Below are 111,223 nucleotides of genomic sequence, written 5' to 3'. Positions count from 1 at the left end.
ATTTACCAGTGTGCTGGTTTGATCTATGGCTGGCCTACTGAAACCTCTTATCCAGCAAAATTAAATATATATACACTATATTGCAAAAAGTTTTGGGACGTCTGCCTTTACATGCACATGAACTTTGATGAAATCCCATTCTTAATCCGTAGGGTTTAATATGAAGTTGGCCCACCCTTTACAGCTATAACATCTTCATCTCTTCTGGGAAGGCTTTCCACAAGGTTTAGGAGTGTGTTTATGGGAATTTTTGACCATTCTTCTAGAAGCGCATTTGTGAGGTCAGGCACTGATGTTGGACGAGAAGGCCTGGCTCACAGTCTCTGCGAATTCATCCAAAAGGTGTTCTATCGGGTTGAGGTCAGGACTCTGTGCAGGCCAGTCAAGTTCCTCCACACCAAACTTGCTCATCCATGTCTTTATGGACCTTGCTTTGTGCACTGGTGCGCAGTCATGCTGGAACAGGAAGGGGCCATCCCCAAAATATTCCCACAAAGTTGGGACTTAATATCTTAGTATGCTGAAGCATTAAGAGTTTCTCTCACTGGAACTAAGTGGCCAAACCCAACCCCTGAAAAACAACCCCACACCATAATCCCCCCTCCACCAAACTTTACACTTGGCACAATGCAGTCAGGCAAGTACCGTTCTCCTGGCAACCGCCAAACCCAGACTCGTCCATCTGCCAGGACAGAGAAACGTGATTCGTCACTCCAGAGAACACGGTCTCCACTGCTCTAGTCCAGTGGCGGCGTGCTTTACACCACTGCATCCAACGTTTTTGATTGCACTTGGTGATGTAATGCTTGGATACAGCTGCTCTGCCACGGAAACCCATTCCGTGAAGCTCTCTATGCTCACTACTTGAGCTAATCTGAAGGCCACACGAAATTTGGATGTATGTAGCCATTGACTCTGCAGAAAGTTGTCGACTTCTGCGCACTGTGCACTTCAGCATGCGCTGACCTCGCTCTGTGATTTTACGTGGCCTACCACTTCGTGGCTGAGTTGCTGTTGTTCCCAATTGCTTCCACTTTGTTCCATATTTGGTAGTGAGGAAATTTCACAAATGTGCACAGGTGACATCCTATCATGGTACCACACTTGAATTCACTGAGCTCCTGAGAGCGACCCATTCTTTCATATATATATATATATATATATATATATATATATATATATATATATATATATATATATATATATTCTTAAACAACCTGCTGCTACACTAGCAAGACAATTCCATATTTCCATAAACATAAAGGCAGCTAACCTATTTTTTCCCCCCTCTTTTTTTTTCAATAAATAAAGCTCTACATTATTATTGAGATTTTAAAGCAGAAAACTTGTTGAACACTAAATGGGAATACCAATATCACAGATATTATTGTTGCACTGTAAATTAGTAAAGCTGATCGATACAATGTCTACATTTCTGGATGTATGCGTGTCCCTTTGTGATGTTGAGACTAGTTTATGTTTCCAATAAGAGGTGTGTGCTGGCCGCTTTTATTTCACGATCAGTATCATGTAACTACTGTATGCAGATTCTAGTATTCATATGTTAGCGAGAGAGAGAAAGAGAGAGAGAGAGAGAGAGAGAGAGAGAGAGCAATACTGTGTGACCCTTTATGCAAAAGAAATAAGATCAGTTTAAATGCTTTTGTAGGCTGTGTATATACAAATACCTATCAACAATCTGTAGATCAATGTTAAAATGGGATTGTATTTCTTGTCGAATGCAATAAGGACATAATAAAATTAATTTATCATCAAGCTAAGGCTCATAATAGAAAATGCATCATTACAGATCATATCAGTGACAAAGAGAGAAATGCCAGGTGAAATTTAGATCTTTAACCAATCATAAGTAATTAAATCACAAATGTAATTGTCAGGCGATTAAACTGTAAGCTGTACATGAGTAGATAGCTGTATGTGGACACAGACAGCAGATGAGAATGCAGCAGCATTCAGACTGTGGACTCTCAGTAAACATAAAGTTAGTCATTAACACACTTTAAAACACCACATCCTCCATTCCTGTTCCATTCTTATTGTTCAAAATGTAAGTAAACTTTTTTATATATATAAATATTGAGGGTTAGTTAAGTCTTGCAGTCATGATGTTTCATTAGTGGATGATATTAATGAACTCGCAAATGAAATTCCTATTAGGATTTATCTCAGCCACCATTATTTGTTCAGCGAATGGTTTGTTTGAGTTCAGTTAACTTAAAGGCTGTTCGTGCTGTGCTGTCCTGTTGGATTGGAGACAAAGCAGAATGACAGAATTGAGCAGAGACTAGAACATTTCAAAGTTTTTGTTTCATGTGTTTTCCAATGTAGTTCTCATCTGAGGACAAATCTGGCCTCTAAATACCCTGCTCATATTTTGGAATACGGTAAGAATGATTTTTCTCTGTTATTGACAGTCAACTGTCACACTTTTGAATGTGAGTAATCATCCACATATCTCTAGCCAAACTATCAGTTTAACTCTAGTTTAAAAATATTCAGGTATAGTTTGAGATTTCTGTCTTGCTTTATTTACAGGGTCTGTTGTCATGATGAGGAGCCTCTTCCTCTGTATCTCAGTGCTGGTTGTAATCTGGTCTGATAGGGCTCTTTGCAAGTCAGGTATGAGGTCAATATCCCTTATTGCAAAGCGTTTGTATTATTCTTATGAATTTGTTAAAAGCTAGTGACCTTTTGAAAATTTAGGGGAATTCTTGAAATATTTGTGCCACATTAGAACATTGCCACGTAATTGCGTACTCATCATGCCATTACCTGATTACGCATAACTTGTGCAATAAATGGCGCTATCAGTGGGCACAATAAATTATTTTAATTAATAAATAATGATCAACTAAATTCGTTAATAAAAAAAAACAAAAAACAAAACAACAATTCAATAAAATGATTTGTAGCACACATTGGGCTTAAAAGCAATTTGGAAACCCACTCCGAGTGCTCTGCCTATTAACCCTGTGTCTATCTTGGTCAGTATTTTCTAACAGCCCAAAAGCACACATGCTCCTGCGGTCGAGAAGAGCCAACACTTTTATGGAGGAAGTGAAGGCCCCTTCATTGGAGCGGGAGTGTAGGGAAGAACTTTGCGATTTTGAAGAAGCGAGGGAAATCTTTAAAACGAGGGAAGCCACGGTTGGTAATGTCAGCTTTTACCTGTAAACATTTTCCCCCCTAAATTATGATCCACTGACTAATTTTTTGTCTTGCAATTTTTTACCTCCTCGGAATGGTACGAATTGTCTTGCAGTTGGAATTCTGGACAGCGTATAAAGGTTGGTTAGGTCTGTGTTGTGAAATAGCTTTCTAGGGCATCATAACTGGTGGCACTCATTAGGTGTTCTGTACCCTTAGATGGAAACCAGTGTGACTCGAATCCATGTGTACATGGGCAGTGTGTGGATCTGTTACAGGATTACTCCTGCACCTGCAACTCTGGATTTGAAGGGAGACGATGTGACCTACGTGAGGCTCTTGCTTTCTTAACCCTATTGTGCTATTCAGTCATTTTTTGACCAAAACATTTAAAAAAAAAAAATTTGTTTTTTTTTTACCCTCGGAATGGTAAAATGCTCAAAAAGTAGTTAATAAATGGATTATAACTACAGCATAAATATAATTTAATACCATAAAATCCCCTGAAAATACAATATATATATAGAAAAATTAAATTAAACTAAAATATAGTACATTCATTTCACTGGGAAAATTTCATAATTTCGTCATTTTTGACGACCACATGATACATTAAATAAATAAGCACATTTTACATGTTCAAAAGTCTGTCCATTTGTCAAAATGTTACAATTTAAATTTACATAATTTGATCAGTGACATAGCTGTCACGGTTTGGTCCACGAAGAAGATAAGGAAGAAGTTTAGAGTGCAAATATTAAAATAACTTAAAGAAAACAAAGGCAGTATTCCAAACCGAGTAGCACCGTAACAGTGTGCTCAAAACACAAACACCAGACAATGAACAGAAAGCACTGACGAGCTTAAATACACAAGATGACAAACTGAATGCAAACAGGTGGGATTTAATTAATCATATAATGAATAACCATGGGAACAAACTAGTGGTGGGAAAATGAGAACAAAGGAAAACTAACCAGAGAACTAAGGCTGGCAAAACAGGAACAGAACACAGTGAAAATGAGACCAACTGAGTGTTACAATAGCACAGAATCTTTTTTCTCAATATTTCTCATGAATTTTTGTCATCATGTGTCCTTGTTAGAATCTTAAACCTATTTGAATAGGGTAAAACATTTAAGTAAAGGATAATGTACATCCAGCAGGTTGTTATTGCAGAATAAACTCCGATTGGATGATCAGGACCCCAGCGTGAAGCAGATTAGGATTGTTATGTATTCTATGATAACAACCGGCTGGATGTACAATCCTGTACAATATTCTTATTACATGGTTACTTGCCACATAAGTAAATAATTAGACACGAAATATTGACTTGAGTTTAATTATCTGACTTCGGTTACCCGGATGAGTCTGTGTTATCAGTTTTTACCAGTTGTTATCGGAGAATAAAATACAGCTAGATGGTGTGATTGACCAATCAGAATCTTTTCACAGAAGTTTTTCACAGAGCCATGTAATAAATAATAGATATAACTATACTTCCCCAGTTGATTAATCACAATAAATTAAGACATTTGTTTTGTATTTCAAGTTTTCGGAAAGTATAAAAGGAGCGCCTAGAGAACATGTCATCCACTTATCTTCTGAAGGGACTGTTCAGCAGGCATCCCCGAGGCATGGCGAGCGACGCAGTGTCTCGTTCCCTGTTCTCAGGGAACAGAGGTTACAGTCATAACCTAGACGTTCCCTTTCGAAAGCAAACTCACACTGCGTTGATGACGCAGGATATCGTATGGGGAACCATATACAATCCCACCATGCTGAGGGGAGTGCATGCCAATTATGGCTTGCGACAGAAACGTCAGAAATGGCAGTTATCTTCACAGAAAATGCCAAGAAACACTCCCCCTTCGGTTCACATACAGGCTGTCAGTGACATTATTCCCTACGGTCACTGCCCAAGCTATGAGCCTCAAAGTGGCCTCTAGACAACGGAAGGCCTACCAAGGCCTTCAAAGGCTTGGAACCAACAGCTTCCATGGAAGGGGTTCCTTTAAGGGAATATGGCCTGGGGGTCCGAAAGGAGTCCCGTCCAGTCACTTTCTGAGGGGAACATAAAGTCAACCCCACATGCCACCAGGGAGGCTGACCTGGTCAAATTACTGACCTAGTCTTGCCAACAACCTGTCTGTTTCCTAAACAGAGTCTCTCATAAAATCTAATAGGGAAAAACTGCAATTAAAATGTGCTGTAGTTCACTCACAAACCGGATCATAGAGACAGGCATCCTGGAAACTCAGCATAGCGCTTTATAACCCTTGGAAACGAGGGGAGTAACTCTACTTGATCCTGGATCTACACAGTGCTTCAAAGCCCTGTGGAAGCTGGGTACTCTAAAGGGACCCTAATAGGCACTCTAAAGGGACCCTAGCTCTTGGGCTGATCTAACAGGGAGGCCTCGTGAGAGTCCTTCGACCTTCCGACCAGACTTAGGGAGTTAAGTATTCAAACAGAGCGATCCTCCGATAGATTCTGGAACACTATGCTCAAGTACTGACCAGGCTCTGGGCTAAAATCAGGGAGGCTCCATGGGGCCTGCAACATGATACTTAATGCCTTTGCAATGCTAAGCATCCAACTCGTTGGGGAGCCGCCTTTAAGGAGGCCTGTTAAGGCCTAACTACTTGATAGCGAGGATGTATGCAGAGCCATCAAAGCGTAGGTGCTCTCACAGACATTTCTGTGGGCATGGTTATACTTATTTAACACTGCCAACAGGCAGTGTACTCAGCAGAAGAGCTATCGATCCTTTAAAGCAAAGAGAGTACAATCTTACACTACCGGAGTTCTATAATCTTAAAACGACTCTCTAAAGTGAGAGAAGAACTACTGCTCTAGTATAAGGTGCCTATCAAGGTGGCCTGATGTGGCCAACGTTTGATTTTGTAGTTTTATCTGGAGCTTGACAGAGCGGTGGCCTCAGTAGAAAAACTCCCGACAGGGAGAAAGCTATCTCACACAGAAATGGTGATAGAATGAACGGTGGCCTGACTAGAAATTTTTCAAGGCCAACCTGTTCAATACCACAGATTTGCACTACCCACTATATAAGCCTGACAACTCTAAATCAGAAGAGGTCTATGGGAAGGGTATGCATAGCCTACCTATACTGTATATGGAAACTTCAGGGCCCTATTTCTACTCGTATAAAAACCCTACCTTACACACCCCTTAATACTTTCTAACAGGGAACCAAGGTCTACTGTACAACCTTACTAGAAAACTCTCATAAAGGTAGGAGACCTACAGAGCTCAACCTGCTGTCCGTAGAGCGATTGCCTAAATGACATTCACAAACTGGAGGCCTATCACCATAAAGAGCTTGAAAGAGCGCAATTACTACCAAACCCGACGTCAGAGCTACAAAAATGTTCCAAATTGAAGGAATCACTCATCACAGGTCCAGCCTCAGGGCTGATGCAAGAAGCGCCTGGTGTGAGGAAGTGTGCAGATTCGGACCGCAGTGTTATGCAAGATTTAATGCAACCAAGCGTGACTTCGCCTCTCTGAACTTTCCCATCACCGTCTCGACAGAGGTGCCGAAAAGTTCAGAAGGCGACATTGATGCATCGAGAAGAAAAGCTTTCTTTCTCCCCAATGTCATCCAATTTCAACCACAGATTCCTATCCCTGGCCACCATCGCCGCCATCAAGTTCGTCCGATCGAGAGAGCTAATCTGTAGTGCGGCGCAGCTCGTTTTCACTGCGTCAGGGGAAAGACCCCGACCTTGGTCCAAATCTTTCAGCAGATCAGCCTGGTATGCTTGCAGCACAGCCATTATGTGCAAGGCATCACCAGCCAGACCCGCCATTGCGTATGTTATATACATGTTGCAGCATATAACTAATGATAATTTAATTGATTTGATATTTGAGTTATACTGTAGTCAACCACAATTGACAGGTGCAAATGAATCCCTTTGGCCTTACTGCACTTTTGTCTGTTTGGTCAGTGTTTTTTGATATGCTGTGTCACAGCTGATTAGGGGCATTTAATAGTGGACGTCTTGAGTTACAGAGCAGGTGTGTGTTGAGGTCATGGTGATAAATGTCCTGACAGCAGTTCTGTGGTTTTGTCCTCAGAAACGACAGCCTCTAACTGCTCTGTGAACAATGGGGATTGTGATCATGAATGCCAGGAGAGAAAGGATGGTCTTGCTCGCACGTGCAGTTGTATTGAAGGATACCAACTCCAAGACAACTCTAGAAAATGTACTGCCAAAAGTAAGTTACCTCAACAAAATGCACAAATACAAACTATACAGACACTGGTGATTTTGTATCCACAGTGCACATTTGCATTTGTACTCAAGATTGTACTTTATGCATTTTAATTGATATCATTAGAAATACCCACTAATGGATAATACTGGGAAGTACTCAGACAAAGATAAATCTCAAGAAAAATCTCATCTTGAGGAAGTTCTTTGAAATATCTTCTAAAGCCATTTGACAAATGAATTACGGTCTAAGTGCATTTTATTTTTCATATACAGATGAGGCTTCATGTGGCCAGATTCGGATTGTAAAGTCATTCTATAAAAATAAGCCTTTAGTAGGTTTACAGCCATGGGTCGTAGGAGGTACAGTTGGCAAAAAGGGAGAGAGTCCCTGGCAGGTATTTTTGATTCATGTAATATCTGTGTAATCATATGTAATAGAGCCAAATGTTTTATTAGAGCTGACAGATGTCATATGTTATACCAGTACTCAGCCAGAGCATATTTTGTGCTTCACTGTATAAACAATAATGTGTGTATTTTGCAGGCTCTTCTACTAAACCATCAAGGCAAGTTTCACTGTGGTGGAGTTCTGATTGACGAAAACTGGGTTCTCACTGCTGCTCACTGCCTAGAGACAAGTACAAGGTTCAGTGTCAGATTGGGTATGTGATGCATTTTGAAGTATTTTTTATCCTCCCTTACATTTACATTTTTAGAAGATGCATTACTATAGCAATTTGCCAAAAATGTGCATGCGACATGACAGTTCCTTGGACAGGAGGTGAGTGATGTTGTTTACTAAGCTTAGGCCTCAGAAGTGAAAAGAAATGGCAAAGTACAAGAAATTTGCCATTACATTTTACACAGAGGCTATACAATGTTATTGTATAGTTCACCCAAAAATGAAAATTCTGTGATCATTTACTCACCCTCAATTAGTTCCAAACCAGTATGAATTATTTTCTTCTGCTGAACACAAAAGAAGAAATTTTGAAGAATGTTTGTAACCAAACAGTTGATGGACCCCATTGACTTCCATAGTGGGGGAAAAATACTATGGAAGCGAATGGGGCCAATCAACTGTTTGCATCATTTTCAAATGATGACAGGATTTTTATTTTTGGGTGAACTATCCCTTTAATTCCACACATAAAATGTCCCAACTACTTGACGGATAGCACTGAAATAGGTGTCCTGAGAAATCCCACTTTGTTTCTGTTACAGTCCTAGTCTCTGTAAAAAACAAAAGCAAAAGCAAGCAGCCTGTCCTTTTTAACCAGTCAGAAAAACTGGCCAACCATAAACTACTTTTAAACTACATAAACCATACTCAGGCTACAACGTGTGATTGGAAATATGGTCGGGAGAAAATTAGCTAATTTGAATCATTTAAAAAAAAAGAAAAAAGATATGTACAGAGCCCCAAAAGCAGGGGTGTCCACTGTCCTGCAGAGTTTAGTTCCAACCCCAATTAAACACATCTGAATAAACAAGGGCTGTGTTTGAAATCGCCCCCTCATTCACTGTTCCCTACATTACTCCATTAACATAGTCCACTTGAAGGAGTGAATGAAAATGAGCGAGTGAATTGGACATTGAGTGCGCTGTTGGACGGCTGCCGCTTTTGCATAGTTTGTGCTTGCCTTTTAATAATCATTTGACACTAAGCAAACTGGCAGCTCCAGTATTAATGAAAAGATTTATCTTGAACTGTCATGGAAACTAGCATGTATAAACCTTAATTAAACTAATTATTAAATAAATTAAAAAGGAATTTACACCTGTGGAAATGGAAGTTGTGAGTGCCATCTTCTGGCAAGACGCAGGAATTCATTCGGTGTGACCGTCACAGCGCATTGGTGTTTGGTGTTTTAAGCCCCCAACAGCGCCTTCCAGGCAGCGAGGGGATGGGTAGGTTTAAGGTTGAGGGTAGGGTTAGCTGCCTCTAAGGAGCCATTGGGGGCTTAAAACACCATCGAGCCAGTGCATTATGGGTTTTCTCTAGCCGTTTAGCGTACATCAGTTGAAGTTGAAAATTATTTCAAGGCTTTTGCATTCTCTCACAAAAGTTTTGCCATCCACAAAAAACTTTAAGTTCACTTGCAAAGAAATCAAACCGTTTGTGAACCTTTTTGAAAGTTTCTCAGGGGAACGCAAACACTTTGCGAACTGTGAAGCTTGTATTGTTATTACTACTTTAATATGAATTATTAAAAAGTTTATTAGTTGTAAATCTGTCTAAATAATACTTTAACCAAGTGGGATGGCCGTCTCTGCAGGTGACTATGACAGGTTCAAGATGGAAAAAACTGAGATTACCATTCCTGTCAAGGAACCTATCACCCACCCTGAATACAACCCTTACACAGTGGACAATGACATAGCTCTGTTGCGCTTGGCTGCACCAGCCAAATTTTCCACATACATAATCCCAGCATGCCTCCCCAGTCAGGACCTGGCAGAACGAATGCTGCACCGCAACGGTACCATAATGGTCGTCACTGGCTGGGGGAAGGACAACGAGACGGCTCATCGTTACAGTTCAACTCTCAACTACATTGAAATTCCAATTATGGACAAAAACGAGTGTTCCAGGCATATGAAGTACAACATCACTCAGAACATGCTATGTGGAGGAGTGCTGGGACAGATCAAAGATGCTTGTGAGGGGGACAGCGGGGGTCCAATGATGACACTCTTTCACGATACATGGTTCCTCGTAGGTCTGGTGTCCTGGGGAGAAGGCTGTGGGCAACGAGACAAGGTTGGCATCTACACCAAAGTGTCCGTCTATTTGGATTGGATAAACAGTGTTCGTCAGGGGTGGGATAAAGTCTAGACCCCTTATTTTCTATCCAGTTCTGCCTATCATAGAAAATTTAAATATGAATCAGAAAAATCAATGTACTCACTATAGTTTTTCCGATATAGAGATTGACAGTTAATAAACACATAAATGCGAGATGCTCTTATTTCACCGTTATCTGCATGTTTAAGGAAATCAAGCTGTCAGTCAAATGAGTAGTTCAACTAAACAAATGTTACATATGTGTTTTAATGAGGATATAAAAGGAATAAAAGCAATACACACTTGTAAAGTCTCATTAATTTGATTCCTTTATTGGATAAAAGTAAAATGTATTATACGAGAGGGATTAATATATTATTTGAGACGTTCTAAAATACTTCTAAAAGTTCTAAAGTACTACAGTAGATTTGTTAATGATTTAAGAAATTTTAAATGATGACAATGAGTATGAATTTATATTTAGTTTTTAACTTGACATCAGCGAAATAGCACAGTGTACAATCGCCCCAGAAAACAACGTGCACTGGAGACATTCCTGAGTTTGGACAGTTACAGATACTATGGGGCCGTTTACACGACACCGTTTTCAACTAAAACGGAAACTTTTATGCGTTTTGGTCGTTTATTTACATGACAACTGCGTTTTGGGAGCCAGAAAACACTAACTTTTTCAAAGTGCAAGTTTTTAAAAATGATACCGTTATCGCCTCCATGCAAACTACAAGAAAAACATGAATTTGTGAAAATGGTGACGTCATGTGCATACATATTACGTGTCTATAGCTGTGTAGTGACATCGCCAACTACTGGCCTGGCATGAATACAGCGTTTTCAATTGTTTTCGTGGATCCGTTGAAAGGGGATCGTTTTGACAAAGTTGTTGTCTGTACTCACAACTTTTCAAAAGTGCAAAGGATAAACTTTTCAGTTTTTAGTACATCGTTGTCGTGTAAACGTACCCCAACATAATTCCTATTCAAAACAAAATCATAGCGGGTAAAGGGATATTGCATAGAAAAAGGAAGCTGAGAAAATAGACAAACATCCTTTTTAAATGAACAGACGTAGTAACTGTCCCTGAGGGGTGAGCTGGAAGAACTACTTTTGTTTTTTGGTGGTTGTTTTGGTCTGAAAAGCACACACAATTACAAAAAACATTATTTAAATATTTCTCTTTCATTTTATCTATGCAAAATAAATAAAATCATACTGAGAAAACAGTTAGCAGGACACAATTGTGGTGTTTCTGGCAATTTGCAGGTTTTCTATATTATTAAAGGGCAGAAAAGTCTAGAAAAAGGCCCTCCAAAGAGCCTTAATGCAGCTAAAATAACCTAAAATTACTTTCTTCAAACAATCATCCTGTTGGACAAAATGTAGGGTTGTACCTAGGCTATTTATAAACATGTTAACCAAACTGAAAAAAAACTCCAAGTAAAAACATCAATATAACAATAAGGCTGAAGCATCATTTACAGGCAATTAGATGATAGCCTATTCATACTGCAAGCAAGGGATATGAACCTGAGGATTTTTATTTAATTAAAAAAAAATAATATTACATTTAAACTTAAAAAATGCAACTAAATTTCAAAACCTGAGCATAATAACTTAAGGCACATATCCTTATTTAAAGAGATTCATATAATTTGCAGCAAGCTTTAACAGTGAAGTGTCTAAGGCCTTAACTATATCCAAGCATTATGTTAACAGGTCTAATATTAACAATAAAAGGTTGAGAATGTAGTGTCAGAAAATGTTGGTATGAAGTTAAACAGGAGAAGGGTTGGATCTGCGGCTGGCTGACCTCCTGATCTTCAGCTCATGTTCATATCGCTCCAGCTGAGTCCAAAATCCCGGGTTAGGCTCAACAACAGATCGGGCATGTTTTACTGCCTGACAGAACAAATAAGAATTACAGAAGAGTTAAACAACGCTATATTCTGGCACAAAAATCTGGAATGTTGTGGTTTTTCCATTATCAATTAGGCTACTATTAACAGATGATGATTATGATGATGATGAGTGATGAATATTTTTGATGTCCTGTGGATGCCTTTATTTTGTTGGAGCAAATTATACTTTTATATTATACAAACCAATAAAATATCAATAACAATCACTGCCTGGAAAAATCAAGGATGAAATAAACATAAACCTAAACATAAATCGGACATAAACACTATTCATACCTGGAAGGCGTCTGTTAGGGTGAGATCCTGGTGCTTCATTAAATAGGCCACACAGACAGTAGCTGAACGACTGCGTCCATTCTTACAGTACACAACGGTCCGGCCTCCCCTTTCTGCCTCGCTTGCTATGGCATCAGCACAGCGATCAAAATACTTGTACAGGTCTTCATTAGGGTCATCATAGACGGGTACACGCAAAGTGCTGACCCGCATTGTGGGAAAGGGTTGCTGCTTTGACACATTGATACAGAAAGTGACCGCCTCCTTCTGGATGAGATCATTGTTACAGGCTGACTGGGCATTACTGATTAGCAAACAGTCTGTTACTAAGCTCAACTGCAGCATTTCTTGCTATATGGTGCCTGCATATATGACTATATGTGACTATATGTTTGTGTATGTATCTTGAAGGAACGTCATAAGTTATGAATGACCATCATCAACTAACATTGTTTTATATACTAAGTTCAGTAAAGACTAGTGTTATTATAACAGAGGTAGGTGCATATGTCAGATATTAGAGTATTATATATAGCTAATGCATCAGCAAGGAGAAGGGTCAGATGTTTCACCCTGATGCCATTATACTGACAAGTCTGGTGAGCTGTTGATTAAAACAGAGAGGAGAGAGAACAATATCTGTTTAGAACAAACACATGCAAAGGTAAAATAATAAATGGAACAACAATTTTGTAAAGCAACCTAAATATACAGTACTATTACTGTACAGTAATCATTTAAAATGTTAACTGGGCATGCTCGAACACCATGTTTAATAGCAGGGATATGCTCAGCCTTTCAAAACACGACATTAACATTAAAATCAGATTAAGAAAGCATTCTGACCTGCAGATTGAGCGTAGGGATGATCCTCGAGGCGGATGTGTTGGTCAGGAGCTCATCATCCTCCATCACAAAAGTCTCTATGGCAGGGAAAACGACAAGACAACGTGCAGTGAACTCACATGCAGCTGACTGACCCCGCCCGTCAATCAACGCTGTCCTCTCGCTCAATGACCAGTGTAGGCTTAAAAATAGATCAGTTACTTGAAATCTAAGCTTGCCAGACAACCAGCTGCAATCTAGATTTTATGCCTGTCCTGCTGACGTTTTGTCGCTGAAAACACTGTTTGGCCTTCACAGTCCGGAGAATTCAATAATCAAATAAAAAAAAAATTATCCGCAGTTGTACCTCAGATTTGTTGGTAATAGTGTACAGAGATAAAATAAAAAAAGGGCTCTTCTGTTTATTTATAGTAATCTGATCTGATCATAGCGCCACCCAATGGACTGCTAAAGGATTTAAAGGAGTAGTCTCCATTCATTGTCATTGAATGTAAAACCTTCTCATTGTTCCTTTTAATTTATTTGTTTTAACTGAATAAATGCGTTTAGAATGATCTGGGAGCGAGTAGATGATGACATAATTTAAAAGTTTGGGTTAACTAACCCATATAAACAATCAAAGAAATAACTAAATAAATAGGCAAAAATAGGTAGAAGTAAAAACAGAGGTACTTATTATAAATAATGCGTAGAGTGTGTATATATACACATCACATAATTCATAATATATATATGATTGTATAATATATATATATATATATATATATATATATATATATATATATATATATATAGGCCGGGAGCCAGGTCCACTCCTCAGGATGTTTTTGCTACCTTTTTTAAACTATTATTTCCTATTATCTTATACCTTGGGCCATCACAAGTTGATAATGAGCACCCCCAACTCGGCCCCGTTTGGTCTCAGGGGCCAAAAAACACCCTTTTTGGGAAAAGCTTTTGGCGAAATGATGTAATTGTGAATATAAAGGTACTGCAGCTACATAAATGGCCATATAACCCTAAAATTTTGCATGGTGTATCCTGACACATAGGGGAAACTAGCCGAAAAAGATTCTGGGCATTGCTGCCTTTTTTCTGTCAAATATCACCCTCAACATACCCCAAAAGACTAAAAAATGGCTGTCCGCCTGACAAATTGTCATCAAAAGTGATCATTTTCAAGCATTTTATTATATATATCACTGCCTCAAATGTACATGAAAAACTTCCCAAGTTTATCAGCTTCAATTTAAGTCCAAGATGACCTTTCTTTCTAGAGGATTATAGCTGGTATAACCAAAGTTCTCCACTGTACCTCAAATCGGAGAAAACAGTACTTTCAAGCATTACCATTCCTTATGGGTTCCATAAGTCCACAAAGTCCTCGCAACACAAGGAATAAAGATGACTCTAGTGTGTAGTCTGTTATCAAAAAAACAACCTTCAATAGAGTAAACGTTAGTAACCTTCTGTACAGGTAAACATTCTTTACAGCCAAATGGCGAAACTAAAATACAGCTCAAACATAAAATAGAAAACATTTATTTGGTTCTTAGATCTTTTTGCTGCTTATCCATGCTGTACTTTGACGACTGGTCATGTTAGTGTGTTGTATTAGTGTAGAATATAAACTCTTAATCATCATTTTCCTCATCTTCATCTATATTTGTATGGATTTCATCAGTTTTTGGAGCCAAGCACTTCGATGTGTTCTACATACCTTCAAGGAGATTGTGAAACTGAGCGAGCTTCTTCTTCTTCGGACCTCTCCACACTGGTGCGGGTGACAGCACAGCAGCGCGAGCGGTCTTTTTTCTCTCTCTTTCTTTTCTTTTTGCTTTTGTTTGGACTTGAGCAAACAAAAGCTGTTCTCACAGCTGGTAAGGTGCACTTGAGAGCACTCAAAGGCAACGTGGTCGAGAACTTTGCCCAGCAGAAACTGGCTGAAAAGCAGACTGAGACCATCAAGCACATCCTGCCGCGGCGGTCAGCTGCTGCCTCCACCCCATTGCCCGCAGCCCCTCAGTCTGCTCGTCGCCGGGGCGGCCTTCTGTGTCTGCCCTCGCTCCCGCGCCGCAGCAGCAGCCTCCACCTAAGCGGAGCCAAGGAGCCAGTCGCAGGCAGGCCCCCCCCACCCGTCCAGGCCCCTGCCAAGCAGGGCGGTAAAGCCAAGAGCAAGCAGCCCTAGGACGGGCGACCCGGAGATGGATCGTTCACTTCACTACAGTGAGAGCAGCCGATGCCCATGTCTTGCGAGCAGAGATCGCAGTCCTACTAGGACGCGATAGAGCCAGTCCCTCCAGCCGATATGAGGTCAGGGCACTACAGTCCCTACTTTATTGTACCCAAGAAATGTGGTGGGTTCAAAATGCTCATGCAGAAACGCATTTTCGAATGCATCCGTCCCCAAGATTGGTTTGCAGCGATCGACCTGAAGGACGCGCACTTTCATGTCTTGGTTCTTCCTCGACACAGGCCATTTCTGCACTTTGCGTTCGAGGGTCGAGCATATCAGTACAAGGTCCTGCCCTTCAGGCTGTCCCTGTCTCCCCGTGTCTTCACAAAAGTCACGGAGGGGACCCTTGTTTCCATGAGAGAACAGGGCGTGCACATCCTGAACTATTTCGACGACTGACTCATATTAGCACACTCTCGAGATCAGTTATGCGAACACAGGGACCTCGTGCTCAGGCACCTCAGCCAGTTACGTCTTCCGGCCAATTGGGAGAAGAGCAAACTCGCCCCCATGCAGAGGATCTCTTTTCTCGGTATGGAGTTGGATTCGGTCGCACAGACAGCACGCCTCACAGAGCAAACGTGCTCAGTCGGTACTGAACTGCTTGAACACCTTCAAAGGTAGGACCCTGTGCAAAGTCAGGGAGGACGAGGAGCAGGTCCTTCTGGTGGCCCCCTATTGGCCCACCCGGACCTGGTTCCCAGAAATCATGCTCCTCGTGACAGTCCCTCCCATTCCTCTGAGGAAGGATCTTCTGACTCAGAGACAGGGCACCCTATGGCACCCGCGTCCGGACCTCTGGAAACTCAATCTCTGGTTCTAGGTGACTTACCCCCAGAGGTACTTAACACCATCACTTCTGCACGGACGCCGTCCACCAGACGTGTGCCTTGAAGTGGAACCTGTTCGTCAAGTGGTTTTCTTCTCGCCGAGAGGACCCCCGAAGATGTTCAATAGGGTCCGTGCTTTCCTTTTTGCAGCAAGGGTTGGAGCGAAGGCTGTCTCTATCCACCCTCAAAGTACATGCTGCTGCCAGGGGGCCTGCAAGCATTTTCGGTCGACGAATCGTGCCTAGAGTTCGGGCCGGGTGACAACCATGTTGTACTGAGACCCAGCCTGGCTATGTGCCCAAGGTTCCTACCACTCCCTTCAGAGATCAGGTGTTAGGCTGGGTTCCATATGTGTATACTTCCATGGCTGCTTCTAATCGAAGCCCTGTGTCTTTCCCTTGGGCTAAGTTACCCAATATTCATATGCAGTACAACCTTCGGGCTAGTCCATATGTATTTTTCCACATAACTCCCTTGAAGAAAGTGACTTCCGCAGCGTTCCCCTTCCATAGAATGGGCACGCTTTCCCAGTGTTATCCAATAATCTCACTGTATGGGTTATCATGGAACAACAGTGATGGATACGCTCTGTGTAAGCCCTTTCCTATCGTCCGTCCAGGCAAGAAGGGGTACAGGCTTACACCGGGCGCTGGATGGGGTGCAGCAGCTGTGGCGCTTTGGTAGGGTTTCCTATCAGTCGGTCAAGACATACGTCGAGAGTGACCGACCGATAAGGGAACGTCTTGGTTACATATGGTAACCCTCGTTCCCTGAGGGAGGGAACGGAGACGTACATCCCATCATCACATCTGCTGCTGCCCACGGGGGCGGCCAGCTTACCAGGCTTGGCTCCTCAGCAAAAAAGGAGCACCTTCTGCTCATTATATACCTGCGCTGCGAGGCTTAACAGTTGATGCAAATGACTGCATGCCAATGTGTATTGGCTCATTTCAGTTTTACTCAAAGTAGATTGGCCTCTCTAGCGAGATTCCTATCAGTCGGTCACGACGTACGTCTCCGTTCCCTCCCTCAGGGAACGAGGGTTACCATATGTAACCGAGACGTTTCACCATTTGGCTGTAAACAATGTTTACCTGTACAGAAGGTTACTAACGTTTACTCTATTGAAGGTTGGCTTTTTGATAACAGACAGCACACTAGGGTCATCTTTATTCCTTGTGTTGTGAGGACTTTGTGGACTTTAATAAATCTCACATTTGGCTAATTGATTTTGTGTGAATGTACCCTATGTTGCACCCTGACCCCAGTCCACCTAGGGCAGGGCTATTCAATTGGCAGCCTGTGGGCCACATACGGCCCGCCAATCATCTCTATCTGTCCCAAAGGCACTCCAACCTCCCTCCGCCTCTTTTCCTGGCGGTGTGGCTACATTTGGTTAGATATGCGAGTGGCCGTAGTGGCGCGTGCAGCTGTATGTCTATACGCATACCATGAACGCTCCGACTAACCTGAGAAACGTTTTCAGTCCGAATATTTCACCAATTATTATGTGTGTCCCGTATTTCTGTCGACTGAACCAGCGATACCAATCATTTGTGAATGGTGCGAATATTTTGTTTGATCTTTGGTTCAATTATTTCCTTTACATGAATTGGCTAAATGCGCTTGCATTATGGTCTGAAACGATTCAGATTCGTTCGGACCACTCTGTCACTGAATCATCTGAAGCTGTTTCTCGGTCAGTAACAACAAATATAGAACAAATAGCGCTGTTTTCAGTTTAGTTTCAGTTCAACTCGCAGTTTAGTTTACTTTGAACTACGCAGCACCGCCCAGTGGATAACGGAACGCAAGCTTAAAGGAGTTGCATTTACTCCCGGTTCTGGGGCCTCATTTATAAACGTTGCGTACGCACTAAAGAAGGCATACACCGCTCTATGCAATAATTGGTATTAATAAAAAGCAAACTTGACGGGAAAATATGCGGTCCTTCAAGCTAAACTCTGACCCAGGCGTACGCACAAAAACGGGTGAAATGAGAAATGGCGACACCGTCGGCAGATGGAAGAAACATGTGAAAGTGTGTGAAACTGTAGACCGTTGTGTAAAAGAAATGGCAATACTGCTTCTCATAAAATAACATGAAGACTTAACAAAGCAAGTCTTACAATTAACAGCCTACACGAACACCCGTTTGATCGATCTGCAGTGTAAAACAAACAAAATCAAACGAAGATTACAACAGAAATGCAAATTAATACATATTTTCATGTATATTTGCAATAATATTAGCATGTTATGCAATTCATCCTCATAACACATCTGTAGCTTGTCAGATGCAATCAAATGGATGGTAATAAAATGCCATGATGCCATCACAATGCGTAATGACGCACAATGGCTGATCTTGCGCGTGAGTGAAGTTATGTTTCTTGGTTTTCCTCTGTGTTTGCCATGATTTCGCAATCGATGAATATTAACTTGTGGGCGTTTCACGGACTATTTATGGGCAACTATGGGCGTGACATGAAGCCGCAAAAGCTGCGCTACATTTAGAATTGATTGTGATTTATTAAGGGAAAACTGCGTAGAATGTGCGTGCGCACGGTTTTATAAATTCATTTTGTGTATAGTTTTTACCTGTGTTTAGGCATTTTGTTATACAGTGGTAGTGAGTGAGTAACCACGTATGGTTTTACCTGTGGCTATCTCACTGTCAGAATATTTTCATTTAAGCCTATAATAATTATAAATAAAATAATTCTTACCAATAGCTATGATCTTGTATAATTCATATTTTTGTACATAGCTGCAAATAAGTTATTTATTAAATACTCATAAAGTTGGGGGTGGTCATTATCAACTTGTGATGGCCCAAGGTATAAGATAATAGGAAATAATAGTGAAAAAAAGGTATCAAAAAACATCCTGAGGAATGGACCTGGCTCCCGGCCTAATATATATATATATATATATTTTTTTTTTGTGTGTCTTTTTTTTTTTTTCTCCACCGCGTTTGACTCATAGACTGTAGGTTTGACTGATGGGTAAATAAACATGCCGTGACGCAGTTCTCCCGCCGATACGTCTGACGTCATGACGTCGTTTTGGAGTTCAAAGCGACGAGAATGAGAGGAAGCCTCGAGATGGAGGCAGGGGGGGCAATTTAATGCAAAAAATATTAAATTGACGCGTAATTTGAAGACAGTTGACATTTAATTTTCAGAAAGAGACTACAACAGTCTCCACAAGGAAGAGTCGTGTGTTAAATTTAGGTATATAGACTCAGTCAGCACTGGATATTTTGGGTGAGTTTCTCAAGTATTGACCGGGCGCCATTTAAACACGCTTTGCGGGAGACAGGAAAGAAATAACCGCTCACAGCCAGCACACAATTATCTGCTTCAGTGGACACATTCTGCTCTCAAATAAACGCTTTTTAAAAAGGAGATTCTATTCTCATTTTGGTAGACGGCGGAAATGTGCCGTGTTTGTGAGGGCCTGTGGTAGCGTCAGGTATTGTGTGTTAGCTGGCTAACGGCTAACAGCTAACAGACCTCGAACTGAAGAGACATTTACGACCTCAAACAAGAGATTACAGGTATAAATGATGCATCAACCACCAATTCACGTTTTGTTTTAGTGTCTGCATTTAAGAGATACATGTCTTTAGTACTTGATCAATGATTTGTTGGTTTTTAAATTTGTTTGTAATTGAGCTCTGCGTTATTACATCAATGCGGGATGTAACGCCACCTAAAGAAAACACATGAAACTAACGTTAACTCTAAAAATGTATTACTGGTCTTCACAAACACGTCAATGTTACCCACATAACTGAAGATTTCTTAACATTTACATTGCTCTAAGTCGACTCGGAATATATTTGCGAAAAGGACATTGGATGGACAAAATGTTTGTCTCTTAAATTCGTTCCTTCTACTGATAAAGTTTACTCTTAACTAGTTGAATATATAATCAATCACACATACATACAGTATCTATATTGTCATATATCAAAATACACGTTTAGTCACAGACAATGTTCTCACTTTTATTCTGTTAAAAGTACTTTTTTTCATTTAAGTTTCTGGTAATGTTAATGATTTTGTGCAGAAGAACTGGGTTTTGATTGTATGTGTAGTGCCTTTTTATATGTATAATAATCCACTGGATGATGCACAATATGCTGTATGAATTTCTTAGTCTCTGTGAGGGTGAAATAAAATGTATGTTTTTCAAAAATTAATCATTTGGGTTAGGTTAGGGTACTCCGGGACAGTGCTTCGCAAATGGTATTGGTTCAGGATGCAGATTTTACATTAGACATCAAGTGGTGACCCAACACACTGAAAGTGTTTTTTGTTTTTTTAACCTAAAAATGTACTTTATGTGCCAACCTCAACCAGCATCATAATTTCACTAGTATCTACCAAATGACAGATTAATTAGCCCTGAACGGATACAGAACTGATTTCTAATTTGTTGGGGGGATGTGACCCACCAGTTGAGAATCAGTGCTCCAGCCATAGACACAGAAGGGGTCCAGAATGGGATTGGACTCAAGCCACCCTGACCACGCCACAATTTTATTGACACACAATTATATACTTCTGAGTGAAATATTTTATCCTTTAAAGGGTTAGTTCACCCAAAAATTAAAATTCTGTCAGTACTCACCCTCATGTTGTTCCAACCCCGTAAGACTTTTGTTCATATTCGGAACACAAATAAATATATTTTTGATTAAATCTGATAGCTGGCTCACTCCTCCATAGGCTTCTATGTTATTGAAACTTGCCGGCCCAGAAAGTTAGTTAAGACAATGTTTAAATAGTCCAAGTGACTACAGTGGTTCAACCATAAGTTTATCAAGCGACAAGAATACCATTTGTGCGCAAAAACAAACAAAAATAACGACTTTATTCAACTATTCATTTTCTTCTGTGTGGGCCTCTGAGTGAGTTCACATAGTGTAACAGTGCAGCGCTTCTGGGTTGTACGTCAGAACGTAGGCTCGCTATTGGCCAGCATCACACACATGACCAGCGTCGGCCAATAGTGAGCCTACGTTCTGACGTGCGACGCTACGTGAACTCACTCAAAGGCCTTTGATTTTTGGGATTTTTCTCTTTGTGCTGCTTTCTTAAAAGTTGTTAAGGGTAAATGTCTGTTTTCGTCTGTGTTTCAAGTTTTAATAACATTAATAACTGTTTTAGATGCTGCCCTATTTTATTCATGGTTCAGTTCATTTTGAGCATGGAGTGTGTTTCCAGATACTCAACACCAACAAACATTGATGTTAGTTCTCTGACATGTAAAATTATCCTGCCCTGGAAAAGGTTTCTAAAATCAACTTGGGGTTGCTTTGATATCACTTGCACCATGCCATAGCTTGCTATAAATGGAAGCCAATTTATAATTATGATAATTTCTTTGGATTGATTACAAAGTCTTTACCCTATTTTGTGTACTGTTGTCTATCTTCACTTAATTACTCTGGTTATTCTTTCTGAATACTCTTTTCACATCCTGAAGAACCATATTGATTGATTGCAGTATCTATTTTATGTTGTTGTTGTTGCTGCTTAAGTTATGACATGCAGTTCACAGTTTCCTTGTGCTCTAGAATGAGATTTTTCTTATTCACCAGTTGATGGTCTTATGGCGCAGATGTGATTTTTGATGTTAATATCTTCTCTGTCTCTCTTTATGTTACATTTTCCATTGACCTGTGCAATTGGTTAAGTTTTGTTCATTTAAAGTGAGCCGAAACCCGTAGTAAATGTCCTTCCCTTCACATCTCCAGGTGTCAAACATGGCGACCGATATCGGCTCCCCTCCCCGGTTCTTCCACATGCCCCGGTTCCAGCACCAGGCTCCTCGGCAGCTGTTCTACAAGAGGCCGGACTTTGCCCAGCAGCAGGCCATGCAGCAGCTCACTTTTGATGGCAAGCGCATGAGGAAAGCTGTCAACCGCAAGACCATTGACTATAATCCATCTGTCATCAGATATCTTGAGGTATAATCCTGAAAAAAAATTACTAAACATAAACAGAGCCTCCCTCCTCTAGCAGTCTTAATATTTGGCTAATTGCTGTATTTCAGAATCGATTGTGGCAGCGAGATCATCGAGATTTCCGTGCTATTCAACCAGATGCAGGCTGCTACAATGATGTATGTTTTACTACTACTACTACTACTTTGCTCAGCTCTGTATGTTTTTCCTTCAAGTTTATATATCTAATAAAATACTTACTTTTCTTGCAGCTTGTTCCTCCAGTTGGTATGCTTAATAACTCTATGAATGCTGTTACAACAAAGTTTGTCAGAACCTCCACCAACAAAGTCAAATGCCCCGTTTTTGTTGTGCGGGTAAGTGTTAGGCTTGTATTTTAAAAAGTATGTTATGCTAGTTGAAATACATCATTTTCCACATAAAACCAAGTCCTTTGGCTGTTCTAAATATTTCTGTATACTTTACTTCCCTTCTTATAGTGGACTCCTGAAGGCAGGCGGCTTGTAACGGGTGCCTCCAGCGGGGAGTTCACTTTATGGAATGGGCTCACGTTTAACTTTGAGACAATTCTGCAGGTAACCAGAGGCCATGTTTTTGATTTGAGGCACATCACCTTGCCTCAACCTCATAAGCTTGCTAAAAGGCCCTTGCTTATTTATCAAATTTTCTTCTCTTTGTTCTCATAGGCTCATGATAGCCCTGTCAGGGCAATGACCTGGTCTCACAATGACATGTGGATGTTGACTGCTGACCATGGAGGTTACGTGAAGTACTGGCAGTCCAACATGAATAACGTCAAGATGTTCCAGGCTCACAAGGAGGCGATTAGAGAGGCCAGGTCTATACACAATCTACCATTTTCTGTAGTTAACCCGAGCCTGTTACTGCCCCTGCAGTGGCAGGGCTCTGCCTGTAGGGGGCTCTCCTCAGTGCTGTCAGTTCTGATATACTCTTCCCTGTGCTGCTCAATGTTCATGTCCTTTATTATTGACACGTGTGTGTGTTGTTGTTGCAACACTGCATTTATTTGTCACCTGTGGCTTATGAGTTATGTATCCTTATCTTTTATATACATAATTACTTTGTACAGAAAAGGTGTATTTCTCACACTTTTAAATAAAGTATTTCCAATTATTTATATTCTAAGGTGATGAAACATGCAGTCTAGAATAATAAAAAACAAAAAACACGTCCGTTAAAAAGACCCTCAGGGACTAACGTGTTTGTTGGAAGGGTTTATGGAGCCTCCGTATTGGAGGTGCTGGACTTGTCTTGTCCTTGCGCTGGTGTAATTGTAGGAAACCTACACAACTTCAAGTTTCAGTTCACAATGGTTTAACAATGAGACAGGAGCTGTGCTGTCCCGACTGGCCATCAGAGCCTGTGCCACACTTTCAGTCAGTCCCATAAACCAAGTCTTCCCTAATAAAAATACTGCCTCTAAATAAAGATTTTTAAGAATAAATAAGTCAGATATTCACTTCGATGCAACTCTACGGGTATAAATGCACATGGCAACATTTTCATTCACAGTGAAATCCAGGTTTTTTTTTTATTCACTGGCACTCTCCTTTTCATTCTGTTAACTCAGACACAATGCAGGGCATGTAACGTTCTTTCTGATGCAATAAAATGCAATTTCACCTACAATATTTAAAAACAAAAAAGGAAGCCACAAATTTAAAGCCAGTGTTATCAATTTATACAAATGGCTCATGGGTTGAAGTAAAACCTGCTGAAGAGAGGCTTTTGCTTACTTCAGTGGCAATCTTAAGAACTTTTGAGCACTGTGGTTAACACTAGTACTTCATGGTGTTAGGTGGTGTGATAATTCTGCTTCATTTGTCTGTAGAAATAGTAAAGTAATGGTGTGTTTTTGGAGGTCAAAGAGTCAGTTGGTAAACTGAGGCAGGCTCAGTTTTGCCAAATGCTTGAACCAGCTTGTGTGCCCTCTGGAAGGAAGAGCGGTCTGTGTAGAGATGATTGTGTTCACTGATCGAACCAAACAAGTAAATAATTTTAATATGCTCATTCCTACTTCTGATGTTGTACGACAGGGCTCAGAATACAGGGAAATGTGTGGGCAGTTTTAACTATTGCAATCCTTTTAGCTTGTGTGCTGTCTATGAGCAGCCCACATAGTTTTAGCATCTGATTGTTTTTGTTTTTTTAAATTAGAGATGTGAAAAAAAAAATGAAGCGAGAGTATGATAAGACTGTTCTGTAGAGTGAGCTGTCAGCTAAAGAGATGGATGGTTCCTTGTCAGATCAACTCAAAGCACCCCTGTAAAGATGTCCAGCCCACAGAGAACTGCTATGTTGTCCTTCATTGTTGATTCTCTCCCTGCTGTGTCTTCAGTTTCTCTCCTACGGATAATAAATTTGCCACTTGCTCTGATGATGGAACTGTACGCATCTGGGACTTTCTGCGCTGTCATGAGGAAAGAATTCTGAGAGGTATGTTATATAAGATGTGGAGATATTCACAAACGCTTTCCTTTGAACAAAATTACACTGTCATCTGGGTTCACAAACACAAGTCTTCATGTTGTCTTTCACACAAATCTGCACACTTTACCATGGGCTGGCGGTATCAGTTTCATGTTCTTGCATTGTTTTGGCAGTTTTCATGGGTCTGCAATTTAAATATTTATTAGAGATTTATTTATTTGAGATTATAACTAATATTTTACTGATAAATCCTTTTTTATGATATCTATTAATGCCAAAGATATAGTTTTCTCTGTTAATAGTGTTTTGTACACCTTTTTTTTTTTTTAGGAATTAATTTGATTTCTTGTGGAAATGTAATGCACATGAACATGAAAAAAAAAAAAAGCTTTCTGTATGAGCATTTTATTGCTTGTATCTGCAAACTATTGCGTCTAATAACCCTGTGTTTTGGGTATTAAAGTCTTGTGTAAAAAAACATTAATAATGTGGTGCAGTATTGCCGCAGTACTACTGCCAAAAAAACATTTTGTAGTAGAAAGGTTAAGATATTGTTTAAATATTTTTGTTTCTCAATCTTTTTTTCAAACAGATTATCAAATCTAGTGATGATCAGTTATCTTAAAAAATCTAACCTTTTTTCCTATGACTTAAGCTTCTTATAGCTAAACAGAATAAGCATTAAGCCATCTCTCATCATGTATTGCTTTTGAAAGTCGCACTGTAGTACAGAATCAAATTTAAACTTGCTGAGTTAGGTTAGCATATACAGTGCATGCAGAATTATTAGGCACGTTGATTTTCTGAGCATTTTTTTTTCCAGGCACATTTGACCAATTCCAAACCACAATAATATTAATAACTACTATTACTTTTGTATTTAATCATGTATAAGTGATATATAATTCGTCATGAAGGCTGGAAATGTAAAACGCCTTATTTGCAGGTGTGCATAATTATTAGGCACATTTTCTTTTACAGAAAAAATAAGCCAAAAAAGAAATTTAACTTGGACTGAAAAGTTGAAAATTATGAAATGCCCATGAGGAGGATGCAATACTAGAAATTGCAGTTAAGGCATGACTATTGGACAGTGAAATGCTTATTGGGTCAGACAAAAACAGGTGGAGAAGAAAAGACACGTGTTCACTGCAAAAGAATTAAGTGTGAAACCATCAGGAACCCTGATTCCAGCGCCACCATTTTCCAGAACTGCAACCTACCTGGAGTCTCCAGAAGTGCAAGGTGTCAGGATCTCAGAGACTTCGGTTGGGTAAAGAATCCTAAAAAATGACCCCACTTAATAAGATTCACAAGCTGAAGTGTAGTAAAATACATGAAGACTGTTTTTTATAGGCTTTATAGACAGATTGAGAGTGACTTTGAAGGACCAGCACCACATCCTCTCGCACCACTGTTTGAAGAATTCATCTTCCAGAGTCTGGCTCACATTTTGTGAGTTCATTTTTCAGACTTCAGGGTAGGAGAGAGGTTGCAGTTCTGGAAAATGGAAATGGTGACGTTGGAGACTAAAGGGTTCCTGATGGTTTCACACTTAATTCTTCACCTTACATCTTTTCTTCTCCACCTGTTTTTGTCTGACCCAATGAACATTTCACTGTCCAATAGTCATGCCTTAACTGCAATTTCTAGTATTGCATCCTCCTCGTGGGCATTTCATAATTTTTTACTTTTCAGTCCGAGTTAAATCTCTTTTTTGGCTTATTTTATCTGTAAAAGAAAACGTGCCTAATAATTATGCACACCTGAATATAAGGCGTTTTTCATTTCCAGCCTTCATGAACAATTATATATCACTTATAAATGATAAAATACAAAAATAATAGTAGTTATTAAGATTAATGTGGTTTGGAATTGGTAAAATGTGCCTGGGAAAAAAAAATGATCAGAAAATCAACGTGCCTAATAATTCTGCACGTACTGTAGCATTTCTAAACCGTCACTTGCCTGTATATCGCTCGTTACAATGTACTTTCTGTTTCAGCACTTTAAGAAAAATTGCTGCTCACTTCTGTTGGCTTTTAGTTTAAAAAGAGTTGATCCTTCTGGCATAATTTGAAATATTTGTGTTTATTACAATGTAGTGAAGATGAGGCATTTGTCTCTTTCAATACCAGCAACATACTCATTTATGTATGCGAGACATGTATAACCTGACCTTTCACCATTTTGGAAAAAATATTCCACCTTAAGTGCACAGACATGGTAATGGGCTTCTTGTTTGAAAAGTAATAAAACTGAAGAACATGTAATACCTTAAACTACTTAAAAAAAAAAAATATGCCATTAGTTGACACATGGTGGGACTTATGGATTGTAGTTTATTATTGTTGTTTAATATTCAGTTCAATAACAGTGCCAGTCCTTTTCATCTCAGATGTTTTCTTTTGTGTGTATGTATGTCCTGCGTTATGGGGACAAAATGTCCCCACAAAGATGGCATTATCCAAAAAATTTTTTTTTATCTACACGAGGAAAACAACTTATAAATCATACTAAGTGATCTTTTTTTATTTAATTTTGTGAAAATGTAAAAATGCAGAAAGTTTTCTGTGATGGGTAGGGTTAGTGTAAGGGGATAGAATAAAGTTTGTACAGTATATAAACCACTACGTCTATAGAAAGTCATAAAACATGAAAACTCAATGTGTGATTAATGCAAAAAAAATAATGTGAGTGACTGGGTATGGAAGCTTTGTGATCAAATAAAACATAAAAAATAAAGCTTGTGCTTAATGTTAGGTTTTTAACCTTTGTCCTGTAACAACTCAAGTCGAGTACTTTGTGTACTTTTGAGAGGTCAAATATTTCAACCTCACAAGATGCATATACTTTTTTTTTATTTTTTATGCTAGTTTGCTGGAAGTTAAGACAGTGACAAAGTGCCCTGAAATTTAAGTAAAGAGAAGATATTACTTTCATCCAATTTATGACCTACTGGATCTCCATATGATTGAAATAATAATGAATTAAAGAAGGCACAATATTGTCAATTTGGCAGTAAAATGTTCAGACTTGGGACCGTAAACAAATAAAGTATCGCATGAAAAAATGTGATTAGCACAGGTTTCATACATTGTAAGACCTTTCACATATGAAATTTATCTCCACATTTTTTTTGTTGTTGTTTGTTTCCTGAATGCTACATGTCTTTTAAGATATAGCACTATTATCTGTTACAGTGATCTAGAATGAGCCTGATTTTTATCATTAATAAAAATAGGACTCTTGCTTTTTTTAAAGTTTTTTAAGTTACTTTTAAATAGATCTCACAGATTTGCATAAAAACAGAACTCGCATTCTTTTACAACAGGGATTTTCACTCCATTTAACTATAGGCTTTCTTTCTTTTCCTCATGTTTGTGCAAACACACAAGTGTTCATTCATCTGTCAACTAAAAATACAGCTTTCATGCAGGATTCATGCAGCTTCACCCAGACATTAATATAAATGAATAAACAAGCTAATGCTAACTTTATTATTCTGAGCTATGTTTTTGTGACAATCACATGATGTGCCCTTTTAAATAATGCCATTATTTGATAGTCAAAGTGTCCCATTTGTCTATGAATTTTATGAGATTTATTATTTTGCTAATTCAGTGGCATGTGACTTGATTAATAATGGAGTTTAATCCAATAAAATGTGTTTTGTTCTGGCTTACTTAGGCTGGCTTTGCTTATTAATGAGTAGTAAAATATTATGGCACATATATATGGAACATAATGATTGATTTGGGATCAAAAGCAATAAAAGTGTTACTCTTGAGTAACAATGTTTTTCTGAAATATTAAAGAAAAATATATGCAAATACACAATATGTTTCTCTTTTTATGTCACAAACTCATTCGAAACCTACATATGTTTCCAGGACATGGAGCAGACGTGAAGTGTGTTGATTGGCATCCCACAAAGGGTTTGGTGGTGTCCGGCAGCAAAGACAGCCAGCAACCTATCAAATTTTGGGACCCAAAGACTGGACAAAGTTTGGCAACACTGTAAGTTAGTGTGGTGGCAGAAGTCAATCTTTGTCTCTGTAGAAACTTCTCGAGTCAGGAGATCAAGGTGTCAAAAGATATACTTCGTTTCAATTAACAAAGCAGAGATGTCAGCTGATTATCTAACAATTTTACTCAAAACTCATTCTTATACAGTCTCTTCCAACCTGTTTACACTTTGCTCAACAAATGGTCTGTCGTTGGGTTATCCTTGATTTGTATTAATCCAATCCTCTTCCTGTTCTTAAAGCAGAGGAAAATAACAGGTGCACATCTTAATCTTTCTTGCATGAATCCTTCGACACTTACACATCTCAACAACAGCAAAAGCATCTCCTTATCGTTGTTGCATTTGGTGCTCAGAATGGGCTGCCTAATTATGGCAAAAATCATAATCAAGAATATTTAACATGATTATTGGTGGGTGATATGATCAAAGTCTTATTTCACGATACGAGTAATTTTAAATATCGGGGAAATTTCACAGTTATCAATACTTCAAAAAAACAATACTATTGTAAACTAATGTAAGAAAAGGGTCCTCAAAACAATTACTTAATTAAACGGTCAGCAATACAATAAGAACAAAGAAACTAATTACAAACAAAACTGACAAATACTTACAAGAGAATGAAAATACAAATTAAACAGTGTTTTCATTTCAGGAAGATGCACTAACCGTGGTATTCAGATACAGTATGTAATAGCCTATAAAAAAGACTTAATAATCAAATGTAAAATAACACTGCATAGTCTCACTGTAAATATTGAATATACATTAATTCTTATTAAAGCTACTTAGGAAAATCACTCACTGAATACCTTTTGTCATTTGTTGTTTGATTTTCATTAATGACAGAATGCAGCAGGTATATTAGGCTGCTGTCACTTTAAGAGCTGATGCACAGATCCAATATACTGTTACACATGTGTTCTTTCTCAGCTGTGTACATTTACTCATTTACTGCGTACATTAACCCACAGTGTTTACGTGAATACTATCCAAAAAGGCATTTTGACATTTTTGTATACATGTTTAGGTGCGTATCTGAAGCCCATTTGCTTATCCGCATTCAGCTCAATCTCGAACCGCCACCTGGGGAACAGTTTCTCTTTTGTGGCTTAATGTGCTTTTAATAACACTGTTTAATATCAAACAGTAAGCAGTAATAGCAACAGTAGACTGCATTTTACAACGCTCACTTATTTGGCTGATTTGGATGTTACGTTTTGGCTAGGAAATAAAGGTGCAATAATCATTTTACCTTGACTATCTTGTTTTCATAATAGTTGGAAGCCAGAATAAAAAATTAATTACGATTAATTGCACAGTCCTAGCTCAGAGCTACTAAAAGGGAGACAGTGCACTCTATGACTTGAGGCCTTCTGAGTTTTACACTGTAGACTGAGAAATTAAACCATGCCTATATGTTTAATAAAAATAAACTTTAAAAAATATACTAAATTAGCAGACCGCAAATGGTTTGATAAGAGCTACTTCGATGTATTAAGCCATTTAACAATAAAAATGGTTGTAGCTGCATTGAAAATCTTTTTATGCTAAAGGGTTGGAGTACTTGATCAACTAAAAGCGATTAAGTGGGGCTATTAATCTTTCGGTTGTGTTTTGTCCTCAGACATGCGCATAAAAACACTGTCATGGAGGTGAAGTGGAACCTCAATGGCAACTGGCTGTTGACGGCGTCTCGTGACCATTTATGCAAACTGTTTGACATTCGCAACCTCAAAGAGGAGCTACAGATTTTTAGAGGACACAAGAAAGAAGCCACAGGTATTATAATCCTAATGAGAAAGTGTATGAATGGCTCTTGTGGTGGTGAAGCAGTGTGTGCTATACTCTTGTTTTTCGACTTGGTTGCAGCTGTTGCCTGGCATCCAGTTCATGAAGGCATGTTTGCCAGTGGAGGCTCTGATGGATCGCTGCTATTTTGGAATGTAGGGTAAGCTCCGTTCAGATGCTTTCTGTATCCATATATGGTAGCTTTAGTCAAAACTGAACATTGAATTTAGTCACAAATTTTACTTTGTCGCATTTTATTTGACTGATAATGTGGTTGAAATATTTTGCTAGTGTGGAGAAAGAAGTGGGAGGAATGGAGATGGCTCATGAAGGAATGATCTGGAGTTTAGCCTGGCATCCACTGGGCCACATCTTGTGTTCTGGGTCTAACGACCATACCAGGTGAGTGAGTGTAACAAAACTTTCATGTGGTTGACACAAGGTTTGTTACATTTACCAAAATTTCAGTTGCCAATACCAATAACAATGAAGTTTCCCAATTCTCGATAACAGTTTTGTTACATTTCTTGTTGCAGCAAACAATATGCTATTTACCACACTCCTTTGTTAAGATTTAAATTAATACATTCATAAATTAAATAAATTCCATACAGTTAAGTGAACCGTCAGAAACAAAGAAATTAAAATTGTAAACCTAAAATGCATAGATTTTAGCTCATTGCTCTGCTATCACTCCCTCAGCAAATTTTGGACAAGGAATCGGCCAGGGGACAAGATGCGGGACAGATACAATCTGAACTTGTTGCCTGGAATGTCAGAAGATGGGATGGAATATGGTTAGTGTCCCTTGACCTCTTGCGATTTGGAAGCCTTATAGAGGATATACATATGAATTCATAATGCTTTATCCTGGGGTAATTCTAGATGACATGGAGACCAATAATGTTGCTGCCATTCCGGGCATGGGAATCCCAGAAACACTGAAGGCTGCCATGGAACAAGAACAAACTGGTTAGCACACACATACATGATCACAGTCATTATTTATTGACGTTCAATGTATTCATGTGTAGGTAATTTGTTGGTTATTGATAAATTGTGATTGTGTGCTTAGGAAAAGATATGGTAGCAGAGCCTGAGATGAGCATCCCTGGGCTGGACTGGGGAATGGAAGAGGTTATGCTGAAGGACCAAAAAAAGCCCCCGACTAAAAAAGTTCCTTATGCAAAACCTATTCCAGCTCAGTTTCAACAGGTCAGTATGATGGACTTACACATATGTTTTAGTAGCACTGCCAGACATACTGTGGTTTGGATCTTGTAGATACAAATTTGGATAGTTGTCTGTCCTTCACTTTTTATCTCATTCAATAGGCCTGGGCAGAGAATAAGGTTCCAGCAATGGCTCCTGGAGAGGTTCCAAAAGAAAGGAAGGATGAGAAGAAAGTAGATGGCAAGAAGAAGACGCAAGCAGAAATTGAGCAGGAAATGGCTGCCCTGCAGTATACCAACCCAATGTTGCTCGAGGTCAGCTAATATGCTTGCATGTACAGCTTTAGCATTGTGCTGTAAACATGATGTGAATCAACACTGGTTAATTCAATTTATTAAAAAATATATTTTTGTCTATAGCAACTGAAGATGGATCGAATGGCACAATTACAAGAGCAGGGAATGCCTCCCCCTGCTGGACAGTCAGGGCCAGTGCCTCCCTTTCCAGGGCAGGGTGGTCCGATGCCCCCTCCAACACAAGGCTTCCCTCAATCCATGCCTCCACAACAAATGCCGCACAACATGCCTCCAGTGGGACCAGGTGGAATACCTGGTCCATTCATATCTTCCGGCCAAATGGGTCCACCAGGACCTATGCACCAGGGTCCTCCTCCACAGGGCATGATGGGACCTCCACGTCATCCTGGCCCTCACAGGAACATGGGACCCCAGGGTCCTCCTGGCATGTCTGGCCCCAGAGGTATGCAAGGACCCCCCCCTGGAGGAATGCCCCCGGGTTCTGGTGGACCTCCAGGCGGTATGATGGGACCACCACCGCGAGGACAGGGGCCTCCACAGGGTGGAATGATGCATCAGGACATGAGGGGGCCCGTGCCTCATGGAAACATGATGGGCCATCAGGGACCCATGCAAGGGGGTATGATGGGGCCTCCACCCAGGACTCATGGCAATATGCAGGGCATGGGAAATATGCATGGAATGGGGCCTCCTCCAGGGGGTATGCATGGACCACCAAACAACATGCAGGGGCCACCAGGAAACATGCAAGGACCTCCAGGCAATATGCAGGGCCCTCCACCATACATGCAAGGCAAACCACCACACATGGGTGATGGAAACCGAGGACAGTTCAACCAGGTGAAGAAACCGTTGGAATGAACACATCTGTGAATGTTTAGGACAAAGAGATGTAACTGAATAAATGTCAGAGTAGCTTCTATTGCTGAAATTTTGTGCATGTCTTTCAGGGACAGAATCCTGGGCCTCAGTCAATGATGCATGGGATGGGACAACAGGGTCCTAATGGGAAAGGTAATGCTCAACCTCTTGAAGGAAGAAAAGTTACTCATATTAGGGCTTCACCATTCTGGAAAAATTGAGAATCACGTTTTTTTGGTTTCGAACAGCGATCACGATTCTCCCATGATTCCGATCAGACAACTAAACAAAATAACGTGATTTACTAGAGGTTCTGATAAAATATTAATTGCTGCAGTCTATTTAAAATGTTTAATTTATCTGAATTATTTTAAAAACTTGGTTTGAAAGAATGATTCAATGGCTCACTCATAAATGATTCACTTGTTTCATTACTGGATTAATCTGTTTTTGAACAAATCTTTTGAATGAATGATTCAATGACATTTTATCAGTCACTTGTCGCCACCTGGTGGTGTAACAATGTAATCTATACAATTGTTATTTATAGCACCAAGTTACTTTCAAAAGGTTATTCGCTCTGTTTTGATTGTTTCTGTAGACATCAGTGTTTTTATCCAAACTATAAACTTTTATCCTGGTACTTCTGTGATTATGAATATTTGTAGCAGAAATAATGATACTGTACTGTGTGATTGAAAAGAATATTTGTGAAGCTGATAAATGCTTTCTCTGGGTCAACGCCAACGCAGATTTGAATGTTCTGGTGTGATTTTATGGTTAAGGTTTAATAACTCATATGCAAGATGATTTAATCAAAACTAGTGTGTGAAAGTTAATAATGACCTGTTTGTGCTCTCCTTGTCTGTTTTTATCAGGAGATGCTCCTCGAGGACCTAACCATCACATGGGACCCCCATCGGAGCGACAAGGCCCAGGAGGAGCTGGTCAGGGCTCTGATGGAGGCCAGTACTGGGGTGAGGATGGAGGTTATCAAGAGGGCTGGAGAAGAGGCCCTGGGGGTTCTGGACAGGAATACTCTGGAGGTCACAGAGGAGGCCAATGGGAGGGCCAGGAAAGGTTTTCTTCACATGATGGAGAGTACATGGGACACGACAGGTATGCTACATTCAGCACAACATGAATATATATTCTGATTGTTATATGGAATAGAATGTGAAATTTGTGTCTGGTGACATCTTTACAGGTATGATGGGTATGAGGGTTCTGGTGAGGAGTTTGACCAGAGGCAGAGACGGCCACCGCATGGAGATGATTCGTAAGTGTTGCGTGCAACCTGAGATTTAGCCAAGAATTAGCTTTACTGTGTTCTGGCAGAAAGAAAGAAATACAAATTATTCAAAATGATTCTTAAGACTGAAACATGACACTAAAGTCTGAGGTATGCTTCCTTTTCTGCCTGTCGATCGTTCAACCGTTTCAAAGTATACTCTTTAGCATGAGCCTGTACAGACATTTTCTGATCTTAGACCAGAATTGTCCACTGATTGATAAATACTTGATTTTTATTGTCTGTTTCTGAATGTACAGATACAGGAGAGGTGGCCCAAGTGGGCGTGGTGGAATGGGTGGCTTTCAAGAGGAGTATGGCGGAGATGAGAGCTTTGATTCCCAAGAAGACATGGGCCAAGGATGGGGAGGAAGAGGAAGACCACGTGGTGGGCCACCAAGAGGAGGTAGATCCTATTCCATTCACCAGTCCTTGAGCTCACGTTGCGTCCATTAAAACTGAGGTGTCAGGTTTGAACATGACATCTTTCTTAGGTGGTGTAGGAAGAAAGGGGCTTCTCCCAACTCCTGATGATTATCCCTCTCACTATGAAGGAGGAAGAAACCAGGAGGGCTGGGAGGGAGGGCGAGATTCAGGTAGAAGTGCATGAAGGGGATGCCAATAAATGTTCTTGTTGTTGCAGTGCAGTAAGACGTACTTGAGCAAATTCCCATTTTTTAACTGAGGCCATAAAGCTGAGTGCACACTAAATGATTTTAGCCCACATTTTCCAGTCACAGACACTTTTTTTTTGCAACAAAAAAGTCAGATCAAAGCCAGATTGGATGACGGCTAGTTAGGTGTGAGGATTCCAACATAGTCTGTAACTTTCCTCAGAAACAAGGACATCTTTTAGTGTAAGCAATGTAGTGAGAGCACTCAGAGCAGTGACATGAAATGACCAATGAGGAGATGACAGGATGGGGTCTGTTTAAAACCTTAAATATTAGACTAGGTGACAACAGGGTATAGTTTGTGGGCAGCCCGTAACCTTACTTGGAATTCTTTATGAAGAACGGAAAGCCCTTGATGCCCATCTCTGTCTTAATTATTGTCTTGCTCCATTTTCATTTCTTTGTTGTTTAGATTCATTTTTCAGCACAAAGTAAAAATCAAAACATACATGGAGCCTAAAACTGCTATTGTGTCGGCCACTTGAATTTTTATTTATTTATTTTTTTACTTTTTTTGATGTTTTCATGAGAGAACTTATTACACAGTAAATTTCAAAGCTCTATTCAGGTTTATATTCTTGAAACATTGTCTACACTTGATATAGTGTGTCCACATGTGCTTCAAGAAAACAGATAATTGCATAATATTAACAGTAAAGCAGTTTGAGGATTTTTTTTTCTTAGTCCCATAGTGTACTTTAAACTTAAGCTTTATGTAAAGGCATAGTTCAAGCTTAACATCAAAGATCCAGTCAAATTCATGTTGGTGTGTATGTGTGTGTTCAGGTCACGAGAGTTATCGGGATGGTCAGCGGCCAGACCACAACATACATGACAGTCCGTCTCCAGCCAGTAGAGAGCGTTCCTCCTCTCTACAGGGCATGGATATGGCCTCGCTGCCCCCACGCAAACGCCCATGGCATGACGGACCAGGCACTGGTGACATGGACTCCCCTGGTGCAGTGCCTGATGACAGAGCAGGTGAGCGATGGATAAGTGACAATGACTACGTTTACAAGCTGTCAATATTCGGGTTATGGTCGGGTTAAGGTCACTATTTGGGTTTCTGAAACATTCGGAATAACCCGTTTACATGCGTGAGCAGAGAGAGTTACTCCTGTATACATGGAATTTGTAATCAATTGGCAATATCCCGATGTAAACGGCGACGCACGGTTAGCGTCTGGACGTACGGACAACCTTAAGACGCAATATGCGTCATTTCCGATTCTTCTTCCTGTATCCAAAGACAAACAACAACAGCAGCAGTACGCGGATAATGAATAGTTCGGGGCAGATAGCGATCGCCTTTGTTTGCGCTTTCCTCCTCGCTCCAAAAGTGTGGTGCTGTGCTGCGTCTCGCCATGTTTACCTCTACTTCTTGTTTACTTCCGGTATACTGCACGCGGGTTTTTGTATGCGCCGTCTCTACTCAAAAGACCAAGATTCCTTGCGAATAGAACATGCGCAGAACACAAATCAATGTTCCTTTTGATGGGGACATGCCGATACGCGTTTACATGACCAAATATTCGGGTTAGAAAAGGGGTACCCCAGGGATCATATTCGGGTTTTTAAAAACTGGGATATGAGCATATTCGGGTTTTTGCCGGTGTTTACATGGCCGTGCGCGACCGGGTTATTGCTAATATTCCGGTTTTGAACGGGTTATTGGCTGCATGTAAACGTAGTGAATGATTTGTTTTAAAGGGGTCATGAACTGGCTTTTAAGGTTTTTTTTGGGCCTAGCTCCTGAAACGTTCAGTTTTTATGGGCGTGCCTTGAAGCATTGACGACTTGGAAGTAAACACCCACTGCTATGATTGGATAACAGTTTTGCATATTAAAATGAGTTTCGGCTCCCCGTCAGTTCAAGTGGGGAATTGTTTGAAAACTTCCCATGTGGAAAAATGCCAACCGGAATGATTCGCCCATACATGTTCGACCCAGAGTCTCATCACGAATCGCAGGATCAGTAGATATCAAATGATCTGTAACAATGTAATAGCACATATAAAAAACATTTTTTACTCAAATAAGTGTGTTGCACCATTCCTGTCAGATCCAATATACAGCATATATATACAGCAATGCACAGCGTCGTTTTTAAATCTCATTCTGTCTGCAAATCCAGCCTTGATTGGTGTCTTATTTACGAATCCGCGGTGAAATGAAGAGATCGAATGCACAATGTCTTACCCACGCGAGCTGGAACTTCCTTAAGAATAAAGTTCAACCACGCATTCCTAAAATTGGAATCCGAAGGAAGCTTATGCAGAGACTGTGTTCTTCCACAGCCAGGCACTGCACAATATTTTGTAATCCTCAGCGGCATTTTATTGCTTGGTAGCTCGATCTGGTTTAGCGCCACGTAGGCCTATTACAATTCATGCGCAAATTGGTGGGCAGGGCTACAGAATTAGGTGTTGGTCTTCTGTTGAGGCGGTGTTTCGCTGCTCTCTGGCGTCACAGGTAGGCCAATTCGCAGATCCCTCGTTTTACGATTACCTTTCATATATCAAAGACTCTAGGAAAATTTGATTTCTCAAGTAAAATGCATAATATGGCATTCTGCATTAGGGCTGTTTTCGACCAAGGATTTTCATAGTCGAATCTGATTCGTTAGATTTTGCCGTAGTCGACTGATAGTCGAACCTTTTTTATATAACGATATATCCAACGATATATATTGCGATATAGCGAGCCATCAATCCAGGCTAACGTCAATTACCACCATTCCATGATAATAATAATTTCACTAATAAGCAAGCTTCATTACAAGTGACAAAAAGGTCACTTAATATTTTATTCCAAAATTTATTCCAAAATTAGAACATATTTCTGTAAGAATTCGGTGAACGTTCTACGCAATCCAACGTGGCGGCGCTCTTAACAGATGTTTGTTTATTAGGCTACAATTCCTCAAAATAAGTAAAAAAAAAAAGTGTATTCTCTCTCTCTCTCATATGCAGTGGACACGTTCATGTAAACGGCACCTAAAAGCTGTCACTAAGAACCAGAACCAGCAAAAGTAATGATTATGAATATGTAAAATATTTCAATGAAACATTTTAATTGTTTATTAATAAACAAATGTTTTCTGTTTCGGCTGCAAAGATGAAGTTGACGATAGGCTAGCCTACTAACTCGCGATCTTCGCAGTGAACGCGCCGGAGAAAAATGCACATTTCGGATTACATAGTTTTATTTTGTTTTGAATGGTTCTGTTTAAAAGTAGAGATTTCTGTAGATAATATATATATATTTCTATTTTTTTTTTAGGTGTGTGAGGCGAGTAGGCTACCTTATACGCTGAGTTTCTGTTCATGGATGATAGCTTAAACTCCAGGCAGGCGCTTGCGCCTCCGTATAGCATATCTCTGTTATATTTACTTTTTATTTATTAAATCCAGGAAATTGGATAATGAAACACTGATTAAAATTAAGATACAATTAATACAAAACGAAATTCGTTTTAAAGAAAGGCTTTGTGCTTTCTGTTTGAGGTCTCTGTGAAAGTTTCAAAGCAGTCTTTTAGTGCCGCTTTCAGTGCGGTCGCGTCCGTAATGGAGAACTGTCACGTAACATTGTTTTTTCCTCATAAATGCGAACACGGAAAATAAAAGACAAAAGACTTTTTAAAAAAGACAACCATCCACAACTTTATAACACTCCAGGAAAAGTAGGCTACCTCTTTTTGGTCAACATCCTCCTTTTTGTAGCCGAAATAGTCCCAAATAGCCGACTATATAGCCAAGATATTTTGACTTTCTTTTTGGTACGAAATCATCATTCGTCACCCCAGCAACAAGCCATACAACAAACTCGTGTTTACTGTGTGTGCTACCGTTCTCTTAATACACCATGGGTGCTACTACCCTTCACATCGCATGTTCCGGCGATGTGACTATCGCTCATGCGCACATCGCGATGTCGATGTTAAAACAGAATATCGTTCAGCCCTAATAATAATATAGGGTTTATGTCTGTATTGACAAAAGAGTGGTAGAACTGTTTGTTTGTTTTTTGTTTGTTAAGTTAACAAGCCTTACCCGTTTCAAATGATACGCCATGTTGGTTGTCGTCGTGTGATATGAAAGAAGCTGCTGACACAACTTGCACTTAACTTTCTTTGGGTCATCTTTAACCTTCTCGAAATACTCCCACACTTTTGATGATTTTTTAGAAGCCATTGTGAGCCAAAAAAAACGTAAATGCTAACAAATGCGGTCCGGACGTTACAGGCCTGTAGTGTGCTGCTGCTCATTGGTTACATAACACTTCCCTACTATTCGACTATGAGGTTCATAGTCGAATCAGACCTCTCCGAATCAAATCGTTGAATCCTCGACTATTAGAAGTCAGCCCTATTCTGCATACTAATATTATCCAACTCCCCATAGGTCGGCCATCACCAAGAGAGGAAGGTGGGTATGGGCCTCCATCACGGGGAGGAAGAGGTGGATGGGGCCGTGGTGGGCCGCCTAACCCAGGGGGTCCTGGTCCCAATGTGGGTCCAAATGTCAGACGAGGGGCTCCACGCGGTGTTATGAGGGGCAGTCGCGGACGGTAGTAATGGTCACGCCTGCTTCTCTGGGAACACTGAGGCAAAACCACAATGAGGACAGGGGACAACAAAGAACCACACATGGCTACAAAATCAGCTTCCTTGAGGGTCTGAACAGTTTTCAGGTGCTTCCAGGCTTGGACAGATGTCTGGAAGCACTTCAGTATAAATCAGCGTGGGACCCTTTATTGGTGGCTAAGGCTTAGCTTTTTCTCTATGATGTATCAGACGGAAGGTGGTGGGTACCAGTTATCCATGGCCAAATGTTTTGGCTTATGATGCCTCATGCCACCTGATTGGTGTACTTGTGACACGTGGGATTTGTTCTAATCTTACGTCAATTGTGAGAATAATAACCGGGGACACATCATGGTGTGACAAGAAACATCTCTTGTAATGGACTTGTGTTTGTGGTCCAGGAAACTGTATTTGTGATGCATGGTACAACTCTGTGTAGATGCTTAAGAGAAATCCCTTCCCTGCACTGAGCAGCTGACCTGCTTTGTGGTTCACTTGGACAATGGCAACTGAATTTGTACCAGCACCCGAGCCCCCTGTGTCTTTCCTTTTTTTTTTTTCTTTTTTTTTTGGCCTCAATGATTCTGATGTATCAAACATATTGTGTACCATTGAATTCCTCAGTCAGATTCTGTCAGCCAGCAAATGCCACTCAATCTAGGTAAAGGCCTCTAGGCATCATCTTGAGGACTATGTCTATTACTAGAGAAAAATGGTCTTTTGAATGTTTCGTTCCCCAGTGACTCAGCAATGTTTATTTAATTTCATTTTTATGTAAAATAATGGAGATAATATTTCTGTAACATTACCAGGCTACTCTGAGAGACGAAGCTGCAGACTTTGTTCCTATGTGTACAGTTTGTCACAAAATTGTCATATTGTTTTGTCCTTTTTTTGTATGAAACCATAATAGAATGTGCAAAATTTATGTAAACTCTGTCTGCTCTTGTCGTTACTTTGGTTTCACCCACTCCTTTGTGTGTTTTTATTACACTGAAAGAGTTATAGAAACTCTTGAAGGTGGGAGTGTCAGTCCTGCTTCTGGAGATCCATGTTCCCTACAGAAGCGAAGTCACGCTAGACTGAGATCCTCTATTAGTCACGTCTTCTCGTTGTGAATGTGCAAGTCAGTTCACAAACTTTTTTATTTAATTTTTTCATGAGCTTGCATTTCCAGTCTCCCACAATTGCATGGGTATGATTGGAAGGAAGTCAGTGGAGCGAAAAAGACTGCTCATTCATTTCAACCCACCTTTACATGCATGTGTATTTTTTAATCACCTCCAAAGCCTTGATTGGTTCAGGTGTGTTTCGAGTTCATCTAAACTTGGCAGGAAGGTAGATCACCAGGAGAACAGAGCAGCCCAGCTTTGACCCTGTCCTAACCAGATTTGACAAAGCGATAATAAATCTCTCAAGCTCTCTCTTCTATAGTTTTTGTCCTAATTAACCACAGAGAGCAGCACACATTGTGGGTTTTTAGCTCTGCTCTGCCCGCACACAAACTCTTTTTCATGAAAAAAACAATTAAAATCATTTTATCTAGCGAGGCATTGGAAGTTATAAATAAGAAGGTATGTGTTTTACGTTACACGTGTTGCAAGTGTGGGAGAATGCGCAAAGAAGGAAAACCGTTTTGATTGGCTGTTTTGTATCCCCATGTTTTCCTCATACCCCATCCATTTTTGCATTCAGTGTGAACAGGCAAATTTCTTGCAGCTGGAATCGTTGTTTCGGGCCTGGTTACGACTCTGTGCAACACTACATTTTTTTCCAGTCGATAATTCTGTTTTGGTTCTACATCTGCAGCATCACAGCACTGCTCACATTGATCTTACTTGACCAGAGAACTGCTGCTCATGAATATTAATCATCAAATAGAATGAGTAGGGGAGAAATATTGAATATTACACATCTCTGAAGATTCAAAAGGTAAACCATTACAATGATTGCTGTCTGGAGAGCCATCATGGAAGTCATGCATTGTGAGAGCATGCAAAGATCTCAACCACACTGTATCTGAATATCTGTGATTTGTTATATGTCCCACAGCTTTTTTTTTGCCTTCAGTGTTGACTTGCACATTATTTGACAAAAAAGGTCCATTGTCAATAGTGTGGCGATAAATGAGAAACCGCTCAATTTCAACACTTTGTTGGTCAACGTGACTAATTTGCTTGACCAACTTAAACACAAGTGAAATCTGCACCTCTGCAACTTTTATTGCCCTAAGCGAAACTCTAGAGTGTGTGAATTACCTTTGAGATGACTGGATTTCACAGAGCAATTATAAATGTGCCCGCGCCACTTAAGGGTAAAAGCTTCTTTCCAAAATGGAGGGAAGTTATTTTAGTGGATCTTAAGGTGCAGCCACATTTACCATTGCCCAGCGAAACTTCACAAGCAAACTCCAGTCATCTCAATAGAAATTCAAGCAATCGAGAGTTTTGTGTGAGGGTGGAAAGGAAACGTTCTCAATGTAGATTTCGCTAGTGTTCAAGTTGTTCACACAAATCAAATTTTGGATGCCTCCATTATTTCAAACGCCTTATTCGACTCATCAGCTCGTTAGTAAAAGCTCCAGAACCTATACCAGGGTTCCTCAAATCCAGCGCTGGAGGGCCACTGTCCTGCAGAGTTTAATTCTGAGTTTACTGGATAATATTCTGATTGTTCCAGTCCAATCTGACTTCTGACCTGTAATGCTGCCTGAATCATAATCATACACTTGTTTGTTCGTTGGCCAGAGGAGGACTGGCCCCCGACTGAGGCTGGGTTCTCCCAAGGTTTTTTTCAAACCATTCTCTCCACTGATGGAGTGTTGGTTCCTTGCCACTGTCGCCTTTGTTGCCATTGGCTTTTGGCTTGCTTAGTTGGGGACATTAAATTTAACATTTAATTTAATATTCAACAATATTATTGATCTACCTGCATTGACACTATTATATGAGAACTGAACTGAGCTGGACGATGGCATCACTGTTTTCTCCAGAACGGCTATATATATATATAAATGAACTAAACTTTTTTACAACAAAAATGAAACATCACTGAACTTACTTAAGCTGGACTGTGACACTATTTTCTTCTGGACACAAATTTTGTTGCATAATTTTCCTGTTATCTCTGTAAAGCTGCTTTGAATCAATCTGTATTGTAAAAAGCGCTAAATAAACAAATGTGACTTGACTTCAGATCCTGATCAAACATGCCTATGTGCAACTGTCTAGGCTGAATCTGAAATCGCCCCCTAAACCCTCATTCACTATTCCCCAAGTTAGTCTAATATTGTTCACTTGAAGGAGTGAATGAAAACGAGTGAGCGAATTCGGACAGCCGTTGAGTGTACATCAGTTGTATACTCGTCACAGCGGTGCATTGTGGGATTGAATGGGTGCACTCAATAACGTCCACTATGTTTTTGGACACCACTACAAATGGCTGTCGCTTCAAATAGGGCGTTATTTGAGAAGACAGCCATTTGTAGTGGTGTCTGAACCATAGTGAACGTTATTAGTTGGGGGCGATTTTGGATTCATCCCTAGTGAGTGAAGACCTTGATTTGCTTGTTCAGGTGTGTTTGATTAGGGATTGGAACTAACTCTGCAGGCCAGTGGCCCTCTAGGACTGGATTTGAGGAACCCTGACCAATACTGTGTGTCATGGGAAACATCTCTGCTCAAAGACCAGGATAGAGAACCACTACTATACATTTTTGATCATTGTATGCGATACAAAAGTGATCTGTCATGAAATAAATGGCTTATCTTCCTTAAGACCAAAGGGCATGATGTAGAGAACACAGAACAAGATACATTCAGTAAGTTTATTTATAAAGCTCAGTTTCAAAAGCAGTTCAGACATGTTAAAAGTCAAGTAGTAATTGATGTCTTGGTCATACATATGGTCCTTGTGGTGAAAATTACAAACTGTATAGATCCCCATCCAGAGAGTGCTGCTCACACTGTATTCCTAAGCCAGAGCCAGCCAGAGTTTCACAATCTACCAGTCCAGTCACTCTCCAAAAAAAAAGTTTCCATGGTAAAATGTTTGTTTAGTCCGTGGTCATATAGGCATGGTCTTACCAGTTATAGTCCTTTTAATAGCAGACGCTGCCATGCCACCCACAAACCTCATCCCTGCACTCCCACCCGGCAACAAAGCCACAATATAACCCACGATAGCGGCGATCTGAAGGCCGGCCCCGAGCGCGGTGAACAGGGTGCTGTGGAGACTGAGTGCCGCGTACAGGGTGCCCACCAGAGCGCACAGGTACACCGCGCCGCCCGGGGTCGGGGTCGCGATGAGTTTACTGGGTCCGCGGAGGATCGCCGCGCCGAGCAGCGCGAACACGGAGCCGAGCGACCAGAGCAACGCGAACTTGCGCGCCTTCAGCAGGAGCAACGGGGCGTACAGCGCCGACAGCCCGAAGCACAGAGCCGAGAAGAAGATACACGTCCCGAACGCGACCAGCCGCTGGGATCGACTCAGGCCCGGTAAACACGGGTCCGGTTCCGATGACCAGGGCCACGAGAAGCCGCTGCTCGAGCCCGGGCCCGATGATGACGCTCCGCGGCTGCTGGCTCTGGAGAACGGACTCGACCACCGGCCGAACCAGCTCTCGGGCACCGACTCCGGCTCATTAAAGTCTATGGTTGTGCTGGAACTGGACTGGGATATCGTCTTAGCGCCGCTTTTAGACTGAGCCAAATATTCCTGGAGCTCTCGGTTTAATTCTGCCATTATTCAGAAGGATATGTGGAACGAAAACAGGAAGTTGTTGTGGCATTGTGATGACGTCTCACAGTGACGTTTCTGGACTTCTTCTTTTGTTTTTAATGGCGGTTGGCAAACCTACTGGACTGGAGTGTTGAGCATGAAGGGGAAAAAAATGTATATCTACTTTACAAAATGACCTTAAATCCAATTTATTATACCTATTTCTTTCAAATGTTTATAATTGCATAATAGACTTATATAATATACTGTGCTGGAGCATTCTTTAGTATTGTCTCAAGTGTTGCATAATGCAATAGGCCTATTCAACAAACTTAATTCTTCGATCAGTCGCATTCGTTCTCTTCATATGCTACACAATTTAATGTCGTATCTGTACAAATAGAAGTACATTTTAATCGAATAGCTTAAATACATTAGAAATATACTTGCATTGTTTATCCTCCAGCTTATTTTTTGTGTTTGGATATTAGAATTGGCACAAAGATGGTCGAATAGTGGATAAATTCTACATTAATAACAAAGTAAAAGAAGCCTCTTTTAAAATAATGAAAATGGGGTATGATGGGGGAAGATGCCCCCCTTAAGAACAATGTGGTTTCAGCCTACTTTTAAATTGTAACATATTTAAATATAGGCTAGGTTTAGCACGTGCAGGATGATGATGCATCAGCCAATGTGTTATTATAGGAAATAAAAAGAAACATTTGCAAATTTGCTTGTTATAGCACAAAGTGGCAAATATTAAAAGAGGGGTGAGTTGGTCCACTACCAGGGATAATATTTGATATTCAACATAATACAGTGTCATAGTTCACTATTTTCCAGAGACACCAAATTAGATCAGTTAACCTCAAAACTGTTTCGGCTGACAAATTTTAATATTTAGATATTTAAAAATAGCGTAGCCAATAGTGCTGAGATGAGATTTTGTGCCATCTGGTCATGAGAAAAACAACCCTAAAACGTGCTGGAAAACGAAATATTGATTAGGCCCTACTCTTGCAATATCTGTAAAGGTGAAAGAGAAACCTCTTTTTTATTTCTTTTTTTCCCCATTGCACAGACATTTTTTGGATTGATATGGAAGTTTAATTAAGAAGAAATTGAGCATTGCTGTTCAGCTGAGTAGATTCGACATATTAATGTTAATTTTTATCTGAAAGTTTCACATTCATAAAATTAAATGGTCTGACTCCAAACCAAATTTTTTCTCACTTTCAAAATGATTTCAAGCTTTATTGTATTGATTTACGCAATTGTAACGGTCAAAAGACAATTAGAGCCTATATAACATGTAAGCGGTATGATGTTGCATAAAGTGGCACGCTTTTCCTTTTATTTATTTTTAGATTTTGTTATTGCACTGTTTTATTATATTTTATTATTTATTTATTTAACTTTCGGATGAATATTTCTCATTGTATTGTTCATGTTCTGTAGCATGAATAAAAAAAATAGTTAAATATTGAATTTAATATATAATAAACAAATACAAACATTTAGTATATTGATGTGTTCTTTTTAATTGTCTTCATTTTGTTATGGTTCTTACTGTTGATGAACTGTCAGCAAAAGAAAGTGCTACAAATAAGAAAAAATGTTTTCATTTTTGATTTTGCTTCATTTATATTTCTGTTACGTGTTCAGCGTTTGATCTGTCTATCTAAAAATGACTGAATTGCATTCAAGTTTGAATTTAAGTATACACAAGTCTTCTTGTTCTACATTTCCAAACCTTGACATCAGTTAATAAAAGTCCAAGTTTGAATTATTTGTTTGGTTTCATAAACAGACAGGCAGTCTGTCATGAAGACAAGAAGCGAAGGATGCAGAGGGAGGTTAAAATTAATCTCTCTCTTCATTGGCCAGTTGTCTTCAAAGCCTTTTTAGGGTTTGAACGTGTCAATGGGGGATATCCCTGCACTCTAGTGTCCAGCACAAGTGTGAGAGAGAGAGACACACACCAAGGGACCAGGTCAGTTTAGCCTTAAAACACTGGGCACAATAAATAAACACAGATTGATGCTATTTTAAATATACTTGAATAATATAAGTAGAAATGTCAACAAATAGTGTCCTGACAGTGTATTCATAGACTGTATGCATGTGGCTTATGTGCATGTTCCACATGGCAGTGGAAAGTTCATTTGAAACACTCACGTGTCTGTTTTTAGCTTATTGCACATGACTGTTGTTTTGTAGCCAGCAGCTGGTAGGAAAATGCCTTTTTTAGTGTTGTCTTGTATGTCTCATATTTAAAACAGGACTATTGTAATATCTCTGCAGTTTGGGCTTTTGCTGATTTGTGGGTTTTTGTTTTTGACATATTCCTCTGCAGTTTATCGTTTTTGCTGCTATGAATGTTATATGTTCATTGACCTGTATATATATTTGTGATTTTTTGAGAACAACTGAAGCTGCTGTCAACTATTTATAAGAGGGCTTCTCAAATCGGTCTCTCAAGGTCCACTTTCCTGCAGAGTTCAGCTCTAACCTTGATCTCACTCAGCTGTCTGTAACTTCGAGAATCGCCCCCTATCCTCATTCACTATTCCCTACATTACTCTAATATAGTCCAAGTGAGTGAATTCGGACATTGAGTGTGCTGTTGGACGGCTGCCACTTTTGCATAGTTTGTGCTTGCTGATTTGACTCATTTGATCTTGAACTCTGGAAACTAGCATGTATAAACCTTAATTAAACAATTTAATAATCAATTGAAAAGTATGATATTACGCCGTACCCACATTGGACCAGCGGTTTGGGAAATGAACGGATGGATGATTCAGCTGCGGGCGTCATCTTCTGGCGAGACTCAGGAATTAATTTGGCACAACTCTCACAGTGCATTATGGGTATTCTTTAGCTGTTGAGTTGGGCCCTGTCCCAAATGGCACACTTTATATGCACTTACGGTCTTGTGAACTTACAATGACTGCCACGTGCGCCGCGTGTCAGTTAAGTCCATAGCCACTTTTCCATCATAACGTTCACTATGGTTTCGGACACCACTACAAATGGCTGTCCCCTCAAATAATGCCCTAGGGGGCGATTTCTGACACAGCCCTTGATTAGCTTTTTCAGATGTGTTTGATTAGGGTTGGAGCTAAAGGCGCGTTTACGCCATGCCGTAATTAGCATAATTACGAGATTCCAACTTGTAAAAAGCATTCACATCTTCATAGAGCTCATAATTACAACTTGGTAAGAACGTCACGTGGTGATTACGACATGGTGTTGTAAGGCCGGCCCAATCGGTCCAACGACAGTTTCTGACAGTTTTCTGAAGGTTTACTGCATGTTTACTGTGGCATGTTTACTGTTTACTGCATCTTTTCCGTGTGGCAAAGTCATTTAATTCCAATGAAACTTTTATCTAACTCCATTTTATCACAACCTCGAATTTAGGTTAGAATGCCAATTAGTTACTGGTCATTTATATAATAGTTTAGCAGCATTTTTGATTATTCTATTTAACTCTTTACTCTTATTATCCTCGTTCATTCGGGTGCCAATGTCGCAGAGGGTCCTCACACCGGCCGTTCATATTATGTGGGCCCACGATCACGAACTCATCAGTTTTGGGTCACTAAACAGAGGTAATTGGCTAGTATCTTAGACGGTCGTATTCACGCTTACTCTAAGATATTTTGTATAGCCCCCTTGGTTGTATACACTTGAATTAAAGTAACATTTTCTTTAGACAGAGGTCATGACCAACACTACAGATACAAGCCGACCAATATTACTTCTCTGGTAGTAGCTTTGGTTTGGTCATGCCATGGTTTCCCACATACACTTAACTAAAGTAACATTACTCACCCTATTTAGGTTGGTCGAGCAGCATTTTGCTGTCCTAAACGGAAATTTTATACTTAAAATATACTTAAAAGTACACTTGAATTAGTGCCAAATATTAGCCGGGACTCTAAAATCGCACTTGGTGTGCCCTATGCTGGACTCTAGTCCGTCACTAATCTGACCCAGATTTGCGGTAACAATGGATATCATACAACGTAATCTACTTAAAGTTAATCATTTCAGAGTAAATCAGAATAAATCCAAATGTAACAATTTATTATTAGTCAGTTAAATGTATCATGCCAATTACATAATCAATTTAAAGATAATAAATACAAAACATCAAATGCTCTGGAATAAAGATAAAAGATGCATAGGCTACCTGACATTAGAAAAATACATGGGAATGGGAATTTGCATTCAGAGTTTACACCTTTTGAGGGCAGGATGCCATTTGCCTAGAAGACACACCCTCCTCTGTAAGCAAGATATCTCCAAAGTCAAGTCACCTTCATTTCTATAGCACTTTTAACAAAATGGATTGTTTCTAAGCAGCTTTACAGTGATAATAGGAAATTACTGTAACAGATTGTTAAGGCTTTACAACAGCTCTAGGTTAAAGTTATTGTCCAGCTAAAGTTAGTTTTGATTGATTGATTCACTTCCGTTGCGAAGATCATTAGTTATTAACTTAGGTGCCGCTTACACAACACCGTTCTAACAGGAAAACCCTATAACACCCTTCCGCACAAAATGGGTGTCTGGTGCCTGGTGTCTCGAGAACGCACTCCCCTGAAATAGGTTTGAAGGTGCAAACGATTATCCGTTATCTCTGCGCAAACCTCAAAAACGCAAACCCACAGAAGTCGCACATGCGCATTACATGTTTAGTCCAAAGGTATGCGCGTTTGAATATATATGTGCACAGGCGTGTAGTCCTTCTTTACAAATCAACCCTCAATAAACTACTTGTCTGGCCTTAAAAAATTATAATACTCTTTTTTGTCGCGTCTGCATAGCCACGCATAGTCTGCATTTTCTGCATAGTCTGCATTTTTTGTCGCGTCTGCATAGCCACGTGAACCAGAATTATCCTGACAACATTTTATCTGTACTGAGGTAAAGAGAAGGGAAGGAGGCCTTCACAGGGGAGAGACTAGTTGACACTTCAGGACTGCGTTGTTGTCGTGTCCAGGTGCAGGTCCTTCATCAGATCTGGATACGCCCTGGATCTGGCGGACTGCGGTAAACCTCGGATAAACAGAGAGATCGCAATAGACGTGAAGGACTATAATGCGTTAAGAGCTCGCTCAAGTACTGGGGAGCTAAACCATTTAGTGCTTTGTAATCAGCAATATTTTAAAGTTTATATGATGTTTAATAGGGAGTCAATGCAGTGTTGACAGAACCAGGCTAATATGGTCAGACTTCCTGGTTCTGGTAAGAACTCGAGCTGCTGCGTTTTGGACCAGCTGTAGTTTGTTTATTAAGCGTGCAGGGCAACCACCCATAATAGCATTACAATAATCTATAATAATAAACCTTGATGTCATGAACGCATGAACTAATTGTTCTGCATTTTTCATTGAGAGCATATGACGTAATTTAGATATCTTTTTAAGATGAAAAAATGCGGTTTTACAGATACTAGACGTGACTTTCAAATGAAAGATTGGTATCAGGTTTCTAACCGATGACGAGGACTTGACAGAGCAGCCATCAAGTGTTAGACAGTATTCTAGGTTATTACGTGAGGAAGTTTTTTTGTCCAATAATTAGAATCTCTGTTTTTTCAGAATTAAGTAGTAGGAAATTGCTAGTCATCCAGTTTTTTATATCAGCTATGCATTCCATTAATTTTGTGAATTGGTAAGTTTCATCAGGGTGTGAAGAAATATAGAGCTGCGTATCATCAGCATAACAGTGAAAACTAATTCCATGTTTCCTAATGATATCTCCTAATGGTAGCATGTACAGAGTGAACAGCAACGGTCCTAGTACTGAGCCTTGTGGTACACCATACTGAACTTGTGATCGATGAGACATCTCTTCATTTACTGCTACAAACTGATAACGGTCAGATAAGTATGATTTAAACCATGCTAATGCAATTCCACTAATGCCAACATAATTTTCGAGTCTATTTAAAAGAATGTTGTGGTCGATAGTGTCAAATGCAGCACTAAGATTGAGTAACACTAATAGAGAGACACAACCACGATCGGATGATAAGAGCAGATAATTTGTGACTCTAATGAGAGCAGTCTCAGTACTATGGTACGGTCTAAATCCTGATTGAAAATCCTTGCAGATATCATTTCTTTCTGAAAAGGAACATAGTTGTGAAGATACTGCCTTTTCTAGTATCTTTGACAGAAAGTGTAGATTTGAGATCGGCCTGTAATCGACTAATTCTGTAGGATCAAGTTGCGTTTTTTTAACAAGCGATTTAATCATGGCCAGCTTAAAAGTTTTTGGTACGTATCCTAATGACAAAGATTAATTAATGATTTTAAGAAGAGGATCTATGACCTCTAGAAGCATCTCTTTCAGTAGCTTAGTCAGTATAGGGTCTAACATACATGTTGTCGATTTAGATGATTTAAAGAGTTTAGATAATTCTTCCTTTCCTATAGCAATAAATGAATCAAATTTTTCCTCAGGGAGACTACAATGCTCTGCCTGATGCGATACTGTAGTAGACGGTTGCATAGTTATAATTTTGTCCCTGATATTATCAATCTTATAAGTGAAGAAGTTCATAAAGTCATTACTGCTGTGCTGCTTGGAAATGTCTGGGCTTGAAGCTTTATTTTTCGTTAGTTTAGCCACTGTTTCAAATAAATACCTTGGGTTTTGTTTATTTTCTTCTAATAGGGTTGAAAAATAAGAAGATCAAGCAGCTTTTAAGGCTTCTCTGTATGCAATCGTGCTCTTTCCATGAAATGCGAAATACCTCTAGTTTTGTTTTCTTCCAGTTGCGCTCCATTTTTCTGGCTGCTCTCTTAAGGGCCCGGGTGTGCTCGTTGTACCACGGCGTTGGACTATTTTCTTTAATCTTCTTTAAGCGCAAAGGAGCAACTGTGTCTAAAGTGCTGGAAAAGAGAGAGTTAAAAGTTTCTGTCGAAATATCGAGCTCTTCTAAGGTATCTGGGATGCTGAGATGATGAAACTGATGAGGAAGATTATTGATAAAGCAATCTTTAGTGGCAGAAGTGATAGATCTAACATATTTGTAACAGAGTCGGCTTTGCAGCCTTGGCTAAATTAAGTTTACATAATGATCTGAGATGTCTTCGCTCTGCTGCAGAATTTCAACGGCATCAACATTGATTCCATGTGATAATATTAGATCTAGAGTATGATTACGACAATGAGTAGGCTCTGACACGTGTTGTCTAACTCCAATAGAGTTCAGAATGTCTTTAAATGCCAATCCCAATGCATCTTTTTCATTATCGATGTGTATATTAAAATCACCAACAATTAGTACTTTATCTGCAGTCAATATTAATTCTGATAGAAAGTCCGCAAATTCTTTGATAAAATCTTTATGGTGCCCTGGTGGCCTGTATACAGTAGCCAGCACAATCATCATCACATTTAATTTACACTAGATATTGTTACATTAAGCACCAACACTTCAAAAGAATTATATTTGAAACTAGATTTCTTAGTATTTCTGAAAATATTACTATAAATTACAGCAACACCTCCCCCTTTGCCTTTCAGATGAGGTTCATGTTTATAACCGTAATCTTGGGGGGTGGGCTCACTTTAACTGGATTTAAAGTAATCGTTTGGTTTTAAGCCAGGTTTCTGTCAAACACAGCACATCTAGGTTATAGTCTGTAATCATATCATTAACAATAAGTGCTTTTGAAGTAAGGGATTGAATATTCAGCAACCCAAGCTTTATCATTTGTTCATTTGTACTATTGTTTTTTTATTTGTTGAACATCATGATTTCGTCTTGCATGGGGATGCTAGTTTCTCAAGAGAGAGTTCAAATGTTCATTTCCAGAAACGTCCTTTGTCTTCTCGGGGAGTGGTCGTTCCTCAACCAGATGGCCCCCGCATTTTCTAATTTCTCAAGTCTTACAGTGTGAATGCAGCATAAGCTCTGCAGGAAAGTGGACCTCGAGAAATGTATAAATAGCCTACTATATTGACTCAAAAGAATAATAATAATAAAGCATTACAAGAATAGCTTAATGCCCAAACTGTTTTTTAACTGTCTTGTTGTTGGTTGTTTATTATTTTTATTTAAAAAACTAATATTCTTTCTTTCCATGCAGCCAGTATCATGTCACTATCACAGATAACGCCGACCCTCTTCCTGAGCGGGGCTGATGCTCCTATGAATCAGGCACTAATGACTCGCAAAGGCATTACACTCATTGTGAACGTGACCCTGTCCCACACCTGCCCCATGTACCCCGGTGTGGAGTGCATACGTGTTGCAGTGTCCGACCACCCAAATGCCCGTCTGGGGGATCATTTTGAGCACGTTTCAGCTCGAATCCACAACAACAGAGATGGAGGAACGCTAGTGCACTGCGCCGCAGGCATGAGTCGCTCACCGGCTCTAATAATGGCCTACCTCATGAAGTACAGAGGAGTGACTCTGAGACAGGCACACAACTGGGTTAAAGACAGCAGACCCTGCATCCGCCTCAACACGGGATTCTGGACCCAACTTCTGAACTATGAGAAGAAACTCTATGGTAAGAATACTGTGAAAGTAGAAGAACCACTGGATCCAGTGCCAATGCCCAAAACACCAAAACTACCTTCCAAGAACAGCATGAGACAGTGTCCTCCATCACCGAGGCAGAGACGGCTTAGAAGATTCACCTCTTTGGCACTTTAATCAACAATAGCAAAATGATCTTTTTGCCAAAAGTGGAGTTTAAATGTCCCATTTTCATATTGTAAGGGCAGTAGCCAAAGTATCACTATGGATGGACAGGACCTTATGCAGTGAAACAGACCATATCAGTACTTCAGCTTGACTGTTTTGTTTTTCTGCCAGCATTTGATTTTAAGAGTCTTAATAGCCATTTCCTCCTGGTTTCTAATGCATTTAACTTTTGTTTGTTCGTTTTTGATGTGGCCTGGTTGGAATTCCGGGAATAAATGTTGAAATGTTGTAGTATGTTGCATTATTTAACCAACAGAGGACACTGTTGGAGCATCAGACTCACATGGGCTCAGGGCTAATGAATGGGAGGTCTGCTCTGAACATCTTTATCTCAATTAATCTAAAGCTAAGTTTGCTTGAATTTCTACAGTATGATGTGCATGATGTTAAGACTCTGCAGCTTAAACATTTTTAAAACTTTTTTAAATTTTAAAAGTGCAATTAAAATGAACTGAATATGTAATTGTAATATTTGCTTGACAAAGTCTTGTTTGAAAGTTTTAAAAAGTTTTAAAGACATTTTGATCCACTTCAAATGTTGACTACTGTGTATATGTATATATGTATATATATATACACACATACACAGTACACACAAACAAATATATAAATATACAAAGAAATAAATCAAAGCCTCAAAAGCTTTGCCCTTTTCCAGAGCTCGGTTGCTCTGTCTGAAGTAAAACTCGCCTCCCTCATTACCATATGGACAAAGAAATGTAGAAATAAATAAATGTGAAAATAAATAGATTTTGAAATAAATAAATAAATATAGACATAAATACATACATTCCTAAATAAATGTGGAAATAAATGTCTAAATAAATAAATTGTGTAAAAAAAAAAAAAATACAACTATGCATAAATAAGAGAACAAAAGTATAAATGCACATTTATGTTTGTTTTTTACAGTACTTTGTTTATTTATTTATGTATGTATGTATGTATGTATTTATTATTTCACAAGTTTTGGCATTCCATCAAACCCCTGATAGATATTTATAAATTTATTATTATTATTATTTTAAATCTCTATAGTTTATTTTTAAATTGGCCTTATGACACAAGGTGAGCATTTCAGTTTTGGAAAAAGTCAAAAAAAGTCAAAAAAAGTCTCAGGTTATCATTCGTCACCTTTATAATACAGGTTGATCCCTCACAATCTCTCTTTTAATCATGTGTGTTTAGTGCTTTTGGCAATGTTGTGTTGGTGCTGAATGAGGGGAGAGAAGGCATGCTTCTTTGGGGAAGGGGGAGAGGGGGTGGGGGTGAATGTGTTGAAAGCTGAGAAAGACAGCGTGGAGAGGGGGGAGAGTCGAAATGTCTTGGATAAAAAAAAGGCACTTATTTATCCTGAAAAATAAATGTAATTTAGTTTTGGCTAAAAGCCTGCCATCTTGTGCAATTAACAGGAAACAAGTTGGCCAACTATGTTTTGGGAAAAAGTGAAGTGTTTGTGTGAACCGGCCCGTGTGTTTCTTTGTCTCTTTGTTAATGAGTCACTGCTTTCAGTGAACCCATCATGGGATAAATAAGCATGTCATTACCACACACTCATTTATCTTTCGGCACATTATTTGACAGCAATCCGTCCTTGTAAGGTATTGCAGTCTGACCACAAATGATATGTTAGATGTTTCCCTGGAAGGTACAGCAGAACATTCATTTGGATGGTGTGTGTGCGTGCGCGTGCGTATGTCTGTGTGTAGTAGAGAGAGAGAGAGAGAGAGAGAGAGAGAGAGAGAGAGAGAGAGAGAGGGCACAGTGCCAAACACCAGGCGCCACTCTTCCATTATGATGACCTCATCCCCATCCACTACTGGAACATATCGCCTACATTCATCATCGCTGAATGTAGTGTTTGTGTTTCATGCACAATGAAATTCACATAATACTAAGAGTTGTATGTTAATTGTGTAATAAATGAAGCTTTATTTTTATTGCTAAAATGCTGTGGAAACGAGACCTAAATAAGTTGCTGCTGGTATTAGGGTTTTCTCAAGATTGAAGAGAACAGAACTGAATCAACATTGAACTGACTTCAGCTGAATAATAATATTTATACGAAAATGTTTCTGTTTTCCAAAAAGTTCAGTTAGAAATTGCAAAACATGAAAATGGTTTATTCAGCTTAAAATGCATGTTGAAACACTTTCTCAGTAACAAGGACTCTTTGATTAATTAAATCACTGTATTCGCTGAAATAAATTCCCAGAGATGGTTTAAGCAGTTATAGAAGTATTTATTGCAAATATACACAAATATCAATATTGTTTCAAAAAGCAAATGCAAATAAATAAAACTTCAACCCTATTAGGAATGGAATGCATAAACATACCACATGAAAAAAATACATACACCTCTATGAACAGTTTAGAGTTGCTATTATTTTGGAAAGAAATGCAGCTGTGCAACCCTGCTGCTATTTGCAACAATGGTAAAGATCCTTATACACAGAGTCTCTTTTAGATGCTCATTATGTAATTATTCTTATTATTATAATTGAATACCTCATCTAATAAAGATGTGTATTTTGTCAGGACAGTGAAACCTGTTTTTTATTGGTTTGTGCTTTGTTGGTGTCCTCATATTCCAAAAAGGATGCCAGAAAACAGACTGTCTTGAAGAATTGTGAGGGCTGAGCCTGTCCCATTGTCAATGAGAATAGACACATACTCTCCAGCCTGGGAAAAAAGAAATGATATACACTAATGAAGCTTTATGTTTATTTTATGGTCCATGAAGAAGAAGAAAAGTTATTAGATATGTGCTCTTTGTAGCTATGGTTGGTTCACCATTTTCAAGAAGAGTGTATATGTAATGACATTGTCATGTGGTTTAACCGTCAAGTTTAAAGTAATAACCTATTTTCCTACAAAGATTTTAAATGTATTTTTCAAGGTAAGAAGGTATGAATTTATAAATCATTAGGTTTTGGGTGGTTGTGCCACATGACATTTCACAAGCTGAATTAACTTTGCCTAACATGGTCATAAAAACTTCAAATTAAGATATTTTGAAAAGTCTTATTGACCTGGACTCACAGTCATGAGGGTCTGTAGGGATCCTTCCTATGATTTTTTCTTCTTCGGTATGCTAACTGCACTTACATGACTACATTTTTTTTTCCTCTAAGAAATAATAATAAAAGACTCCAAACTACTTCAAATTGTATTCTTTAATAATGCCTTTTTCTTCATTATGATACCAAATATGGAAATTTTCCCAGGCCTTTGATTTCTTTAAGCATTATTGGCACAAAGGATTCCAGTAATCTGTATAGTTCTTGTTCAGTTAAATATGCTTTTTATGATTTGTGTTAAGCTTGTCAGTCAGTCGTACCTGTAGGTAAAGAGTACCGGTCAGGAGAATGCTGAATACTCCTCCTGTGGCGCTCACTCCAGTCACAGTCTCGAGAGACCTGCATCATTATAAACACATTAATCATGGTTTGGGATTCATTTGCTTGACTAAATGTGTGGTGTTCTAATAACAGTTCAAACGGTCAGTGCTATTCATGATCATGGACCATTACTACTCACACATTACTCTGACAAAGAGACTCTATGCATATGGAGGTCTTGACACTGTCTCTCTGCCTGGCATTAGGCTTCTTCTGAGACTCATTGGATTCTAAGAAAACACAAACACAGATACATGATGCAAAGTTTGAGGGATTGTGACAGGCAAACTCCATTCTCAGTAGTACAGGCACCCCACCCCTGTTCCACTGAGCTTTATCTAAGGGACAGACTGTTGGAAGGGCCACATTTACCACACACTCTCTAAGAGACAGCATGATGCAATCAGGAATAAGTCATTGCATGTGCTTCAGCTTGCAGAATTATGCTATGAAGCTTATCTTTAGGGGCCAAGCCCATAGCCCATATTGTATCTGGTAGTTTTCTAATTATTATTTTTCCCGAATGGGAGTCAATGGCAGCCCTATCAATGGAACATAGGATGAAATTAGGCACACTTGTAGTGATGGTAATGAGTAGTAATTGTACCAATTTTGGAGTCTCTAGGACAAACTCTATAGTGCCACCACCAGTTCAAAAATTCAATATTGAAATGCAGTGGCGGCTGGTGCTAAAATTTTTTTTGGGGGGGGTGCAACAAACTGAATTATTAATCCAGGACTGAATGTAGGCTAATTGTTAAATAACAATTTAACAGTGATAATAATGTAGCTATCATTAGCCTAAAGTTTAGCTCAAACTTAAGCCGGTAGGGTTGGGAAATAGCCAATTGGCAAATAAATCTGAATTTTTGGGCTAAATGGCGATGTATGGTATAATCTGAGTATTTAATTATTATTTTTCTATTTGAATAAAAAAAAAAACTGTATTTAATTTAAAAAAAAATAAATTTAATATCCTGATCAATATTGTCCTACAAACAATGTTCATATTGAAGGTTATAAAAACAAACATAGTGTAACCTTGCTGTCTATCTGCAGTCTATCCAAAAAAGGGGTCAAATCACATTACATTCTAACATTGCAACATTACAATCTAAAAACAAAATAATGCTTTTTAAAGAAGTAGTTAAATTTAATAAACAAAAAAAAAACAAAAAAAAAACAAAACAAAGCTAATATCATAAAAATACACATGTAGGTTTGAAATTCTTTAGCACATTTATGTTCACCAACAACAACAAATATTTTAGCTAAATATATTTATAATTTAGTGCTAATGTATATTTTAGTCAGAATAATTGCGCTCCTATTCTATTGCGCTCCGTCTGTTCGGCGCGCATGCACGCGGCGGCGCTCGTTCACGGAAGTTTAGCTTGCAGAAAGCTCGCCCACTCATGACAGCAAACTGGAAATATTGACTTTCTAACATTTACAGATGGGGAATATGTCCGTGAAATGTAAGTTATGCACTGAGGAAATTATTGGATGTCACTTCAGCTTATGGCTAAATATTATTAGAGGTATATTTGTTTCCACCAATCGCTGCACAAGTGAAGTTGTTTACGTATGATGACGAAAGCACGTTAGTGCGAGCCCTCCCGGAACCCATAGAGAATGCATTGCAGTGCCTGCAGTTCGAAAAAAAAAAATCTTTGAATGTAAGTCTATGGGAACACTCTGGGCGATTTTCGGCCATAGTGAAATCGCCCAAAAAGAGGCGGTACTCCACAGAACGTGACTTGGCGCTGATTGGACTATATCCAGAGGCAGAACAACAGTGAGTGACTGCTAGCTAACTCTGTGGTTAAATGAGATTGTAGGGGTGTAACAATATATCGTGTCACAATATATCGCAATACAAACATGCAACAATATGTATCGTGGATAGTGACAATTACCCTGTGAGAAAAAAATAAATTTTTCAGAGTCAGTACTACATTAAACTATTTACAACTATATTACGTTGAATATAATGTATAATAATGGGGGAATATTAGTGGGTCCTGATAATGCTTATGTTATAAGTCTTATGTTACCAGTAAAAAGTGGCATACATTATTTAAAATATATCTAGCTAGTGACAGAGTGCAAGCATATTCGTCTAAAATAATTCTGTATTTTCAGGTTCAGAATCATGAATACATTTATTCTGGTGTCACCATTGTCCAAGCCTGTTCATTTACACCCACAATGTTATATCAAATTTAGCATTTAATCAACAGTAAATTTTTTCTTAACCTTTTATTATATGTCTTGGAGTATCGCAATAATATCGTATTGTGAGTTCAGTATCGTGATATGTATCGAGTCGTGAAATTAGGGTATCGTTACACCCCTATGAGATTGTGATTGAAAAAGTCCCTTTCACACTTTGGTGGTGCGTTGCCCGATCGCCCTAATGAAGAAACCGCCGCTGTTGAAATGGTTATAACATTTGAACCCTTTGATCTAGAAAAAATTAAACTTAGTACACCTGATTCCACTCATTATGATGATCACAATCAATATCTTACATTAAGACTCCACCCATAACAGTAGTGGCCATTTTGAAAAGGACAGTTTTCAGTTTTTTTGCTACTCCTCATGCAAATTTTGTTCAATTCTTACGAAAATTGCCTCAGATGATCTTTGGGACTGAGACGCACAGAAAGGACTGAACAGATTTTTTTTATTCATCTTTGTTCAAAAGTTATGGTGTCGCAAACTTAATGAGGTCGACCCAAAATTGGTTCAGAGGCTGTATCCCGGCCAATGTTTGATCAATTGAAACGAAAATTGGTACGCTTCATCTGAACCATGATCTGAGGGTCCATGCCAAATTCGAGATCGGCGCCACCTACAGGTCATGAGATCTGGAAAATGGCTATTTTGGCCAATAACTTTTGAACAGTTTGGATGTACCACGTGTCCGCCATTTTGAATTTTGTTATAAATTACAATATCTTTTAAACCAGGGGTCTCCAACACGTCGCTCACGAGCTACCAGTAGCTTGTGGCTTGATTGGAGGTAGCTCGCCAAGGGCCGTTCACATATCGCGTCAAGTTCGTTATTTCAAATAATTGAAGCGTACGCGCTCATTTTTTCCAGGCGCAGCGAGTCAACATGAAGGATGGGAGTGCACCCAAACACTACGGGTGTTTTTTTTCTTCTCCGTAAATAAATCTTGTAGCAGAGCTACAGCAAGCGTTTTTCGGTGGTGGAAATCCATTAGCTATTAAAACTTTTGTCATTGTGGAGAGCGCAGTGCATGGTTGCATAGCAACGACAGACGCCACGGGAAAATCGGACCGAATTTTACTATTAATAATAAAAGATAAGCTAATGACGTGCATTGTAAATGTCAGTAATTTTTGGAGTCATTCTTTTTATAAAACTGATTTAAAGGCTGAAATATGCAAGGTTTATCTTTTTATAAAAACTTTTTTGTCAAAACTTTATTTGAACTTGTACATGTTAGTATATAACATGTTGCAAGACACTCCTTTAAAATCTGGCCATCATTTTTAATGTTATTATTTTAATGTTTATGTAAACAAAAAGTGCATATTGATGCTAAGTTTATTTGTTATTTGCTGGTTTTCGACATAAAACTTGGTGAAATGATTTTATTGTATAGTTTTAGTACTTTTTGAACAGGATTCTGTGATAACCGTGATAATTTTGGTCACTATAATCATGAAATGAAATTTTCATGCCATTTCATCTCTAGTTATCATGCACTATAAAATCAACTATAATTATGTGTTTTTACAGTATAATATGCAAAGTACAATTTTCTATAATTTTTTTTATCTCTGATTCTGTTCTTTCCTCTGACATTTAAGGGTGACATATATAGGCCTACAAAACTATTTTAGGTCTAAAACAGTTTGGATAGTTGTTAATATGAGAGTTATGAGACATCATTTAAGATATTTAAGTATTGTATTACATGAGTAGCTCTCGGCCACTTTCATTTTTAAAAAGCAGCTCTCAAATGAAAAAAGGTTGCAGACCCCTGTTTTAAACTGTTTATCATATCTTTAAAAAAATTGGTATGGATCATCAACAGCATGTCTTGAAGGTACATGATAAGTTTGAACAGAGCGCCATCTAGTGTTCCAAAGATATACGTTTTTTTTTTTTGCAAAAACGTCTATAACTTTTGAAAACATTGTTTGAAATTTGATTGCTTTATGTCATTATGTTCCTTGGTTTATGCCAATTCTGATGATATCTCATTTGTCATTTTCCAACAATGTGACTGTCCGCCATATTGAAGTAAATGCAAAAAAAACGTTTTTTCGCTGCTCCGCCTTCAAATCTTCCTCAATTTTGCCCAAAACTTGCTCAGATGTTCTTTGGACCAAGCCGCACAGAAATGACTGGAAAGGTGTTTGATAGGTGCCACCGTTCTCGAGATATTCCTCTCTGAAGTTGACCTAGTCTGTGTTTGTTGTCTTATGCTAGTTAGCTTAGCACGCTAATTGTTTAGTATGCTAACCAGTTGCCATTCTTTCTAATGTGGGTCTTCAGCTATCAGGTTAACCATAAGCTACATTAGCATGCTAATCTGGTTAATATGTTATGGAACTTTTTTGTGAACTCATTCTCACACTGAAACCTCTCCTCAGCAGGCTGGTGAACATGCATGAGTGATTAGCTCAACGTGTTACACCACGGATCACGAATGCTTCGCATCGTGGGTTCGCAACTCAGTGTAACACGTGCCCAGACCACATGAGGTACTGTGGCAGGAAAAGATGCAGAAGTTGCATCTGTTCCAGGCATTGTGCCCAAGAATGATCTCATCTGAAGCTGTCACATACAACATGCAGTGCTTTTATGTACAAATTCATAGTTCTTCTTCTTCCAGAATGGTAGTCAATGGCAGCCACTATGAACCACAAGTAGGAAAATTATGAAAAAGTAGTAATCTGACCAATTTTGGATTATTTTTAATTTTGACTTGATTCTCTCTTGAAACTATTGAATTTCAGCAGCTGTGTAAATGCATGTCTGCCAAGTGGCACAACGAGATGAGTGACGAGATGATTTCTGCTGTTTTTGCTCTTCTGGCTCTGCATTGTGCTATAGCCCTTTCAGTGGCTTGCCCCGTATCGCTGCTTGCAGCTATATTTGTTAGTTTTCTTCATCATCATCAATATTATTATTTTTCTTCCGTATGGGGTGTCTATGGCAGCCCTATCAATGGAACATGAGTAAATGATGAAATTTGGCACACTTGTAGTGATGGTAATTAAAAGTAATTTGACCAATTTATGGGTCTCTAGGACCAACTCTATAGCAACACCACCAGTTAAAAAATTAACTATTCTAATGGTTATAACTTTTAAACCATTTAATCTAGAAAAATGAAACTTAGTACACCTGATTCCTCTCTTCATGCTGATCACATTCAACATCTTACATTAAGACTCTGCCCATTACACTAGTGGCCATTTTTAAAAGTACAGTATTCCGTTTTTTCGCTACCTCTCATTCAAATTTTGCCAATTCTTACGGAAATTGGCTCAGATGGTCTTGGACCGAGCCACACAGAAATGACTGAACAGATTTTTGACATTTGCTACAGTTCCCGAGAAATAACTTTCTGAAGTCAACTGTCACTGTGTTTGTTCTCATATGTGCCTAAATGCTTGCTGTGCTGTTGTGCTTACTTAGCTGCTGTGCTTACAGTACTTGCTGTACTTTTTGCTTGATGTATTTGCTGTGCTTACAATGCTTGTGGTGTTTACAGTACTTGCTGTGCTGCTGTGCTTGATGTGCTGCTGTGCTTGATATGCTGCTGTGCTTGATATGCTGCTGTGCTGCTTTGCTTACAGTACCTGCTGTGCTTGATGTGCTTGCTATACTTTTTGATTGCAGTACTTGATATACTTGCAATGCCTTCAGGACTTGGCCTAAATGGCAGGGGCGTAGAATTTAATAGGGATGCCAGGGACGTGTCCCTACCAATATCCAGTGACCACTGATTTGTCCCTAGCAATAATTTTGATAAAAAAATGTATATATATAAATTTAATTTATATATAACCCCTGTTGTCCGATTGTGTCGTTGTTTTTATGTATTACTTATTTTATTTAACCTTTATTTAACCAGCCGTTCTGTGAAAAATGCGCAATTCCTGGTACACAAACGGTTAATAGATCTGAGTCCCGCCTCCCGAACCTACATCGCTAATCCGATTGGCTTTGTTTTTTCTTTCTAACTTGTGAGAGGCCGTTGCTACATTTGGTTGTGTGAAGCGGCAAAGCTCCTCCGAAACCAACTCCGAAGTGGCAAACCTAAATGCTTGTGTGTGTACACACTTCTTTTTGAGGGGCACTTATAGTGAAAGATTGTGACAACCGGCTATTTTATGTGTGTTCACTAGTTTAAAAGGCTTACAAATCTGCCAAATCATATTTCTAATTAAATCTAGTGTTTTGCACAGGTTTCTGTGAGGGTAATGTTCAGGGGTGGGGCTTGGTCTGTTGAAGGCTTGATCTTGTCCCGTTTGATCAAGTTGAAACCCTTGTCAGGCTGATTTTAGTCATCCTAATCTCATCAGCTGAGGCTGAAAGAAGTTTCAGTGCTCTTAGGAGACTGAAAACATGGCCCAGAACAAGAATGGCACAAGTGAGACTTAACAGTATTGCTGTGTGCCATGTCCATCAGGACAAACTGGACAATGTTGATGTGAACCAAATATGCCAACAGTTCATTTCTGTTAATGACAGATGTAGACATGTGTTTAGCTCCTTCAAATAGCAAGGAACAAGACAGTAGACACATTGGCATTAACTATTGCATTGCACTATGAACAGAGTAAAGGTAAGTCTTGGTTAAACCGCCTCCTTGTCATTATTAGTTACCTGTAACATTACAGAATTCATTAATTAACATACTGTTAAGGTCAATATAGACTTAAAACCTGAATACATTGTCGTATTAATTTCCTGAATCCTCAGCTTCCGGGGATGTTGTCACAGTATGTGGCTGATAATGACCATGGTGACAAACCGGTAGGGAAAGGAAGATGAACTGAGTTGGCTTAGGCGGGACAGAAAGCCTCCTGGGCGTTACTGGCAATACAGGAAGCAAGGGAGGTGCTGATAGTTCAGGAAGCCAGGGAGGATCGGCCTCCATGACCTTGCCTGGCCTAGCCATCGCTGGAATCTGGTCAGGGGCTGGAGCCATCACTGGACTCTGGTCAGGGGCTGGAGTGGATGTGTATGTGGCCCAAACACACATAACAGCAGCAACATAAATGGAAAGGACCACCTCTTCAATCCCAGCAGGGCAGACAGGAAGGGCAGGCTCTGGAATTTCACTCACTGGAAAGGACAGTGGAATTTCACTCACTGCAACAGGCTTAGGATCTTCTCTAACTGGAATGGACTCGGGAACAACTCTCACTGGAATGGACTCGGGAACTTCTCTCAATGAAACGGACTCTGGAATTTGTTTCACTTGGACGAACTCAAGAATTTCTCTCACTGGAACAGATTCGGGAATTTCACACACTGGAACAGGCTCGGGAATTTCACTCACTGGGATGGACTCAGGACACGAGATCCACAGGTGGCTAGCACCCACTCCATGAAGTCTGCAAAGGTCCCCCGAGCACCATCAATGGGCAGGCGTGCCCTCGTCTGCGCAGTAAGGCTGGCTAGGTAAAATACCTTTAATAAGCGTCGGGAAACTACGTCAGGCACGCCAAATTCCTTGTATTGTCCTTAAGGGTTATTCCTTGTTGTTCAAGACAGAAGGAAGTTCTAGTTGGACTGCTGGCAAGTCCATACCTCAGTCTTTGTCTGGGTCTTGTGTTCTGTCACGGTATGTGGCTGATAATAAAGCGCACAACGAGGAATTAAACAAAATAGTCTTTTAATTGAATAATAAACAGGAGAAGACCGAGGAGAAACACAACCACATTACTCAAAGACATTAACAATTCAAAACAAGGAACTAACTGAAATAGAGGGCTTAAATACAGAGCAAACAGATGGAGAAACTAACTAGACACACCTGAATTGAGGAACCTAATCAATTAGTGACCATGGTGACAAACATTTGATTTCAAAATCAAACCTACGCCCTTGCTAAATGGAACAACTTAATTACCTGCCAATGCATATTGTTTAGCTTACAGTTACATGTATTCCTTGCATACTGCTACATATGCAAAGAAACAATGTGTCAAATGAGTTGGATGCCTAAAAACACAATATATTCATGATTTAGTACTACTTAATAAAGATCCACTTTCCTGCAGAGTTTAGCTCAAACCCTAATTAAACAAGCTAATCAAGGTCTTCAAGATTACTAGAAAGCTACAGGGTAGTCAGTTTGAACAGGGTTGGAGCTAAACTCCAGAGATAAGAACCCCTGCTGTATGACATACTGTGTCCATGGACACCAATGTGCAACCCGTGGACACTATCCCATAAGGCCACGAGAGCTGGGGAGCCATCAGATTAAAAAACAACTGCAAGCCAGTGTTCAAGGCTGGGAAACATACCTTTAGGGGTACAACAGCTTGTCACTGGGGCAGTTCCCTCAAAAGTACACCTACTGCACCTCCCCTACACCTAAATCTGCACTATGAATCTTTGTTTGTAACACACAATTTTATGTTTCAACCACAGATGGCAATAGAGAGACTATATGGCAGCTTTAAAGTATTAATATATACCCTTTAGGGCAGGGATGGACAACTCTGAACCTGAAGGGCAATGTTCAGCTCCATGCCAAATCAAACACACCTGCCTGTAATTTTCAAGTAATCCTTGAAGACTTTGGTTAGATTTTTCAGGTGTGTTAGACTAGAGATGGAGCTAAACTCTGCAGGACAGTGGCCCTCCAGGACCGGAGTTGCCCATCTCTGTTGGATAGGGTACAAATACATTTCATGTAAATAAGTACAGTGGGAGTCCTTTTGAAGTTTTGAAGAAACTGCCCATGAAAAGCTAGTCTAAAGGTAAAAAAAGTCACAATCTGACAATATAAAGAAAGCACTTAGTATACAGAAATGTAGATGCAATCTCTGTTTTAGGACTTTAAGTTTTAGAGCTGGTGATGTCGATTTTCTCTCAAAAACACAATGTGCCGAGCACAATGTTTTAATATAAAATAAGGCTGTTACCATATTTTCAAGTTCAGGAGCATGAAGTTTAACCATAGTTTAACCATACTGGTTGATAACATATCTGAATATTGGGGAGATTTAAGAAATACGTACCGAGTAGCAGACTAGCTGTGAGCTGATAGAACCCAGACACTGGAGCCGTGTACCGGCCACTGCTGGCGTTAAAGCCCTGTCCTCTCTGATGGAACTGCTCTGTATTTGAGGGCTGTTTGAGGAAAACACACAGAAATGGAATATTGAATATGCCTTTGCCGATCTCTTCCTTTGCCAACCCTTCTCCACTGCTTTACCAGTCTGTTTCACCATCAGCCAACGCTAACATTGCTGCTAAACCAATATCTAGAATTTAGGGCTACTTCAGGCAAAGGAAAGCCTAATTAAGAGATTAAATTTAATTTCTCAGCTCTGGGATATGCTATATCATGGTTAATAAATGGAGTAGTGTTAATAAATAAACACTCACAGTGTTGAAGGGCTGGAGCTCCTGCAGACTGCGACGGTGGACCAGCAGGTTGTGGTGCAGTCGGCAACGGAAAGCCGTGGCCACACGAGGAGGTTGATCGCAGAGCAAACAGTGAGTTCCTACCATCTCTGAGTTGAAAGATAATAGCAGGATTATAATGTTCCTTTGTCAAAAGCACAATTAATTCCCATCTGACTGCATTGTTTAACACAGGACAAGGTATAACCCAGTAGACTAGGCACTCTCTCAGACACAGAAACACTGAAATACAGCCAGTGGAAAATGGTTGAGATTGTCTTTGACCGACACTTGGCTGCAAAAAAATTCATTAAACAATCTCACGGTGAATAGAAGATGTAAATATTTGGAGTGTTTGAGTGTGTGTATGAGCAGACAGAGTGGATGGAAGTGTGAGGGAATGAGAATGCTAGAATGTATAAGCGTGCGGCGCCACTGCACTTTTCTGTGTGAATAAGAGCCTTTATGTTTTATATTGCTGTCAGAACAGCCTGCAGCTCACTGCACCAGAGCACAAACAGACCTGTGTCTGCTTTCCTGGCAATGCTCCAACAATCATTCCACACACACATGCACACACACACACACACACAAAATCTGGAATCCGTGGAATTCTTTGGCCAGGCCAAGTCAAATCCACGTCCTGGAAAATTACACCTATTAAGAGATCAGGCCAGCCCACAAACAGACTTGCAGCCGCCCCAACAAATGAGCATGACAACACACATCCCAAACATCAAGCAATGCTGAAAGTGATCTAGCCAAAACAAAACACATACAGCTGTTAAAGACCACTAAAACCGACATATTCCAATGTTTAACAAACTCTCTGAAAGGTGTTGATGTCAAAACTTAATACTTAATACCAGTAGAACTAATTTGTGCACCTGCATCTGGAGTCTTTGTGTAGTTTGAATCCATCACTCTGAAAAAACTATTACACAAGTGCACTGAATCTTTAGATGGTGCACGGTGTAGACCAAAGGGCAACCTACAACCTACAAAGTCACAATAGTGTTTATGAACACTATGAACAGTGGTTGTCAATCCTGGTCCTGGAGACCCACCTCTCTGTACATTGTCTCTCTTATCTGACACTTTCTCCTGAGAAGCTGGTGATCTGAATCCACTTATCAAATGGAATCTTAACAAGTTTTAGATCTTGCTCAGGTCTGCCAGATGGATGTATCATGAGATTTATTTTCTGTTTTGTATGGTACAATTGGTAATGGTGTGTGAATGGGCCAAAAATCCCAGTATACCTTTCAGTTTGACTTGGAAGTCCTGTATCAACTCTGCATGATGAGGCAGTAGGGGGCCTGGAGGACCAGGAGGCCCCTGGGGACCAGGAGGGCCTGGTGGACCTGGAAGGCCATGCTAGACATGTAGAAAGTTACATTGCATAATCAGAGAAATCCATCTGAAGGGGTGAAGGATTAGACACATTCTCATAGTAGACATGTTATTACAAAGGCCTCATTAGGTTTATTTGTGTGTGCTGTGCTAAATCTGTGTTCATACAGATGCACTAGACTTTATAAAGCCTTTGTTCAATATATCAATGCACTGTATTAATAATATTCACATGGTGTGTAAGTAGCAGAGATTACCTTGGAGAGTTTTTTATTTCCTTTTGGTTTCTTATTTCCACCCTTGTTGGAGTTGTCCCTAAAGACTTTCCATGTCCTGTGGGGGCTCACGATGGTTATGTCGGAGTATACAGTCTCCTGTAAAAGTTAAGCATCTCAGGGCTTTAAACTATGTAAGCAAACTTTCAATAGAGCAAATATGCAAACTCTTCCTGTAGAAAGGGATCAGTTTTTATGATCATTCTACATATATCCTATCATTAGATCATTCTACATATATCCTATCATTAGATCATTATAGATATATCCTATCATTACAAATATACTTTCCATTTCATTTCATTTTGTGTGTGTGTGTGTGTGTGTGTGCGTGCGTGCGCATATATATATATATATATACACACACACACACACACACACACACACACACACACATATATATATATAGCAGCTAAAAAGAAACATTCCTGTTTCAGGATACTATATTTTGTAAAAACAAAGTGAGCTTTACAGGATCATTATTGGAAACGGTTTAAATAATGTTTTTCATGCTTGTTCAGTGAACAACAAACAATTATTACACATGCACCTGTGGAACAGTCCTTAAGACACTAACAGTTTACAGGTGGTAGACAATTAAGGTCACAGTTACAATAACTTAGGACACTAAAGAGACTCTGGGAAGCACCAGGAGAAAGATGGCCAGAGTTCCTGATCACCTGTGTGAACATGCCATAGTCCTGCTGCAGCAGACATGAGGACTGCAGATGTGAACAGAGCAGTAAACTGCAATGTCCGTAATGTAAGAGGCCTAAGAGGCCAGTGCAAATGGGAGACAGGAAGGATAACGGATCTGAACGTCTTTGCAGTGCCAAACCACATGTAACCATATGCAAGAACTGGTGCAAATTTGGTGCAGTCCATAAGGATGAGATGCACAGTAGTATTAAAGCAGCTGGTGACTGCTTCATTTTTCAAGCTCATATATTTGTGAAATTTGTTCAGTTTATGTCTCAGTTGTTGAATCTTTTTATGATCATACAAAACACAAGTTTGTAAACACAAGTTTACACTGAGTTTGTATAAAGTTTTTTTTTTTTTTTTTTTTTTAAATAAATAAATATTCCCTTTTCACACCCATAAAGTAAAAAAGATTTGATTCACGAGATTTCACAGTGTCATTGTGTAAGCCTTGACAGGTGTACAGCAGGTGTGTGTATGGCATTTGACTTACAGGGCTCTCAGTGCTGACTGTGTTGTTCTCCTCCTGGAGCTCCAGACTCTCCTCACTCTCTTGTGTGGTGCAGGCGGTCAGCAGTAAACTCAGCAGAAAGGCCAGCAGTGCCCCTCTTGCCCCTCTCGTCCCACGCCTGAGCTTCATCCTGCAGTGTCTAACTCACGTCTAACTCACTCAACCCCTTCTTAGTATCTCAATGCACAATTTCCATTCCAAACCAGAGAGGTGACCAGAAGTCCTGAGGGTAACACAATGGAATCGGCCCTTAGAAAACAAGGATATCCAAAAAGTGGAGGTGAGAAATTAGAGTGCTGGTTCTTCAAAGTGAACACGCTTTGAAAAGAGTCCTTTAGCTGATAGTGGCACTTGATGATTTGGTCTGTGATCTACCAATGTTCTGCTTTCATTTCCGGAGTGGTTTTTTGAGATGGAGAAGAAAATCCGTCCTCAGATTAGTTCATGTTTTGATTGTCCTCAGCACGGAGAGTTCAGAGATCCATGAGAGTTGTCCATAGGGCCTCACTACTCTTCTACCCATTCACAGTCAGTCTGTCCCCTGTGACAGCCAAGATCCTCCGTGCCTCCTGGTTATAGTCTAAACTGTCTGAGCTTGAGTTATGGATGTTCAGCGTATGTGTTATAGTCACCCACTGTGTGTAGGTGTGTATTCCATAAATACATGTGTGTGGTTATGTGAATGTATTTGTTGATTGTTAGTGTCTGTTGCTGAGTTGCGGTGTGATTACCTGTGATAAACCCTGTGTGTGTGGTACACTCAGTCTCTCTCTGTGGGTGGTATCTCCACTTCTTCTCTCTGTTTTAATAGTGTTTGATTGTCTTCTGCTTTTCCCTGGTGCCTTTGCACAGTTCCGTCTGTTTATATTTTCAGTAACTGCTTCAGTGATGATAGTTTTTTTTCTTTTTTTGCCGGTCAAGGTCCCCTTTGCCAGGCTCCAGTTTATTCCACATCTATGTCAGTGGCCCTCTCAGAAAGGATTTTTCTGTTTTGAAGGGCTCCTTTTCGCGCTCCTCTCTTTTTAGCTTCCTCTCAGTCCAGACTCCTCCTCCTCCTCTTCTAGTTTGTCAACTCCTCCTGATATCTGTCGCTGGATCTTGACCTGTCAACTTTGTCTCTCTTCAGCCTCCATGCTATTTATCTGAACTCTCAATTTATCTGATCTCTCTCTGTCTCCTACACTGAGTTCCTTGGTCCCTTCTTTCGTTTGTCTTGTGTTTAGCTCATTCGTGTGTCTCTGCCAGCCCTTTCTCTCTCCGACATCCTCAGCTGCAGGGTCCTAGTGCCTCTTTTATGGGTTGATACAGTGGTCAGAGATGCTCTGAGATGATTTCCAGTGATGGAAATCTAACAAATTTAAAATGTCAGAAATATGACAAAGATAGTGTTAATTTAGTTTCTATCCTAAATTTGCAAGCAGTGAGAGACCTTTGGGTGTGGCAGAAATGTGCACAGCAGATATGCAAAAATGTACTGGGAAAAATGATGACAGTTGAGATGAAAGTTGCACACTTTCTTGTAGCAAACCACCACACCTCTCTTTTTATCAGTCTTCTGCTCTTGCTTTTTCCTGGCTGAGAGTACAGCATCTGTGTGGTTTTTAGACTAGACCACAACTGGGCATGAAACTAATGAAGCTTTAAAAATACTGGAGTCTGTGAGTCTAATTAAATGTAATTATTTTCAAAATTAAACAATAAAAACAAGGTATTATTGAGTCTTTTGGCAAATTTTGTTTAACCCTCTGGTGCTCTTCGCGTGTCGGTCAAAAATGACCGAAATGTTTTTTGTGTGTTTTTTTCCCCCAATGGAATTAATGTACTATCGATAATGTATTTTATTTAATATTTTGTATTTTTAGGGGATTTTATTGTACTAAATTATATTTACGCTGTATTTATAATCCATTTATTCACTTTTTGAGCATAGAAAAATTAAAATTAAAATTTCCAACTTCAACTGTCGTAAATCTTGAATGCTTTAGAGCGCAGGCTTAAGTTTGATCTCTTTTCAAAGACGACACTTGGCAGATTATTGCTTAAGTGAAAAAAAGTTTTAAAAAGTGAACTTAAAAAAGAGTTACAGAATTTTGTGTATTGTTATGAATTTTTTATATATATTTCATATATATATTTTCATATTATATATATATATATATATATATATATATATATATATATATGAAATATATATGAAAACACATTTTAAAAAACACATTTTACTCGAAAACTGTGAGAAAATCAAAGCCATAAATCTAAACTTCAGCCTTCAAACTTTGAGCCTGATATCTCAAAAAATGAGCTTTCAGTAAGATTTTGTTTGGTCCGCAGTACCAAAAGTTTCCACTAGATGAAATTCGTCCCCCATTCATTTCCAATGCGCTTATTTTTGGCCGCGAGGAGCACTAGTGTGACTTTTTTTCAGGACCATTTAACCTGAATCATGTCCATGAATTTATTTATTATTTTTTTTCACAAAGGCAAGTGCCAAAACCTTTACCAAGTTTCGTACCATTCCGATGAAGAAAAAAAATCTTGAAAAAACTAATGTAAAATTCTTCGTCGAAAATGACCGAAGAGCACCAGAGCGATCAGGACAATCAGCACAATATTTTTCATCGTGGATCAATGTGTTTTGAGTAAAGTATGGAATAGAGGCAATTTTAAAATGATTAAATTAGAACCACTGCTACAAATCATTAAAGTATGCACTGAAAATCGAAAAAAACATACACTTACTTCATCAAACAACATAGACAATGCTATCTAAATGATTTTGGAAATAGAAGTTTGTAGTTAGAGAAAGGTGAGTGGAAGCTGTCTGCATAATTAAGTCCTGGATAAGAGGATTTGAGGTCACTAGTCCTGTTCTGTAAAGACTTTCTCAGTATTACCAAATCTCATCAGACAATCTCAATATCCTGTACACAGAAAGACTTCTCCGATGGCTAAAGGAGGCCTGGAAAAGATGTTTCGGAAAAGGTTTCATGTCCCTGTTAATGAACATGCTCTCTGACCTCATTTGAGAAACGGCACCACTTGAACTTGTACTGCTGTAATTCTGTTGTCAGAGCGGGTGAGTACCAAAGCCTCAATATATAGGCTAGCACTATGCTTATATAACATTATGTCACCATGTTTTTAGTCATCTGAACTGTGAATTATACTCACTGTACTTTCAGTGTTAAATCATGGAGCAGGATGATGTTTCGCCACTGCAACACTTTGTGGTGGCAAAGAGGACAATCAGTGCAATGTTTCAACAGCTGTTGGAGTTTGTTAGAGAGGGATCAGATTTTGTAGAGGGTAAGAAGAAATGATTAACTATTGCATTTGTGATTGATAAATATATTGCTCTTTTATTGTTTAAATTATATATATTTAGTAATTAGTCTATTTAATTTACAAAAAGGTACCATGGTATTACCATGTTGTTGTTGTTTAAATTGGAGAACACCAGTGAAAAAACTTCAGTTTTGGCTTATTATCATTTAATGTACAGTTTTATTCATTACAAATGATAGGATCAGCATAATATTTTAAGAAAATGTTTATTTGTTACAAAGAACATCTTATGCTTTAGTGGGAGAAAGGAGCGATAACGTTCCATTGTTTCAGTTTTCCAAAATTGTAAAACTTAATTTTAAATTCCATTAAATTAGATTTAAAATCCCAGCATTTTACGTGTAGACATTGTATTCTTTTGAAATTTTGAAAATATCTATTTAGACTCATAAAATGATTGCAACATGTAAATACTATGGTTTCTTAGTATGCTAATTATTTAGTACCATGATATATATTAAAGCCCCATGGTATTTCCATCTTATGGAAGCCGTATGCTAAAATGCAAAGAATTTTTTCACATCAAAACACAGTCCATACTGTCACGGGTTAGCGTGTCCAAGAGAGATGCATGACACAGAATGAACAATAATATAAGACTTTAACGAGCACAGAGAAGAACATAACACCAATAACATTAACAAGAGACAAAGTGCAGAGCTGAAGTGCAGAGTGATGTCACCAAAGTCACTGATCCATATTAGCTGAAGTGAGAGATTGTACGTGTAAGTTTTAAATGCTTATATCTTCTACATGCAAATTTCGTCATTGTTTTGGAGCACACTAGCTTAGATAACAGTAAAGCTAGCATATTTATACTAAAAGCCAAAAAACTTAATTTTTTAAGTTTTTTCATGGGGACTTTAAATACACAAGGGTGATAATCAACTAAACAGGGAACAGGTGTGTAACTAATAGGAAACCATGACAACTAATAAATGACTTAAACTGAGGTAAACGTGACACTGAAAACTAAATACTAAACATGACAGAAAATAAACATGACCGTGACATATACCCCATAATAACGAAGCAAAAAAAAAAAAAAGGACATCACATTAACATAAGTATTCAGACCCTTTGCTATGACATTTGAATTTTATCTCAGGTGTGCACATGTGGCAAATTCAATTGAGAACCCATTGGCCTCTCTAATTTATATTGGATGTTTGGAACAACCAGGGCTTTTACTAGAGCTGGACCTCGGACCAAACTGAGCAGTCGGGGGAGAAGGGCCTTGGTGACCAAGAACCCAGTGGTCATTATGGTCGCGGTCCAGAAATCGTGTGGGAGAAACTTTCAGAAGGACAAACATCACTGAAACACTCCATTGATCTTGATATTATGAGAGAGTTGCCGGATAGAAACCTATCTATGTGTCCATGACACATGAATCCCACTTGGAACTTCCAAAAAACAAGGTTACACTTACAGAAAGTCGACTAACTATAAGTAACTTTGAAACTACATGTCAAATAACTCATTAATTTGCAACCAAATGTCAACTTGTTCTCATTGGAGTATTAGTAAACTGTTAATGTTGGGGTTCGGGTTAGTAGAATTAGTTGAAATACTTCCAAAGATAGTTATGTTCAGTAGAATGTCTGTTGGGGACCATCAAAATAAAATATTAAGCAGACAGTCTACTAATTCTCGAATGACCGCTAGTAGACGTACTTATAGTTACTATAGTATAGTTACTTATAGCAAAGTTACTTATAGTTACTAGAATGTCTAATGTGGACTATCAAAATAAAGTGTTAATAAAGCACCTTAAGGACTTTCAGACTGAGAAACAAGACTCTCTGATCTGATGAATTGCAGTTCCAAGCACCATGTCTGGAGAAAACCAGGCACTGCTCAACACCATCCCAATGGTGAAGCATGGTGCTTTTAGACTGAGGGAATGGAGGAAAGCTGAATGCAGCACAAAACTATCCTACTAGTACTGAGTTAAGGGCCTGAATACATTTGCAATGTGATATTTCAGGATTAAACAATAAATAATACGCAAAGCTATCACAAATCTGGCTTTTGCTTTGTCATTATGGGGTATGGAGCGTAGACTGATGAACTCTCACATAGACCTATATCTCTCTTTATCAGCTGAGTCTGGTCCTGCGCTTTACTGTATGATGGTATTTGATATGCATGTGTGTGTGTGGTGCCCAGAGACGAGGAAGAGTGAGGATCTGGAGCATGTAGCGGAGGAAGAACAGTGTCTGCAGATCCAGGCCTGCTCCAGGAAACTAAGTGTCATCAAAGAAGTGCTGGCCCGCAGACACATGAAGGTGGCCTTCTTCGGCAGGTAACACAACAAGTGGTCTAAACTTACTAGTATGTAAATCAAACAATGACAACAGGCCAGCAGAATGAAATGGATCAATAATGTTTTTGTTTTAGTTCTTCAGCTGTATGCATTGCTAATTTATACAAATAAGCAAGACGCCAAAAACTGAGTATTTGTGTACAGGGATCGCTCTCTTTTCCCCCCCCTCCTCATTCATTTGGGTTTGAGCTACTCTTGAATCAAGAGCGTAAATGGAGAGTTTGTTACTGGATGCTATATGTTGTTTCTCAGGACCAGTAATGGAAAGAGTACAGTAATTAATGCCATGCTAAGGGAACGGGTTCTGCCCAGTGGAATCGGCCACACCACAAACTGTTTCCTGAGTGTGGAGGGCACAGATGGGGAACATGCCTACCTTACCACTGAGGACTCTGAAGAGAGGAAGAGCATTGAAGTATGACGCACATATTATGCGGTTCTTTATGTTTGTAAACTGGTGTTCATTTGAGATCATTATTTCACACTATATTTAATGAAATTACTCTTCTTACGTACTGGGACAAACCAGAAAAAAAAAAAAAAAAAAAACCTAAAACTACAGTTTCTTTGATGCTTAAGTTTGTATCATGGTTGTGAGAAGATATAATCACAATTACTTACAGTTAAAGCTATTGAAGACAATTTTGGAGAGGCTGCAATAGTCACCTCACGTCACCTTCATTTATATAGTGCTTTTTACAATACAGATTGTTTCAAAGCAGCTTTACAGTGATAATAGGAAATTAATGGAACAAAGATTGTTTTAGCTGTACAGCAGATCTAAAATAAATTCATTGTCTAGCTTAAGTAAGGTTTTAATTGATTAATTTCCGTTGTAAAAATCCTTAGTTATTAACTTAGGGGCCGCTTACACAACAGAAAACTTTTAATGCGTTCTGGCTGTTCATTTGCATGACAACGGCGTTTTGGTGGCCTGAGAACGCAAACTTTGAAGTAGGTTTCAAAGTGCAAGTTTTGAAAATGAGTTTTGAAAGCGATACCGTCATGTTTTATCTCACTTCTCAAGAGACTAACTTTATTTTTTACATAATGCAACGTTTCAACAAGATCCACAGGAAAGCTCCTTATGTAATTTTGACATTTTAAAAAGATAAATAACAGGTGTTTCCATACTGTGGTGTGATATGAATATAGTGTGATCTTATATCTCGTTGAAGCTTAAAGTTTGACTTTACCTTACAGACAGTCAATCATCTGGCCCACGCTCTACATATGGACAGAAACCAAGACTCAGGCTGTCTAGTCCGAGTGTTTTGGCCCAAAACTAAGTGTGCGGTGCTGAGAGATGACCTGGTTCTGATGGATAGGTATGGACCCGTCCACACAGGCTACAGGGTTGTCAGAGCTGAATAAAGTTTCTGCGGGATAGTTTGGCACATGAACAACAGACCTGGGCTGCGTTTCTCAAAAGCTTTGTGAGCCTACAGAGATCATAAAACCATTGGCACCAACTTACGATCAACTTAGCTCACAATCATTTTGGGAAACGCAACCCTGGAGAATCGCTGCATATACATGCTGAATCTGATACATGGACTTCAAGGAACTCTACAAGGTTTGAGGTGTTGTGAAGGGGGGCAAGTAAAAGCACTAATGGTTTTGGAAGTGCTGCTCTAGAGATATCATGGGTGGTAACAGCTGAAACAAAAAACAGACACCAAATAGCCTGGTCTCAGATTAGCAATAAAGAACAGAACATTATGTGTAGTTTGATGTAATGCTAATGTCCTCACATTCCTCAGTCCAGGCACAGACGTCACATCAGAGCTGGACAGCTGGATTGACAAGTTCTGTTTAGATGCTGATGTCTTTGTGCTCGTGGCCAACTCTGAGTCCACCATAATGAATACTGTGAGTAGAAACTTAGCACTTTCAGAACTCCATTTAAAAAATAAATCCGTGTTATATCTGTTATCAGTCAATATTAGAGTTTTTTTATTTTTTATTTATTGGTATCGGTTGGATATTTAATCCTTCAAACTTCCAATATTTCCTATATTTACATGCTTCTTGCTCATTTAGACTACATTTGCAGTCAACTTAAGTTTAAAAGCACTAATAATTAAATAAAACTGTTAAATGTCATTTTTAGCAAATCTTATGAAGATCCATTTTTTCATAGTGCACATTACAATGTTGTGATACTTTAACTTGTACAATTTAAAATCATTTATTTTGCATTTATTGTGGCAAAAAAAAAATCAGATATTATTGTAAAGATCAACTATTAACTACAAGTATTAACCAAATTGTAGTATCGCTGCATCCCTATAAGGTTTACTTTTATTATTTACCAAACTTGTCTTTTTTTTTTTCTGCAGTTTTTCATTATTTTCCCTTTTTTTTTATTTTTTATATTTCACTCTTCTTTGAAAGGAGAAGCACTTTTTCCACAAAGTGAATGAGCGCATATCAAAGCCCAACATTTTCATCCTAAACAATCGCTGGGACGCATCTGTCTTAGAGCCAGAGTATCTGGAAGATGTAAGTTTTATTACCTATATTTATAAGTCTCAAGTGATTCACCATTTAAAACCACCACAGAGATTTGTGAGATTTCTGTAACATTTATCATTCCTCCGTCATCCATTTCAGGTTTAAAGGTTCAAGGAAATGAGATTAACAGCACTTAAGTTTCATTAATATGTCATTCACAAACATAATGCAGTCCTTAACAGTTGAGAAGTTCATGTAGATTAAAGGGATAGGTCACCCAAAAATGAAAAAGATGTTTTGAAGAATATGGGCAACCAAAGAGTTGATGGGCCCCATTGAATTCCATAGGTTTTTTTTTTGTTTTTTTTTATACTATGGAAGTTTATAGTGCCCATCAACTGTTTGGTTGCCCATATTCTTCAAAACATCATCTGTGTTCAGCAGAAGAAAGAAATTCACACAGGTTTGGAACAACTTGAGGGTGAATAAATGATGACAGAATTTTAATTTTTGGGTGAACTATCCCTTTAAGAGATGAAAAGATATAAAATTGTATTGAATAGGTTAATGAACTATAAGTTGATTAATGAAAGTTTAGTTAATGGAGGTGTTTTATTCTGTTCATTTGTTTGTACTTCACTGCACTTTTAGGTGCGGAAACAGCACATGGATCGCTGTGTCAGTTTCTTAGTGGAGGAGCTGAAGGTAGTGGACCTTCACAAGGCACCTGACCGCATCTTCTTTGTCTCTGCCAAGGAGGTGTTGAGTGCCAGGATCCACCGTGCCCAGGGAATGCCAGAGACTGGTAGGCTCCAAGCGCTTTGGGTCACACAGTGCAGAGTCTACTGCTTTTGACACAGTTCTGGAGGGAGACCAGGAAAAACGAGGCCTAGCCAAGTTAAAAACGAGTGTAACAACCATAAAACACTCAGAGGCAGATGCTATTAAATCTTGAAGTGGCCCAATGATTTTGAGAGTGATACTTGAGGTGTGACCTGAAGTGTGAAAAAAATATGCACAAATGATGCTTCATCGCAAAATGCATCATTTCAGATTTAATTTGTTGGCTGGTAGGAACCAAATGGGGCATATGCTTTTTATTTAAAGGCGGGGCTTTGGCTGAAGGATTCCAAGAGCGACTGATGGAGTTCCAGAGTTTTGAAAGAACATTTGAGGTGAGAATGCTCTCAAACTGTAGTCACTGGCTCCAGGATAATCGTTGTCTGACAACGAGGCTGAAAACAATGAAGATTAAGAGGAGCTTGATGGAAACTGAGTCTTAGCCCTGTCTGTATGCTGTTTAGACTAGATGAGAATTTATGACAGCTTGACGTGGTGACGGTCTCCTTAAGCAAGCTGTTTTTGCGTTGATTCAGGCCATCTGCTGCTGGCTCCCAAATGTGTGAGATACTTGGTGTTCCTCATAGATTCCAGGCAGCCGTTTACCGTAGTGGCCAAGTTAGCGGATTTGAGTAGGTGAGCGTACCTCACATTCTTGGGAACCAGGGATGAAAATTCACAGTAATCTACGATGGCATTAATAGATGGGTCTGTTGTGATTCAGCCATGCAAGCAACCGATGACGAGAGTGAAAAGCATGTTGATGGGTACAGATAAAATCGAACCGCTGGAATCTTGTTTTAATCATGACGTGATCCCTGATAATTGTGGCACAATGACGGCTCAAGAACGCGCTTCATGGATTCCACAGGAATTTATATCCCAGTCTGCTGTGAAGACCAAGTTTGAGCAGCACACAATCAGAGCCTGGCAGATCATTGAGTCGGTCAAGGCTATCATGGATGCCATCAATATTTCTTCAGCAGAAAAGAAGTGAGTTCCAAAACCTTGTCTGCTCTGTAATGGAGGGTCTCTGTCCAAGCTCCCAAAGATTATAATTGGTCCCACTATTGAACTGAGACCTGAGATTCTCTCAGCCAGAGTGAAACCATTTGTTCTTTAGTATGGTATTCTTCATTGTTGTGTTGAAACGTTATTGTTGTAACCATCGGAGTGTTCTGTAAATCTGTAGAGTGTTCTCACTGGAGGAGCGTGAGGCTCAAATGGACCGGCTAGAGTTTGTGCGAAATCAGCTTAACTTCCTGACCGAGGACATCAAAGACAAGATAAAGGCCATCGCTGACGAAGTGGCTGCCAAGGTAACTTGCATCATCATCCCTTAAAAAACGTATCATGGCAATCGTAGTGTTTTACATAACTGACTACAATTTGTAAGTAATCTACCCAGCACTGTATGTATGCATGTATACATGTATATATGTATGGTTTTAAAATGCCAAATTACCATGGATGCAATCATACGAGATACCGTTTAAATGCTCAAACTGAAATGTTGGTCATGTTGGCTAAAATACAAAATTTCTGTTCAAAATGACTTCTCCTCCTATTTTAGGGGACTAATTTCAGAATTTGTAAAACTGATGGTACATATCCCTCCAAATTACAGTAGCTGCTAGCCTGTGAAAAAAAAGTTGACAGACTCAGCTAATATTTGATGTTTTCTATAGTGTTAAAAAGGTCCAGTGACTTCTCCCTGCTGTTCTTCTAGGTGTCCAGTGCCTTGGCAGAAGAGATCTGTTGCCTGTCTGTTCTTGTGGATGAATTCTGCACTGATTTTAGCCCTGCCCCAAATGCCTTAGCCCTATACAAAACGGTGAGTTCTGTTAAAAAATGTTTTGTTATTTTAAGTCCGATTAGAAAGAATCATGTGTTAACTTTTTAAGTCTGAAACATGTACCATGAGCTTGGTTAAGCAGTGCATTAGTTGTCATTTTCTGTTCACCATTCATAAACTCTGAGTGACAGCTTGTCTGTGTGATCAGCGTAACAGGATTGAGGAGCTGGTGTCTTAATGTCCTGCTGGTCACTGCGCACAGAGAAAGGTTACTTAAGACTAGACACATTGTTCTTTTATCATGAGACTAATCTACAGGTCTTTACACAGTTTTGTGCCATCGTCAAATTCTGTTTAAAGACACAATGGTGCTTAAAAGTCATCCTAAAATGTGTAAAAGTTTATTATTTTATAAATATTATAATAACTACTGTTTAATTTATTTCAATTATGACAAATCTCTCTAAATAGTTTTGGCATGTTAATGAATATGGCAATGTTAGTGTATTTAGTCTTGGTGGACCAGACATGCATGAATCCCATAGCAGATCTAGGCAGGTGGAGGAAGTCTGATAGCGCTCTGCAGAACTAGCTTACAGCAAACAATGAATCAGACTATTTCAATATTAAGCATGTAAAGCCGGGCTCAGACTACAGAAGTTTTTAATCTTAACCGATTGTGAAATCTGGTTGCATCATGCACTACAAGATTTGAAAATCGTGGTGCATCACAAGATATTCCCCTGTAGTCAGTAATTGTATCCCTTAAAACTCATCTTTGATAACCAAAATTACATATTTAAATGTTTTTTCCTTGAAAAACATTTCTTCATGCCTATAAATGTAACTACAATCTTGCCTCATTTAGTATACGCGCTTCTATGAATATGCAAATTAGCCCCGCCTCCACTCACTCACTCGCTCAGAGATCCACTCGTTGACGATCACACGTTGACCGGATTGGTTACAAGGTAGTTTGTGACGTCAGAATTACCAGCGATTTCAAAACACGTTTTTGAGACTGTCTTTGGTTCACTGCAGTTTTAAGGAGAAAATACTCAGCAATGGAGTTGACTTGTGAATTTGCACATTTGTCTTAAAGCATATTAAAAACACCACATACACATATAAACAACATTAAAAACTTGATTTTCACCACAGGGGGACATTATAATAATCTGTATTTATCTTGTTTAAAGAATATTTACAAGTTTTTTCAGTATGTAATAGGCAGATAGGCTATAGTCATGTCTGTGTGCATTTTCCAGAAGCTTATGGCCTATGCGGAGGAGAGAATGGACAAGAACCTGGACCTGCGCTGTTCCAGCACTATAAACGTCTGTGTGCTGTCGTCTCAGAGAGACATCATGGGTACACACTCATGCACAGTTTTCACTTCAGACATAAAGTCTCCAGTAAACAAGCTTTCCCTGGCAAAAGATACTTTAGCATTGACCGGCGTCCTCCTGTGACTCTCACACTAGACACCCTGCGTCCTCTGCTGCCCCCTGCTGCCCGAGGTCACATGCACCTCCCCCACAGGAGGTTCACCATGACCTATGACCTGAACCTCGCTAGCCTCTGTGAACATTTTGTGGAGGACATCGACTTTCACTTCTCACTGGGTCTAACATCCTTGGTGAATCGTTTCCTGGGGCCTGATAAAGCCAGACAAGCTTTGAGTCTGCTGAACCACAATTTGAAAGTAACTTGATTTAATGATCTCTAATGACAAACGTATGACGTGTGAACAGGCCTAAAGTGACGTGATATGCTTCGTGCACAGGTCACCTCTTCCTCTGCTCAGACCCAGACCCAGGACGAGCTGGCTATCTCCATGGCAACAGGACTGGTCTCTCTCACTTCCAGAGCATCAGTGGGCATGTTGGTCACTGCTGGAGTGGTAAGACATATTTGATTTAAAGCTTTTCATACCAGTAAGCACATCTGAAAACATTCTAGAGTAAATACAATTGAGTTTTGTGATGGCAGGTGTGGCGTTCTGTGGGATGGAGGGTTTTTGTACTCTCTGTGAGTCTCTATGGTTTGCTCTACCTGTATGAAAGGCTCACCTGGACCAACAGCTCGAAAGAAAGGGCCCTGAAGCAGCAGTTTGTGGATTACGCCTCTCAAAGACTGCAGGCCGTCTCACACATCATCAGCAGTGACTGTGGACAGCAGGTGCAACAGTGAGTGACCGGCTGAACAAATCATTTACTCACCTATAACACAAAAGATGTTGCTTAACAGAATGTTCTGGTTCTTTCCTGTCATATTACAGTGAATAGAAAAGCCTCAAAAGGCATCCAAATCAAATGCAAAGTGGTCCATGTTCTATTTTACAAAGTATTCTGAATGGTTAAGGAACAGAATAACATTTTATGAGGAAAAGAACATTGAAGTATTGAAAGTGAACCATTCCTTTAGTTTTATAAACCACACCTGGATGATTGCAGGCAAGTGTATAATTCACAGACAAAAGTGAGAAGAGAAGCAGTAGCTTGCAAAATTCCATATGTCCGCCTTTGTTCTCTAATTTTTGTCCTCTACCAAGGACATCTTTAGTGAGTTTCTATGGAAGCACATAAGCCACAGTCCTGTAGTCAATCATTTTATCCCTTAAAACTCATCTTTGATCACCAAAATGACAAAAGCGTTTTTTCTATGAAAAAAAAAAAAAATTCATGCCTTAAAGGTGCCTTGTGTAATGTCCGCCCAAAAAAATCAATTCATACTCCACATTCCATACCAGATGGGGGCAGTATACCTCCAGAAAGTGAGTTGGTCTACTCTAGAGTAACAACCGAGAAACGGCATAGTCTCTATGCTCTGCCCCTACTTTCACAGTGATTTTGAAATATTCAATTCAATTCAATTCAAATTTATTTGTATAGCGCTTTTCACAATACATATTGTTTCAAAGCAGCTTTACAGAAAGTGCATTTCAGAAATGTACATAGAAAAATACAGTTAGTTAATCATGTATTAATTTAGGGCATAAACATATCGCCAGCATCGAGTCGTCTCTGCACGGGTGTTGGGGCATCTGTAGTTTCCATGGGAGGCTGGATACAAACTGGAGCTGACGATCTGTATTTACCTTGGGACTAGCGTCCCGAGATAACAACAGAAAAGCAGATGGGAAATAATTAGCGTAGCTGCTGTTCATAATATTAATGCATTCAATCTGATTCAACTGTAGTAGGCTATAAAAGGTAAAATATGACATCTTCAAGCTACTTCACCTTTACCAGTGAATATGTTCATATTCGTTTTGTTCATATTACATTTTTATTGTTAGTTTGAATTACATTAATTTGACAGACAGCATTCGCTGATGTTGACCAAGCTAGCGCCAACATAACCAGAGCTGCCAACTCTCACGCATTCACTCTCACGCCACACATCAATTTTCTCACGCACAGAAAAATCGCGAAGCAAAGAGGACACGGAGTCCGACAGACTAGACAGAGCAGGTTAGTTATGATATAAAAAAATCTCAGCTCTCAGATTCTGTCAATTTTATTACGTTTTGGCGCTTGTAAATGTTACACGACAGATCCCTAGCGCACGTGAACCGATCATCTCTACTAATAGTAAAAAAAACACGAACACTGTTGAAAGATACAGTAGGCTAGGCTACGACTTACCAAAATGTATTCCTCATACATAATATCGACCAATCAGTGTTTTTTATCAGCGTGAAGAGGTCAATAACACAGCTGGAGAACAATTATGTCAGATTTACCTCAGGAAAGCCATTTAATAAACATAATATAGGTCACGTAGTTGGCAAGAAAAAAGAGCTATAGAGATTGTGCTATATATGTGTACTATATTACAATACTATATTTATGTACGTTATATATACGTTTATCGAACAGCCTTCGATACATTTCTATGTTATAACTTCCCGAAAAAACTACACAAACATATAAAACAAACTTCTAACGAAATACTAACAGCATCTTACTTACCAATCCAAAAGAAATGTTGCAAGTTCGGAGTCGAACCTCATTTCTTTCATGTCCATTAGTTGTCTCCAGCGATGGAAAGCAGTGCCAATGTTTACTCTGGTTCTGTTCCTTTTTTTATCAGATTTTATTTGAATGTATTAGTGGGCTGTACTTTCCACACGATTGACATCAGGTTCAAGTACGCCCACAAGCCGTGCGAGTTATTCGTGTATTGCATGTTTGGCTGGTGGTTATGTTGCCCGCATACCGCCTCCCATGGCCGAAACTGGTATTACGACACCTGTCGGGCCGTGGCTAGTAATGCTAATGCTAATTCAGGTTGATATCTCTGCAGCACTATAACTTGTCATTTTTTTAATGACATCATCTCCCTTATTTCTTCTCATTCTTTTGATGCGTGTAGCTCATTTTTTGGATATTTTTACCTCAATTCTGACACATGGCACCTTTAAAATAGCTTGAATGTAACTCTACACCCTTGCCTCATTTAGTATACGCGGTTATATGAATATGTAGATTAGCCCCGCCTCCACTCACTCGCACCAGCTCAGAGATCCACTCGTTGACAATCACACGTTGACCTGATTGGTTACAAGGTAGTTTGTGACGTCAGAATTACCAGCGATTTCAAAATGGGTTTGAGACTGTCTTTGGTTCACTGCAGTTTTAAGGAGAAAATACTCAGCAATGATGTTGACTTGTGAATTTGCACATGGTTTGTCTTAAATCATATTAAAAACACCACATAGACATATAAACAACACTAAAAACTTGATTGTCCTTGTGGATCTTAAATGGTATATTCTGGGCTTTGTAAAATATTATTCCTAAAATACAGATATATCGGAGGAATTTCAGGGGCAAGAAAGGTAAATTCATGTCTATTCTACTCTTATTATCAATAGTGTAGCGATGCTTGAAGTCACTTTCAAATTTCTTTCAATTTGAATTTGAATTTTTTCTTTTTTAACCTCACTCGAAATTGCCAATCGCATAGGTTCCTATTGAAATGATTAGGAGTCATCTGAATCAAATCAATGTGTGTGCAGTTTCATAAGGAAGCAAAAAAGGTCCATTGTCTATTGTGAATAGTGCAATGTTGAATGAAGGACAGTTCACACAGACATCACTTTCAAAACAAGCAGCTGTCAAATTCATCTGGGCCAACTTGAACCAAACCTGAGGGGGAAATCTTTAGCTCTCATGCGAAATTCCAGATCGCACGAACTCGTATTGAAATGACTGGCTTTTATTATGCCACAAACACTGTATGAAAGGACAGCAGAAGCCTAGAGCTGAATCTACTCTTTGAATTTCCACTTCAAGCCAAAATTATTCAAAACCAGATACCTTACCATTAAGAAATTACACATTCTTACACAAACGCATGGCTTCGCTTCAGAAGGCCTTTATTAACCCCCCGGAGCCACGAGGAGCACTTTAATGATGGATAGATGCACTATTATGAACAAAAACAGCAATTCATTGCCATTGTGTGCTTGGAAGAGCCAGGACATTTTTTTATATAACTTCAACTGTATTCGTCTGAAAGGTAAATGTCATATACACCTAGGATGAGTAAATCATGGGCTAATTTTAATTTTTGGGTGAGCTGTCCCTTAAAATTCATGGGCTTCCTGACCGAACATGGGCTTAATAAAAGGTAAATAACAGACATCACCTGGCTTTCACAGCACTTAATCATGGCAGTGATTTTAAGTGAATATTTCATCTACAAGCCGATGACAGCTGAAACGAAGACAACGGCGGACCTGCATACAAACACACCGAGACGTTTGAACTATTGGTTTATGCGATCTGTAGGATGGATGAGGGTGTGCGGGTGATGTGTGAAGGATATGCTTATCTGCGTTCTTGCAGGGAGATGGTGGCCGTCTTTGCCCGCATGTGCCAACAGGTTGACAAGAGCGAGATGGAGCTTGAAACTGAGATCCGCAGACTGAGCGCCAGGATCCAGCGCCTGGAGAGTGTCCAGAGACGCTCCAAAACCCTCAGGTAGAAGAGTCATGGTGTGCGTGAGAGAGACCGACAGCTCACTGTAGATAATTACCCTTAATTGGAAGATAATCCTTGTCAATTGTTAATTCTGTAAGCACAGGAAAGGTGCGGCAGCATCATACAGTATAACAACATTGCATGTTCGCTTGCTTTTTAATTTCTACAACACTAGAAATTGAAATAGTATTTTATGACTTAAAGATAATATTTCTTAAATACTTCAAATAGTATTTGTCCAGCTTAACATACAAAGACAAAGTGAGCCATTTGGAGATTGATTCCTGAAGTGAACCCAGCAGGATTCACTTCTCTGCTAAAGATCAAGATTCATTATTCAAGTATAATTGCAAGTGAATTTATATAGGTCCAGAAAATGCTTTAAAAATATTAATTCTAAAGATATTTAAATCATATGTTGAAACGTTTTATAAATTATTAACACAATTGCTTGCGTATAAGGGTACTTTTACACGACAACACAGTTACACCAAGTTTTTCCTTTGCATTTTTTTAGTACAGACGACATTGTCAAGACGATCAGCAAAAACGCCTATAAACGCTGTATTATGCATGCCTAAACAGTAGCTGGCGATGTCAACACTGCGCACCTATGGACTGAGCTCATAAATACACAAGCAGGACAAAAACTTGCACTTTGAAACCCTTTTTCAAAAGCTTGCGTTTTCAGGCCCCCATAACGCTGTTGTCGTGTAAAAGTTTTCCCTTTTTAGTTGAAAACAGTGTCATGTAAACAGCTCCTGAGATGCATTAAAGGATTAGTTCACTTCAGAATGAATTTCCTGATAATTTACTCACCCACACGTCATCCAAGATATGTGTAGAGCCCTTTGAAGCTGCTTTAAAATTGCAATTTGGACCTTTAACTCGTTGGTTCCCGTTGAAGTCCACTCTATGGAGAAAAATCCTGGAATATTTTCTTCAAAAACCTTAATTTCTTTTCGACTGAAGAAAGAAAAGACATGAACATCTTGGATGACGTGTGGGTGAGTAAATTAGGAGGAAATTTCCATTCTGAAGTGAACAAATCCTTTAAGTATTTGTAAACCTCAATACATTCTCACATGCTTCAAAAATAATAAAGTCAAAGTTTTATTTGGTAACAGGTACCCTTGTTCTCAGTATCTAACTATGTAACCCTGCAAAGAACATTTTAGAATGCGGCTTAAAATTCCTGCAAACACAATACTGTAAATAAACTATAAATGTGATTATTTAATTTTAAATATCAGTAAAATTAAATTGTTAAAATATTGCTAATTAACATTAAAGTGCACTTTAATTTGGAGATTCAGGGGGCAGGGCTTTATTACATCAGAGATCTGTCACTGTGCTCACAGCTGATTCATTCAGCATGTTCACAATCTCAAACCCAGAACAAAACTTTCCCAACCAGTTTAGCGTTAGTCACTATGACAATAAATGCCTGTAAAAACTTTTCTTGCCCTTTAAACCTGGTGTGAGATGGCTCTCCCAACCACTCCAACACCACAACACTGGCTCAACCATTGATGCAAGAGTTTACAAACAGACTGAGGGGAGTGTTCGGGAATCTCATCTGGAAAATAAAACTGGAGACACTGCAATTGGAGACACTGCAAAAATCTGTTTTAAGTGGTCTAACCGATAATACTGGTCTCGTTTTATTCTCAGGCACAAAGCCACTGATCTGGAGTCACAACTGGAGTCTTTTTCAGCACAGTATCTGCAGATTCAACATTAACCAGAGCAGCAAGAAAGGAGTAAGACTGTCCTCCAGTGTTCAGCGCCGGAACAACCCCAAATCTGCCGAATGAAGTTACAGAGAGTCTACATTTATTTCTTTTCAGTATTTCATACAAGCCTCAGGAAGCCAGATTTCTCACTGATAAAAACTCTTATAATATGCAAGTTAATAATATGCAGACAACCTCCTTGATGAAAAGCCTTTATTGGTTATGAGAACAAATAGTAACAGGTGTCACTGCCACTGCACAAATACAAATAAATTCTGGGTGTTAAAAAAATTCAAAATAATAACAATAAAAAAAAGATTCCACAGCAAGTGATCATTGTTTTCTGAACCAACATGAAATAATACAAATCGGTTTTCAATAAAGCAGTTAAAGTGAATTACGAGGAATGTGTGTTAGAATCAAAAGGCAGTTTATGTCTGCTGGTTTTGTCCATGAAATACACACACAGTGAGGGACAGAATCGCAGAACTCAGAATTACTAAAGTGAATTAAAAACGAAATCATTTGGTCTTTAATCAGAAAGTTACGACATATGCAGGACCATCCAGGATCATTTATTTTGCACAATGAACAGAATATCCATAAGTGGATCTATCGCTATATAAAATACATCAAAACCACTATGAATCACGCGCGCTTGCTTTTTGGTGAGCCACAATTTGTTTTAAGGGTTGGTCACAGTCTGTCACTGTTACTGTGCTTGAAAGATTGCACTTGGGTTATCGGTGTCCTGTGTGTTTACAAATGGAAACAAAAAAAGCTTTCTCTTATGTCTGAACTGTAGCGAGTGAAAAAGCCATCACACGACAAACACTGTTTTGTAAAGGTGGTGCACTGCTTTAAATGTGCCAACCGACGTTAACACCTTTGAACACAGCAAACGTTGCATTACCTCTCATACACTTTCATTTTTAGAGTTGAAGGCAGGGAGTTTCTGTGTAGTATTGTGATCATGTGATTGATGTGAACCGCCGCAATAAGGAAATCAGCGCAGTAATTTCGATGTTTGCCAGCGTAACCACCTCAGCAAAAACAACCATGGCCTAGTTCCGATTCAGAAAAATGCAGCTCTTGCTCACTTCCTCTAACGACAAGGCCAGCACACTTGGAAAACCAAATGTTGCGAGGGAAACCATTTCAGAAAATATAAATATTGGAGGCTCATGTCATAAGTAATGCACCAAGTGCTTATCGTATCGCAGAAGCCGCATCATTTAAATATGATAGTTCTAACACTTAAGCTTTAAAATTATTATTAACTGTTCATAATGATTCAGTTCTCAAGTTGTAACTTCGCAAAGCTTTGCATGAGCGCAAGTGAATCAGAAACCGTTCAGGTGTTTTTTGTGAACTGTTGAAGGAGCAAGCTGACTTCTTCAGAGTCAGCGGACTGTGGTATCGCTAGCACAGTGTTTGATCTTATCCATAGGATAAGGCTCAGTAAGCTAGCTGAAATATCCATAGGATAGTATGTAGCTTGCTCCTTACGGTCATGCTCATGTATGGACTAACTGGGAAGTTCGGGTTGAATCTGAAATGAATGTTCCGGGCTCAATGCAAGTTAAGGTCGAGGCATGGTGGTTAAAGGCACTTGCAACAAGTTTAAATCGAGCAGTTAAATCAACACTAAAATACAATTTCAAAAGTATAGCAAAACGCTGTTAACATGAGATTAAATGTAAGCTGTCTTTCCAAAATGTAACCAATATCAGCTCCTGTCATGATTATGTAAAGTCCTCAATGAAGAGGACTTTTATAGAAAAAAGAAAAAAAACAACCACAGGAATGACGTTGGTAAAGACGTTGGTAAACTATAAAAATATCCTGTCCTTATTTTCATTGCAAGTGCCCTATTTTTCCCAGGAAAAAAGGCATGAGCCAAAATTACTTAGCTAGCATTGTTGGTATTGCTAAACTTCTATTGAGACTGGAACATTCCTTCAAGTCAATTAAAGGAAGGAATGGCTATATTTTGATGGGAGTTGGACTTCATATGAATTATGTTGGTTTTACTAAATCATTTTAGGTTAAAACACTTTTTGCCTTCATTGTGCTATGCAACGTTCTTCATGGACCTTAATACAACGGTCTAAATGTTGTAAACACTCAAAAAAGGAACATCACTTCCATATCTGTTGAATATCCTTGCATATCATAACTAACTGCACGATTCAACTGAAATTTCTAAATAATTGCTTTACAAAAGTTTACCTGATGAACAGTAATGTCATAAATTGAAGGTGAAAAAGAAACAAATCTATTCAGAATACTGAATGCAATAATGGATGATTATTCTTAATGTATCAGAAAAAAAAAACAATGCCCAAAACTAAATCATAAGTAAAAGCAAAACGTATACCATTTTGTTATGCTCACAAAGCCAGTCTGTAAATTCATTCATACTGATTGGCACAAAATTAAGGTGATTACTGACGTTAAGGTTTTGTTTTTTCTTTGTTTTACAGAAACTGGTAGAGGGCTCTATACCATCAATTTTCACATTTGTGAAAAATACACAGTGTAGCTCGTGGTCCACGACAGCTTTTCAGCTTTCTTGTCATGGAATCTAAGCACATTTATTCAAATACATGCAGAAACACCAATGTGTGCTGTTTTGCGTGACTATTTTCTAGTGCAAAAGCATACAGTCCTAGCTAGTTCCTCATCTAAGAAGGGCAGATGCTCATAGTGTGTGTAGGAAGGCAGACAATGTCAGAGTGGCAGTGACCAAGGCCTCTTGTTAGGTATTAGGTTGCACTTCCAGCCTGCTAACCAATGGCAAAGTGTCACAAAGCATCAAGGCCATGCTTGGTGTTTGAATTCAAACAAATGACTAAACCAAACCATCCAGAAAGGGTTCAGCTAAAAATGCATCATCATTTACTCACCCTCAAACTGTTCCAAACCCAAATAATTATATTTTTTGTGCTTACACGCATTTAAAAGCACCATGAACGAGGCCCAAATGATTTGTGCACCAACTTAAGTCTTCTTAAGCTGTACAAGCCGACAAACAGGAACAGACCAAAGCTGTTATTGACTGATAATCGCAAATGCACCAAGTCTTCCTGGAACGTTCATTTCTTGAGTTCAACTTTCAACCCACTGGAACTGGATGCAGAGGTTAAATGTAGATTACCAAATTAAATTTCAGTTTGTTTCTTACTCCGTCTCTTGTATGTCTTCAGAAGACTTAGAATGTAGAGCACAAGTCACATATATCCTGTTTTTGAAGCGTAAATGCATCAGTCCCCATTTATCGTGATTGCTTGAAAAACAAAGGACAGCACAGTCTTCTTCAGAATTGTTCTAATTTCAACAGAAGAAACAAAGTCATGAACAGAACAACATGACGGTGAGTAAATGATGTCAATTTTCACTTGTGGGTAACTGTCCCTTTAACCATAAATGTATCACGCATGTCCAGCTGGATCAGTATGGAAAGCAGCAAATCTCAGAGAGTATATCTAGTGATAGTAAAGACAGAAGGGACAGACAGGCTGATGATAAGCCCTTCTGTGCGGTCAGTAATACAGTCTAATACCATGAAACATGCCAAACATTTCTGTCAGGCTTCGAGGATGGCAAACACAAGCTCAGTGACATCAGTGTTTCTCACACAACTATACTCTACCAACCTGAGCCTGAACCATTTATGACAGAACAGGCCAACACTGACGATACTAGCCAAAGCAAACTAAACTTAAGGTCAAAGGTCACACACTGATGGCCTACAACACTGTGGCAGCATCATCCTTCGTTGTGGCAAATAGCACTGTGATTGGGGACAAAGAAAAAAAATATTTTACGCAGGAAAAGAAAACAGGCACAGCTAAGACACCCATCACGAGTATCCACACACCAGAACATCCAAACACTGTCAGAAGTGCATATGTTATACATACAAGCATAAAGAATGGCGGATATATACAACACAGTCTGTTCCGCACCTCTCGAGTCGAGATGTGAAGCCCGAGAGACAGAGAGAGCCAGCGGAGGCTGGTCCTCACTGCTGGTCCTCACCTCTTTGACTGACTGTAGGATAGTGGGATAGTGCGGAGAGAAGAAAACCAGGTCATCTGTAAGGAGGGGAAGGAGAGGGAGGGGTCCTGTGTGGCAGTGGTGCACTACAGTGACTCTGTGATCAGAAAGAGTGGCTCCCCGAAGTCCCGTCCAGTGAGGTCAGTTCCATATCCTGAGGAAGCTGTCCCAAGAACCGGTGGCCACAGCCATGCCGTCACTGGTCACCCCCAAACAGCTGACCCTGTTGTCATGCCCAGCCAGAACGCCTTCAAAACACAACAACAACAAAACACAGGGGTGAATAACATACGGTTAGATGCTTAGCAACAGACCTCCAAACACATGGGACGCAAACCAATGAAGGTCCAACGAACAGGCTCAGAAGAAAGGTCAATTCTTTGTGTTCTTTGTTTAAAGCATGGGGAATTATGGCATACATATTTGTTATTCATAATTAATAAATATTTTAGCTGTATGTTGAGTTTTTGATTACACTTTGTTGTAAAAGTAGTTATATTTCAAGTCTCCATTAGAGTGATTAGTTTTCTCTTCAGTGAACTTTGATTTCAACGAGTATGTACACATTGTGTTTTGGTGTAACTGTTACAACCTTTAGAAATGCAAAAAAAAAAAAAGAAACTTAAAAATGCAAGTTTATTGAACTTCCACAAGTAAAAACCATTTGAGTTTAGAGAAGTTATACAAGGTTGATGAAAAACTATTCAAAATTTGAACAGTCGATTCAACAATACTGCAGTATTGTTTATTGTAGGGAGGGCATTTTGTCCCAATAAGGCGGCATCCATTTAATAATTTGTATAAATATAATCATTTACACTATATTATTGCATCTTGTTAATGTACAACAATACTGAGGTGCAAACAGTATTGGCCACTATTTATAAGTATACATAGAATCTAACAACTACTTATATATAGTGTAAATAGAAGGTATCGCTATTGTCACTTAGTGTAAATAGCATCTATTGTTAAGTGAAATTTGCACAGCATCTAATTTCTATTTACACAGTGCAAATAGCCACTGCTTTTTATTTTTTGCTTGTTTGTTTACAGTAAATCTGCATATATTTCTCACTTTGTGGGAAATAATCCCTTTCTTGCAACAAATAAACTTTCCTCACCACTGTTACGTAACCATTGTAGAACAAAAAGTACTGTAAAAAGTGTCATGAAAACTGCATGCAAATGTATGTAACAGTAATAGTGGGCGGGGGGGAAATGTACATAAGTAAATATTTTCTAGATAATATCTTTATAATTTCATTGATAATAATAAAATTATATATATAATAAGAAAATAATTTAATTTCATTTCATTTGAAAGCTGGTCTCTGCAATTGAGGTTTTATACATGGATACATTATAGCTGCTGATATATATTCTAGGAAGGTTCCTCACATGGGGATCATCATAATCTAAGCATCTAGTTTATTAGGGCCCGAGCACAGATGGTGCGAACTCAAGTTTTCTGCTTCCGCATCAGGGTATTAAGTAATTTTCCTGGAATATCTGAATGCAAACAAAGACAGTTTCTCCTCTAATATCAGTAGAAGGCCTCATTCTCATAAGAGATTCTTTAACAACATTTGTGAAAACACAGAGGTTTGTTACTAAAGTAAAACCATGACAAATGGCCATAATGGTGCTTTTGTTTGTGTCGACGTTGTTTAGAGAGTCAGAACTGCCTGAGATGAGACCACTTGAAAAGCTTGACCTTTTTCTACTGTGCTTTAAAGCAGAAAAGCTTCAGTAGAACTCAATTAGGTCCCACAGATTTTGTGATCTGGAACAACTTTCAGTGAGTTTTTTTCCCCGTGTGGTCAAAGGGTCATGTGAAGTACTGACTAGGGATGGCGAAAACTAAAAAAAAAACTTTCTTGACCGGCCACCGAGCCTCATTAGCCGGTTGAAACCGCTTAACCAATTAGTTTAAAATATGCTACGCTATTTGAAATAACAGCCATTTCGAGCCACGACTGCAATTTCACAACTCTGTCGCTCTGCCTCCCGCTCACACACACACTGCCCCTGCGCCGCCCTTCCACTCACGTCACTTTTTTTAAATCCCCTACAGCGCGAAACATGAGTCCCGCAAACGCAGCGCCGAGGAGCTTGTATGTAATCGGAGGACAAATGGCTCCTTAGTTCTCTTACGAGAGTCCTCTCGTACTGCGTTTTTATCAAAACGCTACGGGAAAAGTCTCTTTTCACGAAATACTGAAGCAAAAAATTATCCTTAATTTTCATACATGTAAAGCGCGTTGCAGCAGTAGTCAACTATGGCGAGACGGCTTGCTCGCTCATTGGCTGCTCTGCGGCAACTGCATAAGCCTATCGAGCGAGGCCTGAGGTGACGTCAGGCCAATGAGGGCGCTTCGCGCCCTCCTTGCCATTTCCCGCCGAGACGGGTGTGGCTAACCTCTATAAAAGGAGCTCGAAAAGGCTGATTCACTTGATTTTCATCTCTTCAGCGAAGCGCACGCATCGCTGGATCACGAGGAAGCAAGCGTCGTCTGAGGCAAGCACTTCAGCGGGACGAGCCACTTGAAGCCGCTGGCCTACGCCGCCTTCTACAGCCGTACCTGCTGCGCTTTCCGACGCATATCCTTTCATTATCCTTTTACTGTTCTTGTGTGTGTGTGTGTGTGTTCGCCTTGCGACACTCACCCCCTAAAAGAGCTGCGTCTTTTTAAAGATGCCTTCATGCGGCTCGTGCCGAGCCCCACTCACCGAGGGAGACCGCCATGTCATCTGCGTCTCCTGTTTGGGTGAGGACCATGCAGCGCTCGCGCTCGCTGACGGCGGCTGCCCTCACTGCGAGCTTTTGCCTATGGTGACTCTGCGGACTCGCCTGGCATTCTTCTCAGAGCCTGCATTCCCCGCCGCGCTGCCGCGCCGTAAGAAGCGCCGCTCGCAGCGGGTCCCGGAACCCGCTCCAGCCCGACTAAGCTCGCCGGTTTGCCCGCCTGCTTCACCGGCTTCTCCCGAATCACTTCCTGATGCTCAGCGCCCGCAGTCTGCCGCCGCTTCATCACAGGAAGTCGGTTCCGAGGCCGCGTCGGGGGAAAAGGATTCCTGTTCTCTGCTAGCTTCAGGCAGCGAGGACTGGGCGAGCTCCGAGGATCTCGCGCCTGCTGCCCGCAAGCCCACTACGAGAGCCAACATTGAGAGAGAGCTCATGCGAGTACTCGCGCTGGCCGCGGCGAGCCTCGGCCTCGAGTGGTCTGCTCCGGAGCTCCCCTCTCGCACCCGGCTGGATGGTAGCTTCCTCCCTGGTGAGCGCACTTCTCCGGATTCAAAGCCCGCTCCTTTTCTTCCTGAGCTGCATGAAGAAGTTGCGAAGGCCTGGAACGCGCCCTTCTCTGCGCGAACGCGCTCGTCTGTGTCACCAGCATTTTCCTCTCTGGATAATGCGAAAGACCGAGGCTACCTTTCACTTCCGCCGGTGGAACAGGCGATAGCAACCCACCTTTGCCCGCCCTCTGCTGGACGGCGGACTAAACCGGTGTTGCCTTCAAAAGCCTGCCGCATGACGTCGACGCTGCTCGCGCGAATTTTCTCCGCCGCTGGGCAGGCCGCGTCAGCGCTACACACCATGGCTACACTGCAGATATTTCAGGGTGATCTCCTCCGTAAGTTGGACGAGATGGGACCTGAGGCTATCTGCATCGCGGATTTGAGGAGCGCTTCAGATCTAACACTCCGCGCTACCAAGTCTGCTGCACAAGCCATGGGAAAGTGTATGGCTTCCGCCACTGTTGCTGAGAGGCATCTATGGCTGACGCTCACGGAGATGGCTGATTCCGAGCGCAACGCGTTTCTCGACGCCCCGCTGTCTTCCGCTGGCCTTTTCGGTTCTTCTCTCTCCGAGTTCGTGGAGAGATTTACTGAAGCCCAGAAAGCGTCTCAAGCCTTCAAGCACTTCCTCCCGAAGCGCTCTGGTTCTGCAGCGGGTCGTCAAAAACAGACTCCGCGGAGCTCTCAGCCTCAGCCCCCGCCTTCGGCCGCATCCTCACAGCAGCGACAGCAGCGCAGCTCCGGGCCCCGCTCTCGCTCAACCAGCCGACGCCCCGCTCCGCGCGGGCCGCGATCGAGGATTGTGGTGAAGCCGGAAGCCCCGAAGAAGTCCTAGCTCGCCTAGGAAAGCGCAGGTGTGTGAGTCCCGCTGCGGCCGGTCTCTCACCCAAGCGCGCCGCTGTTTCAGTCCCAAGACTTGCGACTGTTCCAGCGTTTTCTGCAAGATGCAAGCCTGCTCAGCCGCCCGCTTGCCTGCACACAAAAGCCGTTTTTACGGCTACCCAGATATATCCCGAAAAGAGTGTATTTTCTGGTGTCCCGGCCACGGCCGATGGTGCTATAAGTGTAGTGTCTATGCCCACTCCTCAGTGCCCATCTCTACACACAAGCACAGCCCTACACTTAGGGCTCGCGCACATAAAATCGACTCAGGTCGATTGCGCTTCCAACATAGTGAAAGTGCCCGCACAAACACTATGTCTCACAGGCCACAGGCTCTCTGTAAAAACGAGACCTGTGCGCGCTCGCTCTGCTCAGTCAGACAGTGCGCCCAAAGCAGTGAATGTGCCCGCTTCCCGCCCACATTTACTCGCAGACATGAGTCCCACGGGACCCGCTCAGCCCTCCCTCACTCAGTCAAGCGCTGTAGTAAGGTCGAGGACGAGCGCTCTGCCCGCTGTAATAAGCGCGCCCCCCGCCTCGAATGCCACAGGCATAATGCCTACGTTATCGCGCCCCGAAGCGCCTCTGTCGCACGGCGAGCAGAGCGCGCTTCGCATCCAGCCCTTAGCCAGCCATGCAGAAGCATGGGCAGCGCTTCCAGGGGTTTCGGACTGGGTGCTAGGCATTATAGAGAGAGGCTTCTCGCTACAGTTTTGTCGACGCCCTCCCCGCTTCACAGCGCGCGTCCAGACTACGGTGGTTTCAGAAGTAGCACACCTACTTCGCGCCGAAATATCAAAACTGATAAGCAAAGGGGCGATAGAGCGTGTTCCCCGAGCTCAAAGCGAAGGGGGGCTATACAGCAGATACTTTCTAGTCCCCAAAAAGGACGGCGGTGTCAGACCCATTCTGGATCTAAGACGGCTAAACAGAGTATTAGTGAAACGCAGTTTCAAAATGCTCACGACCAGCAAAATTCTCGCGCATGTTCGCCGAGAAGACTGGTTCATGTCGATAGATCTGAAGGACGCGTATTTTCAAATACAGATAGCATCACATCACAGGCGATACTTGAGATTCGCCTTCGAGGGTCAGACATACCAGTATACAGTCCTGCCTTTCGGCTTGTCCCTGGCACCTCGTACATTTACGAAATGCATGGACGCAGCGCTCGCTCCTCTCAGACTCAGAGGCATGCGAGTGCTGAACTATTTGGACGACTGGTTGATCCTAGCTCAATCACGATCTCAGCTCGTGAAGCACAGAACCATTTTACTCGATCACCTCGAGAATCTTGGTATCACGGTCAATTGGGCGAAGAGTTCACTGAACCCCAGTCAAACGATTTCGTTTCTGGGTATCGTTCTGGACTCGCAGTCTATGACGGCGCGGCTGTCGCCACAGCGCGCGCTGCACATTCAGCGCGCGGCGAAGTCTTTTCGCCGCGGCGTTTTCACCCCGCTCAGGAAGTTTCAAAGGATGCTGGGTCTCATGGCCTCAGCATCATCAGTTCTCCAGCTGGGCTTGCTCCGCATGCGCCCGCTGCAGTTCTGGTTGAAAGCGCGAGTAACGCGCGGAGCGTGGGTGTCCGGCCGGTTACGCCTCAAGATCAATCAAAGCTGTGTGACAGCCCTGATACCTTGGTTGGCGGACGGCTGGTACCAATCAGGTGTAAGCCTGGGGACTTCCTCGAGAGTGAGGATGGTGTCGACAGATGCATCCACCTCGGGATGGGGAGCGCTGCTCGAGGGCAGACCGTTCTTCGGCCTGTGGTCGGAACGAGAAAAGCTCCAACACATCAACTGCCTGGAAATGCTGGCAGTGCACAATGCGCTGACGCGTTTTTGTCCCCATATCAAGGACCAACACGTCGTAGTCCGTTCGGACAACACGGCCGTGGTGTCCTATATAAATCGCCAGGGCGGTCTGAAATCCACATCCCTGTACAGGCTGGCGAAACGCCTCCTAATATGGGCTCAGCACAATTTGCGCTCGCTGAGAGCAGTGCATGTGCCTGGGCTCCAGAATGTGGGCCCAGACAGACTGTCCAGGAACAACATTCCCCTGGGCGAATGGTCTCTACACCCACAAACAGTCCGGCTGTTGTGGGAGAGATTCGGCAGAGCGGAGGTGGACCTATTCGCGTCCCGCGAAAACGCTCATTGCCCCGTGTTCTTTTCCAAGAACGACAGCGCGCTGTCCCAGATGTGGCCGCGCTGCCCGTTATACGCTTTCCCCCCCGTCTCCCTCCTGCCACAGGTGTTAGAGCGGGTCAGGGAAACAGAATGCCCAGTGCTGCTTGTAGCACCGTTCTGGAGGAACCAAACATGGTTTCCAGTCCTGATGCAGCTAGCAGACTTCGCTCCATGGCCAGTGCCATTGAGGAGAGATCTCCTCTCGCAGGCCGGGGGCTCGATTTGGCACCCACACCCAGAGCTGTGGTCCCTTCATGCGTGGGTGCTCAACGGATATCCGTTGACCTCGCAGAGGGAGTGATAAATACCATCACTCAGGCCAGAGCGCCGTCGACTCGGCGGCTTTATGCCTCAAAGTGGTCGGTTTTCTCCGGCTGGTGTACAGCTCGGAGCCTATCACCTCTCGATTGTGAGGTGACGGAGGTTCTCTCCTTCCTACAGGAGCTGTTGGATAAGGGCAGATCCCCTTCCACGCTCAAAGTTTACGTGGCGGCTATTACAGCGTTCTCCGGAACAAAGCTGGGTCAGTCACTAGGAAGGAACGATTTAGTCATCCGCTTCCTCAGGGGAGCTAGGAGGCTGAATCCACCCAGACCTCCTTCAGTTCCTATGTGGGACCTTTCTACAGTCTTGACGGCCATGAAAGGTGCCCCTTTCGAGCCTATCCAATCTATTAGCCTCAAACATTTGTCTTTCAAAACAGTGTTTTTGATGGCTCTCGCTTCGGTGAAGCGCATAGGCGACCTGCACGCGCTCTCCGTGAGCCCAGCGTGCTTAGAGTTTGGACCTAATGACTCTAAAGTCATACTCAAACCTAAGCATGGCTATGTGCCAAAGTCCCTCAACACGCCGTTTCGGGCTCAGGTTATCTCCCTGTCTGCCCTGCCGGGGTCAAGTGAGGAAGGGGACTCAAGTTTTCTTTGCCCTGTTAGGGCTTTAAGAGCTTACGTGTCCCGCTCCGCTGTCTTCAGACAGACTGAGCAGCTTTTTGTCTCGTTCAGTGGACGTTCCAAGGGAATGGCTGTTTCGAAACAGAGCTTATCCAGATGGATAGTTGACGCCATAGCGCTGGCTTATACTGCCAAGGGCATTCAGTGCCCGTTGGGAGTCAGAGCGCACTCCACGAGGGGCGTTGCCTCCTCGTGGGCTTGGTCCAGCGGGATTTCCTTACAGGATATATGTACGGCGGCAGGCTGGGCCTCGCCGTCTACATTTATCAGGTTTTACAACCTAGAAGTTCCCGCCTTGCAGGCTAAGCTACTATCGGTGTAGTCGATTCAGCTGTTTAACTAGAACACTGAAATGGCATGCGCAACGCGCTACCGACTGTCTTATGGGCAGAATTGTGTAAGACCCACATTTCCCACATTCAGTTCAGGTTCCCCACCCTGTCTATGTGATGTCATATTCGCGTCTGCTGGCGCGACCATATAAGGACGGAGGGAATACCCTCTTGTCTCTAGACTCTCTCTGTGAGGTCATGTTTACGTCTGCGGACGTTACAGTTTAGGGAATTAAGGTCCCCCATCCCTTAATCCCGGATTCTTTGTGAGTCTATCTGGTGATTATGCACTGTACATCTGGCTTAGCTTCCAGTGATCGGTGTTTTTATCCCAGCACGCACGGCGTTTTACAAGGGGTTCCCGTAGCGTTTTGATAAAAACGCAGTACGAGAGGACTCTCGTAAGAGAACGTACTCGGTTACTAACGTAACCTCGGTTCTCTCTAGAAGAGGGAACGAGTACTGCGTTCTCTGCCGTGCGTACGGTTCACTCTGGTTCGCTTCGGCTATGAAAACCAAGTGAATCAGCCTTTTCGAGCTCCTTTTATAGAGGTTAGCCACACCCGTCTCGGCGGGAAATGGCAAGGATTGGCCTGACGTCACCTCAGGCCTCGCTCGATAGGCTTATGCAGTTGCCGCAGAGCAGCCAATGAGCGAGCAAGCCGTCTCGCCATAGTTGACTACTGCTGCAACGCGCTTTACATGTATGAAAATTAAGGATAATTTTTTGCTTCAGTATTTCGTGAAAAGAGACTTTTCCCGTAGCGTTTTGATAAAAACGCAGTACTCGTTCCCTCTTCTAGAGAGAACCGAGGTTACGTTAGTAACCGAGTACGTTTCGAAAAGGTTTGGGTACAAGGTGATCGCGTTGAAAATAAAGGCGTTTGTCTAGCGTTAGAAGCTCATTTGAAACATTGACAGCTTTTATTAATCATTTAAGAAAATGACAGCTCCGAAGAGACGCCGCTTTAGTTTGAGGTAGTGCTAACAATAATAAAGAAAGATGATGATCATCCTCACCTTATCTGTTACCACTGAAATGTAGATGTAATGTATTTCCAAATCTAAGCCCATCTTATGCGGAATGTTGCCTAATAGACTGCAACACGATAAAACCAATGGATAAAACAGGCACCTTCAGAAATCACTTTTTTTTTTTTTACCGACTACCGACAACTTTGATCGGTTAACGTTGATACGGTCAACCATCGGTCAAACAGTCATCGGTTAACATCCCTAGTACTGACCTGCACGCTCTCCTTTAAGCGTGTCCCACACGTTGCAGTTGAAGTCATCGTAGCCAGCGAGCAGCAGACGGCCACTCTTGGAGAAGGCCACGGAGGTGATGCCGCAGATAATGTTGTCATGCGAGTACATCATGAGTTCCTGGTCCGCACGAAGGTCAAACAAACGACAAGTCGCGTCGTCCGAGCCCGTGGTGAACGCATTCCCATTTGGAAAGAACTGAAAATAACGAGCACAATTAAAACTGGATGATATGAACATTTACACAATTTTGAACAAGTATTATGAAAGCGTTGCACAGGCTCAATAAGATTAAACCAGCATCAGAAACTGCTGAGGACTTTTCCTCTTTGACACTCACACAGACAGCATTTATATCAGACACGTGTCCAGTGAAAGACTGTCTGCACATCCCGTCTCGGATGTCCCACAGTTTGGAGGACGCGTCGCAGGCACCGGACACAAAGGTCTTCGAGTCAGGGCTGAGGGACAGGCTCATCACGTCCCCACTGTGCCCTGTGAATGTGGTGGTCTGCTGACCCGTCTCAATGTCCCAGAGAGCACTGCAGAGAGGAAGGACAGTTGGTTCACATTCAGTACAAGATCAAACAGACCTTGACAAAAGGGTTTTCAACTCTATCTTAGCAGTATCAACTCTTATCAGAGCTCAACAATAATGAGGGCACAGGGTAGGGCTGGGCGATTTGGACAAATCTTTCATATATTTTTCAGCTTAATGACGATATACGTTATACATCTGGGTACTTCTACAAAGTGGGCTAAATGTTCAGTTTTGTTTTGGGTGAATGAAGCTTGTTAAGCCCTTTGTTTCAGGGCAGAAGACTTCGGGCTGTGAAGGTTTCGTGGCTGGGTTTGCAGCAGCAATGCAAAGTTTAACTCTTCGAACTGCAGTTTATGGTGCTGTCGCAAATGCTGGGATTTGAAGTACGTCTGCTTTTGGATGCAACGTGTTTATGACATTCTCTACAGGTTAAATGGTATTGACCAGACCTTTTAAATCAGAATAATCTCCAAATAAATCAACTAGGGCCACAACTAATGATTATTTTCAGAATTGATTAATCGATTTCTTTTATCGAAAAAAATAATAATTCTGTATTACTTAGCAAACAAATAGACGCAAATAGTGAAAGCAAACATTCACTCAAATAACAAATAGAGTGAATGTATCCATGTAGGCTATGCTATACATGTATGTGCAAAACAACAAATAAACATTATAATCTAAAGCAAAAAAAGTTAAGTGTTAAATTCACTAAACTATATTTAAGAATAAAAACAAACACAGCCTAAAACATTAACAGGAACACACATTCACTCATTTTAACTGTAGTTACATTACATTTGATTTGCAAATTACTTGTGCCACAAGAAGATTTTAAACCTATATATTAACATCCAACAACAAATATGCAAAATGTATTATTATTGCGCTCCTTGTCTTACACTTAAAAAATAAATAAATATGCCTGTGTGTGTATATATAAATAAATGTATATAATAAAATAGCATACACAACAGCTATTCATATATCTGAACTATTTTAACAGTACTACTAAACATTGAGAAACAGTTCCTGCCCTTAGACCAGTGGTTCTCAATTCCAGTCCTCGTGACCCACTGCTCTGCACATTTTGTATGTCTCTCTTATCTGACATACTCAGTTCAGTTCATGGAGTCTCTCCTAATGAGCTGATGATCTGGTTCAGGTGTGTTAAATAAAGGATACATACAAAATGTGCAGAGCAGTGGGTCACGAGGACTGGAATTGAGAACCACTGCCTTAGACCAAATTAATTTGTTTCAGTTGACTTAGAAATCAGCATCATTCAAACAATTATCACACAATGTCATGAAAAATGCCCATCTGTGAAATTTTTCAATTATTACTCATTGCCTCTAGCTCAGCGATACATCATGTGATAAATGTAATGCATTCATGATAGAATAAAATATGTTGTTGAGGGTAAATAATCTATTAAAATGGTCATTCAAAGCTGTGATGGACTCACCATGTAGTATCTCCAGAACTGGTGACAATCTGACTATCGTCCAAAAAGCGACAACATGACAAATAACCTGGTGTGGAAAAAAAAAAAACGAGCTTCATCCCACTGCATGACAGATATAGCGATTAATGATGCTAATCTTGCCGTTGACAAGATTCACCTGTGTGTCCAGGCAGTTCTCTGGTGACTCTGACGTTGCCCTCACGGGTTTTAAGGCTGTAGATTGAGCAGATGTTGTCCAGGCCTCCACAGGCTACATAATTCCCTGAGGGAGCGTAGGCGCAGGTCATCACCCATGATGACCTTAATGGAATGGCATGCATCTGGAAAGAAACACAAAATAAAGTTGCAATTCCCTTTTGTTATACAGAATGAGACCAATGCAGAATCTGGAACAGCATACTACTCTTGCTCTTTCAGCCATGTAACGATATGGTAAAAATAGTAATGCTAGTAGATGATTCTGAATTCAGGACAAGAGATAGGATGTTCCACAGGTTTGAAGCAGCAAGAGGCTAAGTTGGATATATAAGCACATCCTATTTTATCTGCGTACATACAGAATGCTCATGTAAAGATACATAGACTGTAAAGCAAATCTGGGCTGCATGATTGTTTATATCATTGCAAAAATATAACTTATTATCGCACAGCTTATGCATATAGAACATTAAAATAAAGCGATATATACAGTATATAAGCTAATTTCAACAGCCTGATTTTTGTAATGTAAACTATTATCACCCAGCAACCTAATCTGCGAAATGCACTTTCTGTAAAGCTGCTTTGAAACAATATGTATTGTGAAAAGAGCCATATAAACCCATTTGACTTGAATAAGTATATGACAGAACTTTATTTTTGTGCAGACCCTTCCATTTTGATGGCTTTTGTAGTTAATATTTGCATTTTTTTTTTTAATTGTTAAACGCATAAGAGGTAACTGATTTTAATTTTAACTCTGACTTTACAGTTTATTATCCTTTAAAATCAAAGTATCAATTACAAACCTTGTTTGTGGTGTAGCTGTCCCAAATGATGAGTTTGCCATCTTGTGAGGCACTAACTAGTAACCTTAATGTTTAAAAAAGAAAACACACAAACACACACAGAAAAAGGGTTAAAGAGTAAACCGCTGTTGATAATCCAAAATGTCACAGATTAATAATTCAACAAGGAGAATATGTGGGAAATGATTGCAGCTTATAACATTAATACACATCATGGCATTTAAATGCGTGTGATAATATTCTTTAAATGACAAACACACTGCAGGCAACTATGGATACAAACTCCGTCCCCCTAACAATTGCGTCTCCTCCCTAAAGAACGGACGGAGAAAAGGTGAACGATAGAGGGAGGAAAAGAGAGACAGGAGCAGAAGGCAGCCTACATAATCCCAGAACACCCCTGGGTTGAGAGAGGCCTGCTGTATTATTCATTGAGTGTACACTGACAGAGCTGCAGGGTTCCTCTGAGAGAGCCCATCCTCCAGCCCCCTCAATCTCTCTCTGTCAACTGACCTGGAATCAGTGGCCCAGTGCATGGCATAGATTTTGGCTAAATGGCCTCGGAGGGTCCGCCTTGTTCTCATCTGGATCCTTCCGACTGAATCCAGACCAGCTGTAATCTAAACACACAAAAGAAATCTTCGTTTACAGTGACACTACAAAGCCAGCAGACGACATTTCAGTTATAGTGATCATCTAAAATTAACAGCACTGACTGAAGTGAAGACAAGCAGAAATGATGACATCATAAATCACAAAAAAAGCCCGGGCATGGGTTGGACGTTTAAATTTTGATGGAGGACTTGGCATGTACGAGGATGTTTAATATTTCAGTGCACTTAAGAGCGTGTTCAGCATGTACGTCAGTGGCTATTTTGCATGTCTGTGCTGAGCTCGGAGAACAGGAGAGCGGGAACCTCCACAGATGAGCGGGGTTACACCAGTGCCTCTCTTATGATGGAGGGGGACCCAGCAGAGCTGCTTACCTGGGACAGGCTGGAGTCGCTGCAGGCTTTCCTGGCATCCTGCAATGAGAACAGCAGCATGTCAGAGAGAACGGGGCTGAGGAAACGCATATAGAAGAACATCTGTGCGCTGGCACTCGGGTCCACACGAAGCTCGTATTCAACGTTTCAAAAACAACCAAAATTCTAGTAACCAAAGCTGATATATACTGTGCAAAGCAAGGCAACCAATATAAGAGGTGGGGTACAGATGTATACATAATTTAACAAAATACATCCTTCAACAATGAGGAAACAGGACATTAATATTAATCTTCTTTTATAGTATATTTTTAAAGAGGTTAAGCATATTTTTTTATAGCTGTGGGCAACACCTAGCTATAAATAAAATATGTGTCTCATGCTTGAAATCAGTCAATAAAACTAAAATTACCACTAAACAGTACCATATTTAAATGTGTTGTTATTCTTAAGAATGTATTTTGGCAGTTACACAATTATATATTATAGATCCTACAGCTGTAAGAGTTTAAGAATATAAAAAAATGGTTCACAGTCCAAAAGAGGCTGAGAACCCTTGATTTAGATGGTTTCTCAAAAGATAGTTGAATCTAGCACAAGGGAGAGCTTCCACTTGAGTACATGAGCTATACAGGCACCATTATCAGTGGCCATTGCAGATCAATTAATTAATCTGCAAATAATTAATCAGCACTCAAGGCCTCGCCTTACTTATACACCACCGTTCTGAAGTTTGGGGTTGATAAAAAATATGTGTTTTTGAAAAAATTTCTCTTCTGCTCACCAAGGCTGCATTTATTTGGTCAAAAACGCAGTAAAAACAATACTGTTAAATATTATTACAATTTAAAATGTTTTCCATATTATTATATTAGAAAATGTAATTTATTCCTGTGATGCAAAGCTGAATTCTCAGCAGCCATTACTCCAGTCTTCAGTGTCTTATGATCCTTATGATCTAATATGTGGTTTATTTTTGTGGAAACTGTGATAAATTTTTGTTCAGGATTCTTTAATGAATAGAAAGTTTAAGAGAACAGCATTTATTTGAAATGTAATTCTTTGTAACCATGTAAAAGAAGGATGCATTAAATAATCAATTTAATGCATCCTTGCTGAACAAAACAAAAAAAACTTTCGAAGGGCAGTAATGTGTATGTTGTTGTTGTGTAAAGAAGTGTCGATTAGGGATGGGCGTATCGATACTGATGTGAGTATCAAAAGTATCGATACTCAAATAAAAAAAATATCGATACTTGTTCAAGGTTTTTTTTCCCCAGTGATTTTGTTCAACAAGAAATGTAATGCGTAGGCTACAATATGCATTGAATTGTACAAATAAACTATAGCGAATAACTGTGTAGTAGAACCATTTTCCTGCTCATCGGAACACACGCAAACGCTGCAAGACAGAACCAATCAATCACAGAGAGTGTTCACTCCCTGCTGACGTAGTGTTCAAACAGGGCTGCGTTTCCCAGAAGTATCATAAGAAACCATTGATGCTTTTGGGGAAATGCAGCCCAAAACAATGCTTATCAGAGGACAGAAAAATCTTTGAGGTATTTCACAATAAACAAATTAAAATTTAAGCCGACATAGTTTGTGCAATTACATTTATTTAAATTGAATGTTAAAAGTTCATATTGATCATGTTCTATACTGTAACTAATGTTAATATAAATCATTACACTGAAAGCTTGCATTTTATGGGTGCAACAGCCTGTAAATGAACCACGGTTTTACTACAGTGGCCATAGCTCAACTATAGTACGTGTGGATTTTCATGGTTACCACAACAGTAAACATATTTTAACCATATGTAAACAAAAATATAATCTAATAAATTGCAATTAAGGTGTATTGAATGTTAAAATGACTTTGAAATATATTTATATATATCATGTTAAGTGGGTATCATAAACCATTTTACTCCTAGTAATTTAATAAACGTAATAATTTAAAGTTCAGTTTAGAGGTATCGTTATCGACGATACTGGCCTTTTAAAGTATCGGTATCGAAAAACAAATTAAGCGGTATCGCCCATCCCTAGTGTCGACATGAAGCCCTAGAAGCCATCCTTTGATCCGATTGGATGAGCAGTAAAGTTATGGGATCTTACTCTGATCTGATTGGCTGAGCAGAAAGTTATGGGATCTTACTCTGATCTGATTGGCTGAGCAGAAAGTTATGGGATCTTACTCTGATCTGATTGGCTGAGCAGAAAATTATGGGATCTTGCTCTGATCTGATTGGCTGAGCAGAAAGTTATGGGATCTTACTCTGATCTGATTGGCTGAGCAGAAAATTATGGGATCTTACTCTGATCTGATTGGCTGAGCAGAAAGTTATGGGATCTTACTCTGAACTGATTGGCTGAGCAGAAAATGATGGGATCTTACTCTGAACTGATTGGCTGAGCAGAAAATTATGGGATCTTACTCTGATCTGATTGGCTGAGCAGAAAGTTATGGGATCTTACTCTGAACTGATTGGCTGAGCAGAAAATGATGGGATCTTACTCTGAACTGATTGGCTGAGCAGAAAGTTATGGGATCTTACTCTGATCTGATTGCGCAGCTGCTCGGCCTCTTGCCGCAACTGCTCCAGCTCACTCATGGTCCTCCAGGTGTTTCACTCCCTTCCCAGCGTTGATAATACTGAAAACACACAAACATAAAGTCACATTAAGTAGTCAATAAAGGAAGTAAAACAGAGCACTCATGCTGGATCAATAATTCAAGCCACTCACACAAACAATATTCATTAGAAAGTCATGTCAGAGGTCACACAAGACAGTAAGATGGAGCCTTTGGATACAATTTGTGGTGAACACAGAAAGTGGTCCATCAATGTTTTCACTATACTGAATAGAACTAGCGGTTGAATCTTATAATGGGACCAAACCCTCCAGCTTTAGCACTGCAAACTGAAGAGCTGGGCACGCTGCGCTCCTTTGTTTAATGAGGGGCAACACTGCTTGGCACTGCCTACTAGTTCATTTCCCTAAAGATATAGCTAACGTCAGCTCAAAAAATGACAGCTAATCAAATTCTTTTAAACATTAAGAGGTTATATACAGTATGATACTCAATGGCCAGGGAAACAAAACTACACTCATTCAAAGGCCATATGTAAATATATCAAATATTTTTACATTTTTCATCTTGAAAAAAGTAAAACCAGCTAGTTCAGGCATATGAAATCCATTTTAATCCAAAATTTAATATATACATCCAGGCGTTTATAATCCTTAATCCAGATGTGCTAATCTCCCGTTTAAGATGTGACACAAAGCCTGTTAAAGCTTGTCGCGATAAACTGTAAATTAAATATCCACACAGGGACGAAAATGTAGGCTAACTGTTAAATTTGTATTGGTCACCGTGTTTAATGCGATAACACATAGTGTGTAATACTGATGTTCACGTAGATTCCACATTATTTGAAGTTAGCCAACTGTTTTGACAACATATAGAAGTAATATTACAAATGATATAAAAAAAACTAGGCCTACTTTTAGAATAAAGATTTAACACACAAACTCAATTCTTTCTAGCCAGATTATTTTAGAGCTGAGCATAACTTCTATTTTCAACACTTTTTCAGACTTTGCCTTTTAATGTTTGGAAATTATCATTTTAAAATGTCCAACCTTATCTAACTTACAGCTTTCAGTCTTATTGCAGGCTAACAGCAAACGCTGAGTAACTGAATATGACTTTGAATATGGTTTGATACAACATGGGAACACCCCTAGAGACTGTTCAGGACTACCCTGAGGTCAAATCTCTACATTTCAGCATAAGTTTTTTTTTGTTTTTGTTTTTAGGGAAGCACAGTAGCATGATTGCAAGCAATGTTGCTAAAAACAGGAAGACTGCTTGTCCCAACCCTAGCAGCCAAATTACAGGAAAAGCAATGATCTGTGTGCATTTTAAACAACAAGCTTTCCATCATAAGATACTGTAACGTACACATTAACTAACAACATTATACTATGAAATATTAATAACACACAAAAAGCTCAGGTTGATTTAAATAATGGAGCATCTTCTCAAGAGAGGGAAAAAAGTAAATCCAGCTAGTTCGGGCATATGAAATCCATTTTAATCCTAAATTTAATATGTAACGTTAACGTTACATGCGGGGGGTTTTAATCCTTAATCCAGATGTGCTAATCTCCCATTTAACCTATGACACTAAAAGCTCGTTAAAACTGGTCGCGATAAACTCGAAAAACGCAGTTGTAAATTAAATATCCACACAGTGACGAATATTTAATTGTTACATTTGTATTGGTCACCGGGTTTAATGCGATAAAACGTAGTGTGTAATACTGGTGTTCACGTAACGTACATTTCATATTATTCGAAGCTAGCCAACTGTTTTGACAACAAATTCAATACCACATGTTGCACGAGGCAGATACCTCTATATAACCCACTATTTATGCGACAAAAGGTATAAAAGACCCTTTCTCTGCGGAGTTGTCATCCGCAAAGTTAATCACAGAGTTATTATGATTTGGTTAGTTTGGTTAGCACGGTGGCTAGCGAGCGGTGACTGTATCATGTCAGTTACTCCAGACCACCACACAAACACTGACACATTACCTGATGTAAAAACACTACAAAATCCTCCTGCCGCGTGTAAGGGTTAGCAGACTTGTTTTCTTTTTCAAAATGTTAACGCGGTCATTTCGTTAATATCCAAAACAAGGCATCGGGCGCCAAATTTACTAGATTCAAGGCAATTCACACAGCGATTACCACACCCATACTGATATTGAGAGCATGGCAACAATTGGATGGAGGGGGAGGTACGAAACAGTTCAGAGTTTTTAAAAGAAGATATTCAGTGTACCTGCGTAAAAATGAGTCCGATGTGTCTCTTGTTGCTTTATATAGTATATTATTATGAAGCTAATTTATTTTTATCAAAAGAGTTTGCCATTTGTCTACGCCTACCTAATCAAGTCACCCGCGCTTGAAATGGTTCTGGCTATCAGCTTCCTCAATTATCAAAATGACTGAAGTAGTTTGATACATTTGGATGCAGTCACAGATTTGTAATAATAAAATACGCATGCATTAATTAGACTCGTAAAATATCCATGAGAATAGTGTGCTCTGCCATTTTAAAAGGCACACATATTATAATAAATAAATAAATGTGTTTACAATTAGCTACTTTCCATAAATATGAAAAATTAATGTCTATGATATTAGTTACTATTTTAGCAAAGTTTCTTTTTTTCCTTTTTTTTTTTTTAAGTGAACCTCGTCACAGCATAAGATTCCCACCTATTTAAAGCCACAGGATACACTGGGTGGTTGCCAGTTTGCCACTCCGAGAGACTATCAATTTCAGAGCCAATTTGTTTAAAACCTATTTGGCTAAAGTGAGTTATTTGGAATTAAATTTTAAAATGAATTATCATGTGATATTGGAGCAATATACAAATAAGCATTAGGCAATAGTGGCAAGAATGAAATCATCTGTGGCAATCGATGGGTTAAGAAATGCAATCCCCACACTCACTGCTTCATCATCTCACACTTGCTGATCTATAAACCCAGTCAAATGAAATATAATTAAGGTACAAAACCAGAATTAAGTGACATTTAGTCTTACCTAGTATGTTGAAGTCCACCAAGTGAGAGGTTGGTCAGTGGAAGCGCGTGGCTCCCTCTGTAGTGTGTGTGTGTGTGTGTGCCTGTGCTGATGGGAGCACTGGCACCGGGATAGGCAGTGGGGACTTTAGTTAATGGCCAGCACATCTACACTGAGAGCTGCTGGTGGTGACAAGGTGGGGCTGGATGGGGGAGGCTGAATACTGAAAGTGGGAAGATGAGGTCTTAAAGAGACAGCAGTTGTCACTGTCTGTTCATTTGGTCAGTGTCGCAACCGAGCAGGCCTATGTGTTAAACAAAACAAACAAGGACTATCATTTAATTATTTACCATTTGTTTACATTATCTGGGCACATGCACAAAAAGCAGGAATGATTACTGAATGTAGGATATGTAATGAAGGGCTGTCAATAATTTATTAAAATGGAAAGCTTTTCTACGTAGTCCATTGTCAACATTGTCATTTCAAGTGCTTCACTGAATCGCTAACTGTTTATTATGTTCATGTTTACCGATGAATTTCTGTTGAATTTGCTGATCAAAACATGCCTACTAGCTTGATTTCACACATTGCTCCACTGGATAAGCATCATATCTGCATTTATTTATCGCATTTCAATGAAAACTGTTCGTTCAAAAGTTCAAAACTGCTTACATAAGAAAGACAACCTTGACAGTCAAAAGTCAGATTTGGGGATGAGAGTTTCCTTGCATGAGTCCATCCAAAGGTTCTGACAGCAATAAAGTGATTCTGGTTACAAAGGAAGTATTTTGAGTCACTATATATCTGAGGATGATATGAAAGGTCATGAAACATGACCCTGCTAAGACATCCACCTCACATCCTCACTGTTACCTAAAATCATAAAGAAATCCATAAGCTAATTTAAGCCAGTCTCATTTTCAACCACATGGCTTTATTTTCAGAGCCTTGTAAGGTGTCTAACATTTCAAGTCATGGAGAAAAGACTTGAAATATCTAATCTGCTAACAGTATGTTAGGCCATCCAAGGTTATGTCTTGATTTTTGTATATTAATACACAAATATTTAATACATACATATTTTAATATAATATAATATAATATAATATAATATAATATAATATAATATAATATAATATAATATAAAGGCAGTTTTGGGGTAACATTACAAGTAATGCAACTTAAAAAAGTAATCTGATTACATAAGTAACAAGTAAAGCATTACTTTTAAATGTAATGAAAAAAAACCCCCACATCTCTTTGAACTAGCATACACATAACACATTATA

The 111,223-nt window shown here is 40.0% G+C and overlaps 8 protein-coding genes across 14 annotated transcripts; 4 read left to right on the top strand and 4 right to left on the bottom strand.

Annotated features, from left to right (window-relative positions):
• Nucleotides 1-1,966: 1,966 nt before the first annotated feature.
• proca (protein C (inactivator of coagulation factors Va and VIIIa), a) lies at nucleotides 1,967-10,513 on the top strand. 2 transcript variants are annotated; one of them, XM_084119500.1, is made up of 10 exons: nucleotides 1,967-2,068; nucleotides 2,350-2,405; nucleotides 2,557-2,640; nucleotides 3,011-3,168; nucleotides 3,284-3,308; nucleotides 3,388-3,498; nucleotides 7,276-7,416; nucleotides 7,689-7,810; nucleotides 7,960-8,077; nucleotides 9,695-10,513. In XM_084119500.1, the coding sequence occupies exons 3-10, from the start codon at nucleotides 2,568-2,570 to the stop codon at nucleotides 10,252-10,254; spliced, it is 1,308 nt and encodes a 435-aa protein (XP_083975626.1). In that variant the 5' UTR covers nucleotides 1,967-2,068; nucleotides 2,350-2,405; nucleotides 2,557-2,567; the 3' UTR covers nucleotides 10,255-10,513. The 2 variants fall into 2 exon arrangements, with proteins under 2 accessions (XP_083975626.1, XP_083975627.1); XM_084119501.1 differs by lacking the exon at nucleotides 1,967-2,068 and having other exon boundaries at nucleotides 2,085-2,405.
• A 1-nt stretch (nucleotide 10,514) lies between these two features.
• dusp28 (dual specificity phosphatase 28) lies at nucleotides 10,515-13,684 on the bottom strand. Its single transcript, XM_084119515.1, has 3 exons — nucleotides 13,263-13,684; nucleotides 12,417-13,020; nucleotides 10,515-12,120 (listed from the first exon to the last, which is right to left on the bottom strand). The coding sequence occupies exons 2-3, from the start codon at nucleotides 12,759-12,761 to the stop codon at nucleotides 11,995-11,997; spliced, it is 471 nt and encodes a 156-aa protein (XP_083975641.1). The 5' UTR covers nucleotides 12,762-13,020; nucleotides 13,263-13,684; the 3' UTR covers nucleotides 10,515-11,994.
• A 5,669-nt stretch (nucleotides 13,685-19,353) lies between these two features.
• wdr33 (WD repeat domain 33) lies at nucleotides 19,354-40,415 on the top strand. 3 transcript variants are annotated; one of them, XM_084119497.1, is made up of 23 exons: nucleotides 19,354-19,890; nucleotides 22,099-22,311; nucleotides 22,398-22,466; nucleotides 22,560-22,664; nucleotides 22,788-22,883; nucleotides 22,995-23,146; nucleotides 24,668-24,765; nucleotides 28,653-28,779; nucleotides 30,417-30,571; nucleotides 30,662-30,740; nucleotides 30,872-30,982; nucleotides 31,283-31,377; nucleotides 31,466-31,552; nucleotides 31,656-31,795; nucleotides 31,915-32,067; nucleotides 32,173-32,910; nucleotides 33,021-33,084; nucleotides 33,810-34,050; nucleotides 34,139-34,210; nucleotides 34,483-34,628; nucleotides 34,717-34,818; nucleotides 35,683-35,877; nucleotides 39,300-40,415. In XM_084119497.1, exons 2-23 carry the CDS (start codon nucleotides 22,108-22,110, stop codon nucleotides 39,467-39,469), a joined length of 3,399 nt encoding a protein of 1,132 aa, XP_083975623.1. In that variant the 5' UTR covers nucleotides 19,354-19,890; nucleotides 22,099-22,107; the 3' UTR covers nucleotides 39,470-40,415. The 3 variants fall into 3 exon arrangements, with proteins under 3 accessions (XP_083975623.1, XP_083975621.1, XP_083975622.1); XM_084119495.1 differs by lacking the exon at nucleotides 34,717-34,818; XM_084119496.1 differs by lacking the exon at nucleotides 34,717-34,818 and having other exon boundaries at nucleotides 19,357-19,597.
• A 2,878-nt stretch (nucleotides 40,416-43,293) lies between these two features.
• Nucleotides 43,294-44,903, bottom strand: sft2d3 (SFT2 domain containing 3). Its single transcript, XM_084119511.1, has one exon. It carries the CDS (start codon nucleotides 44,222-44,224, stop codon nucleotides 43,547-43,549), a length of 678 nt encoding a protein of 225 aa, XP_083975637.1. The 5' UTR covers nucleotides 44,225-44,903; the 3' UTR covers nucleotides 43,294-43,546.
• A 1,216-nt stretch (nucleotides 44,904-46,119) lies between these two features.
• On the top strand, nucleotides 46,120-53,175 carry LOC311086568 (dual specificity protein phosphatase 18). Of its 2 annotated transcripts, none has more exons than XM_084119514.1 (2): nucleotides 46,120-46,196; nucleotides 52,321-53,175. In XM_084119514.1, the coding sequence occupies exon 2, from the start codon at nucleotides 52,329-52,331 to the stop codon at nucleotides 52,893-52,895; it is 567 nt and encodes a 188-aa protein (XP_083975640.1). In that variant the 5' UTR covers nucleotides 46,120-46,196; nucleotides 52,321-52,328; the 3' UTR covers nucleotides 52,896-53,175. The 2 variants fall into 2 exon arrangements, with proteins under 2 accessions (XP_083975640.1, XP_083975639.1); XM_084119513.1 differs by lacking the exon at nucleotides 46,120-46,196 and adding an exon at nucleotides 47,735-47,820.
• Nucleotides 53,176-55,167: 1,992 nt separating this feature from the next.
• Nucleotides 55,168-70,093, bottom strand: LOC311086984 (erythroferrone). Its single transcript, XM_084120246.1, has 8 exons — nucleotides 68,810-70,093; nucleotides 67,597-67,713; nucleotides 67,249-67,363; nucleotides 65,969-66,096; nucleotides 65,599-65,710; nucleotides 56,489-56,579; nucleotides 56,289-56,367; nucleotides 55,168-55,630 (listed from the first exon to the last, which is right to left on the bottom strand). Exons 1-8 carry the CDS (start codon nucleotides 68,954-68,956, stop codon nucleotides 55,532-55,534), a joined length of 888 nt encoding a protein of 295 aa, XP_083976372.1. The 5' UTR covers nucleotides 68,957-70,093; the 3' UTR covers nucleotides 55,168-55,531.
• A 1,620-nt stretch (nucleotides 70,094-71,713) lies between these two features.
• Nucleotides 71,714-87,651, top strand: mfn1a (mitofusin 1a). 2 transcript variants are annotated; one of them, XR_014607155.1, is made up of 18 exons: nucleotides 71,714-71,903; nucleotides 72,010-72,133; nucleotides 74,345-74,480; nucleotides 74,754-74,916; nucleotides 75,705-75,829; nucleotides 76,265-76,373; nucleotides 76,899-77,006; nucleotides 77,610-77,763; nucleotides 78,066-78,133; nucleotides 78,670-78,791; nucleotides 78,991-79,117; nucleotides 79,528-79,632; nucleotides 80,862-80,964; nucleotides 81,078-81,298; nucleotides 81,380-81,496; nucleotides 81,660-81,782; nucleotides 85,452-85,586; nucleotides 87,261-87,651. XR_014607155.1 is itself a non-coding variant. In XM_084120243.1 (18 exons), exons 2-18 carry the CDS (start codon nucleotides 72,019-72,021, stop codon nucleotides 87,328-87,330), a joined length of 2,175 nt encoding a protein of 724 aa, XP_083976369.1. In that variant the 5' UTR covers nucleotides 71,714-71,903; nucleotides 72,010-72,018; the 3' UTR covers nucleotides 87,331-87,651. The 2 variants fall into 2 exon arrangements, 1 of the variants encoding a protein (XP_083976369.1); XM_084120243.1 differs by having other exon boundaries at nucleotides 81,586-81,782.
• gnb4a (guanine nucleotide binding protein (G protein), beta polypeptide 4a) lies at nucleotides 87,522-110,105 on the bottom strand. 2 transcript variants are annotated; one of them, XM_084120245.1, is made up of 10 exons: nucleotides 109,953-110,105; nucleotides 106,878-106,975; nucleotides 104,315-104,353; nucleotides 103,842-103,948; nucleotides 103,329-103,392; nucleotides 102,479-102,641; nucleotides 102,322-102,388; nucleotides 100,650-100,851; nucleotides 100,291-100,507; nucleotides 87,522-91,632 (listed from the first exon to the last, which is right to left on the bottom strand). In XM_084120245.1, the coding sequence occupies exons 2-10, from the start codon at nucleotides 106,932-106,934 to the stop codon at nucleotides 91,526-91,528; spliced, it is 1,023 nt and encodes a 340-aa protein (XP_083976371.1). In that variant the 5' UTR covers nucleotides 106,935-106,975; nucleotides 109,953-110,105; the 3' UTR covers nucleotides 87,522-91,525. The 2 variants fall into 2 exon arrangements, with proteins under 2 accessions (XP_083976371.1, XP_083976370.1); XM_084120244.1 differs by lacking the exon at nucleotides 109,953-110,105 and adding an exon at nucleotides 108,932-109,111.
• Between the last annotated feature and the right edge of the window lie 1,118 nt (nucleotides 110,106-111,223).

The sequence above is a fragment of the Abramis brama genome (assembly GCF_963993115.1).
Source record: "Abramis brama genome assembly, chromosome: 7".
In the NCBI taxonomy this organism is placed as follows: domain Eukaryota; kingdom Metazoa; phylum Chordata; class Actinopteri; order Cypriniformes; family Leuciscidae; genus Abramis; species Abramis brama.
This window is presented reverse-complemented; position numbering and strand designations above follow the sequence as displayed.

Coding starts and splice junctions, on each gene's coding strand:
- proca (XM_084119500.1), top strand. CDS start 2,568: ATGATGAGGAGCCTCTTCCTCTGTATCTCAGTGCTGGTTGTAATCTGG. Junction 2,641..3,010: donor TAGGGCTCTTTGCAAGTCAG/GTATGAGGTCAA, acceptor TATCTTGGTCAG/TATTTTCTAACAGCCCAAAA. Junction 3,499..7,275: donor AGGGAGACGATGTGACCTAC/GTGAGGCTCTTG, acceptor TTTTGTCCTCAG/AAACGACAGCCTCTAACTGC.
- dusp28 (XM_084119515.1), bottom strand. CDS start 12,761: ATGCTGCAGTTGAGCTTAGTAACAGACTGTTTGCTAATCAGTAATGCC. Junction 12,121..12,416: donor CCCTAACAGACGCCTTCCAG/GTATGAATAGTG, acceptor TTGTTCTGTCAG/GCAGTAAAACATGCCCGATC.
- wdr33 (XM_084119497.1), top strand. CDS start 22,108: ATGGCGACCGATATCGGCTCCCCTCCCCGGTTCTTCCACATGCCCCGG. Junction 22,312..22,397: donor CTGTCATCAGATATCTTGAG/GTATAATCCTGA, acceptor GCTGTATTTCAG/AATCGATTGTGGCAGCGAGA. Junction 34,819..35,682: donor GGAGGGAGGGCGAGATTCAG/GTAGAAGTGCAT, acceptor GTGTGTGTTCAG/GTCACGAGAGTTATCGGGAT.
- sft2d3 (XM_084119511.1), bottom strand. CDS start 44,224: ATGGCAGAATTAAACCGAGAGCTCCAGGAATATTTGGCTCAGTCTAAA.
- LOC311086568 (XM_084119513.1), top strand. CDS start 47,736: ATGTCGCAGAGGGTCCTCACACCGGCCGTTCATATTATGTGGGCCCAC. Junction 47,821..52,320: donor TTTTGGGTCACTAAACAGAG/GTAATTGGCTAG, acceptor CTTTCCATGCAG/CCAGTATCATGTCACTATCA.
- LOC311086984 (XM_084120246.1), bottom strand. CDS start 68,956: ATGAAGCTCAGGCGTGGGACGAGAGGGGCAAGAGGGGCACTGCTGGCC. Junction 66,097..67,248: donor CTTCCAAGTCAAACTGAAAG/GTATACTGGGAT, acceptor CTTTCAACTCAG/AGATGGTAGGAACTCACTGT. Junction 56,580..65,598: donor CACAGCTAGTCTGCTACTCG/GTACGTATTTCT, acceptor GTGTTTTCTTAG/AATCCAATGAGTCTCAGAAG.
- mfn1a (XM_084120243.1), top strand. CDS start 72,019: ATGGAGCAGGATGATGTTTCGCCACTGCAACACTTTGTGGTGGCAAAG. Junction 78,792..78,990: donor ATTTCTTCAGCAGAAAAGAA/GTGAGTTCCAAA, acceptor GTAAATCTGTAG/AGTGTTCTCACTGGAGGAGC. Junction 81,497..81,585: donor TGTTGGTCACTGCTGGAGTG/GTAAGACATATT, acceptor TTGTGATGGCAG/GTGTGGCGTTCTGTGGGATG.
- gnb4a (XM_084120245.1), bottom strand. CDS start 106,934: ATGAGTGAGCTGGAGCAGTTGCGGCAAGAGGCCGAGCAGCTGCGCAAT. Junction 100,852..102,321: donor AGTTCTGGAGATACTACATG/GTGAGTCCATCA, acceptor TCCTCTCTGCAG/TGCTCTCTGGGACATTGAGA. Junction 100,508..100,649: donor CTGATATAAATGCTGTCTGT/GTGAGTGTCAAA, acceptor CGTTATTTTCAG/TTCTTTCCAAATGGGAATGC.